Source organism: Numenius arquata, chromosome 3, assembly GCF_964106895.1.
Source record: "Numenius arquata chromosome 3, bNumArq3.hap1.1, whole genome shotgun sequence".
Taxonomy (NCBI): domain Eukaryota; kingdom Metazoa; phylum Chordata; class Aves; order Charadriiformes; family Scolopacidae; genus Numenius; species Numenius arquata.
Genome location: NC_133578.1, coordinates 62465342 through 62609520, shown reverse-complemented (window position 1 = coordinate 62609520; position 144179 = coordinate 62465342). Strand labels below are relative to the sequence as shown.

The 144179-nt window shown below is 40.3% G+C and overlaps 2 protein-coding genes across 2 annotated transcripts; one reads left to right on the top strand and one right to left on the bottom strand.

The window, feature by feature from the left end:
* Positions 1 to 8659: 8659 nt before the first annotated feature.
* Positions 8660 to 13187, bottom strand: UTP23 (UTP23 small subunit processome component). Its single transcript, XM_074145640.1, has 3 exons — positions 12954 to 13187; positions 10458 to 10632; positions 8660 to 9566 (listed from the first exon to the last, which is right to left on the bottom strand). The coding sequence occupies exons 1-3, from the start codon at positions 13139 to 13141 to the stop codon at positions 9183 to 9185; spliced, it is 747 nt and encodes a 248-aa protein (XP_074001741.1). The 5' UTR covers positions 13142 to 13187; the 3' UTR covers positions 8660 to 9182.
* An 11197-nt stretch (positions 13188 to 24384) lies between these two features.
* Positions 24385 to 114906, top strand: EIF3H (eukaryotic translation initiation factor 3 subunit H). Its single transcript, XM_074145204.1, has 8 exons — positions 24385 to 24525; positions 46876 to 47032; positions 97962 to 98129; positions 99646 to 99745; positions 101145 to 101294; positions 109691 to 109811; positions 112390 to 112522; positions 114645 to 114906. Exons 1-8 carry the CDS (start codon positions 24406 to 24408, stop codon positions 114740 to 114742), a joined length of 1047 nt encoding a protein of 348 aa, XP_074001305.1. The 5' UTR covers positions 24385 to 24405; the 3' UTR covers positions 114743 to 114906.
* The last annotated feature ends 29273 nt before the right edge of the window (positions 114907 to 144179 follow it).

The following is a 144179-nucleotide window of genomic DNA, read 5'->3' as shown; positions in this document are numbered from 1 at the left end:
TCTCTCTTTCTCTGTAAAACATTTAGGCTTAGATCTTCCCTGGAGATAAATTGGCACGGTTTCACTCGTCGCAGTAGAGCTGCAATAATTTACGAAAAGCCTATGCATTTTAAATCATGTCAGTTATGGCAGAGACAGAGGGAATATTGCAAACCCTGGTCCCTTCTGCATGACCACATCCCCTCCAGCTCCTGGTCCCCACCTGATCGCTCTCCCCGTCTCCACTTTAAAGCCAGGCTGGGTGGAGGTTTTCTCATCCACCAGCACCCCAGTTCTGACCTGGGGACAAGAAGTCCCTGAGGGAGCAGAGCTGCAGCTCAGTGCCCGTGTCCCCGGCCCGGAGAAGCCAGCACAATCCCCGCTCAATGCACAGGCAGTGTTATAGCTGCCAGGGACCTGCGCCTTGGGAACCCCGTGCCGCCTCTCCAGTCATCCCTGGGGCTCCCCAGGAGCTCAGGCTGCCTCACACCCTTCCGCTGGGCAGCCAAAGCATGGGGTCCCACGTCCAGCCTGGCCTCGTGAATCCCCCAGCCTTCCCCCGAAGCCTTTGCGGACTTTGGGGCTTCCATTTAGTGGCCCTCAGAAGTAATTAATACAGAGGGCCGTATGCTGGTTCTGCAGAGGCCATTAATCACTTTTGCTGAGACAGAGGGACTGTTTGTACAGAGTTTGCAGAGATTATCGCCCTGGCTCCGGGATTTGTCACGTTGCATTACAAATGGTGTTTTAGTGAGCTCCTCAGTTCCCAGCGGGCTATAACCTGTCTGAGACAAAGTCAAATATTCCCGAGCAGCAGAGGTTTCCCAAGAAGGGGCTTATCTGTTCCAGATTGCTTGATTATATAAATAGGACTTCGATATGGGATACAAATGCAATTAATTCCTCAAGGGCTACATTTGATAATGGCACAGAAATTAATCTTCAGTCGCAGAAATAACACTGGCTGTTTCACGGAATTTAAGTAAAAGCCTGCGGAGATATCCAATATCCCACCAAAAATATTGCTTTATTTTCCCTTTCAAAAGAGTTATATTATTATTCTTGTAACCTACTGAGATTTCTTATTTGAAATTGTTTTAACAAGGATTAATTCATTAGTAACTGAAGGGAAGGGCACAGCCATCACAAAACAGCCAAGCCGCAATCAGTGTCCTGGCGAGCAGGAGGCTGAGCCAGTGTTCCCAGATTTCAGATCTACTCTCCCAGCCGTAATCTGGCAGAAGGATGAACCAAGACTGAGTTTTAAAAACGTGCCTAAGTACTCCAGTGTGAGTTAGTTGCCTAACACTGTTGGGGAGCTTGTTCTAGATAACATAACGGGTTGTTTCCCAGGGATAACTGGGAAACTCTCATGTGATCCTACCAGGAGATTCTACCCATTCCTGCAAAAATATTAATGTCTTAAGCTTTTACTTAAAGTAAACTTAGTAACTTAGGTGTACTTACTTATACTTACTTAGACTTAGTAATTATTAGTGTTATCAATTCCTTTTTTAGGTTAGATTTTCTTTTCTGGTCCCAAACTACCTATACATATAAATGAATCCAGTGCCTTCCCCAGATTCTTGTTCTCCGTCTGCAGATCTGTTCAGTTCACTGCCCATACACCTCACAAGCCCGTGCAGAAGATGGATGCCCCTAAATGCCACAGGCTTTTCTATGGTTTCCATAGAGGAGAGAACCTGCAAGGGAATGGAGGAGTGAGAGGAGAAGAGAGGAAAGGAGATGCAAAGGCCAGTGGGATCTGGCTTTGATGCAGAGACGCTGGTGCAGAGGTACAGCCAAAGATAAGTGGTGTTCATAACACTCAAACACACCAAAAAAGTGATGCTTACCAGTAAGAAGGTGAGTTAGGATATCAAGAAAAATGTATTCAGGGACTGGGACACACAGTTTTGGCCCAATCATGGAAAAAAAAATGCCGAGAAATCCTTCAGAAAAAAAATAAATATGTAAAAGCAGTGCATTGGTCTTCTTCAGCATAATGGCACTGGATTTTTTTTGTAGTGGAGGTAAGTGTGTGTAACAGGGGGGTAGCTGAGAAAGCCTTAACCAAATGTAGTTTTAAAAAAGCATGCATGAAAGCAAAGTTTTGTTATTTAGAAGTTGGTGATTATATATTTTGAGCAATCCTACCACCTGCAGCTTGAGTCAGCTAGCTACTTCAGAGACTTTTGGAAGGCACAAGTGAACAGATGGTGTGTTTGTGACACCATCAGGTAGTGGGCAGTGAATATTAGTAAACTGGCAAGTATCCACCAAAAATTATTCCAAAGCATGTAATTAAATAAGTTATAAATAACAACAAAAAAAAAAATTAAAAAAAATCTTAATAGCTGAGAAAGAAAGAATGAGGGGAGGAAACAAGACTTTTTTTCCCAATGAATTACACAGCCCTATTTCTTACTTTTTCCTAGTCCATTACACACAGAGACCAATTAAAAACCTAATAAATTAAACATCCCTCAGATATTCTACATAACTGAAGCTAATTGCCTGCCATTTTGATATGGTCAAGTACATGTGATAACAATGTTCTTGTTCTCACCAGCATTAAGAAATAAATACAGACTTGAAATAAAGTCCCCAGGGACATCACAAAAAACCCCAGGTAGATGGTAAAAAAGTCCACTGATTGGCATAGAGCAGTGATTTGTATGAATGCCATATCTTCATTTTAATTTTACTATCTTCAGCTCAGAAGCTTGGCAGGCCTGCCTGGATTTTGATAGCACCCATTTTGGATTTTTTGTTCACATTTCTCTCTGATTCAAGCTTGACATGGAGGGTATTCTTGTTTAAAGCAACAATAAATTTGACTTATTTTCTATACAATACAAAGGGAAATACTGCAATTCTGTAAGCATTCTACTGATGATGCAGATACATCATATCATTGTTTAATATCCAGGTTAATTAATAAAAGAAATCTCATATAAACAAGCAACTCCTATTCTGAAAACTCTGATACTGAGAGGTGAGGTCTAAAAGTGGAATAGAAATACAGTCACAGGACTTGGGAGAAGATTTGGCTATGGAAAGGCAGCCAAATAGCTGTTGAGGATGACAAGAATCTTGCTAGGGCATGCAGAGATGCAGTCAGGAATGCTGAGGCTTGGCTAGAACTGAAATTGGCCAAAAATGACAAGAACAACAAGAAAAGGTTGTACTTAAAGGGTGGCTACAAAGAGATTAGAGGCTCTCTCTTCACAAGGAGCCACATGAAGAGGACAACAGGTACAGTTTGCACTGGCAGAGTTTTCATATCAACATAAGAAAGAAATTTTTTACAGTAAGAACAATCATTCACTGGAACAACCTCCCCAGGGACGTGGTGGAGTCCCCCTCGCTGGAGGTTTTCAAGGTGCAATTGGACAGGTGATAGATAATCTCACCTAGGCTCCCTTTCCCCTGAGGGGTTGGACGAGATGATCTTTTGAGGTGTCTTCCAACCTGGACCGTTCTATGATTCGAATTATCATTTCCATCTTAATTGTAGGGTACAGGTTTACAACTATGAGTCTTGTGTATGGCTGAGTTTTATTTAGGATTTTTTGTGTATTGGGTGAAGACTGGGATTTTACCATACTGTCAGCACAGTAGCCAGTTGACTTGTGCATGCTAGTGATCCAAACCTCTGAAGAGCTCAAGAGCTCAGGGAAATATTTACACCATCATTCTACAGGCAAGAAGCTAAGACATGTCCAAGGGCAATGGCGCTCAGCTCAGGCACCCAGGGAGTCGGTGGCAAACCAGGAGCTCAGTGCAGGGTTCCTGTCCTGCACCTTTTCTCACAAGACTCTTCTAGTCCATGCTCTTCCTCGAAGAACATCCAGCAGAAAGCAGAGACACTCTGATCTTCTTGAATGAGCTTGAATAAGCAGAAACCTGTTTCCTATTAGGTGCTGCTGTTTGTGGTGCGGGAGACACTTTAACCTGGGAAAGAGCTGAATGAGGGGAAATATCACAGAGGTCTATGTAGTCACAAGTGGCAAGGGAAGACTGACCAAGGAAAGACTGCTTAATGTTTCATCCATTACAAGGACTAGCTGGTTGGTAGTACATTCAAAACAGACATGTGAAAGTATTTTTCGTAAGATGTGTTCAAGCTGTGCAACTCCTTACCACAGAAAATCAGAGGCTTAAATTTTACACGGTCTCAAGGAGCGACTGGACAAATTAGTGAAACAGAAAGTCATTGTGTGCTGTTAAAAACAAAGTATTTTTCCTAGGTCAGGAACTCCCTAACAAATTGTCAGAAATTTGGAAAGTCATCTGGGGAAGTAACAAAAAAATGTTTTATCTATTTTCATCCTATTCTTAAGGAACAGCTTTCAGCCACTATTGGAGGCGCGATGCTGGGCTAGACAGATTTTTGGACCATCCGGGAACAGCCCTGCTTGTATTCTTGGAAGCTAACAGAGAGGTCAGGGGTGGAAAGAGGGAGCCAGGAATTCTAGAAAACTGCTCTCTTCATTTTTTCTGAAAACCTGCCTGTCGAAACGGGTGCCAATTCACAAAGTGAAAAATTTCCTCAGTGTTTCTCCAAGACAGTCTGAAAGAATAACCGCCCCAAAGAGTCAAATCAGTAGCATCTTTGGCCCCAGAGGAATGAACATGGCAAAAAGATCATTCTGGATCAACTAGAAGTCAAGACTGCAACAAGAAACTTTAAAGTCCCCTACTGAGTTCCTGGAAGGAGATTAGACTTAAAAAAAAAAAAAACCCATACCATGCTTTGGGACATGATTTCCACAGCCAGAAGAGCCTCAGTCTACCCCAGGCTATTGCTGCGAGTACCCTCAGGAGCAATTAACTACATGGATTCACCCTATCAATAATGGCACGAGTAAGGTTGCTCCTGGATGTAATATCTGGTGCTGGGCAGCGAGCCACGTGCAACGTCAGGCAAGCTCTACAGTCGGCTGCAAACCTGCCAGTGCTGCAGCGTGTGTAATGCTGGAAAACCATAAAGACAAGGAGTGTTTGGCATCATGAGCCCTGCATTCTGCGGGGAGTCTTGGGCTACCAACACAGGGTCTGAGAGTGAGTCAGTCCAGCTCCCTGCTGTGGAAAGGCAGAAACTGAGCCAGAAAGGGCAATGAAGATTTCTTAATGGAATTAGAAAGATTTTTTTGTTTGTTTGTTTATGGTTTATTATTTTGTTCCCTATTCTCCTTGACCACCAAACCATTTCAGGTTCGCATTTCACTACTGACCAATTCTTTCCTCCAGTTAACACCCAGAAACCCTCACATATATTTTTCTCCCTTCCTTGGTTTCTTTTAAAGCCCAGTGACTAATGTGCTGTCTCTTTTCTTCCTCCCAGCTCTCGGCTCTGGGTTGTTTTTGATTGGACCCATGTTAACAGCTTCGTTGTTTCCCTGTATCCACAGACAGAGCGCAGCTGCACGCTCTCCCTTGCAACCCCAGGAGAAGAAACCAGAAAATAAAGTCCCCCCGAGAGAGCCCAGCCGGTCTCTTCTGTAACAAGTCAAAGCAACTTTGGCAAAATGACTGCTTCCGTGGGCAGACAGCTGAGCTCTCCCAGACAAATTTGGGGCTCAGAGGGCACAGACATAATAATTACCAGGAATACATCACAACCTCCTCTCCTGGCATTAGTCAGGCCGTTCCTAAATCACAAGGTGCAGTCTCTCTCTCGCTCCCGACTCTCTGGGCATGAAAACTTTTGCTTTCTGTCATTCTCTCCCAGTACAACTGCAATCTTTCTCCCTGAAATTGTAAATGATAACACCTGCTGAGGCTCTTATTTGTTCATTCCCCGTATCTCAGGCTGCTCCCCGTGTGTGATATTACGCCCACACAGTGGTACGAAATGTACAGTAGCTGCTCGTGAAGCTTCTATATGAAGGATGCAATGAGTATAAATAATGGTATTGTTCTGATGTTCTTCATCTTGTATCTGACAGAACATGTTCAAGAAACCCCAGGAACACTCTAAAGCTGATGAAGAAGTCATTCACGCTGTATCAGCGTAGCTGAAAACAAATGAGCAGGACTGCTCTGGACATCCCTTTTTCCTTTCACCACCAGAAGGTATTTATTCTTCAAGTCATACCATATTCATATTTACTTTAATGATTCATAAACATCCCAGGTTCCAGAAGCTTCTAATTAACTCATCTATTTAGTGTCATTAACAGATGCTCAGGGAGTGATTTATTGTACAATACCGGATCACACCAACGAATAAATCCAGCCAATGGAATCGGCAGGCAGTCTGGGTAAATATCTTCCGCTGCTGGTAGATGAGACTCTGTCCCAAATTCAGCATTAATGCCCTGCAGACTGCGGCTGAAGCATTATTGTTTGCTTCTTCTATTACTCTACAGATGTAGCATACATTGTACTGTACAACATCAGCTATTTCCCTCTTTCTTAAAAAAGGATTTAGTGAGGTACTGCATAGGGTTCGGGGTATACATTTATCCTGTCTGAGAAAAGAGGAAATCAATAGCCCCAAAGAAGTTTTTACTCAAGCTCCTTTTAATTTACCTCTGGCTTCATGTAGTTTCAAACCTAAAACAAGTCCCAAAAAGCAAAACAATCCTAAACTGTATTAGAAAAGTCACATTGGGAACCCCATCTATCCTAGAGATGTGGCTACATCTCCAGAGGATTTATTGGCAAACAGGGGAGGGGGACTGGCCACCACGGCTTTGGGCAGGATGTGGAGCAGAACACCTACAATACCATTATTTTACTTAGAAACTAGGGTGGGTTTTCCTTTCAAATTTCAAAATGGTGTTGCCCGGGCAGGAGCTCTCTTCCAAAATCAAAAGGCAAGTTATTTACCCCACGGGAGGAGAGCTGCAGCCGCCCCACAGACAAATCTTACGGCTTTTCTCTGAAGAGCTCACTCCCTTTCCATTCCAGTTCTGCCCAATGGCAACACCATGACTCAGTTTGTGTTAGCAGAATACTAAGGAAACAGATAAATATTGTTTTAAATTCCTTAAGGTGGGAGTCACTAGAGGACTCTTTTTTTTTTTTTTTTTGCAGTAATTATGCTTTTTTCTGTCTCAGTCTTCGAAAAAAGGTATGTTGAAACTTTGTGTTTTGATGCACTAAAAGGGACTATTTCTGCTCAATTTTTAAAACCGGTATTTTTAGTTAAGTTACTGGGTTTTAATACACTTGTGACTCAGAATGAGACGAACCATCTCTGCTGTCTGCTCCAAGCTCTACTTACAGCAGTGCTTTCTGGGGGAGGGGCTTTGGAGAGGGGGAAGAAATACAAGAAATACGTGAGGGGGAATGGAAAGCAAAACTGCATTAACGTGGCACCGTGCCCAAATAAGTGAAGGAAAAGGGACTATGACAGCTTGAGAAAGGTGATATACATTAACCAAACATGCTGCACATATTGCATATTTCTAGGAGTTATTAAATTTCTCTTCAGGACTATTAGCAATCAATGGAGGAACAATACCGTGATGAGTGTGACTGTAATTTTTAATTAAAGCTTTCCTCTCGAGTATAGCACCTTTCCATGCTGCTTCCATCTCTCGTGGTCAGTTCCCAAGGCGCACAGGGAACAGAAAAGGCAGAGTCCACTCCCACCAGCTGTGTTGCGAGAACAGCTTCCAGCTGGGGATACATCAGCAGAGCATCCTGCCGCACGCAGAGCACACCGAGGAACCTCTCCTGCCCCGGCCGGGGGGAATCTCTGCAGATTCTAGGGAACGACCCTGCAGTTTCCCCCAAAATTGGCCAACTCCCATCACTCAGGCTGGTTTCTCAAACTCCACAGAACAACTGTCCTTACAATTTGAAAAGCCAACAGAAAGCAGCGTACACTAGAGCTGCGTATGTACTCCAGGCATTCAAGAATTAGATCTCGGTTAGGTAGAAATGCACCGAGAAAAGTTAAGTATCTGGCAAAGTGAAGACTGGGAACACTGTTACAGCAAACTGAAGCCACAGCAGGTACTATTCTGTGTACCCCTCTTACGTCATCTCAGTCACTCACTTATGCCTCTCAATGCCACCAAACATGCCAGGTACAGCAAATAGCTACCAAAGAAAATCGGGTACTTGAAACAATTTTGGCAGCTCCCTCCTCCAGCCCTCATAGAATCGTCTAGGTTGGAAGGGACCTTTCAGATCATCAAGTCCAACCATCAACCTAACACTGACAAAACCATCACTAAACCGTATCACTAAGCTCTATGTCTACCTGTATTTTAAATACCTCCAGGGATGGCAACTTGACTGCTTCCCTGGGCGGCCTGTTCCAGTGCTTGACAACCCTTTCAGTGAATAATTTTTTCCTACTATCCAATCTAAACCTCCCCTGGTGCAACTTGAGGCCATTTCCTCTTGTCCCACGTTCTGCTCATAACCTTACAGAACGGTGAAACATGCAACAGGGTCTGAGTCCCATCACTGCCAGCTGGCTGTTCCAGGACTCCTCCACAGCTGTGCTACACTGTGATGGCACTGGGTGTTAGGCAGGGCTTTGATTCAGCATTTTCAAGCTGCATTCTTCCTATTTAAAAAAGGAAGAATAAACTAGAGATAAACTAGACATGCCAGAGATGCCATTATAATGTCAGGAATATCAACACAACCATGCACCCTTCAGGATCTTCTTCACAAGTAACAATGACGAACAACAGACATCAGTTCACTTGGAGTTTACAGAGTAATTTACGCTGGAAGGGACTTCTTGAGGGCATCCAGGCACTTTGCAAAAGAGTTAACTTTTGTATTCAAACAATACAGACAAATAAAATACTATGTTCTTTTAGGTCAATTCCACATTCTATAACAGAACAACTGTCAAAACCAGTTTTGTAAGAATTGCAACCCAGATTTAGAAAGAAGTCCAGTATCCCACCAAAAGCCATATGAAACCCAAGAAGCATTTCTAAAAAATTACCTCCGATCACGTGAACTCTCTGGCAGGAATCAAGATGTTGAAATGAATAATGAAACATGAGGGTTCCTAAATATTTTGTCACAAAACCACTTTCTAAACAATAGAATAAATTATTAGGACAATAACCTGCTAATGTTGAGATGCAATAAGAAGCAGTAACACCTTATAAAAATAAGTTTTAATATTAACGATTTCACATTACATACTGCATATTAATCTTTCTTTTTGCAAGTTCAAAAAAAGTTCAAGTCCTGCATTGTTCACAAAGATGGGTTTATTCTTCTTCACTCTTCTGCACTGACTGCACGGCTTCTGCTTTAACCCTAATTCGCTTTCTTTTTCTTCTTTTCTTCTTTTCAGCAGAAGGCTCCTGACCCTCCTGTGTTTTCTTTTTCTTCTTCAGACAGCTGAGAGGATTGGGGCCACCTGCCCTTTTACGTTTTCTTCTCTTTTCACCTTCTTGCTTTGCTAGTCCTTCTTTTTCTTTAAGCTGCACAATACTTTGTTTTTGGTGTTCTGGAACAAGCTCATTCATCTGCAACTTTTGAACAAATGCCAAAGATTTAGTAGAAGGTTTGTCTAGCACCATAGTGTTCTGAATAATAAAGAGGAGAGGAACGCCAGCCTTCTTTTTCACTTTGTTTGCTAACTCCTGGTCCTGTAAAATTAAATACTTTAGTCAATATTTTGGGATTAAATGATATTTGCAATTCAAATGAACCTACTTTTAATACAAAACTATGAAGATAAATTACATTATGAAAAAGATAAGAAACTTAATCTAGTAGATATATGTAGCAGTGCCTTTCAGAGCAATTTATATTTCAATTCCTCTCCTTCTGATTAGCTATACTTCTGACAGAAAATTTATTAACATTTCCTTTTTTCATGCTTTCTGAGGAAAAAGTCCCAGTTCATTGGTATGCACTCCACCACTTCACAAGATGTAATACAATTTCTTTGTAACAAGTAATTTTAAACTCCTTTTATCTTACGTAAGTATAGAGAATTCTACTGTAAACCATTTTTATATATTGTATATTATTTATATATAGAGTCCCAGTGACAGAGCTAAGAAAAAAACCTGCCTTTCTTATTTGTACACAAGTTCTACCTTTATTGTCTAGGTAAAACTTCCAAAATTTCTTAAAATTGAAATTATACGGTTGTTCAACACTTAATTTCACTTTTCAGACTACTGTGCAAAACAGTTCAGGGCAGGGGATGCACACACAAGCAATATGCAAATTAACGTTCATCAGTTGTTTACTTACATGTCAATAGGTAATCAGTATGTTTTATACACTTTCTGCCAAACTAAGCAATATCCTTCCAGGGTAGAAAAAAATCTCGTTGTTCAAGTAAGACAAAAGATTCCCTACTTCATAATTAGCAAATGCATTTAAGAGTGAGTAAGGCTTTAAAAGATTAATTCCCACAAGCTATTTAAAAAAATCTCATAATCGAGGCTTCTGTAGGTTTCCTTATCCTTAGGTATCAAAGGACCACTTCAAATTTAAATGGAGTTATGTTTTCCATGAGCACTTACCTGTGTAGCAATAAAGAAATGATGAGGGTTGCCTTCTTCGATCATGGAAAGTAAACATGCTGAACCACTCACAGGATCCTTGTGGTGAGAACAGCTTCGAAGTTGAAATCTTTGGGCAATTAATTTTGCTCCGTACAGTGCCTTCCCCAGTGATTCCAGTTCTTTTAGAACACATCTGGGAACCAAAACCAACAGTGATTTCTAAATGAGAAAATAACTACACATTTTTTACAGCAGCAAAAGGTTGACATGAGTTAATTATGAACAAGCAATGCTCTGTTGTTCAGGATTCCATGATTTCAGTAACCTGAAAGCAGTAGTCCATCTGAAGACATATGCAAGATTTCCTCAATTCCAAACAGGAGTAACCAGTAAGAACATTAAGTTATATTAAATGATTTTAAAATATTTCATATCAGTGATAATGCTAAGGCCTTTACATTTATGTTCAGCTATCACCTAGCATATGAACTACTACTTAACAAATAAAATTACTTGAATTAGCACAAACTGATTAATGACTGTGTGCAAGTTAAACTCTGTATTAGCATCCATCACCTTGCTTCAAACTTGCTATGAGAATCCAATCAACTCAAGCAGCAGAAGAAAAAAGACTGTCCATACGATTAAAAATCTGGAAGTTTATGGCTCCACAGCATTCCAACCTGACAATAAGATGCAAACTTAAAATTTTCCTCTTAACAGCACTCAGAGCAGACATTCACACGGGACAGCATGGCAGTCTATGAGGATGCTACCTCGGATACTCAGGAATGAACAGGAGATGAAACCTAACCTATTCTGTCCACTGAGTCTTACTGTTAAGTGTGGACAGTGACAAGAATGTATGGCCTTGAAATACAGCTTCAAGGACATGGCAGCAACTATTTTTCTTTACAGAGAAGAGAGTTTAGCCTTTGAGGACAGTCTCCGTGGAGACTTGAGCCTGTTCTTTTTGCAAAGACTCTAACAGCAAGCCAGCTCATTTCCTCAGGGAAGGTCTGGTCTTGCCATTGAGGTGCTGCCTCACCAACTTAGCATTTTGACAGCAGAGCAAATGAGTCCATTCAGCCGCCCTAAGTGAAAACAGGCCAAAAAGACCAATAGATATTGCTAAAAGAAGTAAGCAAGAAGTGACATTTAGATATGACTGGAATACACTCTGGATCAGTGATTCCCAAACCCTTCTCAGCTAAGGTCACGACTTGATACTTTCTACTGTTTAGAAGTACGGGCCAGTTCTGTGTGCTTTGCAAGGGTATACAACTTCCTGATATTTTCAGTATTTGCCTCCACGATGGGCAGCTGGCTATTCTGTCATTGCAGAAATCCAAGTGAGGGAGAGGGAGGTGATTCTACCCCTCTACTCCACTCTCATGAGACACCACCTGGAGTACTGCGTCCAGCTCTGAGGCCCCCAACACAAGAAGGACATGGACCTGTTGGAGTGAGTCCAGAGGAGGGCCACAAAAATGATCAGAAGGCTGGAGCACCTACACTATGAGGACAGGCTGAGGGAGTTGCAGTTGTTTTGCCTGGAGGAGGCTCCGGGGAGATCTTATAATGGCCTTCCAGTACCTGAAGTGGACCTACAGGAGAGATGGGGAGGGACTCTTTGTCAGAGAGTGTAGCGACAGGACAAGGGGTAATGGTTTTAAACTGAAAGAGGGGAGATTTAGATTAGATATTAGGAAGAAATTCTGTGAGGGTGGAGAGGCACTGGAACAGGTTCCCCAGAGAAGCTGTGGATGCCCCATCCCTGGAGGGGTTCAAGGCCAGGCTGGATGGGGCTTTGAGCAACCTGCTCTAGTGGAGGTGTCCCTGCCCATGGCAGGGGGGTTGGAACTCGATGATCTTTAAGGTCCCTTCCAGCTCTAACCATTCTATGATTCTATGATTTTATCATGTGCAATATACGAAGTCAAGTAAAAACAAAGGCAACCTCAAGGCAACTTAGACGTTTAGTGCGCACGCTTCACCTCCACGCCTTTGCCTGGCACATCCCTGCTCTCCCTTGAGAACAGCTACTTTGGCAACAACCCCTTGCTGCCAAGCTGAGACTCCAGACAACTCGTAACTCCCTCCCTGCCCAAGAGATCCGACCTCGCCTCTGCTCTCACTTGGCCGGGAAGCGGCCGGGAGCTGGGAGCGGCCCGCCCCGACCCTCCTCACACCCCGGGGTTACCCCTCGCCCCTCAGTTTCCGTCACTTTCGGCACGGCAGCAGGTGCTGGCAGAAGTTCCTGCCCTTCTGCAAGCCAACTACAGCCCACAGCCACACCTCCCCACCGCCCTCGGCCCCACCGCCGAGCCACCCCCGCGGCCCCCTCCCCACCGCCGGGGCGGCATGAGGGGAGACCGGAGGACGCACAGCGGCCGTGAGACGCCACCAGCTCCCCCACGCATGCGCACAGCGCCGGGCGGCCTCCAGCCTGCGCCGTGCTCCCGGTCCCCGTCCCCAGGCCCGCCCGGCGCCCCCTCCCCGCCCCGGCCTTACCGGGTGGTGCAGAGCTGGGTGGCGCCGCCCAGGTAGCCGGGCAGCTGCTCCCGGATCTGGATCTTGTTGCGGAGCGCGGCTTGGCAGAAGGTGCCGTCCAGGAGCACCTGGAAGGGCTCGCGGAAGTGGAAGTTGTGCTTGTAGAAGCCCATGTTCTTCTTGGCGTGCTTCTGCCGCTTCACCTTCATGGCGGCTCCCCCGGAAGCTGCGCCAGGCCCGGCCGCCGCGGCCGAGCGGGGCGGGGAGGGGCGAGGCCTGCGCGGCCTCCCGCCCCCCCCCAGGGCCTGAGGGAGCAGGGGCCGGGTTGCGCAGGGCCGGGGGCAGGGCGAAGGTCTCCGCTGCGGGTTGGGTGCGTGAGGTGCCTGCCGGAGCGGCCCGCGCTCCTGCCCGCCGTGCGAGGGGGCTGCAGGGGCTCCCGGGCACTATCGGTCACCTGAGGACTCGATGGGGGCCGGCCTCTTCTCCCAAGTAGCAGGCGGTAGGACAAGGGGAAACGGCCTCAGGTGGCGCCAGGGGAAGTTTAGGATGGATATTAGGAAAAATTTCTTCACCGAAAGGGTTGTCAAGCACTGGAACAGGCTGCCCAGGGAAGTGGTGGAATTGCTGTCCCTGGAGGTAATTAAAAGACGGGTAGATGTGGCACCTGGGGACATGGTTTAGTGGTGGACTTGGCAGTGTTAGGTTAATACTTGGACTCAAATGATCTTAAAGGTCTTTTCCAACCCAAATGATTCTATGATGCGGTTTTGGAGAGATGAAATCATAGAATCATAAAATAGTTTGGGTTGGAATGGACCTTTAAAGGTCATCTAGTCCAACGCTCCTGCAGTGAGCAGGACATCTTCCACTAGACCAGGTTGCTCAGCGCCCCATCCAACCTGACCTTGAATGTTTCCAGGGATGGGGCATCTACCACCTCTCTGGGCAACCTGTTGGACTCGATCTTAAAGGTCTCTTCCAACCAAAGCAATTCTATGATTACCCTGTGTTTTGCGGTGCTACGCTAGCTCCTGCTGTTTGCTAAGGTCAGAAAGACACGCAATTTTCTTTTTTCTAATTCAGTATAATGATTAAACTACAATTACCGTCTCGGAGACTCTAGTTTAATCATGCATTGGCATACTTACCTTGGGAAGGCTTATTCAATACCTGCTTATGTTGTTTGCCTGTATTGGCTACATCAACATAAGCTCTACGTGCACAAAATTGAAGTTGAAAAGCATACATTCTACATTTTAATACTACTCATTTTTTTCTATGACAAATAGAAAATTTAATTTCGCTGAAGCCTGGGGAAACGGCTGTCATTCAGAAAGCTAGATTGCACAAACTCCTCCCTGTCTGACAGAAAACATGAGCACACCAGACATCTGGCAGTTAAGAAGCTGAACTTAATGCCTGCATTTTAGGCAGGCAAAGGGATATGATATCATAACACCATCAAAATAGTAATTAGAGACATCTGTCTTGCTGTGTAGGCACAATGGCAGACATCGTTCTGCCGGGAACAACTATATTGCAAGTGAAATTTGTAGCTACCTGCCAGTTAGCTCACTGTAATCAGTCAGACAGCTCTAAGGTCATTTAAGCAGATACCCACCTGTCATATTGGTCTTTTTGCTACCAAATAGACATGGGAAATATCTGCTTCTAAGCAGGTTAGTTAGTCTTAAGAGAAACTGAAAAATAATGCAATTGAAAATTTTAAGTGGGAAGATATTTTAAAGTGCTCCAGGATAAACAGTGGGTAGAACAGGTGATTGAGAGTATTTTCCATAAGATATGACTGTGCTGTCGACAGTATTTTTTTCTGTGTTGCATTAAAGGGTGTTAGTTTTGTGTCTGTTTCAGAGCTGGGGGCTCTGAGACAGCTCAGCGTTTTCCTTTCTCAGATCCTGCCAAAGGCCTTCACGGGGACAGCATCGCAAAGCTGTGAAGATAAATGATTCCCTCTTTCAGAGCCCTGCTAAAGGCCTTTGCTGAAACAGTTCAACATGTGCCTGTTTCAGAGCCCCGCAAAGGACTTTCACTGAGACAGCTTGCAAGGCTGAAAAGATAAAATGATTTATTGAAGTGGCAGGTAAAACAGATTTGGGATTGCCGTTGATAAATGCACTGGCTGCAATAGCGCTAGTCCACTACAATGATGCTAGCAAAATAAATGTATAAATGAGTAAACGATCAAATGAATAAATAAGTAAATGAACAAATGAGTAAATGAATAAATGCTGTCCTGGGAGTTCTTTCACCAAGAATGGAAGATGCGATGCTTACCAAGCAGGAACCCTGTCTTGATAGAGGAAGAGGAGCACAGCCCGCTGACTGACCCTTCTCTGTCTCAACTTCATTCTTCCTTGGAAAAATCTCTCGATGATCGTGTGTAAGTGTGAGTATGTGTATCGAGCTACCCTCTGTATTGCCCCTTATATCCTAACCTTATTTGATCCCCTCCCTGGGGTGATGTTTTAGCATGATTTGGGTGGAGAGTCAGGTGCCATAGTCATCTGTGTTTAGCATGTTCTTTTTGCTCATATCATACTTAGGGGTGTCAACTTTAATACTAATTTTCTGGATAATTAAGCCAAAGGTCTCAGTCCGGGCAGTGGGGCCTTCAAGATTCTTTGCTGAAGCTGTTTATTTGCTTCTTCCTTGGTTTTTCCAAAGACAAAAACCAGAATTTGAAATTAGGAACTTCTTTTGCTGAAACAGAAGTTCCTGATCGCTGCCAGACAGGATACTGGTCTAGGGTACAGTTCTGCTGTAACAAAGCCATTCCTGTGATTTTAACAATAATATTAATACCTTATGGGTAAATATACAGTATTTATGAAAATAAGGTGTCACACTGAAGGAGACCTCCTATATATCCAAAGAACTTACCAAATCTGAGCAATGGTAGGCGTCACGGGAAACCTGGCTTCGCCCCTTGCACTGCACACAAAACTTCCTTCAGCAGAGTATTAGCTCTTTGCAGGGAAGAGCATCTCTTGGCATATATGAGTTCAGCTCTGCTTTTGAGATACTAGGTAATGCAGCAGTAGAATTAAATAACGTAAAATTGCTGTGACATGTGGATTACTTGAAGCGAAAGCTGTTCTTTATCAAAAGAGCTTTGATGTCGGCCTAATAACAAAGATTTCCCTTAATAGCTGGCACTTGGCAAACGCTTGTAGCTTGGCAAGAAAAAGATCTCAGCTCCTGATTCTCCCAAACTTGTCTTGTGTCAGACCTTTTTCATCTGAATGTCTTGCTTTTGGGCAAATGTTGTGCTCTGTGGTTATCTGCATTAAGTCTTAGCACCGGACATGCTTAAGTACGAAAAATAAACTGATTTATGAAAAAGAAAAAGGTAGGTGTTTCAATTAGAACATTTGGAAACAAACCCATAATAAATAAACACAGGACAGTAAAAGATTGTTGGAGTGTGTCTGAAAATATTTTCCTAAGTGTTTTTTTGAATTTTTCTGATGTATGTAAAGGCCACAGAGATTAATCAGTATTTAATATACTAAATTATATTTGTCAGAATGTTTATTATTAATGGCTGGCCCCTCCTTTCATCGCCTTGGGGGTGGTTTTGAGCTTTTGAGTTTTAGCCTTCATCATGTACATTCATCTTTTACACTACCTATTTTTCTGTTATCTCATGGGATTGCAGCATCTGGATTTATAATAAGCATGGCTGTGACAAGCCCTGTTTTTTTCTTATGGATTGGTACGAACTCAGCAGATGAGAATTTTGTATGTGATAAAGCTTTCTGAACCTTTCTGGCTCCCCTGTTACCATAATCCTTAGTTAGAAAATTACTTCTGGCTTAATACCATAACTGCCCATCACAGTATGTCCCACATTAACTGTCTTGTAAATTGTACATCATAGGATGTATACATTTAACATAGAGGTTAGGATATTGAGTTTAACTACATACTGGTGGCTTCTGTGGGCAAGAAATAGAATACAGCGGATGTCTCTACAAGCTTTTAAGTGACTGCTTATAGTAGCAAATACTTTGAGAATGCTCTGTAGGAAAAGGTTTCATGGGTAACTTTAGCTTTCGTACTAGAGCTGACAATAATCAGTGGGATTCTTGACAGCTTCTCAAGTGTTATACCAGCTTTTCTCTCCTTTTTGACCTTGAGATCAATGCATATGAATGATGAACAAAATCAGATCTTATAAAATTTAACTAAATCTTTTGTCTTTCTGAATAGATACACATCACTGATACACTTCATTTAGTTTATGCAGCATTTTTCGTTGATGCAGCTCTTTAAGATGTAGATGTTAGACAACTGGTTTCACGCTGCTGTAAGGACACATAAGGGCATCCTCTGAGAGCAGCCTTTCCTCCCTGCACTGTTCATCAAGATCGGCACTAGTGAGTTGCCATTCTGCTGCCTCTATGCTTGCACAGCTTGGAGAAGCACTTGTGTGATGTGAAAGTGCCATAATCTAGAAAAATAGGAAGTCTTTGTGGAGTACCCAGGACTGGAATTGTAACTTCAGTTTGAGGAGCGGGAAGAATGCAGAAGACAGGAAGATATCGTGCCAACACCAATTGTGTGATAGCTGATGCACTAGGTAAAGAGTTTTGGGCCCCTTAGCACAAAAAATACATTGATGTGCTGGAGCAGGTCCAGAGAAGGGCAACGAAGCTGGTGAGGGGTCTGGAGAATAAGTCTTATGCACAGCGGCTGAGGGAGCTGGGGTTGTTCAGCCTGGAGAAAAGGAGGCTGAGGGGAGACCTTATCGCTCTCTACAACTCCCTGAAAGGAGGTTGTAGCCAGGTGGGGGTCGGTCTCCCAAGTCACAGGTGATAGGACAAGAGGAAGTGGCCTCAAGTTGCACCAGGGGAGGTTCAGATTGGATATTAGGAAAAATTTTTACACCGAAAGGTTTATTAAGCATTGGAATGGGCTGCCCAGGGAAGTGAGGCACCATCCCTGGAGATATTTAAAAGACAGGTTGACATAGTGCTTAGTGACATGGTTTAGTGATGGTTTTTATCAGTTAGGTTGTGTGGGAGACTGGCTAGCTGAGAAGGGTCGCGTAGACATGATCCAGCTGGCCGAGCAAGAACTTGAGAAACATCGGATTCAGCCCCCGTAACTGCTGAGCTGGCAAGGACACCCTGTCCTTGACTGTAATTGTTGTATGATAACAGGGAGATTGCAACTGCTCAAGCATGGGAAAAGAGGATGAAAGTAACTGTAAAGAAGGAACTAAGGGCGGGGTTGAAGTTTGGAGGACAGGCCAATCAGAAAGATGTATTGCAGAATATGTATTAGCTAATTATAACGAAGCATAAAAGACGGCTGTACTATTCAATAAACAAAGCTTGCTGATCACTCATATTGAGTGACTCTGTCTTCCCTCCGTCGCGACAAGGTTGATGGTTGGACTAGATGATCTTAAAGGTCCCTTCCAACCTAGACAATTCTATGATTCTATGCTTTACATCTTGTCTCCTATTGCACCTATGAAAGCATCCATTGCTTCATTTGGGAGCAGAACATCCCTCTCCCCCTTTTAGTATTTCTGACAGAAAGTAAATATATCAGGTCCATTTTAGTTCTATTAAACAACTATATGGTTTTTCTTTGGACATTACAGGAAGCTGGAAGACATAAGACATTCTGGATTTTTGGTATACTTACTTCCATTTGTTTCCTCATTTCTTGTTCTCCTTAGAGAAGGTTGTTGTCTTCAGCTTGTGATAGCTTGTGTGTCATCAAGAATCAGAAGGGGCATTAGTTGATCATGAAGGTAAGGCAGAACAAATTGACATCAAAAGAGAAATTATATGGGAAGCCTATCTCAGACAAGAAATTAACTTTATGGCCAAAATTCTGATTTGTGCAAGAGAATTCAGTTGTGTTGTCTGAGATACTACATGTGTCCTTTCACCCTTTCATTGATTTCAGGGAGAAATCAGTTAACTGGGAACAGAGAAGTGGAATCTTTGCAGTGTGGTGATAAATGATGTATACTCTCTATGCTTACATAATTTTCTAATTTGATACTATAGCAAGAGTCTGGCTCTGCTTAGAAACATATAATAATTTTGGGCAAATAACTGTGTTTTACAGGCCAAAATTAGCACTTAAAAAGTCTCAGTCTTTTTTATCAAATACATTTTGTTAGACAATTTTTTTGTTAATTCCTGTGTCACTTTTTTGTTCTCTTAGTTGTATGCGAAAGGTTTTGAGGTGCTATAGTAAATGACCCATTAATAATAAAACAAAAGAAGCTATAAACACCTGGAATGTAAAAAGAGTAGATAAGACTAGAAGGTAACTGAAAACATTTATTGGAAAACAGTTATTGAAAAAAGCAGAGAAAAAGTTGAGCAGTGAAAGAAATCTTTCCCAAGAAAAGGGTTTATATTTAGTAAATGTTTCCTTAATGTGCAGAAATACCTTACTCTGCTACTGTCCATGATAGCTGCTCCACTTCTTTTTAGCAGCAATGCTTTTACATTTAGTCAAGCATATGCTAAAAGACTGCCTGTCTAAGAGCATGGCTGAAACCAGGCATGGCCTCTGAAACCCCTATTCTTACAGAAAATAAATTGAATTTTCAAAGCTCACATTCTGGTCCTGTAGTTCCTTTATTGCATTTGATGTTTGTCCCTGGGGGTTTCTATGCTGCTGCAGCTCCCACCTTTACCATTTTTCTATCATTTCTGCACCTTATTACTTGCCATTTCCTATTTCAAATAAAAAAATCCAATAAACCAAATTTCTTCACTTTGATTCTCTTAAAGAATATTAGAAAAAAATGTGGAGTGGACTTCCATATTGGCACCAATAACTTCTAAAATCACAATTAGGCTCATGACAAATACCAGTACTTACAAATTCTTTGGCATGCACTTATGGACAGATGCACTTACGGAGGCTGATCTTAAATTTTCATATTGTGCTCCTTGTGGAAAGTAGTAAGCATTTGATGAATATCTGAACCTTCAGAAGATTATGATTTAGCAGTGAAACAGAATGCTGTAGAAGCTGCAGAAATAAGCATGCAACGGGCCTGACTTCAGTGACTTGCATCTGGTGAAGTGATCAGTGATACCTGACCAAAGTGGGTGTAGAAGCAGTTACTAAGTGCTGCCTTATTTATCAGGGAGAACCTTTGTTAACACGGGTTGATACACCAGGCGATGTTTCATTCCCTTTAGACAGAAAATGCTGTGGTCAGCAGAACACAGCTGGCTGGAGCCCCTGAACTCCGCAGGGTTTAGGCACAACGCTGCTCGCTGAGGCTGTAGCCGGTATTTGGAGTTGCCCGCACGTGGCCCGCAGCGCGACTGAACAGAATGGCAGAAAGCGGAGGAGCAACATCTGCACTTGGCAAAACTGCATCTGCTGGGGAGACCTGAGGGTTCCTGATACATCTTCTCCCAACTGCTTTTTGTTCGTATACAAAGGAAAGAAAAGAACGAGCGTTTCCGAGACCTTGTCTGTCCCACGGCTTCTGAAACTCGATTCTTCTTGCCTTCCTCCTGTTTTCTCTCCATCCCGTGGGAGAGGGGAGGGAGCGAGAGGCTGGATGGGTGTCTGGCTGTCGGCCGGGGTCAATCCACCACAGATACCACTGACACAGAGGGACCTTCTCATCACAAGGATTCTCACTCTCCCTGTGGGTATGGAAGTGAGAGGCTACTATCAAAAGGCACACTGTGAATAAGAAAGATTTCAAAAGGAGCAACCAGAACGTGCCATGTGTAGAATTATGTAGAATAAGCTTTGTACTTGAACATAAGGATTAAGTACAGCTTTATATTCCCTACAGTTCTCCCAAATACAAGCTGTACTTTAGAATATAATATAATATAATATACTAGAATAGAATAGAATAGAATAGAATAGAATAGAATAGAATAGAATAGTTAGAGTTGGAAGGGACCTTAAAGATCATCTGGTTCCAACCCCCCTGCCATGGGCAGGGACACCTCCACTAGAGCAGGTTGCTCAAAGCCCCATCCAGCCTGGCCTTGAACACCTCCAGGGATGGGGCATCCACAGCTTCTCTGGGCAACCTGTTCCAGTGTCTCACCACCCTCACAGAATTTCTTCCTAATATCTAATCTAAATCTCCCCTCTTTCAGTTTAAAACTGTTACCCCTTGTCCTATCACTGCACTCTCTGATAAATAAGTTGTTAAATACTTAATTTTTAAGCAATGCATCTACCTGCTAAGGCAGAGTAGGTACGTTAAGTATAAAGGCACATTGAAAAAAGTGAGTGATAGATTTGTATGGAGATGTGCCACGTGCCCGTGTTTCTTGATGATTGAAAGTTTAAGCCTGAATTCCTCAACTCTTTGAGAAAACGGAGCTTTTCTGAACTTCAAACTTCTTCTGTAAGGGTGCAAGATATTACAAGGCAATTTTAAGTCTGTGTTAAGAGAATCTGTTGCCACAGAGTTTTGGAGATTATTTTACTGGAAACAATTTCTGTTTGTAGATAATTGATGTTGTTTTAGGCAATTGTAGTTATTAGTGCAACTTGCTATTCAGGGTGCTGTTGTGTCTCAGTGCAAGTACAGACTGCTATATGTGTATCCTAAGTGATTCTTCCCTATTCCTCTATACTTTGTGATAATGAAATTAAGGTGTTCATTATGCTTAGAAATATTTGGAATTGCTGAGAGGGTGGGGAGGAAAAACACAGAATTCAGACACGGACCCATTTACCAAGCGGTAACAAGTCATTGCAGGTTATCCCGGCTCCGGTAACGATTCATGTGCGTGGTCTTAGCCTGCAGCACACACAAACGTGATTCCAGTTGGTTTAGCCCTAAAGGTAAAGCCAGTCTGACAATTTGGAAGGGATTATATCTTTGAACCCTTCATCAGATAATTTCCATTAGCAACACCAGTTCTGCTCATAGCACTGATACGCTGCAGCAGTGCCGTAGAGAAAAATGACACATCCGAATTATACCAAGGTTTTTACTTAGGCAGGACTGGGGAATAAAAGGGGTTTGTTTGGTTTCAGTTTTATTTTGACTGGGAGTATCATTTAAAAATGATTAATGGAATCTGTGCACTACTTGAATTTTCTAAACTATTTTGTGACGGAATACTTCTGTTTTGTGGTTTTCCTGAGTAGCTTGGGTAGTTAATAAAATTTTTCAGTCTGACATCATTTTTATGCCCTCCTTTACAAGAACTCAGTATTTTCAATGGTGAAGTTTTCTATGGCCACTTGCCTGGAACTGGTGAGTTCTATAAAGCACAAAGTTGGTATTTGTGTTTCATTTTTCATGTTAATCATAATTAACCAAATTGACTGAATTATTCTGGCAGTGCATTAAGTAATGTGAGCCCTATGTCAGTCCCTCAAATAGGGCTATTTTGGGTGCCCACAGCAACCTCTTTGAACATGCTGGTGTTCTGTGCTGTAGCTACTTGTTGGGTTTTTTTTGTTGTTGTTGTTTGGTTGTTTTTTTTTTTTTTGTTAATTACATTGTGTTTTTCTGTTCAAAAACTGATAGGCAGGAATAATGTATCACATTTGTCTTATCCCAGGGGTTTTAATTCCTTTTCAGATCCCTAAGAATTTGCCAGTGGTAAAGCACTGTGCATTTACTGACGGAAGGCATGTTTTGCCTATTTAAATGCCTTTCACCAACATCTTTGAAGTAGCCCACAGATCTCCAGCAGCCCATGGACTGGAGTTGAAAACCACTGTATTACCATAATACTGCTTCCCACTCTTAGTTTTCTTTAATTAAAGCTATTTGATCGTATTTGTAAATTAAAACTGAATATGCCTGTGTACAAAACAGCAAAGTGAAATATTAACATTGAATCAAGTAACTTTGTTCTCTAGAAAAACTTCAAAAGGCAACACCAGTGGGAATGCAACATCCAGCCATGGTAACCTGCTAAGGGTAGGACTCAAATCTGCAACACCTACGTGATGGTTGAGCTCACTGGCCACAACACGCTGCCTTGAAATTCCACGTCGTTATTGCATCAGCCTCTCTACAAACCTATTTTTTAGAGCAATGCCCCGATCCCACTGCACACGCACACCTCAATCTCTTTGGGGCACAAGGCACATTTGACCCCAGTGATGCCGCAATTCTAAACTTCACCCTTAATCTCCATTTAACAGAATTTTTCCCAAAGGGAAATCTAAAGTGGGATTCATCAGACCTATTGCAAGGTGTTCTTAGCTCAGCTGGGTATCCAGGTCTCGTTAGTCAATGCAGATCTGCTCAGTGCTATCAGTGGCGTTTAGGTTTGCCTGGTGGGGATGATTCTTATCCTAAATTCTTTGCTTGAATTTGTTCCATCCCTGATGCAGGCAGCTGGTAGGGAACATTCTTGTGATGTTAAGGCTATTTTATAGGAACAGGCAAATGCTGCGCCAGCATCTGCTGGAAAATGCAGATACATCTTGGTATTGGTAAATATGTTCCCTTCCATATGTTAGAAATCAGTGTCAGATACATTGTTGAAGAGATTCACGGTGAATTTTTATGAGGTCACGTATTTGGCATAGTGTACAGACAGGTTTGGGGTGTTTCCTATGTCTGCCTGTCACAGCCCATTTCATTTTTCAGAAAAATGTGTAGCATTGGTTTGTTTTTTGAACAATTTCAAATGAGTAGCAAAGCAAAAGCAACACTTAACACAACACTAAACCCTTTCCCGGGAACAATGTAAGTAGTTGATAGTTCAGGGTTTTCTATCTAACGTTAAGATTTTGTATCCCCTGTCAGCGCACTGATGACTCATTATTCATGCTCAAGACAGAGAGATGTTCACCTAACTCCAGAAGCAAGTCTGCTTTTTCTAAAGCTAAAAATCCAAAACTTCTAAACCTATTATCTCTTGAAAGTAATTCTCCCTCTGGTATATTGGGTGTAAGAGCCCCCAACGAGCAGATCCTCCCTCGGCCCTGCTGAGGATCCTCACTGCAGCCTGCTGGCTGGGCCAGCTCTGGCCCAGTGGCCCAGCCGTGACTGTAGGTGGCCGTTAGCATCAGTATCGCCTATGGAAGACACTGGAAAAGCACCACCTGAGGTTCCCAGGTTGCCAGACACGGTTTGCCAGGCGCCAACCGCTATGTGGGGAGGAAGGGCCCCTCGGCCCCTCTCCCGTCTCGGCTGAGTCAGGGAGGGCACCGCCGTCTGGCACAAGGTACAGGATTTCTCCTGCTCCAGCGGCGCCTAGGGCCACCATGCCGGCTGGCGAGGCCGAGCGAGGACCGGCCAGCCCGCCCGGAGACCACCCGAGGCCCTGAGGGACAACCGCTGTCGCGCCGCCATCACGCCGGAGATGGGCGGCGGGGAAGAGAAGGGCGGTGGCGGCACCGCGCATGCGCCGCGCTCGCCTCCCCGCGGGTTTCCGCCCGGAGCCGTTTCCCCGCGCGCCGCCATAGCCGCTTCCGGTGTTTCGTTTTTCTCTTTCCGGCCGGTGCGAGAGGAAAGATGGCGTCGCGCAAGGAGAGCTCCGGGGCTGCCGGCAGCGGCTTCGGCGCCTCGAAAGGCAAAGGCAAGGCCGCCGCCACGGGCGACTCGGCCGTCAAGCAAGTGCAGATCGATGGGCTGGTGAGCGGAGGGGCCAGGGCCGGGGCGGGCGCTGGCGGAGGGGGCGGGCGGGGCGGCCGCGGCCGCGTGGGGCCGGCTCCGTCCGTGGGGCGGTGCCGCCGGTGGGGGACTGTGCCCGCCGGGGTCGCCGTGGTGCCCCCGAGGGGCGGGAGCCGTTCCACCCTCTTCCCGAAGTTCTTGAGCCGTGGCCGGGCTCCCCCGGTGGTTGTCCCTGGGAGGGTGGCGACTCCCTCTCTCATGGAAGCGAAGGCCGGCACGGGGCAGGAATTAATTCTTTTAAATATTTCCTTTTTTCTTTGCGCTCTGGTGCCCGGGTAGTCAGTTCCCACCTGCTATAGTGCAGGCTGTTGAATACTACACAGGTGTGAGAGACGGTGAGCACAGTGGGTTTTTCCCTCATCCATTAGGCTTTTTACCTTCTCTGTTAGGATTGCTGACACCTATTGTGTTTTATTAATAATAAATAAACGAAAACGAGGGGTTGAAGGGGTTTAGCAGAGTATGAAGCCAGGAGAGGTAATACAGATTAAGTATTAGGAAGAATTTTTTCACTATGAGAGTGGTGAGGCACTGGAACAGGTTGCCCGGAGAAGCTGTGGATGCCCCATCCCTGGAAGTGTCCAAGGCCAGGCTGGATGGGGCTTTGAGCAACCTGCTCTAGTGGGAGGTGTCCCTGCCCATGGCAGGGGGGTTGGAACCAGATGATCTTTAAGGTCCCTTCCAACCTAAACCATTCTATAATTCTTTAATAGAGGCAATCCATGCAGACCTTAAGCAGAAGAACATCTACTCAAGTTGGATTTTGGATTTGCTGCTGGATGTTTTTGTGTCAGGTTATGCCTCACATAACTGATACTACTCTCAGTGACATAAAGTGGGGAAAAAATAGTTACATAAACTTTTTAAGAATGGAAGCATTGTTTGTTATTTGTTCATTATCTTTCCCAAGTGTCACTAGAACATTCTACAGCTGAAGCGTGAAGTAGAATCAGTATACTGGTAATGAGAAGGAAGGTAATTTTGGGGCAAGCTTTGAAGCCTACTTGGCCTTTATTAGTGATAATCTCCATTCATTATCCTGGAGTTATGCATTACAGTAAATGTTTGGGAAGAGGAAGAATAACTTATTTGTGTGTAGTGGTTCTTACGAAAGAGAAAATTTGAATTAATTTGAGTATTTCTGCAGTATTCTGTTAAATTGTCTGTGTATCTCTGGCTTTGGTGCATGTAGGATTTTCAAGGAGTAGTGAAAACTGACCAGTCATGAAATGTAGCCCTAAAAATATAGCTGCTGAAAGCAGAGCACTGCTATTGCAAGTGGGCTCATGCCAGATGGACTCTGTGTGTGTGTGTGTGTGTGTGTTTTTATTAGCAAGTTTGAGAGATCAATGAAAAAGGGAATAGTTAAGAGCAGGACACAGAGTGGCACTTTTAGTTCCATTTCTGTTGGTGTAAAAGGTGTTTTATCAGTTCTGGACTTAATAACAACTATTACATTTGATTTATTTTGTTCCTGCTTTAAGGAAATAGAACAGATGTTTACACATCTGATAGAGAACAGTTTAGAATCTACTTTGTGTACCACTGTTCATTCAAATCAACTATTAGTGGCCCTGATGGTCTGCTTCTGACAGTCCAACAAATACCTATGAGTATTTATTTGCTTTATGCTTTTGTTTATTCCATGTCCTTGTGTATTATTCTGGTACAGCACAGTGGTGCCTCTTGCATGGAGCCTGTATAGAGAAACATGGCTTCCTGAAAACAGTGGAAAGCTTCCCCCTTTCCACTTGGAGAAGACATCTCTCAATGGATCTTACACAAAGCATTCTCAGGACACTTAACATTGTGGTTCACAAATTTCCATGACACCTGTGGTGAAGAGAAGTGTTCGCATAAATTTGCTTCCTATGTAAACAAAGTGGCTTCCATTGCAAATCCTTAGAATGTCATACTGAAATTCTGCTAAAATAAAGTATTTAAATGTCTCATCTGTGCTCTCACGAAGTATTGAGGCGTCATCAGCCATCTTGATGATGACCAGGGTGATGATGTGCCAAGACTGGGGACAGATTTTGGTGGGTGTCAGAGAAGTTAGCGATCTCTTTCTCTCCACTGATGCCTCATATCTTGGCAGTGGCATAAGTAATCCTTTCAAATGGGACTGCTTTGAAAGCAAGGACACACTATGTAGGTTGCTTTTGGATCTGTGTATGCAAAATAGAAGATGCATCAGTCTTCTGTATATGCGAGAATGTGAAAGTACTTTTAGAAAGCTTGTTATTTCAGAGGAACAGTAAAATAAAAGAAAATAATATTACTAATGAAGAGAAGAAATTTTAAATGTCAGTATGTGACCTTAAAACCTTCTTTTAAATTTGGTACAAGTAGAGCATCCTATAGTTAACTTCTTTCTTATTTTAATCTGATTAGTTCCTTATTTTATTACGTGATGGTGTAATTTGGGTTTAGATCAAGTGCAATTTTATTTCAGGAAACAAAATAGTAAATTAAAAAGCACTGCCATGGCAGAAGTAAAATGAAAAATGAAACTCTGACTAATAAGATAGACTAAATCTGCATAACTTCTTAAAGTGTTATTACCACTAGAGTATTTCACAAAAATAACAGCACCAAAATCTAGGAAGATTGAGGGAGAACTGTGTCAGATTGTAGACAGTTGATAACTTGATTGGCCTATCTGAATGCTTGTTTATAAAATGCTTCTGAAATTAAATGTGAACGTGGATTTCCAGTCTTCACAGTTTGACAGAGAGGACAAATACAAGTCTGTACCCTTTTCTGTCAGCCTTTTGCTAGATAGTTAAGGTCTCAGTCATCAACTGGTACATATGGCTAGCTACTGTATCAGCATGATGATAAGGTTCCAAACAATTTATTCTGGTTTTGATAGCTTGAATGTTGTTTTGTTTTCCAGTTCACTTTTGAGAGATCTGTAACAGGCAGAAGTTATCTATGCGTTCAGATATATATTCAGTTTTGAATTAGCGATGTCTTTTGTGAGGCGTAATAAGAAAAAGTGGATGGTACTCCTTATCCAGTTCAGGAATTCAAGGAACGGCTGCAACGTCAAAGAAATTTGAGTTGGTCCATTTGCTTTTACAACACAGAAAAAGACACTGATTTTGTGTGGATTCTGAGCTGTTGATATTGAGGAGGTTTGTTAAATAAGGCACCTTTGAGGTGCTCTCTTTTTGGAACCGGTCATCTTCTGAATTATTGAATTGAATGGGTATTGCAATTTAGACTATGTGATGAATGGAAATAGGAGATTTCTGTTATTTTAAGAATATTGTGATTTTCTTTGGGTTTATTTAGTAATAAAGATTAGTAGTGGCAGCCTATGCTTGTTTTACAGATCGTTGTGTTTAACTCATCCCTAGTGAGCAGGGATGTGGAATCTATGTAAGAATTAGTACAACTGTAAGGGACAACATGTGTTAGTTGCCATATTATAGAAAGTCCTATTATGTCACTAATTTATGCTGTCATAAAGTGCTTGTGGTGATTCAACTTGTATTGGTTCAGCAAACAAAGTATCCCATGTGTTTAAGTTTTTTTACGTTGACCTTTTGTTGATACAGCAGTGTGTCAGAAAAATTATATGCTTAATGAATAAATGTACAATGAAAGCAGTTTCCAAACTAGGTGGCCTAGTCTTGTTCTTTGCAAGAAATGTTAGAAATCACAGGGTTAAAAAACACCTCCATAAACTCACATTTACAATGTGCTTTTTCTTTCACATGAGATACAAACTTTTGTAAGATTTCATGTATTAAGTTTTTGATCATCCTGAGACAAAGCTGGGAAGATGAGTGCGATACATCACGTTCTGTTGCCTTCACGTTCTGTTGTGGAAATTTCAACAGTGTATTTGGGTAGAGATTCCATTGTATTCTCTCTACTCAAGTAGCCCAAAGAAGACTTGTGTTCACAGTATTAGTGGTCATATGCATAGGATATTTCTGTCCTTTATTTTTTGGGGGGCGGGGAGGTGTTTGGCCTTCTATATGGCTGTAGTTAAGCAACCTTTTCATATTTCCAGTTTTTTTGAGAGATAGCGTTTACCTGATCACTCAGACTTGTAATGATTATGATTGCGAAGAGGTTTATAAAGAATCTTAAATACCTTCTGGAGTTCTTAGAAACAGTAATTGTAAATTTTGTTGTGCGTGTCCATTTGCAATAATCATAGAAGAACAAATGATGCTTTTAACGTAAGAACTGAAAAAAACCCATGACTGGGTTTCTGCAGCTTGGTTAGCAGTACCTTTTGGACATAATTAGAGCTCATGCTTTCTTAAAGCTGTTTCTCCATCTGGAGTGCTGTAAGCTTTTTTTACCTTGTGCAAATTGCTTTATAAAGGCGTTTTTAGAAGGTGAATGAGCTTATTCTTCAAGTAGTCTCTTTACTCTGCTCAGATATCTACTTGCATGGAGTCCCTAAGAAGTTATTTCTTCAAGAGAGTTGTCTGTCTTAAGTGCAGTAAAGTCGACAGCAACTTTGGAAGTATAAGTGGAAGAACTTAGGTATGAGCATGGACATCGTATAAGTTTATACTTTATAGAGAACTAGACTAATAATTCCACTGGCTCAGTGGCTTATACCATTGGAACATGTGTATCTGATGTGGTTACCTCAAGCTGTTTTGTAGTTGTGTTTTAAAAGAAATCCAGGATTAAGATCACCTTATGATCACCTTCTGCCATTTGAGAATGTGACAGAACTCAGACATATGAAGACTAGAAATTACTTTGGTTTATTATTAGTTCTGGGACTTCTGCATACTCTCACCTGCCTGGTGGTAGATCAGGGCAGCTGGTGCCAGGTGTACCAGCTGCATTCACAGTTGATTGCAACTGTATTTAATTGCAGGGATGTCACTTAGAGATTGGAAGAGGTGTGGTTGCAACCAGACATCTAGAATTTCTTTTCCCTTGTAAACAGAGATAAAATTTTGTCTACCTTTTCAATGAAAGACAGGATATATAACATGCCTTTTCTAAGGTTCGCATATGGAGAAGAAAGGGTAGCACAGCTCTGGTGTGCATGAGGGATGCATGGAAAGAAAGAATAGAGGCTTTATTCCTGGTTGCTCTTGTGCAACACAATTCCTTGAATGGAGAAGTAGCAGCAGAGTCCAGGTATGTAAGGGAACCACACTGTAGCTTGAACAGTTACGTATTTCTGAAAAAATTCATCAGTGCAGTTCAGACTAAGTTGTGCATGTTTGAGAGCTGTTTCTTCAGTGCTTTTAAGTTTGCTAGATTTTTGGTTTCACAGTTGTATGACCCTTCATAGCAGAGAACTCAAAAGCTGCTCTCAGAATCTTCCCCCAAAGGGCTAATAATTATTACATGCTGTCTGAAATAATGTAAAGCAGTGCCATAATTTGCTTACCTTTCTCTTTTGTTGGCAAGATCTGTTGGTGGACTTTCGTTCGTTGTATTTCTAGAAATTCTTTAGAGGGGGGTGAATTTTTTGGAATTCAGCTGCTGAAATTGGTCAAATTTGGTTCACTGACTTTATATTCTTTTCCTTCAGTAGGTAAGGTCCAATAAATTTCAAACTGAAAGCTGATGGATTTTGTAACATTAGCAGCAGATAGTCCTTTGAATGGAAAGAAATGAATAGTTGTGGCAGTTTTCTCTTACGACCCGCCCAGTCAAGTGACCTTCTGTGTTAATCTACGAAAATAAAAGATGCTTGTGCGTTGCTGTTTCTTGCAAGAAAGTAAGGAAGAAGGTTGGGTTACCAATTGATTGCATTTAGTGATGTCAAAATGCAGAACAAGATCCATAAATTTGCTGGAACTTTTACAAGACTCTCCTACCTACACCTACATTTATTAGTCTGTCTGAATTTGTAAAGTTGGGTGTAAGTATTAATTTGGCCTGTTTCTACAAAACTGATCTTCAGTCTGAAGTTCAAATTTCAATTGCATACCTAAAACTTTTGTAGCTGTCTCTAAAAATCGTATGTTTTCTGGGAATGTGGTTGGTGGTGCTTAATTGTTGATTTATACAGATAGATATATTGAAAATAACCTTTTCATGGAATCATGGACAACCAGTTCAGGTTTTTTCATATCTTGGTGTTTGTTTCCTTAAAGCTAACAAGCATCATCTTTCCTCTTTTTTATTCTTTTCCCGGTACTCATTTGGGATCTGCATTACACCATGGAGATAATGTAACAAAAAAACCATTTATCTTTTTCTTCGGTGTTATGGCTGTGTCATGGAGCACCGCTCTGTTGTACAGGGTTTCAGATATAAACCCACTTGTAGAATATTGCTGTTTTCTTCAAAATGAGGTTATTTTCTTGTCTTCTAGTGGAAAACTTGAAATGAGAGAGGGGGAAAAGGAAATACTGTGTTAATTTTGTGCTTATTGGATTAATGGTAAAGATACTTGGATTTCTTGCATCTGCAATTTCAAATAAGAGCCATTATAACAATAGAACAGCGTGTAATGAGCAAACCTGATTAGTTGCATTTCCTGATATTTATTATCCCTTCAATTGTAAGGTTTTTTTTCAAGATTACTATTCTGCTGTTGCATTTTTTATTTGGCCTTTTTTAGATATGCACTAGGCTGTAGCTTTTAACTGTATGAGTGCCAACCGTTTGCTCTGTAGAACCTTTGCATCCTTTCTCTCACCCAGCAAAGCGAGTAGATGAGGCAAAGAGGGCAGAGAAAGTCTGGTACTAGAGTAACTGCTGTGACCCATGAGAGCAGATGGAACCAGTTAGTTTGTCCTCATTAAAAACTCTTGTCTTCCAGTTGCTGCATTATTTCAGTGGAAGTTCTCAGGGTAACTGTTTCATGTTTGTAGTGGCCCTTCAGCATTTGCTTTTGCAGTATTAGTGTTTTTTTCAACAAAGTACACTAACGTTATGGAGATTCAGTATTACATTCCATTACTTAAGAGTAGCAGGTTGATGGCTGTAGGGTGTTGTGAGACTTTCATTGTTTTTCTTCATTTACAGGTTGGTTTCCCATTACTGTGTAGTGTCATCTTGCAAACTGGTACTCTTGGGTAAGCGTATTCCTGGGCTACACAGAAGTTTAATTTTGTATAAGGGAGCAGCATGCAGATTTTCAGTTGTCTGCTGCTGGAAGTACCAGGAAAAGGTCCTAAAAAGAGATTCTGAATTTCCATCAAAGCTTGGAGACTTCTCTAGAATGCTTTTGTAGTGAAACTTCTAAACCTACTCAACTGTCTAAAATTACACTTAGTAAAGGCCTCCTGTGTGTTATTTCTGCAGTTCTCAGAGTTTTAGTAGTGATACCAGGCAAGATATTAAACTGTAAAAGCAGAGACAAACTCGTGTATCACTCAGAGATGCAAGATCAGACGGGATGAATTACATTTTTACTAGATGAGCACGAAAACGTAAGTAATATAGAAATTGAACTAAGATTCCAAAACAGAGTTACTCCATGTGGTGGGTTGTGGGTCGTGTCTGACCACTAGTATGTAGATAGTGGGTATATGGAAACTTTTTTTCTGGGAAAATAACAACTGTGAGTTGGGAGATGGGATCTTTTAGCCAGGCAAGTGTGCTGGCTGCTGGGCCAGATAAGTGTTTTTTATTAATCAAATTTGCTTTCAGAGTAGCACAAGGAGGTATGTTGTTACTGGGAAGCTGTTTCATTCTTTGCAAATCCTCTGCGTGAGGATATTCTAGGAAGGAAAGTAAAAGTAAAATAAGATAATTCCTCATCTAACTAAATCCTTAAGCACCAATATATGACTTTTTTTCCTTTTAAAATCCTAACCTCTTGAATTTATGTATGAGTTCATGCATTCAGAAAATTATATCCAGTGAAGCTTTTGGAGAACCAGTGTTGAATAAGGTTTTCTTATACATTTATCTTGCATAACAATATATCTGGAGCTTTAACAGCATGCTAAAGCATTAATATGCACATTGCTCTTATTATTTCATTGGGAATGATGTTTCCTTTTTTATTAAACCACTGCATATGAATTCTTTTTACACTTACACCTATTGCACACAGATTTTATATATTGTAGGAAGTAGCAAAAGTTATGTAGGCTTCTCGAAACCACTGTAGGTTTCTATTCATTTATCTTCATAGCTGCTAATGTGGAAAACCTTAGTAATAGTAACAAATTGCCATTCTGTAGCTAATGAATATTGCTAGAGCTTTCAACAGAAGCCTTTACGGAGAGCAATGGGTGAGGTATACCTGAATCTTTAGGCCGTCAAACTCTGAGATTAGAGTTTGAGGCCATGTTAATGCTTAAGATGATCTTCTAATGCCAGGTAATATTTGTTCCAGCTACTTAATTCTGTGAGGCTTTGAATATATATTTAGGTGCATGTTTTAAAGTTTGTATAGAACTTAAGCTAAACCATAAGATATCCTTGTCAATTTATTTAAATTAAATATAAACATACATTGGCCAAAATAAATAAATATGTCAAGAAAATGTTGAGAAGTTGTAGGCCTTGTCTGCGTTTGTATTTGCACCAGTGTGGCTCTAGTATAGATGTTTCTCGTGTCAGATATGACTGATTTACTTAAAGATTGTTACTATAAGCTTCATTACAACATCCTTGATTTGGTGATGGTATAGTGTGCCTAATGGTTTGTATTCTCATCTATGGTATGTAGAGGGTTTTTTATTCATTTTCTTTAAACATAGATAAAAGCTTGGGAGTCTACCACTTTTTTTTTTTTTTTAAATACGAATACCAAAACCTATAAACAAAAAAACCCCAAACAAAAAAACCAACCCCAAAGCCTCTCATTATTGAACTGTTTTTCAATAGTTACTCTACTCACATTTGTTGTATTTAAGGTGCTTGTGCCTTGTTTTGTTATTACCAGTCATTTTTGTCCTAAATGTGTGTGAGATATCCCCAGCTGTTGATAGCGAAGGCTTAGTTAGATTCTTGGGTGAAAAGTTCTTTAGATTTAGATTTGTCTGATCATAGTAAATGAAACAATATCATGCTTACTAAAAACCAGTTTTTGAGGCTTATCTTCTAAATGTTCTTTTAAGCACTTTTTTTTTTTAAGATTGATTGTGTTCCTGCCAAGTGGGTCAAAATCTGTTTCTGTAGTGTTTGAGGACCCTTTGTTTCACGTTGGTAATAGGAGTGAAGTCTATATTAAACTGGCTAAAAATCTTTGACGTTTTCTCGAGTTGTGAAAATCATGCTTTTCCTAGCTCTTCTTGTGGTTTCTTCCCCTCTCCTTTACCCTTTTTGAAGACTTGGCAAAAATGCCCATCTGTGTGCTCTGGTTGCTGTTCTCAGGACAGTTGCTTGACACTGCAGAGCTACAGAATGGGATTTTAGGTTGTGACGTCCTTCAGGCTGTATTGTGTTTTATGTGACCTCCAAAGGAGTTTGAATGGAATTTTAGGTTGACATTTAATCTTTTTGACATTTTTTGGACTGGTTTCCCTAAAAAGTTAGATCACATTAAGCTGACACTAAGAGTTAGTGCTTGAATTGAATATTAGCTTGATGTGTTCATGGATACCTTGAACCACAGAGAAGACAGAAGTGTTCTGCGTTCATTGGGCAATATATATATATGTATGTATATACTTCCTATTAATTTTCAGGTAGAATGAGTTATGTGAATATAACCCAGAGGGGAACTTCTGGCATAGAATCTGTGCTTACATTCAGAAGAGAAATCATTGATGCTTATTAGCAAGTTGAACCTCCTTAGAATGTAACACTTAGCATTTTTTAGCCTTAGTGAAGTTCTGAGGCAGCACACTGTGTTGGCTGCCTCTCCCCTTCTCCCCACTGGCTGGCTACCTCTGTTCCTGCCACTTCAGCAGGACAGTTAATAGCCTCTATGGAAAACGTCCCACAGTGTCTGACCTGCTGGATTTTATGAGTTCACTTTGTCTGTTACCAGAGTAACAGTGGTACAAATCAAAGTGGTAAAGAGTTGAATGCAGTGTACCAAGAATATTATCTGTTTTCTCCGTTCTTTATGCCCTTTTTTACATTACCACATTTCTATTTAAAGCAAAATAAAAAAGATCCATTGTTTTTTCCTTTTTTTTTTTTTTGTTTCGCTAACCTAGGATTCCTTCAGTTCTGGATCTGTGAGTGGTTTCTTCTAGCAAGGAAAAGATATTTCTGTATTGTTTCTTTCTTTCTTTTTTTTTTAATTGTAAACTCTTGTTCTTGCTATTGATTTAATTCTTAAATGTGACGCTATCCCTTTTGAGATTTCTGAACCTGAAACAGGTGAAGTACCCACATCATGGTGGTCTGAGGATTAAAATTTCACTGTGTCCTGTCAACGGGTAGCAGGTATACTTGCTAACAGAGCACAAACTGTAAATGATTTGCAAGAGTGCATTGGTGCACTCAGCATCTACTAAGTGTCATGGTAAGTGTACTCTTGTGAGGCATTTAAAACCAGAACATCTGGTATCACTTCATACCATGAAACTAGTGTGCTGACAAAAGGAGTTAATCTAAACGTGGAGGTAGTTTAAATGTGTTGAGCAGAGTTACACTTCAAGACTCAAAGGGGAAAATACTATTTCAAAACAGCCTTTTTTTCTTTTTTTCAGTGTGCAAGGAGAAATAATGTGTTGGCCTCTACGCTACTGTCATTAACAGTTTAAATTCTCATTATTTTTTGTTCCTATTATGTGCATATCAAACTGATCTCCTGCCTTGTAATTATGTATGCATAGCTGTTGAAAACAGTAAATTGTGCTCTTGTGATACCTACTTGGCTGTGCTAATACTAAGGCAAAGAATATTTCAACCAACTACCTTTCAAATACTTCACTGCATTTTAGGGATTAAAATGTTACATCAGAACCAAAGGAGACAATAAGCAGACCTTTGTGTCTGATTTGGGTGTTAAATGTGACTCAGGTGTCTACGGGTGGGGTGGTGACACTTGCTGGCCTTGTTGCTGAGACAATGCATTGTGTCCTCTTGCACACTGAAACATTGGTAAATATTCTCCTTCGGTTTTCAGTTTATTGTAACCAAATTAGATCTTTACAGCTGACCTGCAGCATGGTATAATTGAGGGAAGTGTATGAGATACAGCAGGCAACGGGCAGAAAAACAGTGTGTACGGATACTGAAAGACCCTTCCTGGTGTGTATAAAATGAATGTATTTTATGCCCTTTTATGTGTGAGGACTTTTTCTTCTGCCTTTCAAATAAATCTTACAGACCTTGTGAGAGGGCTTGTAAGAAGAGGAACAAGTCTTTTGCTTTTTCTGGTCTTTGCAATAAGATAATGCATTTTCAACTTATTGTTGCTGTAGTCTTTTTTTTTTAATATATTAATCTTCGCCAGAGACATTTTTTGGATGTGATTACTTGATGTGGTGTTTGTCTATATTTACATGCATGCTCAAAATATATTCTCAATGATGGTACAGTTTTGAGCATGCTGCTCTTTCATTTTTTTTCATTTTTTTTTTTTTTTAATCTTTAGGCAGCATTAAGATTGCAGAGATGTGATACCTACTTTAAAAACAGTGCTTAGCAATTACGTTGTTACTGCATAATAGTATCTTAATGGAAGGTAAATACATTGTTACTGTAATAAATTGGAAAATTTCATGCCTGTATAGTAAGAATTCTTGTTAGTGTTTTGTAAGATTATCCGATAGTCTAAAATTGAGAATGGAAAACAAAGACAGTGTAACTGGTTTAACTTTGATAATGTCTTTTGTAACATGCAGATGCAAGGTTATTTAGGAAGAAGCATGGAAATATTCTTAAATGACTTAGTGTGTGGATGTATATTTAAGATAAGCATTTTATTCAGTTGGGGGAGCTTAATCTAACTGTAAAGTTAATAAAGAGGCTTATTTACTCACTGGAGTTTGAAGATGCACCTGAATTTTGCTGTTTGCATACAATAAGAGGCTAACTCTTTCATAAACATTTGTTTTTTTACTGGAAGGAAAGGGTTAGGATGTTGCTGTGAGCATATAAGGCTTGATAGTCTCTGCCTTTGTTCTGCTTAAGCATTGCATCCTGCTTTGCAGTCTGTTTGCTGCGTGTCCTTCCCATCCCATGGAGCCCCATGTCCGTGCAATACACAATATCCATAGCTATTTGTGTTAAGCAAGCGTCGTGCCCATTTGGTGTTTAGGATCTTAGTTGGAGGGGTAAGTCACTTCTTGTCAATGTTTGGTTGTTTTTATGCGTATCTGAATAAAATAAGCAGTCTCGTTGACAAAATTTTTCATTAACATAGGTCTGAGTTTTGAGCACTTATGACTTGATTATTTTTTACTATTATATCAATGCAAAAAACTTACTGTTTTAAAGCTTTTTAAACTTTAGATGACATACAGGTTATTTACTGCAGCTGTCCTGTCCCTTTTGGGGAACAATCTGAATGCCATACTGCCTTATCCATTGGCGCTCTCAGTGATAAAATTAGAATGGCTGTTGTTAATCTCACGGTCACAGTAGCTATTATTGGAAATGGAGCTCTTCTGGAAGTGGTTTTCCTATGGCCACGTTCAGATAAATGGTGATACAAAGACAAGTCTTATCTCTATTTGAAAGATGGGGAAGCTGAAGCTAACCAGCAAAAACCGACTTTCATGGGGTTTTTTACTCAATTTTATACTTTTAAGTCAGCAGGGAAACCGAGGCTCAGTCCAGGCTCTGTTCTCTGGGTTGCAGTACCTGTTACTAGGAGGATCGGTCTCTATTGCAGCCCCTTCGCACATAGCCAGGCATTTGCCAGAAAGGATCAGTGCTTGAATGTGGAAAAAGTGGTTGCACAAAAGGTTATAAATTATTAAAATGACATGGAAGTCATGTCTGGTAGGGATTTTACTGGTTACTTGGAAGCATCTGTTGGATGCATATAGAAGTCATGATTTTTAAGACACGCCCTTAAATAGTATATGTATTCCAGTTGTGTTGTGTAGGGTATGGTCTTTGAAAAAGATCAGTAGTCTCAGATCAGGCCCTACTCCCTCCTCCCCATCTAGCGCCCTCCTATTTTACTAATTTTTGAAAGTCAAATAGATAAGGGTGACTGTCTTGCAGTTTTTCTGCAGCTTCAAAGTGATAACTGTTTGGCACAATCTGATTAAAAAATAGGCTGTTAAATAAAATTTGCTACTGCTTCTTTTGGTTGTCATCTTTAAATCTTTTTATAGGAAGCTGCTAGAATTTGATGCTGAAAAGAAAACCTTTTACTTGCAAATACACTATTATCTCAATGAGCACTGTGAATATCTGAATGGTGGTGATTCACTAATACCCAGAACATACATATTGACTGTATGTTGAAGTATAAGTGCAAGGCTCTGGTGTATTGAGCGGAAAATGTTGAAACTGTGCCTGCCTTTACTGCTTCTATATAATTTCCTTATGTTGTGCTCTACAGAGTATATTCATCAGCTTTCATTCTTGAAATGATGGTTAGGTATTGAATTTATTAAAAATAATAAATATAAATTGTATTGGCAATTTACAAAAATTGCCTAAAGTACTGAATGTTTTCAAAAGATTTGAGTTCAGTGAGATTTGTGAAACAGGAGAAATAATACACTAAGTAGTCCTGGGGAAATGCTCTGTCCCACTTGTAACTAGCAGAATTTGGGATGTTAATCTTATTACAGCCCTATCGCTGCCTCCTAACAGTGTGCTAATAACATCTAATGCCCTGCTGCTCGCACGATTGAAATCCTGGGGCTGCCTTACGGAAATGTTTCTACAAGGAAGTGATTCTGCAGTGCCTGTGGCCCTGATGGTTTCCATGGGAATGAGCATGAATCCATGTACTGTGAAATATGTTATGAAACTTTGTATTGCAGAGAAATACATTATACCAGTGTGTGAATAGGGCAATGGAGAATTTAAATACACAAATGTAATGATGCATTTTTCCTTACGTTGAGGCAGTATTTAAAGTGTACTAATGGCTTGCGAACAGCCATGGAGATGCTTGTTACCTTAAACTGTTGTGCAGTCTGGAAAAAAAACAAATGAAAATGTAGTGGGACAAAAGTCAGGAAGAGATTGGTCTGTTAGGTGAAACACACCTTGAGTAACATTTGATATTTTTCTATGTTTCTGTGTTTTAATAAACTTTGCTTTTCTCCACTGTTTAATGACTATTTCCTTTGGTGCACTGCGGTTTGTGTTTAACTTCTTCCCTTTGCAAGAACAAGCAGCTTGCTTGGGCGTGAGTAAATAAATGACTTAAACAGATGTTTTGTGGCACCTGCAAGACATTAGCTGATTAACGTAAATTCCTGATAAGAGTCGAGGAAAACCACAGCCTATGAAAAACCAAAAGACCTCTAACCAGAACCCAGTAATCTCCCCTTCTAATGTTCTATTTGTACAGAAGCAGGTTTAATGTCTGTACTATTTCAGCTCTTCAGGCTGAATTCCACCTACCTATTTGTGTCAGTAGCCAAATCTCTTTAATTTTATATTTCAGATGAGATATTTGAGTTTTAGTTCTAGGTATTTACTAATGGTTTGTTTCATGTTGTGCTTCTGGTTTTATATAAAAGCAGTGATTTCAATAATTTGGAGTAGCTTTTTTCTTTTTATAGGCTTTATGTTTGTTTTTTTGTTAAATCCCTACAGCTTTTGAAGTGTCCCATTAATAGAATGAAAACCTAACCCACGTGTACAGCATCTGGGTGTGCTTCCAGTAAATACAGTGTATGTGCCAGTCTCTTGGCAGTGTCCGTAGTGAGCCTGGACTTACCCTGCGTGAGCAGCCACCTTTGCTGGAAGGCCGGGGCTGCTGGAAGGTGTAGGCAGCTGCATCGCTGCAGAGGGAGGCCCTGTTCTTGTTAGACGGGGTTTCCCTCTTAGAATAGAATTGCCTAGGTTGGAAGGGGCCTTTAAGATGATCGAGTCCAACCACCAACCTAACACTGCCAAAATCCATCACTAAACCAAGCCCTTCAGCACCACGTCTACACGTCTTTTAAATACCCCCAGGGATGGCAATTCCACCACTTCCTGGGCAGCCTGTTCCAGTGCTTGCCAACCCTTTTGGTGAAGAAACTTTTCCTACTATCCAATCTAAACCTCCCCAGCTTGAGACCATTTCTTCTTGTCCTTCTTGCTTGCAGCGAAATTCTAGAGCTCTTGAATTCCAACAGTTTGGAAATAGTTCTTCTCAAAAAGAGAACAAAACAACTGAAATTGCGGATACTTATTTTATACGGGGCATTACCTGGAGGTGTTATAAGCTTTGCATTCAGTTTGCATTGAAGGTATTGCCGAGATACATACTAATCTGTGTAACAGCTACAGAAAGTGAAAAAGGAACTGAATGCCTACTTTTTCTAGACTGAGCTTCAGGGAGAGCAAGGTACAGCTTTTCCAGCCGTGCCCCAAAGAGTGCACCTAACCTGTTAATGTTAAGGAAGAAGGGATGAAATGCTTCTTGGCCTGTCACTGACTTTGAGTTGTGCTTTGAATCAGCCGCTTACTGAGATAAAATGGCACAGTGTATTCTATCGAGCTTAATGCTGTGTGTGGATATTATTACCTTCTTTGTCCTGTTGGAAAACAAAACCACAGGAAAATGTTGAGGTAGGTGGCTATAAGCGCTTTACGAGGCAGGAGGTAATATGGAAAGCCATCAAGGTTCCTATAATTACAGGGTGATAGGGTTCCTAGACCAAGTAGAAGTGGCTGAAAGTATTGATGTTAAATCAATAATCTGTTACAATTCGAGTAGTTTTCTTCAGCCTAACGTACATATTCTGGAGCTGCACTCTTTTTTGGAGGTTACTGATGTTCCCTTTTGTACTTAAATCATCTGAAATCTTGAGGTTTAAAAACTAAGCAGGTGATATGGTACCAACTGATGTAATAAGTCACCCAGGGAACAAAAGGCTTTGGATGCTTTTCATATACTTCCTAATGTTCAGAAGTATTCAAATAGTACAGAAGCATGTAAACTCAAATCCTCCCTCCCCCCCCCCCCCAAAAAAAAAAAAAAAAGCCCTACAGGTCAGGATTGAATATTTTCCATTCAGTTTAACATGGATTTCCAAAATGATTTTGTCCTGAGGACCTACATGAGGCAAAACCAACAGAATCCTGTGATGTATAATTGCTGTGTAAAGATATATGTAGTATCCCCTGCTTGAGGCCCACCTCGGATCAGCGTGCATCATTCATAATAGCTGAGTTCAGGCTCAGCTCCAGGAAACTTCCACTCTCACATCAAAAAGAGATTTTGATGTTTGCACCTGATTGATATGGTATGAAATGGCATGCATCATTCTGTTATGCCTTCTATATAATTATTGTTTTTAAGCCCCAAATTTCTGGCAAGTTCAGAAATAAGATTTTAACATCTGGTGTTTATTAGCTGTTGAGTGACATAAAATGTAAGCTTACTATTCCAAGAACTGTATTTTCAAAGGCTGTGTAAAAGTTGGTGTTAGGGCTCTAGCCAGTCAAGATAAAGGTAAAACATTTTGGGGTGTTTGAGGCCTGCTGTCCAAAGGATGACTGTTACACTTGCTAGACAGAACAGTGAGGGCTAAGACTCGTTATTTCTCAACTTGCTTTTCAGAAACATCATTTTTTTAAAATTGCCTTGGTTTTCAGGTCTATTCAGTCTTGTATTTTTGGCCCTAGATTTTGTACAGTATGTTCAGATTAAGTATCTTTCTGATTACTTGTCAGGGAATTAAAACATTAAAATACCTTTTTTTTTTTTTTTTTTTTTGGCCAGTAATCGTAGTTAGGATTGAAGATACCTGTCAAAACAATTACTTTAAGATGTTGAAGGTCTTAATGGAAAGCACTATTTTTTTTTTTTTACTGCTCCTGAGATAAAATTGATGTGAGTTCTATGAGCTTCTATTCCAAAGTTAAGCGTGAGGAAGGAAAGAGTAAATGTTTAGACACCAATCATGTCAGGAGTAGTCAAAAAATCAGCACTGTTGAATAAGAGAATCTAGAAAAAAATCAGAAATCTCTGCAGATGATCTAGAGTACGCATTGAAGTGAATTCAGGGTTTGATTGTCAGTAGAGATCGTCATATTTCTCAAGATTAGTATAACGTGGAAAATTCAGCTTCACCTCTGGTCTTCAGTTCACCTCATGGCATGACTTTTATGTGGTGGCAGTCTTGCATCATGAAGCTTCGTATCCAACACCTAAAAGGCTACGGTATCAACCTGCTGATTTTGTGCTTTCGATACGGTATCTGTCAGTGCTTTCACGAACGTGTTTCTGTGGACTACACTGATTAAGTTGGAATTTTTTATATGTGTATGTAAACATCTGTCTCCTTAATCGTCTGGAGGAGAGCATTATGTGTATTAAACATATGTTTTCTTACTCTTAACCATTGCAGTGGTATCTTTTTAATTTACTTCAGAGTTCCTTTTCTCCTGGCAGGAAAGTTGAGAGACTTTGTTACTTTCTTATCAAGTGATGCTGTAGCCAGGAGACAGATCTGCTCAAGGCAAGTCTCTTGCTTGGTCAGCTTCCAGAACTTGTCATTTGTTAAGGGTAGGATAAGCATTTATTTGAAGTGTGTGTATAACAAAAAAAAACCAACCCCAGCCCCCCCCAAAATCTACCTCACCTCATCTGGAACTATTAAAAATGTTAACATTGCCCATGTTTCACTATATCTAGCTCTAGTTTTCTCTTCTCTTTTTCCCCTTCCCCCCCCCCCCCCCCCCCCCCCCCCCAAGTCTTTGTTTAAAAACAAAGCCATTCTGGGCTTACCTGAGGATTTCAGAACTGCTTAATTAAATTTCATTTTTGCGTAGCTCACTTGGTTAAGTTTCATCACGACACAGCTTGTAGATTTGCTTTTGGTGTAGTGTGAGCTGGGGAAGCAGGGAGGGCACTAAATTAGTATAAAATATGATGTGTAAAATTTGGTATGTCTTTATTTGGATAGTATTAAATAAATCAACTAGCTCTTTTTTTTTCTAGAGGTGTCATGTATGCATTTTATGCATATCAGGTAAATGTCTTGATTCTAGGCATCCTTAAGTTTAGCATAATTCAAACTCAATGGCATGAACTGTCGTTAGTAATCATGGTTGTGATCTATCCATTTAAAAAACTACATTAACAGTTCTCTCTTGAACTTTGCCTATGCTAAGAGTTTAAATAAAATTGCTCATGCTGTAACGCTTAAATGTAAAAGTTCATGGTTTGAATTTTAAGAATTCCTGTGGAGAAGGCTCCGTATGTGATATGAATGTATTCAAAATATATCAGACGCTATTAGCGGTAAAGCTTTCAAGACTCTTTTGTGGAGCTAAATATTGATCACAGTTTCAGTAGTGTTAAATATTGAGAGGATGTGGCGTTATGGCATCTTCCACATTTGATGCCCATGTCGGTTATGGTTGGTTTGAAAACAGCTACATAACACAGTGTTATTTACACTCTCTCCCCATCCTCTCCCCAGATGCTGGCAATTGGTGCTAGTGGTTGTGCCGATAAAGCTTTCTTGGGTGGGAAAAAACGTTAAGCATTCAAAAAGATTTAAGTACTTGATTTAAGACTGTAAATCAGCTTGTTACATCGTGTATCCAGTGGGCTAACAGAAGCTCTCTTGTGTTTGATAGCACATCTGTGAGACAGGTACTGGAAATCTGGATTCAATGTGATGACTTTCAGCTCTCTGGAACACATTCACAAATGAATCTTCAGAGCTTTGGTTTGCTGTTGTCTCTCTTTAGAGAAATACAGAAACATGCATCTTGGCATATTCGTGTCCATGCAGTGGAATCTTCCCAGGATCCCCCAAAGGCTTACAATAATTCAGCTGACGGTTTGTGTTATAGGTATTTCTGTAATGAGATACAAACTTCTGAAATGAACAAATGTGATGTCGGGACGTAGCCAAAGTTAGAATTTGGCATTATACTCCTACAGCTAAAATATGTGTCTTTGAAGTTTTTAATAGTTTCAGAATGGTTCTTTTTTTGTAGTATGAATACGTTCTTAATGTTTGAGCCGTGCTTTGAAGGCTTGAAGATTAGAAACACTGCTGAACTGCAAGCTTTTTTCCCCATTTTTGTTAATTGAGGAGTAATGGCCATTAAAATCTGACAAGTGGCTACTCCAAGTGGTTAAATTGCTTTGGTATTTTTACAAGGCTGGGGGACTCTTGAGTTTTATTTAGTAGTTATTTGTATATCCCTTTCTAAAGAGTCTTTCTGTACCTAAATATTTCTTACATAATAAGTCAAGCTTCATATCATCATTGATTTATGTGTGCAGAGGTATAAGAATTTAGAAATCTCTTTTTTAACAGTAAGTCTAATTACTTGATACTTTTTCTACTTGAGTACATAGCCTTTTCTAGTTGGCCAGCTGCATTGACGAAAGATGGGTTATTCTGGCGTTTGTTTAGATTTCTCTGCGATTTTTTTTTTTTCTGTGTCATTTGGAAAAATTGATTTGTATTTCTTAGTGGGTTGCGTTACTTGCATTATTTATATTAACACTTGCATTTATTTTCAGAACAATGAAACTATTCTGATTCTGTTCTGATGCTTCATGAACATAACATCTCTTTTTGGGAAATGTCTAGATACAAGTTAGTATTTTTTGGGGGGAGGGGGGCATGCATGGTTTACTTAAGTATTGGTTTGTTCAGTGAAATCAGGAAATGTCATGGCATTGTCATTTGTATAGTGATCAGCTTTTCCTGCTGTATTAGGACTAGCAAATAAATGGAAACGACATTTTAAATATTTGAAACTGGTCTTGTTATCTCTAGAGAAATGGTTCTACTGTACACTTGAAGGTCTGGTTTTAGTACTGAGACACGAGTTCCAGTGCATGTTTCCCTCTTGGTCATATGGTAGTAGTTTGATGGCAGGTTTTTCAATCCAATTTTAAGACCGAGCTGTACTAAAGGCTTGTGTCTTATGCACTAAATAAAACTCTCTAGAACAAAGAACAAAAAAACAGGAATCATGTCACTGGATGCATTTCTCAGACTTGTTCCTTTATCTTTTGTAAATTATTTCGGTAGCTAATGTATTTTCCAGTGCAGTCATAAACCTGAAGTTCTGCAGCTTGCTAAGGGGTGTGAAATTTAGAGTAGTGAGTTCATGACCTTCTGTGTTACCTCTCTCAGACTCCCTTAGAAAACAAGCTTGCAGGTAGGACTAAACTGGGGTCTGTATCTCCCTGGATAGTATCTGCTGTGGTCTTCAGGCTGGAGATTGAAAACTGCAGACTTACGTATGTTATTACTTCGTTGAGCATTGGGGTATTTGGTTAGCTTTTAAGAGTTTTGAACTCCTGGTTTTATCTCTCTGAAAAATCATTGGGACTCGATGACAGCACATCCTCTTTTCATTTGTGGCTGCTTTCTGTGAGCAATTATCATCAGAAACGCTGTGATAAAATTGGTGTCATGTCACAAATTCTCCTGGAACGGAGTCAATGGGCAAACAGGATTCACAGTAAGAGGGGCAGCCAATGTGCATACAAAACTCAAGAGCAAATGAAGAGAAAAATACCGGAAAAGGTGAAGCTTACAAGACCTTAAAGATGTTGAGAATAGTTATTAGTAGGCAGCATGCTGTGCTGTAATCTCTCCAGTTAGTTATGGATTCGTTGACTGTAGGGAACAGATCTTATGGCAAATGCATGATAAACCTCAACTTCACACTAAATGCAAGTTGAATATTATTTATATGCTGGCTCTGTGGTAGAAGGCATCCATCTTCTACGTCTAGGTGATCTCGAGCTGGTGTTTGCTGTACTGCTTTCAACATTGTTAAGTTCTACTTCACTGCCCACTGATCTTAATTTCCTTACTGTTTTCCCATGAAATGAGATTTATGTAGCCGAAGTATCTCTCTCTGTGCTCTGTAGACCTCTTTTAACAAATTGGATTAAAAGGTGCGGCCTCAATGGACTTGCGGGACAGATGTGAATGTGTATTGAGGTGAAAGTGTTCTCTACCTGTGATTGAGAGGCTTCACTCCAAGTGTATCTGGATGCAGGAGAAAGCAAAGTGGGTTGTATTGTGAATAAACAAAGAATCAGTGGGTGTTAGTCCTGTTCACTACTTAGATCCAAATTAGTTGGGAAAGGTATTTATTTTCTGTTCTCCTTCCACCTCACAAACAGGCTGTATGTGAAGCTCTTGTTTTCCCATTTTACCCCAAGAAGGCAATATGTTTGTAAAGTATTTCTTTTCTAGTCACCTTTTTCTTCTGTTTAACCTATATTGTGGCACTCTATTTTTAAAACTGTGACATAAAGTTCTGCTAAACAGCTAAGGAGAAAGCTAGGGACAAATATATGTTCCTGATGTGCAAATATGAGCTTAACTTTTTGGGTTTTTTCCACTGTAGAATGTTCTCTAAATAACAGCATTTGTACAAAATCTGTTCTCAGGGTGGGTGGTTGAGCCATTATACTAGTCTGTTTGCCAACAGACATTAAAGTACTATTGCTTTAATGACAACTTAGTCATCAGACGTTTTCTGGTGCATTTTGCTTGGATGGATTAGGTTTTAGTGAAATTAAAGTGTTAGTTCTTTCAAGTCTGTGATTGTGGTTAGTGTCTTATCTTGTTCTGGTTCTTGTTGTTAAGCATAAAATTCTACTTAAGTGTAAAGTGTTTCTGGCAAATGATTGACTATTTTTGAGTGGTTTTGTTCATACTGTTCCAATTTACAGTATCATCTCATGAGAATTATTCATTGTGGAGTTCAGATTTAGGGAAGGAAGTGAGAATTGTATTATTAAAAATATGCTGAGTAATTTGTGCTCCTTTTTTTCTTTCTTTTATCATTCATTATTCTTAAGTATCCTATGACACATAGTTTACAAAATATAAATTATGTTATCATCTGAAGTAAAACTGCAATGAGATGTAATTTTGAAGGTTAGTGCAACTGAAATTTGATGCATTTTGTGGCTTTTAAAAATTTCCTACCAGTTTCTACATAGTTATTTTCAAGGTGTTTTGATAGTTTCTTGTGCAATGTTTCCCTCAGGAAGGAGCTTATTGCCCCTACAAGGTAGCTTTTAACAGAGTAACAAGGTAAAGTAAAAAAGATCAATATTTCATTTTAGAAGGGTGTTGCAGAAAATTGGTTTAGAACTGCATTTTAACCATTCATTTAATGGTCTTTTTTTATTCTCCTGTAATATTAGGATGGCCTCTAGTTCTTCAACCTGTATTAAAATTGCTCGTGTTTAAGCCAGAAGCTCACTTGGTTTGCAGGTCTAATTTATGCAACACTTCAACAATTTAAAAATTCTGAATATATAGTTTAAGGACAAAAAAAGCCATTGCATAATATGATTTTCTTGTCTTCGTGTTCTAGGTTGTCTTAAAGATCATTAAACATTACCAAGAAGAAGGACAGGGGAATGAAGTGGTCCAGGGAGTGCTGCTGGGTCTTGTGGTAGATGACAGACTCGAAATCACAAACTGCTTCCCTTTCCCTCAGCATACAGAAGATGATGCAGACTTCGATGAAGGTAATGGTTACAGTTTTGCAAAACTGTAGGGCAAAAAAAAAAATAAAAATCCCTATGTGCAAAAAAGGATTTTTATTTTTTTTCCCCCACAGTGACCAAAAGCTTGTATGTGATCAGAAAGTGATTCCATTTGACTTGAGGTATCAATGGGTTACTCACGATGCCATCCTGGATATCCAACTGAAATCTTGTCTATGTAAGGAAAATTACAGGGATAAATACTGTATTATATGGACACACTTATTTTAGAGTAAGACTGTCCACACAGGAAGTTACATAAGTTTCCAGTCTGTAATTCATATAGACTTTAAAGCTTTTTATGAAAATGGCTGTGTGTGTATTATGTATGTATATATATGTATGTACTCAGGCGTATAGATTGCCTCTCTGTAGATTTATTTGTATGTGTTAAGTACTCGAAAGCCTGGAGAGCAGTGCTTTGTAAGTTTAAGAGGTACTGGTTAACTTGAAATCTGGGTGATATTTTTGCTTCTCCAAGTGAGCTAGAAGTAGCATTGGTGGTTTCTATCTGTCTTGGTGTTTTCTTGTTGGTCCTAGTAATATTTTGTTATTGCCACTGTAAGTCAGTATAATTGGCTTGACACAAAACAGTATAAAACTTAAAAACTAAACCTGAAAAGCTTAGAATTCTAATCTTGGTAATATGTATGTATGTATGTTTAATGATACTAGTACAAACGCTTCTTTATTAGGGCGTAAAGAGAGACAGTTTAACTCCAAGAGTAACTAAAGACACAATATAGTCAAAGTAGTTGCGGCTGGAAGCATGAGTCTATCTAATTTTGATAATTCAGTATAAAGAGATTGCTTAAAGTATAAACTGCTTTTTCTTGCTTATAATGAGGTTAGTTATTATTGAATTAATGTTTTATCTTATTATAAGAGAATCTTAGACTCTGCCTTTGAAACAGAGGTCAGAATTCTTTGCAAGTTGGTAAGGTTTCTTATCTGATTATTGCTTCTGTTGTTGGATTGTACAATTTGCTGTACAAAAAAAAACCACCCACAAAACAGAAGGGAATCTTGATTGTCCTACATTAATATGGTGCTTGAGTCAGAACTATATTTTACTAAAGCCTAAAAGGTGTTTTAAAGATTCTTCCTTTTCTGGAGCTCTTCAAAGGATTGGAGTAATTAAATTTTTAATTGGAGCCCATGCTTCAATTTTTTTCTGTAGAAAACAGTTAAATTATTTCCATGTAGCTGATGGGCAAGCAAAGAGTGAAATTAATTTGGTTTCCGGGATGGATTGATCTCACCATAGATGACAGCCATGCTGAAGCTGTAAGCCTGTGATCTTGTATGCAAGGTTCAACTGTTTCTACTTGGGAAAAACTGTATTTCAAGAAAGTGACTCTTGTTACCGGTCTTTCTTTTTCCAGCAAGTAGGCAATAATCCTGGCATTAAGAAAGGTGCAAAAGGCAATGCTTATGAAGCTTCCCTCAGCTGGATGTCTTAGCTTGTTGACCTTCTGTTCCCATGCTGCAGGCACAGAAGGAGTGAGCTGTAGCCGGAGAGGAAAGTGAACCTATCGCAGTGACACTAACACGTGCCTCTAGCAGTGACAGGGAGTTTGCAGCCAGGCCATGGGAGCTTGCCAGTGCTAAATCATAGAATCATTTAGGTTGGAAAAGATCTCTAAGATCCAGTCCAGTCGTTAACCCAACGCTGCCAAGTCCACCACTAAACCATGTCCCTCATTGCCACATCTACCCATCTTTTAAATACCTTCAGGGATGGTGATTCCACCACTTCTCTGGGCAGCCTGTTCCAATGCTTTACAACTGTCTCAGTGAAGAAATTTTTCCTAATATCCAACCTAAACCTCCCCGGGCGCAACCTGAAACGTCCTGTTGCTTGCTACTTGGAAAAGAGACTGACCCCCGCCTTGCTACAACCTCCTTTCAGGTAGTTGAACCCTATTAAGACAACCTCAACAGCTATTTTATATTGATTTTCATCTTCCCTAGCCTCTACCGTATGGGCCACAGAAAGGTTCTCACTGTATTCTTCTCAGTAAAATACAGTTAAACAGACTGAACCGTTCAGGAAACGCACAGTGCCCACATTCATTCTGCATTCCCTTTCCTTAGGGTCTGGTCAGCCCTTTGACCTGTGTGGAGAGGCTGGGGAAGATGAAAACCCAAACAAAATGTCTCTTGAGGCTGCCAGCTGAGCATTAGGTACCTTTTAAGGCTCTATATAGAGTGTCTTCTGTCTTGCCAATGTGAAAAACAATTATGTTTTACAAAGACTCCTTGGTTGTTTTCCCTGGAGCTATGTTTCCCTATGCAAGCATCTGGTCAGATTTTCAGATGATTCTATTTTCCTTCGAGATACAGATACTCCAGCAGAGAAATCTCTCGTTTTATGTCAGAACCTTAAAATTCAGGATGCTAAAACCCAAACCAAACAAGGCACCTCCCTCCCCCTAAGACTTGTTTACATCAGTATCACAACTGACTTAATATGTTTGCACAAATTCAGGCCCAGAGATACGGAAGGAAAGAATAAAGGTCTTGGCGCTTCAGTGCCTGCATCACCCAGCATGATACTTAACGTTGTTCTCTTTGGTCAGACTAATGTTGTATTGTCTTTTCTTCTTGCTTAGTGTATATTGTAATTCTTTTTTTTTCCCCTTCTTGTCTAAGATTCTGTAATAGGAACAATCCTGTGGAGATTGGAAGTTTCTGGGCCTGCAGAAAGCATTTCTTAGCGGACTTTGGTCATACTTGACCGTATGTTACTGTAGGGACTGTTGCACTGGCTGAAGGGCCACGCTCCCCAGCTGCCCCTCTCCTGACGGGAGGAAACAGGGAGCAACCACGGTGCGGTTATCTGTTGGCAAACTCCTAATCTGCTGTGCTGAGAATTGAATGAATACACCCAAAAAGTAATTTCTTCTGTATCATTTTGCAAGAGCTCTAGGAATAGGTCACCTGAAAAACACTCATTTGCCTTGTGGTCTTGAGGTGATCGTTGTCAAAGGAATTGAGCTTACGTGCAGGAGGGTGATATTTGAGCAAACAAACTGTTGGATAATTGGCAAGAGACATTTAAGCTAATGTTTTCCTTTTTAAACTGAGCAAATCTAATGTAAAACACATTTTTGAGGGTGCTAAGAAAGTATCCTTAATTTGAACTTGAAATAGGTATGCCTGACGTTTAAGAATCAGTTTGATGAAGTTGTGTTTCTAACTTGTTAGCAACAACCATTTCTTCAGATATGCTTAGATACACTTTTGTTACGGTGCCATTTTGTCTCTTGCTGCTAATGCCTGAGATAATATTAAGTTTTGTCTATTTGCTGCAACAGAATTAATTCAAAAATGAAATTTTTAATTTAAAAAAAACCCATACCCAAACCTGTTCTTTTAGCGCAAGAACGTTTTTTTAGTGCAATTTGAATTGGACTATTTCTAGAAACTACAGAAAACACAGGAAGTTTTTTTAGCTTCAAGTAATTCTTATTAGAAGTCTGGGAGGACTGTCTACCATTTATGAATCCACAGGTGTTTTTCATCTTGGAAAGTTTCTCCTTCAGTGTCATCTTCCTACGATTTGTTTTACAAAGTGTAATTTTTTGGTAAGATTTTCCTGTCAGGGAAGTCTTAAACACCTAGGCTGGCCTGCTGCAGCTGCAGCACGAGATTTTTGGAGGGGGGGTGGGAGGGTTCAACCCAGCTCTGTGTTAGAAATCTGTAGGTGAAGTTTAGTTGATGATGTGTGAGCTGGAGAGATGGAGGGAAATTGCAGAATTGCGGGTATGTTGTTGAGTCTTCAGCAAAAGATGCTTCAACGCAAACGTTTTGATGTTTTGGGGCTGCACTCTGGACTTTTGGGCAGGCATTTACTTTTCAGATAACTGTGTTTCCTTGTTACTAGTGCACTCAAATCCTCATAGGTATTGAATTTATTTCTCAAAACACAGATCTTAAAGTCGAAGAAGATACTTTCAGTTATCTTATATGTACAACCCCTATTCCCGTGCTCCCACTCCTCCCATCCTCCACCCGATGGATTCAACTCTTGTTAAAGAAAATCAGTTTTCTGCTTTAAGGATTTTTGGCTTAGGCACTTCTGTGAAATGATGCAGTACCCCAGCTTGTCTTTGTGAGGGTAGTTTTCTGAGAATTACTTTCGCTTTAGGGCACTTCCAAGCTTTTGTCTGAGCAGAGTTTTGCTTTCTTTCAGTTAAGGTTTACAAAAAAGGTGTGATGCATGAGGTGTATTTTCTTCCTAAGAAATGAATGTATTATTCTTGACTATAAATGGTGTTTCTAAGCAACATGCTAAGTTCAGTCTTTGCACTTCATTATTTTTATCTTTAGTGCTGCTATTCCTTGAGTAGCTCTTCTCCCTGTGTAAAGGGAATTTATATTCCTTTAATGGAAAACAACAGTTAAAAACGTAGCATACATCTTGTAATTCTTTATAGATCTTGTGAGATGTTACTTTTACAAGGTATTTTGAAACAGATATTATTTCAACCTGATATATTTTAGTACCTTACAAAGCTGAGATCATAAATTAGGTGCTGTGGTAATTATGCCAATAGAAACTTTGAGACAGTTATATAATTACACATCAAAATACGTTCTAGAAGGTCGTAACTTTTTCTTCTCTTATAACTGTGCAGAGTTTTCATTAGACTTCCTCTAAAATGCTTCGGATGAAAAGGTGACACTGCCTTCTCCTCCTCACCCCTTCCTGCCCCCCAACGTGATTTTTACTTTCTTACCTGAGAAGGTTAATTTTGTTTTTCAATTTTCAGGTTAGAAGTATCTAGATGTTTAAAGATCCTAATACACATATTTTTCTGTGCTGTAGGTTGTTATTCACTTGTATCATCAGTCAGTAACAACTAGAAATAACATAGTGCAACATTTCCACAAAAGCACTCATAATTTTCTTTGTTTGTGACTTCTATTTAACCTCAAATGAATGCAGTTGCATGTGGAGAAACACGGTGTAGCTCCTCTATAGTACTTTTTTCAGGGTTTTAATTGGCCAGAGGTAGCAGCAGTTCATACCGCTGAGCCCTACCTCCAGTGTTGCCAGTACAGTGACCTGCGATATGTGATCCTTGCAGAAGCAGAGCTCAGGTAGCTAAAAAGAACACGCTTAGAAAAGTTAATTTAAGAGAAAGCAACAAACTGGATCACAGAATCGTGGAATGGTTAGAGTTGGAAGGGACTGTTGAACTGTTGCCTGCTGCAGCAAGATGGAAGTGAGTGTTGGCTGTGTTAAGGCCCTTCCTAGTTTATTGGAGGATCTTCCTGAGGATGCATTTCTTGAGGTGAAGCCTGTGGTCTGCTACGCTGGTTTGACGTTACTGGGGCTTCAAGACCAAAGTCACGCGAGTCCTTATGCATCCTGTGTCTCAGGTGTGGTGGTGTTGGGGCGATTTTGGCTTTTTATAAAGTATCTTAATAAAAAAGGCTACTGTCTTCTACTTTTTTCTTTTATCAAGTTAATAGCATAGCTTCACAAACAGCCTTGTGAGTACAACTGGAGAGGTAGTATGAATCCCAAAGGTGCTTGAAACCCCTGTATGGTCAAACCAGAATCTCCCAGGCAGTACGTATATACCTGTATGGGCCTTATGGACTATGTGAAGGTTGATTTCTTTTGCTAGTACTTCTGTGGAAGTCGTGATGTGATTAAATCACAGCCCCCTAGCAGTGTTGATTCATCTCCTTTCTGCAAGGACTTCTGTCACGGCTACATTTTGTCACTTCTTCTTGTGAAAACAGCTTCCAGTTATTCCCATGTTAAATCTGATAGTATTATAACTTAAAGGTTTTTCGCTGTAGGTGTATCTTTTATTTCTCTTATATTGTTGCAGGACTTGAACACGCTGTAACCGTGTTCTGAATAGGCACGCGCAACTTCAGCTGACATTTTTTTTCTGTGGGGTTTTTTTTGTTTTGTTTAGGTTTGTTCTCTTTAGGTATAACAGTTGTCAAAAATAGAGAGGGTCATGTGTATTGTCTTTTGTTGTAGGAAAATGGAATGTTTATGAAATGCAGAAATCCAGTTATATGAAATTCAAGTTTTATTTCACTAAGAGCAAGAACAGATGACCCAAAAGCTCCTAAATCACAGCCTTGGTTCTGGGTCCAGTTGCAGTCCATTTATCTGCATTCCTCAACCATGTTTTTCATAAGTTGTTATAGTAATTTTGGAAGAAAGCTATAGTATGTAAATGTTGACTTTTCAATTACCAAGTGTTGGCAAAACCCCATCAGGTTTGTGTATGCGTTTATGAAAGTTTCACTTTGTGCTCTATTTAAGGGAGTATTGAATCTTAAATTGGGTTTTTTCTTTATCATTTGGTTGTAAAGAATTCATGAAATAGCTGGTAGACTTGGTAGAGATTAATTTGTAAGAGAAATTCAGATGATTTTGATAGAGGGTGGATGGTCACATGTTAAACATGCCAAACAGTCTTGTCTATTGTTTCGGGGTTTTTTTGTGGGTTGCCAGAGCTGATATTGGAATTTACCCATTGACAGAGAGGTTGGTTTTTAGGTGTGCTTAGTTGTCATGTGATAAGATATATCACATAATCAAGTTTCTTTAATAAAGCTGCTAATCACACCTGTGTTATTTTGTACTTTACCTGTGACTTGTGCGAGTTCTTGATTGGTTTCCTGAAAGGAAGCTAATATTGATACCGTTTGCATAATTGTAATGGTTCAGTGGAGTGGTGGGCATGCAGCACGTTAAATGTTTTGCACAAGTTTTCATGCTTTGTAGACTTATCTCTGCTTGAGGTTTTTGTCTTTATTGGGCAAAGAAATTCAGGTGAAAGGCTGCTTTTCGCGGCGCAGTCTGTAATGCCCGGTGTATGCGGATGCGTGGACTTGTCTATATCACATACAGCAACGTACCACAGAGTATGTTTTTGTAATATAAAGCCCTACGAAAAAGCGCTTTTAATTATCTGAGACACGAGAGAGGAAGGTGCAGACAAAGCACGCGTGGGTTTCCTCCCCTCCATTTCCAAGCGCGTTCCCGCAGGGTGGCGGCAGCGGCCGGGGGGTGCCCGTTAGAGGGCGCTCGCACCCAGCGCACCGGCTGCGTCCCCGCCGGGAAACCTGCGGCGGGCGGGGGGGCAGCAGGGGGTACGCGGGACTTTCAGCTGATAAATAGTCTCCGATACAAATGTATTCCGAAAAATATGTTTCAAGGTGCATTGAATTAAATACAGCTCTACTGACTCAATGGTGTGTGTTTTTGGTTTGGTTTTTTTTTTTTTCCCGTTTCTTAAATCATCCTAAATGTGCTGCGCATTCTAAGGAACTGTACAGATGGGTAGAATTTGATTTAGAGACTTTTGTGTGTATATATGTATCCTAAAAGCAGAAGAGGAGCTTTCTTGTTTTGCGGGTTCTCTTCTTTGCCTCCCGATTCTACCACCTGTAACTAAGAAACAGGAGATAGCACTTGTGATGGATCTTCTTAGCTTATTTAAGTAGGCTTATACTGCTACACTTAAAAACTGCATATAAGCTATTCCTTTTCTGATAGTATTGCATGAAATGCCCAAAATGCTTTGTTTATTGCATTCCTGAATTTTCAAGTTGATTTTTATTCTAGAGGCAATGCTTTAAAGTGGTAGGTAAATCCTTTTGTTCAATGTCTAATTTCAAATCAAAAAAAGAGAAATCACTTTGCTCTTTAAAGCACCAGGCATATTAAAGTTTTGTTTAAATCCAGTCCCATTAAGATTTTGCTGCAAAAGAAGTTAGTGTGATTTGCTTTTAAACACAGAAATGCTGCGCTTTTTTTTTTTTAAAAGGAAACACATTTCATGGCATTTTTCCTTGAGTAATTTTAAACATAAAACCTTGTGGTTGCTTAAAATCTGAAAAAGTCATAGTTTGATTTTTCTTTTTTTAAATAATCACAATTGCAATGGAAATTAACATATCTAATAAACTTTCATGCTGAATGTTACTGAAAATGATGCTTAAGAATAATCATTTAGTAATCCTAAAAATGAAATTAGTTTAAGTAGTTTGCTGTATGCAACTATTTTGTAGCAGCGTTAGAACGAGCTGGAAAACTGTATCCAGCTCAGTTTTGCATTCAGCCATTTCACTATATGCAAGTTTTGAGCTTGAAGCCAGGAGATTTTTATTTCATATTTTGTGTTCTATGTTAAATGTATTCCTTGCTTATAATCATGAGATATGATCATTTAGTTTGCTGGAGGGATATTCCATATAGTTTTGTAGCACTTGCAGAAACTCATTAATTTTTACGTAATCGGCAATATGAAAGTTCAATTTCTTTTTTTTTTTTTTCCTGCAATTTAGGTAAAATAGTACAAATTAGCTATTCAGAATTTGATTTTTGTTGCTAATATAATCAACTCAATTCTGACTAAAGACATGAAAGTGCACAGAAGAGGATAACTAAATAATAAAAGTATATTCAGATGTTTAATATTTGTTCTTTGATTTCAGGTATCAGTCTGAATTTTATGCTGATATTATAATTTGTGATAGTGATTTGGAAACATTGTCTTACGCTTACTGTTTATTAGGGGAGAGAAAATGTACTGATTATTTATAAGTTACAAAGAATTTAAAGGTTGTTTGATTTTTTTATTTTTTATTTTACAAATTCATTTAATGTATTATTTGTTCAGTTTTGGGAATATGCAAGAACTCTGAAATACAAAAATATTTTATATTCCTCCACACTTTAAATCATACATATGCAAATGACTTCATAGTTATATTTTATCATTAACTTGTGGAAATATTATGGTAAACAATATCTAATGTGCTAGTTCCTATTACAAGCAGAGACTCCCAAGTAATTCTTTTAGCTGTTCTATTACACATTAGTTTATGAAATGATATTGCTGTGAACATATGGCAAAGGTGAAACTTGCTGGTGTTTTTTTCCCTCCCCCAGTGTACTCTGTCATTTACTGAGCATTTGAATTTTGCTGTACCGCAATTCAGGAAAAAAGGTCTGGATATAACCATTTCTGTTTTCAGGAAACAGGGTTTTTTTCAGGCAATTGCTAGAACATATAATATACATCGTGGTAGATCCTGTATTCGTCTTACCCAACTGAGGTAGGTGCCTCCTTGGGTGCCTAAAAGTTAGAAAAGTAGAAGCTTCAGTCTGCCTCTGTGTTTGGAGGCAGTAAAGCTTCATTCAGAAGGAAACCCAGACTGTGCAAAGATCGTGTTGTCAATTCTGGTAAAAACTTTCTGCTTCTTTCTGTATCATCTTGATGGTGACTCTTCAGTCTTGGACAACGTGCTACAGGCGTGGACACTCGCATTGGGCTGCCTGGATCGCTCTCTCTGGGCTTTTTTGCATGTTTTAACATGTCCTTTCTTAAGAGACCCGATTACTTGTGGTCCCTGTGTTCCCCTGTAGCTTTGGCCAGATGTTTTGACTCTAAGCTTGTTTGTTCTTTTTGGTAACACTTCTCCCAGTGTGACTGGACCAAGAGGAAAAGAGTGCTCTTTTAACACCTTCTTATTACCTCTTTCCATTCCTCCTCCTTTCCTTTTTTTTTCCTAATGCAAGTATTTATCCATTTCCTTCCCTGAAGAATGCTGCAATAAACTTGAGGGAGCTGAAGAAAAGCACGGCAAAATGAACAAATCCCACGTGCTAATATTTTATTCTGAGAGCCAAAATGAAGGAAATGCCTATAGTTCTATTGAACAACAATTCAAATCAATACATCTGGGTAAAAAGTAATAGAAACTGATTGAAATAAGTAGTAGTAGGAAATTAAGAAAAATCTTTGGTTCGCGTTTCTCACTCCCCAATGTTTTATGGATTTCTCAACTGCGCAATCTGGAAAAATTATGTAGCATTGTTCTCTTCAGAAGAAAATGATACATATTCAACGTATAGAACACATTAAATTGCACCTTTTTTTCTTTATGGTGTTTGTATTTATTTTATGGCTAGAAAGACACAGATGCGTTACTGGCCCAAAGTTCAGTACTGAATATTGAATTATATACTTGCGGAACAGACTTGAAATCCATTTTGCTAACAGGAAACCTACTGCAGCAGTGGAGTTGAAGGGATAAGAAATGGATTCACAAAGATTACTAAACTCAAAAGATTTTCTAGAGAAAAATTCATCTTTGATAGAAAAGAGAAAAAACCTCAGGAGAGGTTTAGACCTGTATTTTAGCATTATATATTTATAATTAATAAGTGTTGTTAAATCCAGTGATGCGGTCAAAAATATATGGAGAAACTGAAAAAGCTCGAACTGAGCAAATCCTGCATTTTGCTATGGTGTGGTGAGTCAGAGTATAGAATCCTAACAGCAAAATTTAAGGAAATAAAACCTCTGTAAAGCTCTACTGGGTGTGCATAGCTGCACATGTAATAGCGTATAGTAGGTTAAATTTATATAATTCCTTATCGAATGTATCTGCAAAATATATTCATTGCGGATAAGGTTGTTCTCAGCCATCTAACTTCAAGACATTTACTATGTTTTGGTTTGCGGTGTATTGGTGGAGAAGTTGCTGTAGTGTGCAGCTTGTCTTTTGTTTCACTGTTTGCTGAATACACAGTTTGATTTCTTTTATTGGATTACATGCTTCAGTTCAGCGTAAATTCATGCAGTAGAAAAATACACATTAAAATAGACTGTTTACTCTTCAGTAAAATACTCGTAGGTTTAGTGTGATAAATCCTTGATGCACATATTTATAGCCAACATGCAGCACTGTGGAGTTTTAGTCAATAATAGAAATGGAAAGATTTCTTAAAACTTTTTTAGAAAACAAGGCAGGCATGTTCTTTGTGTGATATATTTAGGTCATAAGGGACATCTGCTAAGGATAATTTTTTAACACTTGCTAACAATCCTAATATAATATGGCCTATTCATCAGTCATATTGTTCCTGACTTGGCTGGTGTGGATTTTAGTGATTCCCGATGTGCATTCAGACTCTCTTAATTGCTAGTTTCTCGCTGTTCTATCTTATTGTTTTGTAGGACAATGCATAAGCAGGCACAGAATAATCAAAATGGTTTCCCTGGCCATATTAGGCACCTAACAGAGATATATTTGCTGTGCAATGTGGGCATGTTTTTGCAAGTGGAAGTCTCCTTGAAACGAAATAAATCTTAACGGGCAAATAATTCAACAAGACCGGAATGTGGTATTCCATATGTGTGTTTGAATATATATTTTTATATATATATTTCAAACCCTAATCTGTGTGATTTATCTGGGAGCTTTTATAGTGTGCATTTATGCAGCAGAGAAGTTAGAGGGGTAAGCGAGGGAGGTATTACAAACACTGAACATCAGGATTTTAGAGTTCTTGATAAACTGTTATATTGTGCCAGTCTTGTGCCTTCGGTTTGGAAAAAGCTGCTTCAGAGATATTTGCAGTATAACTGAGATCTAATCTTTTATGTTCTCATGAATTCAGAATTTCACTTAGCTGTAAGGCGTTTGACTCCCGAAGATGTGCGTGTAAGGTTCCTCAAACTGGCACACGCGAGGCAGAAAGGAAGATGAGCAATGCCAGGCTTTGTTGTTCGAGGGGAGAGAGAGTATGAATAGTGGTGAAACAGGAAAACTGACCAGCTGAAGTCTGGCAAAATTACTGAAAGGGGTATTTGCAATTGGACTTCCACATGTAGATGGAAATAGATGGTAGTTTTTGGTTTGGAGTGTTGTTTTTTTTCCCCTAGCATATTCTTTTTTTTTGGTACTTTTATGTTTGGTTTTTTTTTTTTTTTAGCGGTTTGTATTGCTCCATACTGTATTCTTACTTACTAGTAGAGTCATAGCTGTTTGATGCTTTCAGATAACTGTTGTAATCATTAAGGGTTTTATCTTGATCCAGTTTGTGCAACTCTGAACTGTTTGTGATAGTGAAGGGGAGAAAAAAAAATTAGAAATTGTAGCTTTTGCAGCAGGTTGGGGAAAGCTTTCTGTATAGCTTACTCCAACTGTTGCATCTTGTTTAAACTGAAGTCTTACCCCTCTGATCAATTTTGGGAGGAAACAAAAGGAATTTATTTGCTAGATTTGTTACTCTCATTTTTACTTAGTTGTCTTAGCCAAGCAGAAGATGATCTTTAAAATCCCACGTAGCTGCAAAACATGAAAATATTTTTTTTCCTAATTCTTTAAGTGATTAATACCAATAGCAATACCAATGATCAGGAATAAGTCACCTTGTGGCTACTAAGTCAGGTGTTGAGTACAGCTGAAAGATTATAGTCTAAGTAAATGTTGATTTCACTCCGAGTTTAAATCTGTAGCTGTGCATGGCTTAACTGAAAAATTTTATCGGACTTCATAGTAATTCTTCACATTAAATAGTTGAAAATGTGATTCATCTATGCACCGTTGATTAAAACAGTTTGGCAAAAGCTTTATGTAAACTGCTTTACTTAAAGTATACTTTATGAAATGTACAGCGTAAGCTGCTATTTTCTGTGGCTGCAGCCTGGGAGAGAGGACTGAGGGAAGAGCGTTTGAGAAAGGAATTGAAGTGCTGTTGTAAGGATGCAGTTTGGACACTGGGTGCCACTCCTGGTACACACAGAAGCCTTTCTCACGCAGTGGAACAACAAGCACTCTTAAAAATGGAGGTCTTTGTTACTCGGGAAATTCTGAAGGTCTTCGTCCCCTGAGCCAAGTGGTTCTTCTAGTTGAAAAACATATTCCTGAGTGCTACAAGGAGTAACTAAAGCTACAAGGGCAGGATTTTTTATTTTATTATTATTTTAATTCTACTGAGGATGATTTTCTAGACTTTGATGTGTTGCTCTCTAGTTATGTAGCTCTCATCACGTACAAGAAAGACAAGGTCACAGCACCAGGTATTCAGGAACTAGACCAAACGTGGCAGTTATCGTTAGGAATAGGAAGAATAATTTCCAAACCAAACAAATAGGTATGAAATGTCTCCTTGGAAGTTTTTGGTGTTTTTTTTTTTGTTGTGGGGGTGGTGGTGTTTTTTTAAATTTATTTTATTGGTGTCTTTTGGTCATGTGCTTGTTAAAATAGTAGCATCAAAAATCATTGAGTGGTGTGTTACCTACGGAAGACTAGATGAAAAGACAATTGAGGATTGGTTTGGGATTGATCAATTTGTAGAAACTAGAATTGGAGGCATATAGCGATGGTTTCCAACAAGCACCAAATGCTGGAGATAAGAGGAGATGGAGTGAGGAGTGGAAGGAAGAAGTGTTCAGATGTAAATTGGAACAAGGTTAGTGCTCCCATGCTGAAAGCTGTGTAGCTCTCAAACTGAGAAGCGTAATGTGATTTGTGCTTTACTGTGCTCATGCCCAGAGGCGTCAGCTGGCTCTGGGTGTCCTAAACATTGTACAAACACATACTTGCTCAAGCATTTTAGAAACGACACAGGAGTTTAGGTGTCCAGGTCTTAATGGCTTTCAGTGGAACGTTGGCATCTCTACCTGGCTAATTTGGAAACTGAAATTTCAGTTATAACTGAAAGGCAAATGGGGGTTTGGAACACTAAGTGCCGTAGCATTTTTAAAATGTTAAATTTCGAAACCTGATTTCCATGCAAAAATTTTATCTGCTCTTTTGTTTGAAAAGGAATTGAAATAGTGGGTCAGAAATGAAAAGGTACTTGGAAGGGGGGAAAGCAAGACACTACTTGAAATAATGAATGGCAGGGTGAGGGATGACAGAGTTTCTTGTAAAATTCTACTTTGATGCAATGGTGCAGAATTAAAAAGTCCCTTCATCCTCAAATGTAGAAATTTGAGCTCTTGGTTTTACTTTTTAATACGACATCTGAAAACGGGTTCCTGTTACTAACATTGCTCCATTCTGTGAAGTTTGACTGAATCTTCCAAACCACTTTTCTTATAATAATGTTTCAAGTCAAAAATTAATTGATGTATTTGAATGCATAAAGCACAAAGTTAAAATGAAGAATAAATGTCAAATATCTTTTTTTTTTGTCTACTTGCTGTCAGAGCTTATACTCCTTTTCAAGGTAAAGACTTTCAAAAGTAGTTACAAATATTGACTGTGTTTTTAATTGAAGCTTGCAGACTATGTCTGTTAAAGTTGCCATTATTTTTTTTGGACTTTCCAGAACAAACACATTAGCCCACAGAAAACTATGGCAAACATGAGTCATTTGGTATCTCCTTTGTAATTAGCTGAGCTTTATGTAGATAGTGAATAATACAAAGCCACATTGGTTTCTGTGGTTTTGCCAACTGTGGCAAAAAGCCTGACTCTTAAAATAAGTATTTTTTTAACTTTTTTTTTTTTAAATTAGACCTTCTTATCAAAAGGTACCATATACATGAGCAGAGCCAGAAATGAAAGAACTGGCAACAAACCTTCTTTTGTTGTCACCTGGAAATCTATTAAACGGACCACTTGAAATAATGAGTATGGCGTATGATAAGCTAGAGCCACCTGGGTTTTATTAGGCTACTTGATGCTTTGATCACAACTTTCTTTAAAGACTTGTCTGTTTAGAGTGTCAGTGTTCCTTGTCATCGCTGTGATTTAGATTTTAATCTGGCACAATACAAAGAGGGATTGCAAAAACCAAGGCAGTACTCAAATCAGAAATTGGTATGGGAGAGATGCTACTTCAACTTGTCAACCTTGGAACAAAAGCACCTGGTAAAGAAGACCTGTAATCTGAAACAGTGGATGCTTTTCAGCGGATGTGGGACACATCTGCATCATGCCACGGAGAACAGTGGTAGTAAGTCAGGCTTGCTGGGGACAGAGAAAGGAGTTCACCCGGAGCACTGTGCTGCCATCTCAGGTGGAGGGGTCAGGGTGGGCATCAATAAGGACGTGTATGTTGGTGTGTTGCAGCTGTGTCCCTTAGGAGCTGGTGTCACGAGTAAGCACAGCTGCATTGCTGTCTGCATCTGCACAGCTCTGCATTGCACTGTGAAACAGCCGGGTTCTAGTCCAGCTTTGGATTCCCAGTGCTGCCCTTTGTACAACGTGGACGTGCTCCGTGTGATTTCCTTTGCTTTCTCCATCACGCATTTAAGTGGCACTTTACCACGAAAGAAGGAACACTTAGTTCCATTCTCTGATCCTGCTCATTCTTGCTAATAAATTAATAAAATCTGATCCATTTTAGTAGCTTGAATATGGGAAGTTTCTGTATTTATTTTTAATAAAATTTTGACACGTTAAATAAGGGCAATGAATCTGGTGAGGGGTCTAGAGCACAAGTCTTATGACGGCTGGAGGAATTGGGGTTGTTTAGCCTGGAGAAAAGGAGACTGAGGGGAGACATTATCACTCTCTACCACTACCTGAAAGGAGGTTGTAGTCAGGTGAGGGTCCATCTCTTTTCCCAATTAACAAGTGATAGGATGAGAGAAAACAGCCTCAAGTTGCACCAGGGGGGTTTAGATTGGATATTAGGAAAAAATTCTTCATCAAAGGGGTTGTCAAGCACTGGAACAGGCTGCCCAGGGAAGCGATTGAGTCACAATCCCTGGAGGTAGATGTGGCACCTGGGGACATGGTTTAGTGGTGGACTTGGCAGTGTTAGCTTAATGGTTGGACTCAATGATCTTAAAGGTCTTTTCCAACCCAAATGATTCTATGATGCTGTTTTGGAGAGATGAAATCATAGAATCATAAAATAGTTTGGGTTGGAATGGACCTTTAAAGGTCATCTAGTCCAATGCTCCTGCAGTGAGCAGGGACGTAGAATCATAGAATGGTTAGAGTTGGAAGGGACCTTAAAGATCATCAAGTTCCAACCCCTCTGCCATGGGCAGGGACACCTCCACTAGAGCAGGTTGCTCAAAGCCCCATCCAGCCTGGCCTTGAACACTTCCAGGGATGGGGCATCCACAACATCCCTGGGCAACCTGTTCCAGTGCTTCACCACCCTCACAGTAAAGAATTTCCTCCTAATATCTAATCTAAATCTCCCCTCTTCCAATTTAAAACCATTACCCCTTGTCCTGTCACTACACTTCCTGACAAAGAGTCCCTCTCCGGCTCTCCTGTAGGCTCCCTTCAGATATTGGAAGGCTGCTATGAGGTCTCCCCGGAGCCTTCTCTTCTCCAGGCTGAACAACCCCAGCTCTCAGCCTGTCTTCATAGGGCAGGTGCTCCATCCCTCAGATCATCTTCGTGGCCCTCTGCTGGACCCGTTCCAACAGGTCCATGTCCTTCCTGTGTTGAGGACTCCAAAGCTGGACACAATACTCCAGGTGGGGTTTCACGAGCGCAGAGTAGAGGGGTAGAATCACCTCCCGTGACCTGCTGGCCACACTTCTCTTGATGCAGCCCAGGATTTGGTTGGCTTTCTGGGCTGCCAGTGTACATTGGTGGCTCATGTTGAGCTCATCTTCCACTAGATCAGATTGCTCAGAGCCCTGTCCAACCTGACCTTGAATGTTTCCACAGATGGGGCATCTACCACCTCTCTGGGCAATCTGTCCCAGTGTTTCACCACCCACATTGTAAAAAATTTCTTCCTTACATCTAGTTGAAATCTAGTTCCCTCTTTTTGTTTAGAGCCATTACCCTTTGTCTGTCGCAACAGGCCATGCTAAAAAGTTTGTCCCCATCTTTCCTGTAGGCTCCCTTTAAGAATTGAAAGGCCACAATAAGGTCTCCCCAGAGCCTTCTCTTCTCCAGACTGAACAACCCCAACTCTCTCAGCCTGTTCTCGTAGGAGAGGTGCTCCTACATGGGACAAAAATGTGACCCAGTGTAATGGGGTCTCACCAGGGCTAAGTAGAAGAGCAAAATCACCTCCATAGGCCTTCTGGCCACGCTTCTTTGGATGCAGCGCAGGATATGATTGACTTTCTGGGCTGCAAGCGCACGTTGCCAGCTCACATCCAGCTTTTCATCCACCAGTGCCCGCAAGCCCTTCTTGGCCAGGCTGCTCTCAGTCCCTTCATCCCCCAGCTTTTATTGATACCCAGGTGCAGGACCCTGCGCTTGTCCTCGTTGAACCTCATGAGGTTCACATGGGCCCACTTCTTGAACTTGTCCGTGTCCCTCTGGAATAAATCCATTGCTATATACAAAATGCGTAGGTTGTAACTTTCTGAGGCTTTGCTGATTGGCAGAGCTAAGAGAACTGCTTGTTTGATGGCATCTGTGCATTTGGTTTTGTTGTGGATACTTAAGCATGTTATTCAAGCCTCTAAGAGCACTACTTTTCTTGCTGGGTTTATCAGGTACTCAGCGCTGCTGCTGAAAATAACTTCTTGTTTTCTATTTTTTTGTTAGCATATAACAAGATAACAGCTAATGTTTAATAGTAATGATGACAGTAGTTCTCATTTGGGATTTTCTTTGTTTCTCTTGTGTGTTTTGGAGTTCTGAGTAGACAGGGTGAAGGGACGTTTGATTAAGTCTCCTTTAAGAAACAGGTTTCTGCCAAAGAACATCACTTTTTTTTTTTTTTTTTGGTGTGTCCAAGATGGCCGCAAAAATTAAATGGTGTGGGTTTAATTTTTATCAAGGGAGGCTTAGGTGAGTCATGAGGAGAAACGCTGTGCGGGTAGTGGTAGGCTGTGGCAGGGTGAGGGGAGGTCTGGGGAGGTCTCACAGGATGCGTTAGCCAAATGCTCGCTGCGAACAATATGTAATGGGAGGAAACAGCTATCAAATGACTTTTAGCTCTGTCCCTATGATATCCTATTTATCCTAAATTCGAAAGAGACTTTTAAATTACCAAAGTCTTTGCATTTCAACATCTGTAATGTGATCAACTTGTGTGGTAATATTTTCTGTACACACACCCCACCCCCAATATGTGGAAGTTTTCATTTGTGAAGAGATTGATGTGAAGATGGTTTGATTTCACTGAAAATATTTAGAGTTATGAAACGGAAAACTGGACTTTGTATGAAAACATCTCAAAAGTTGTAGTTCAAGTTATCTCAGAATAGTATAAAGGAGAAATAATGTTTTACTTTTCATTATTTGGCCTTTTACTCAGTTGTATGTGTTGCAGTCTTTCTGCTTTTGACACAGCAGAAGGTAGTTGATGTGAGCACGGTCAGCGCAGTGTAATGGCCAGATGCTTTTGAGATCTGGTACATGATAAAAAGAGAACATGTTATTTGGAGAGGATGGGACACTGTGTGCGAAATACAGCGAACTTTTGATTTCTTTTTTTTTCTTGTTTCCAAAGTACATTCAAAAGTTAAAGCCTTCTTGTATTTTTTTCCTGTAAAATCTATTTTTCATTGATATTTTTTAGGGATTTGAGTGTAAAATTTAAAGTTCATTAAGTATATGGAAGCAACTGTTTCATTAAGCCATGTTTTCTCATTCAGAACAAATAAAGTTTAATTATTAAGCTAAATATTTAATTAGTTTTGACTTTTTTTTTGCATTCAAAGAAATGCTATGGTCTTAGTTCAAATAGCAGCAGGTCTGTACTTTTCGGTCATGTGCATGCAGTGTATAAGTTCTTCTTCTTGCTTGTTTCACATCTCCTTTCTTCAGAAGTTCTTATCATTGTGTCACTGTCCTTCGACTGGCCTCAAAGCTTAATCAAACCTCTTGAAACGTGCGTCCTCAGGAGATGCTGGATTGACTTGTGTGGACCCAAGTCCTCGAACTCCTCCCGGTTGTGCTTCAGTTATTAGCAAGGGCTCCTCTGGCTGGTCTGTAGCTTGTGCTGCTGCGTGGGCCTGAGCGGGCAGGGGTCCTCTTCCAGCGAGATCTGGAGCCCAGCCCTCGCCTGTATAGGCATGAACTGGGAAGTGCCATGTAAATGGGGATAGGTCTGTGACTGCCCGTGGTTATCTGCCCATGTATTTAAGAGACTTCCAAATATCTTACCCAATGAGTCTATTTCTATCTGGATCAGTTCTCAAATGTGGTGTTACGCTCGATGTTAGAAAGGTATTGGCTGGGTAAAGCAAACGGTACCTTTCAATTTTTATATTCAAGTGTCAAAGCATAATATTAATGTACCTTCCCAGTCCCCGTTAACTCTTTCAGTTAGCTAAAATAATGGCACATCTTCCACGATACTCTTAAGCCTTTCTGCCAAATATGTGCGTTAAGTATGAAAACTTGTTGATTAAATGATTTGTTTATTGTAAATTTGCATAAAAATTGCAGGAGTTACTTTGAACAGCGCACTTTTGTATAAGCTGTTGTTGGGAAAGATGCTGCTGAATTCTGGTCCTTCAGCTCAGGTAGACACTTTTGTTTTCGTTTCCTAGTAATGTCTTGCAGATCTTTGGCTCAGATAAAGGCCCATCCCCATTTTTTTTTTTTTTAAATTGCAGGAAACTGTTATGGGAATAAAGTAATACAACTTTCACTCTCATAAAAGATCACTGTAATATCTTGATAAAAGCGAGATCGCTGTTCTTGTTTTATCAAGAAATGGCTTAAAATGTGAAGAGACTTGTAGACATGGCTGAATAACTAAAGCTTTCATTAATGTTATTTACAAATACTAACTGTATTTTTTCTATAAATCCATTCAAACTCTTACAAGTTAACAACGCTCCCCCCCTTTTTGTTAGGTAGGAAGATAATTAATATATCATGACATGAGCAACATAATTGATCGGGTGTTTTTAAACACTTCAGCGTCTTTTAATTTAGAAAGTATTAAATATTTAAAAGTGCCGTTGGTATTTTTCTTCCCAGAATACTTTTCTTCTCCAGTCAGGACTTCTGTAAACGTATATGCGTGCTTCTCTTTGTCTCTATAGAGCAGAAAGGTGTATAGCGCACTGAACATCTATAAAACGCTATTGCTGTTGGCTCTGCGAAAAGGGAAAAATATTCAAGAGAGACTTGGAAGAGAAGAATGGAAAGGGACCTCGGTTTCAGGCCTGGGGAACTGCAAAGCACTTCTGAGCTGCTGGAAGAAAAAAGAAAAGGCTCTGTTTATACTAGTAAATCATAACTAGGAGCTATAGTGAATGCAGAACTACAGTGCATATAGCCAGTGTTGTGTAACTTTGATCATCATTATGGTTTGTTTTGCATTTCCTTGGTAGTGTCCCACCAGGCTGCCTTTGCATCGTCTTTGTTGTCGTCATGTCACCCACACGTGCAGGCTCTGAAACTGCTGTTCTTCCGTCCTATCTGGAACCTTGCAAATGCTGTGTTTTCTTTAACTTTCTAAAGTGTTTTGCTCTTTTATTTCCATCTGTTGTATGGAATATCACTTTATGGTGAATTAATTTTTACCTCTTTTCTAAAGTCTCTCCCATCCAGCTTATGGCATTAGGGTAGCAGTTGATTTACAGCTATTTTCATCTCTCTCCTTGATCTTCCTCTTTCCTTCCCCCAGCTTGTCTCGTTAACACAGAGCAGACCTGCCCTTGCACCGCTGCTCCTTCCCCTGCACTTCTGCTTTGAAGCCTTTTCTCCACTTGATCCTCTGACCCTCAGACCAGGTTGATAAAAGCACGATCTCGTTGCTGCACCATCCTTTCTGCTACCTCTGCTGGATCCGTGTCACTGGTGAATCACGACTGCAAAGTTTCCAGTTGTTTGTGTTACTGCCTGCTCCAAAGTTAAGATTGTTTTATTAATTTAGAGGGAAGTCTTCATCTAATATATTATTTAAATAACATTATGATGAATGAAGTGTAAGCGTTAAAACTGGTTATAGACCCAACGCAGTTTTTGAAAAGTCTGCAATTAAAAGTTAAACTTACAAAGATGGCCAGTGATCCTTTTGCTCCTCCTACGCTACAGCTTTTCTGCGAGTTAGATGGTATCTGGCAAGGTCCCCGTTACACGCAGCTGACAGAAGTCTCAGGGATCTGGTAGCACTGGAGCCAAAAACGCGCTGCCTGCGTGCAGCTCGCAGGCTGTGTATTTGGGCAGTCGACCTGAAGCTGCAGATGTCTTGAACCGAATGCCCTGTTTTACGCAGGGAAGTGGAGGCAGCCGAACCACAAAAGTGCGCTGTGTCTGAGATGTCTGCTGCGGGGCACCGAGCCAGCGTAGGTAGTAGAGAGTTTAAATGGTTGTAAAGCTGCCAACACGAGGTAGAAGGTGGGATAAGAGAATGATTTGTACCTGGAGTGTGAGATTAATACCCTGCACTTGCATAGCACCTTTCATTTGAGGATCTTGGCACACTTTATGATCAGTTAATTGCCTCATAACCTCTCTGTGAGGTAAACTATCACCAGTTTACAGTTAAAGAAACTGATGCGGAGAAGAATTTAAGTAACTTCTTTGGGATGCCTGGGTAGTTGTGGGAGAAACCTGTGAAGTTTGTCTCTTGCTAATTTTGGAACGTCTAACATCACAATGCTTAATTTCCCTAAACAAAAGGCAGTAACTGATTCTCACTCTTTCTTGCTCCTCCAGCTCTTCACTTGTGTGGGTTCCTTTCCTGTGGTCCTTTGAACAGCGAGCTTACAGGTGCCAGCTGTGGGGAACCGTTGGGAAGGGAAATGAAGTGCTCTTTTAACTGAGTTACAAGCACTACAACTTGTCCGACTTCTTTATGTGCTAAAAGCAGAGTTTTACCATGAAAAGAGTTGAAGTCTTTTGACTTTCTTCCCATTCTCTTCAACATACAGCTGTCTTAAAGCTTCTCCCTATGTTCCCTATTGTTCTTGTCGCTTAAAAAAATCATAAACCAGTAGTCCTGTAGTGCCCAAGTTACCACACTCGGTCGCTAAATGTGTGTGTTGCTGGTGAGGGTCTGGCAACGCTACGTGAGCTAGACATTGCTATCGAGTAATGCTCAGGTTAAGGTATGGCTTTGTCTCTGTTAGAACTTACAAGCATTAATTAAAATTACATTTCTGTTTTAGTGTATGAACACACCTCTCTGTGGCCCAAAGAAAACTTTCACAGTTAGTTTATTCCTAATTGGCCTTTTTCACATTAGGAATAAAATAATCAGAGCTATCTTTTTAATTGTTTTGACCATGTCTGTATAAAATTCCTGCTTGTCTATACTGGTTATAAAGACAGGAGTGAGTAGAATTTAATATGTGCTGGGAAAGGATGCATCGGGTATTTGGTTGAAGAGGTGTTGGAATATGAAAATTAAATTTATCTTTTAGGGAAACAGTGCTACAGGCTGCATCCTTCACAGTAGTATATATAAAAAGCTATCTTTAGAAAGGCGACTGAGAGTAGTAATTCTTAAGATAGAAAAGTACCCCAAATATTTTTGGAACTATGACAATTTATATTCTGGTTTGAAGTACACAGATAGAAACAGACACTGCGTACACACCCCCAACACCCCCTAACTTCATGAAACAGGATTTCCTCATTACGTGTACCAGTTCTTGTTAGTAGTGACTTTCTAATAGTTTTAAGACAGTGGACAATGAGAGGTGGTGAAAGAAAGCTGGTATTAGCCATATGCTCAATAAGCAAACCACATTTTTGACCTCGGCTTTGGAGAAGAAAAAGAAGAAAGTAAACAAGACTTTCCCTTAAGATACTGCAGACTTGACAAGACTGATAATTAATTGGCTTTAATCTTTCATTTCAGCTGCTGTTGCCTCACAAGATAAAGTAATTTTTCTTGTGCTCCTTAATATGCAGTAATGCATCTCATGCTGCAAGGCAAAATCATAAGGTCAAATATTCAGGATAAACAGTAGGTTTGGTTTAAAAAAAAAAGTAAATAAAAATTTTGTCTAATTATTCTGTTTTTCTGATCTGCATCTCATTTAGCAAAGCTACACCGTACTTCTTCCTTAAAATAAGAGCAACTAGAGCTGAACATAATTTAACTAGTTTCTTAAAGAGAGATCTTTTGAAACAGATGTCCAAAACTTCTCTTTGTTACAGGAGACAATTTTAGAAGTATTTTAGGTAGCACAAGGATGACTGTTGTAATGGGAGAGGTAATGGGTTGTTTCCAGGGAGAAAACGTACCAGCTTTAAGTTCAAAAAATCAAAAAGTTGAGTGGTTTTCAGCTAGATGCATCTGCTGATCCCATTTTTTAAAATAATGCTTTTACTCCTGCAATGTATTGCATACGTGTAATATTAACCAGCTCACTCTTGCTGATCAGCCGAACTCCAAGAAAGTTAATTAGGGTCACTATAGGCTTGTAGCAAATTTCAGAGGTTCATACTGGTAAGTGTTCAAACTTGTATGACAGATAGCTGAGCAGAATGAATCCCTTGTCTCGTAAGTATATCTGCAGACCTTCTGACCATGGATGGCTGTTTTCTTCTGGTGTTTAATGGTACTTATTCTGCATTTGGGATGTAATTAAAAAGCAGGTGTTACTGGAGTACCTGTTGCTTGCTGTAGCCTCAGTAAAGTTATGGTTGTCTTGAAGAAAAGGGAACACCTTTGGTTGTTTTACTCTTCTGTGTAGTACAAAATGTATGGTGCTGTGGGGTTTTTATTCGTTTACGTGCTCCTTCTGTGTGGGATTTCTCTCCCAACTGACTTGCATGCGTTTTTCATTGTTGAAACGGTACTGATGCATCGCCCATTTTCAGTGCTCAGTTAATTTGTCACACAGAAGATAACTGACTCTGCTGGCCATAAAATTTGTTTTATTGCCAATACATTTAAACACTTCTGATTAACTTTTATTGGGGTCATTTTATTAAATTTGATGCCTGTGAGTATCATGCTGAGGTAAAGATTGCTACTTCAGATGCCACAAATTTTATTAAATTGTTATCTGAGAGAATGGTGGTTCTTTGTTCCTGGCCTGGACGTCAATTTGATTTGGAACTGGCAAAAGAATGTGTTGTTTCCTTCTTTTATATTGGTACCATGCTAAGTAGTAAGGCCTCCCAAATGCTTTACACAATTATTTTTAAAAGATGCAGAAAACCCCAGAAATATGAAGAGACTTCTTTTAAAAGCTTGGATGGCTCATTTGAAGAACAGATTTATTTGCTTTGTCTCTTCTACAAAAAAGTTCACCAAATAGTAATGCCTGAGTAAACATACCTCTTTGCAGGTATTTTATAGTCTTTACAGAAAATAATCCAGCCGACGTATTTGAAACACATATTTGCTATTTCCCTTCACAGTGGGCTGGAAATGAAGTTTTTAGTATTTAATGATTCAGCCCTGAAGGAGATTTTTTTTTTTTTTTTTTTTTTAACTGAACTGGCTACTTTTTAGTGCAAGTTAATTAGATTTTACTCCCAAGCAGAGCAAGACTGCAGTAGTCGCACTGAAGCTCAATATTGATTTGAAGATTACATTTTATTAATTTATACTTTAAAAATAAATACATTTTCATTATTTAAAAATAAATACATTTTCATTATTTAAGAAACATTGCTGGTAGAGGTAGATGTTCTTATTTTTATTGATAATAAATAGATTTTATATAATGTAATGGATGTTATATGATTTTGTATCATGAAGGCTTTATGTGGTAATTAATTGGTATCATAGCCGTCAAATAATATTGCAAGTCCGTTCTACTGAGGAGTAGAGACATGCCAAACAGTTACATGCTGGGACTTGAACAGGCCAAGTAGGTTATTAATTTTAAGTAGTAAATGGGCTACTAGGTAATGTTTACCTACAGTTTATACTGGGGAAAAAGAATGTATTTAATAGGTTTTTGGAGAAAATTTTGCATGGGTTAGCCCTGGTCCCCAGTGGTAAATAGAAAGGCAAAGAAGGATTGGCAAAACATACCAAAGAGTAATGCTTAAGAGAATGCAGAAGATGATTGCTTGCTAGTTTTACATTTACAAGATGATAATTTACTATTTTTGTATTTACTCAGTGAGAGTAGCATCAGTAAAAAGGCAAAGGTTAAGCAGCAGGGGCAACAGAAAGAAATATGGGCATTAATTTGGCTGAGAGAGAGATCACAGCAATAAGAAGTGGAGAGAGAGAAGAGGAGAATTCATACTTGAAGAAATAATGTAGTTATTGTGGTGTGAGTTGTAATTTGTTGTTACTGAGAGTAAAATGGTGATGGGAAGTAGAAGTTATAAGGCAAAGTACTGGTCTTTGTTTTTAAGCAGAGTCTCTCTTTTCATAAAGATAAGGATGAAATGGGTAAGTTTGTTTCCTGCATTGTAAAAATCAAAGGATTTGATTCAATGCATAAAAACAGCATTTGAGAAATTTGATGAACTGTGTGCTAAGTGATTATTTTACCTCCATGAGAGACCCTGAGGACCTGCAAGTTTTTGACACTAATGGAAATGTGTAATTCTTTAAAACAACTCCTGCTGCTAATGTAAGTAAAGAGAGAACTTTCCTATGAAAACCTAATATATGTGTTCCTTTAGTCGTGCCAGAAATGCAGATACGGTGTTTCATCTAGGCTTTCCTGTGGCTCCCAGTAACACAATTGCTGAACATCTGACAGCAATGAATGTATTTCACCATAAATTGGTAATCTATGCTTTGGATGAGAAGATAGTCATCTTTTGCCTTGTGTCACCTAATCTGATTTTCAATTTTTCAGTTACGTAAACACTACAAAATCAAAATGTGGACATCTGTTCTAGAACATTTGGTGGTTTCTTTTTTAATAGTAATATCTATATTCAGTTTGTGTCTTCTGTTAAAAAAGATACTTTTTTTTTCTCAGGCTTTCATGGGGTAATCCTCTCCCTTCATATTGAACCATGGGTTTCCTTTTCTAAAAATGAAGGAAATAGCTGTGAAATATCTATTTTCTTGAGCGTTAAGTAGTTCTTCATGTGAAGAACTAAAGCATATTGCCCCCCTCCCTTTTTTTCAGAGGAACTTGCTTTGTAAGCTCCTTAAAAATTACTGAAAATACTTTATCATTGTGTGCTCCATCATGGTAGCCTGTATTTCATGATAAACACATAGAAGATACAGATTACAAAACCTCGGTGTACTGTATAGATGTTACGGAACAGAATCTGTCAATGTACTAGGAAAGATGTTTGCTTCTACTCAACAAAACCAGATTATTTTCTTAAGCGAGAGAGCTGTTTATACAAAATATTGTCACTTCAGGATGCATATGAAGTTAATGACTAGATGAATCTGTTTGAGGTGCCATCAGATGGTGGTATGCGTTTTTGGCACACCATACTTACTAGTATTCTGATGTTTCAGGCCAGATTTTATTTTAAACATAATTTATCTGAAAACTGGGCATGTAAATAGTTCTCTCCCTCCCCCCACCCCAAAGAAACACGCTTTTTAAAAATTTTGTTTGAGATGTTTAACTGTGTCGTTGTAAAACCAACTGGAGAACAAGACCTCAACAGATATAAGAGTCACAGTATTTGACATTTGCTCTGTCTGCTGGTTTTTGTAATTTTCTTTACAAGTAAGAGGAAAATAAATTGCAGAAAATTGCTATAGCTGGATGGCCTTCATGGAAGTTGAAAAAGAAAGAAAAACAGCTGACCTGCTAATAGATTGTATAATTTGTTACTGAAAAAAAGGGTACTTCACAGTTACTAAAAGACAGTGGACAATATTATAACCAGCTAGAGGAAAATGGGTTGTAAGTCATTCCAAAATAAATAAAGCTTGTGGTTCTTACTGTGATACTGAAGGAGGGGGAAAAGTAAAATCTTCAGAAATATTTTAACATGCTGTTTTTCTAAGTGTAATTAATTAATGACTCCTAAGGTTTTTCCGTGTAATTTGTGTAAGTCAATTATGACTAATGGAAAAAAACCCCAAAACCAACAGATTTTCAGTTATTTTGTATAAAAGTGCACAAAAGATGATGAACGAAGTCTCGTAACTGCGCTGCTCCTTGTAGTGGACAGACTGGAGCAGGATTTTTAAGCATTTCTTTAGACTAAAACAACTACCTACCCAGTTCTGAAACTTTTACTGGTCTCAGGTAATTGAGGGAAAGGACACTGACAAATTGAGTTGACCTTACTGTAGTCACACTCAATGCTTAATGCTGTGGACAGAAGGAATCCTACTGGTTTTTTGACTCCTTTTTTGACTTCTTAAAATTACATTAAAGTAACACGTAGTTTTTTCTGGTACTTCTAGTCTTTTGGGTGTCTTGGTAGTTGTAGCTGTGGTGGAAGTGGTGGCAATTGCAGACACAGGAAGAAGTTTGCAAAGGTGGAGGAGGAAGGATGGAGCAGTAGCTTGTGAATGTCCCTTGACAGTATCTCTTAGGCTAAATTGTTCTATCGAGACAGCTCTCCCTAGGCTTACTTTTCATTTATGAGAGGGAGGCGCTCAAAGGGAGTAGCTTATTTGGTGGCAGAGAAGATCTCGACTGGCATTTCACCCCAGAATGAAGAGGTGAGTATCTGTGATCTGGCCATAATAAAGGCACATCACTGAACAGAATTAAGCAACAAATGCTAAAAATAAATATTTAAAGCAGTGCATAACTAACCTGTTAAATGTTGAAAGTATTTACTGAAGGAGATGATAATTTTTCATTCCAAGTTTATTAGGCGGTACTGTTACACCCTCACAGAAGCATGTAAGTGAAGAGAAGATAAGGTGAGATATCTTGTATTTTACTAGAGACATTTCAAGGCATAACAAACTTTCAGTGTAGCACTATTTGTTTTGAAATAAGGTACTAGCCTTTAATCAAGTTTTTCCTGTGCTTTAGCTGATACGTTTTGATTTTCTGCAAAATACCTCATGAGTTCTTTGTTCAAGCATGTTTTAAACGGTAATAGCACTTAATGGTGGTCTGGTGACATGGACGGGACTGAATCTGTGAGGGTTTGTGTTTTTTTGTTGTTGTTGTTGTTGTTGTTGTTTTTTTTGTTTTTTGTTTTTTTGTTTTTTAAATTATATGCTGAAACAGTTTTTAAAAAATATTCTACTGTTATGGTACCTCAGCCTTCCTAGTATCCAATTCAATGAACTGTCTCCGCTCAAACACAAGAATGTTTTCTTTGCTGTTTCTTGCATGTGTAAAAGCTGGGTGTCTCATAGGACTTCTACAGTCATTCATAAACTGCTCACTACTTTGTCATGGAATTCAGTCTTTTTTCCCCATAATTTACATTGAAGTGACTCCAAAGTTGTAATTGGGTCCTTCAGTTCCTAAGTGTATAGGAAAGTGTCCTCCTCCCCACCATGTCCATTCAGTGGTGTAGCAGTTAAAACCTGTATTAGAAAGGTGGGCCCAAAGGTGTTGTTGTACATTTGTTTATTTCTGTTAAGATATTTGTCAAGGCCAAATGTGGTCATGCTGCATTTGTGCAGTGCCCCAACTGCCATGTTTCCCGGCTTGGAAGTGTTACCAACTTGAGCATGGGTATAAAAATAGACCTGATAAATTAATAGCCTTTTATCCAGCTTTCTTAAGCATCCTGATAGGGGAGTGGTTTCTCAAAGAATAATGAGAAGGATTTACAGCTGGTTTTGGACAACTTTTCATAAGCTTTTCTTCCTAAGTTTAGTTGAAATACCACAAAAAGGTAATGGGAATGGGAGTGTGGGAACAGTAAAAAGGAAATGAGCCTTTCTGTCAGTCATGAATGAGAATTTACATGCAGAAAATTGAAAGACAGACAAAGGTCTTAAAAGTGGAGAGATCAGCTTACATTTTATTAATATTAATATACAATTAATAACACCTCTTCCCTTTCACTCCAGTCATCTTAATACTCTATTAGAACATATTAAAGTAGTTACATAGGAGAACCGTCTGCATCAGCTTTGTGAATTGATATGAAGAAATTATTAGTACACTAATCAAAGCCAACAGAAAGCAAACGTCAGACTTATAATCAAGAAAATATCATCAAGAGACTGGATGATTTAATTGTCCATTTGTTGTTCCTGTACATAGGAATGGTGGGGTTTTAAGTTGTCAATGACTTCTCTAAAAGATGGGTCCAGGATAGAACTTGAGAGGATCCCCATGTATGAACTGTAAGCAGTAGATTTAGTGAGCTTTAAGTATCAATAAAAGCAGGTGTATTCAAAGGTGGGATTTTTCATTTGCTTGGATTGACAAGAAAGTGAGCCACAAGGAATTGTCAACTAAGGAGGAAGGCAAACTGAGAAGAAGAGAATATACTGGCTAGTTTTCATCAGCTGTCCTATTTGGAGAGGAAATGGAGAGGTTTTGAGAAATGTGGAAAAGGTGATTCAGACTGTTGGTTATAAAGCCTGAGCTGTTGAAGTAGCGTTCATTTCACAGGAAGATGCTCGAAGATGTCACTTCTTTAGAAAGGACATGGAGGTGTAGCTGGTGCTATGAGAAAACTCATGCAGTCGTGATCTAATCTGAAGGATCAAACTCAGTTTGGGGACTTGATCCTGCATTTGTTGCAAAATTAAATATATTCTTAAATCTTTTTAATTGTTCTACTATTTTACCAGTCTCCCAAGAATGGAAATCTCCATTCTCTTTCTTTCTCACAAGAAATGCAATTCACAGTTAGAGTTTGAGTAATATTCTTTGTGGTTCATCTCGTCCATACAGAGTTCGGCAGAGGGGAGGACATTTGCTTTGATGGTTCCTCTCTTGACTTATTTCATGTAGATGTTAATTGGGCATAGAGTGAAATACAATGTGTACCATTATTTCCTCTGCATTATTTGTTCCTACTCGACCTGCCGACAGCACCACAAAGCTGTGTATATGGGGGGAGTGGTTTGCATGCACTGCAGGATGGGGAGAAGAACACACAATGACTTAAAGCAAGATATGTCAACATTTCCAAATCCTGTAATTCTACTTGGCTGTATAACTTTTCAGAGGAACTCTTTCCTAATGATTTAATTTTACATAAAAATACTCAAATCAGTAATTCTAACTCCAAGCAGCCAGGAGACCTTGAGTATTAATGCAGTCTTCTATTGCACGTGTTTCAAACACGTGCAATAGTTTCAAACGGTTTCAAACAGTTTCAAACTGGTTTAGAGCTTTCCTTTATCATTAGAGTACTTTCTCTATTGATACACACTACCCCTAAAACACCTATTTTAGTTGACAAAGCAAATGCCCAACCTTTACACAGCTTTTTGCACAGAAGACTTTTTTAAGAAAAGATTTATTCTTTTGGAATTCTGACACTCCTTTTTAGTCATTCACTGCATAAATCCTGTATCCATACATAGAGCACTCTGAGTAGGGATTTGTCCTCCCTCACATTCTAAACTACAGTGAATTAAAGTTTCCAGTTAATGTCACAGGGCTCTTGCTTTGAGTTTTACAATCTTTTTTCAGTTTCTTACATGTGAAAAACAAAGGCTGTACATGTGTATTATTTGATAAATTTTCTAAGTTCTGGATGACTTTAAATCATTTTAATGCTATTTAAGTTTTTTTTCTTAGGTTTCTCCAAATTAGTTACAGCTTTTATTAGGACGCGCATTACTAGGAGCAGACCACTTCATTGGACTGCCGTTTCTGAAGCAAATGATCGTTGTTACAGGGAGACCTTTGTAGGTAGTGTTTAATTTAAATATGTTCTTACAGCAGTCTCTTGGCTGTTAAATTTTGTAATTCAAGGATCTGTCATTCAGAGCTCACTCCCTGGCAAAGCAAATCGTAGGTAACAGAACCATTTATATTGTGTCCTGGAAGCAGCACTGTATTGATTAAGTTGGATGGCTTCAAGAATGGGAAATTAACTGTAACATGTAATTTACCCCTTCTTTGTTATTTTAGTAGGACAGGTTTTTTGAATGATGTATAACAACAAAAAAAATATTGATTGGGTGTTTCTCGTTATGATACCGTTCATTCTAGAAGGAGTGATTTGTTGTCTGCAGGTGAACTTTCATAACACGTGTAATCCAATCTCCCAGCCAAGGGACGGGAGGGGTCCCGGCTGCTCCTCTGCGCTTGGCTGCATGTTCCTGCCTCCTCCCTTGCGTAGGATCTAGCGATTGCGTGACGGCAAAGTGAGTCAGATGAGTTTGTTGATCCGCTCGAGAGTGAATCCAACAAGTTGATGCAGCTCACGTAGCTGGAGGAAGAGGAGGAATGAGTAGGGACCACCCATTTCAGCAGCAATTCGGGCTCAAGGATTGAGTGTAACAGGAAACAATATCAGTTTTGTTCCCATCTTATTTACTTTGTTAACACAGTGGAGAGTTTATTTTTATTATAAAATGATCAAGAGCTCTAATCATTATTGGGGTGACTTGTTCTACTCTTAGCTCAATATCTAGATAACGTCAGCTGCAGTTATTCTGAAATAAGCCCGAGCAAAATATTATCTGTATCACAGCTGTGGGCTTATTTGTCAAATGATGTAGAAAAACCGAGCAACTGTCGTGTTTCTCATTAAGGGGAGAACTAAATTTGAGCTCAGAAAGACAGGTTAGCTGGGTATTTACCTTTAAATGATACTTTGCTTTAGATTCCTCAAAACTGCTGCATGTGGACAAGGCAGTGTAAACAGATAATGATTTATAGACCCTAGCATACAAATTTCCTAGCATTATCCATGTCTGAATAATGTTTTGGTCATTCCTACTGGTTTGATTGGGGTTTTTTTGTCTTCGTTTTTCTGTTTGTTTGTTTGGGTTTTGTCTGCACTCCCCCCCAGCTGATTTGAGTTACGGAAAGTTTTTGTTTCACACTTGTCTTCAAAGCATTTTGAAGTTACTTTGCAAGGTGGACTATTTGCAAGAGTTATTTGGAACAGAAGTTGCAGCTTGCTTGCTTTTTCTTAAAACCGAACAAAGGCAAGTGCCTCCCCCGCCTCTCGGTTTTCATTATGTCAGAGGTGGTCCCTTTCCTTATCCATTCTTCTCCTGGAATCTTTCATCACTTTTCTGCAGGGTGTCCAGGAGCAGGACGCAAGCCTAATATCAACACCTAATAATTTGATATGCTTGGTATCGCAATTCTATTCCTGTGTGATAGATTCTTGGTATCGTGCATGATTTATATCATGACACTACTGGCTTAACCACATTTTCCATGGCCAGTTCTTAATCTCTGTTTTCCTTAGTTGACCACATTACATTAATCTGTTCCCTGTTTTTGTCTCATGTCTTGCATTAAGTACATGTAAAACTTTTTTTGATTATTATAATAGAGGCTATTATGCAAAGGTAAGTGGGAGAAAAGGGCCCCGTACTGAGAGAGTTCTTTGCAACGCAGTTTGTGTTAACGTGTGGTCTATTCAGTGGAAAAGTTTCAGTGTTCCTGTGATGGCATTAAATGTTTTAATCGCTTTCAGTTCTACTATGAAATTTTTATCCAGGAAAAATAAGTTTGGGTCTGGATATCACTTCTTCATCTTCTAGGTTTGACTAACCAAATGCCCACTAGGGTATTTATTCTTCTGATTTTTGTCCCAGGTTTGATGTTAGAATTGTTTAGTGACCAAGCTCTGTTTCCACTGTCAGTAATGTTCCTACCATTTATAACACTGTGTAAAATCCAGTCTCTCTTTCATCAGTACTAATGGAAGTGAATGATAGTATGAGGTGATGGAAACATTTTATTTCCTAAACACTTCTCGGTTTGCCGTTGATTTCGGTTACTCTGGAGGACTGATCTTTCACAGCTGTTGCAAAATGTAAGTGGGTTTTTTTTCCCTGCTGTACAGATATCTGCCTTTTTCTAAACTCTCTGTGGCACAAAAGGGTCTTTTTAAAATGTCACAAATACAAAGCAATTTATGTTGGCATTAAATGTAAACATTTTGCTGTCGTTGTTTATGGAAGAAATTGAAAGTTTAAGAGTGAATGAGTAAAAAAAGATAAATATTGAGCAACCTTATAGAAACGGGAATGCGAGTTACGCATAGTTTATTCCCTAGGAAATATCTTATATTTGGTTTTATCAGTTACTGCTTGAAAATACTTGAGCCTTCACTTTCATGTAATTACAGTAACTATTGCTTTTACTGCCTCCTCTTGTTTTTTACAAGTTAATTTTGTCAAATGTAATAGTGTATGTATGAATTGTTGTAAGTTTGCTTGTGGTCTAAGACTAGTGAAAACTATATATATATGTGTATACAGATATGCCTAGATAAATGGTTGCATATGCATAAAACTTCCTAAACCCCCCTATGATATAAAATAATAGGATAGGTTTTAGATGACATAACTTTGCTTTTAGAAATTATTTTCCACTGAGGGTTAGCACTGGACATTAATGCATACATATGGAAGCACAATGTTGATTCAGATGGAAGAGGAAATATCAATTTAGATTGAGGAATGTGTTCCCTATAATCCTCCCTGTTCTCAGTTATTCTTATAGAGCTTTGCGTGGAGCTTGTAGCTATGGTGCGGGAATACTAACTTCAGTAGCAGATGTGAGCCTGAAGCTTATTACATGTTTCACCAGATGTTTCATTTATCTTCAGGGCAACCTTCTGGTTTGTTTTTTGTATCAAACACTGTAAGAAATCAAAATTCAGAATGTATTTTAAACATTATATGGATATTTGGAGATAAAGGAACCCTTTTATAACCTGAAGATACCATTGTAATGTCTCATATTAAATAAATATATTTTTTAAAACTATATTTCAACAAGATACCTTATTTCATGTATCGATCCAAATTGTTTTAAGCTAAGCTTGCTTGTAAAGATAATGTAACCCTAAACTGAGCAGGTTTTGTTTGTTTATGTAAGCTCATTGTCTTTTATATTTCTTCATTAATAGTTCATGGGATTTAATATCTTTGTTTACAGCTTAAAATACTCTTTTTATTGAAGAAACCTCAGCATTTTCAGTAATAATTGTGAATCTCAAGAAGAGATCCCTCGGAGAGGGTGATTCAGTTGGTAGTTGTGGAAGGCTGTTGATCTTTGGGTCACTTCTCTGGCTCTCTGTCTGTGTCTTTGCAAAGTGGCCATTGCCTCTGTGTGGGATGGGAGGTCAAAAATTCACCTTCTGTTTTCCTGCACCCTCTCACGTGCTTAAAACCATGCACTGCCCTTGCCGTGTTTGAGTTAACATGATTGTCCTAAAGCTGCTGTGTGTTTGGTATCTATTAATGAAAATTTTAGTACTTGTGACTCACAGTTCAGGAGTATAACAATGCTACGTTTTGGAAGGTTTTGCCAGTGAAAATTGTAGGGGACAGGAAGTGAAATGTCTATAAAGTCTGTTTAGTGATTTGTTCATCAAGCGCATTTAATGGTGTTGCTCATCAGGCCCCATCTCTGCCTTCTGTCTTTTCTTTCATCACCAACTCAGTTCCATGAAAAAGAAACTTTCCAAAAAACCAGCATGAATTGTTAGTCAACATCAACTAGAAAGGCAAGTAGGAACCAAGTGAGCACTTAAGTTTGACTTTCTGTAGATCTGAACGTTACACTTTTTGAGTTCTGGAGAAAAATTGTCAGACCTTGCAAAATCAAGCAAAGATTGAGTACGATTCTTGCACTTGAAATTCTTGCATTTGAAAATAAGTTCTGTATTGCTCTTGCCCTTCAAAGGAGAAGTAAAAGAGATAGTCATTTTAAAAACACTTTGGATCAAGAGTTTGTGAACTCTTGTGTAACATGGAGCAGGTCTTAACAAAGACTGTTCTGTGTTACATACTCCTCTGTTCGCGGATCTCTCCTTTGTGGCTGTGCAAACCTCTCTCCCCTTTGGGACTTAATTACATAGCCTCCTTCTAACAGCTACAATTTCTTACATAGAAAAGTAATATCGGGAGAGTATTTCATATATTTATAGCTATCATTTAAAACAACAGCTGGCTACCAGAGCCAGCGTGATGTGATCAGCAATTGCTCTCCAAAACAGAATTTGGAAGTCTATTTTAAAAGCTAATTGGCATATCTTTAAGTCTGGGGTAGTATTTCTGTTCCTCCTCATACTTCCAAAGTAAAGCCTAAGAAAGGAGGCCTTGAGGATAGGCTTTCATTGCCAGATGGCCTTGGAGGGGAGCAGAGGAGTAAAGAAGAGAGAACAGCCTGGGCTCCACTTCTTTAAAAGGCGGCAGTGCAATGGGCAAGTTTCAGTTGGGTTGGAGTGATCATATAGCTAATTTAGCCAGTTGCCTAAAAATCTTACTGAAAGGTTGTCCATTGCAGAAATGGTATAGGGACTGTGCTGAGTCCCTAGTGGAAATCTGGCAAGGCTATTTTTCACGTGGAATCTTCTCTTCCACCCACCAAAGGAGTGGGATGTGGTTTCCAGGACCCTTCAACTCTAAGAATAAAAACTCAAGAAAGATTATTTGTAGAAAAAGTGTCTTAGACTTTTAAGCTAAACTAACTGAAATGACTTACTATGAAGAAAAAATATCTTTTTTGTTATGCTACCAACCAACATAATCTAGTTGGTGTTCTATGGCTCAGGGCTCTGTGCACACATACCACAAGCTCTGTGTCTGTGTGGGTACATTAATGCTCTCTAATAGGCAGCACTGTGGCTCACAGTCTTCCTACAGAAAGAAGGATTTTAAAATTATTTCTTTTTTTCAGTCCCCTTGAATATATTCTTACGATAAAGTATGGAGGAGGTGTTGGAAACAAATTGCAGTTTTTAAGTAGCTTTTTGGAGACTCTGAGAATGGTATAAACATCTTTCTTCTGAGGCAGAGAAAGCTTTTGACAAAGTGTGCAGTATTTCCTGCTGGTACCTGATACTATGATTGTGATATGTAAAAATAAAATAAATCGGGAAGTTTAAAGTAATTATTTTAAATAAACAGAAATTGAGCTTACTTTTAGTGGATTATCACCTTTCCAGATCCCTCCAAATTGCCACTGTTCAGCTCATTAAACTTTTATTATTATGGACTGTTTTCTGATATGTATGTATATCTGTGGCACATGTAAATTCTTGGTTTTCAATGAAATACTTTAGAAAATACCATTCTTTGCAATATTTTGCAGAGGAAATATCTTCTGCAGCTCATCTAGATTTTATTCTGGTTATATTATTATTCAAGAGAATTTACTGACTTGGGTGGTGGTGGCTGCAATAGTATTCCTCAATATTCTTGATTTAAATGCAGTTTTAAACAGAGGAGATCATGGTCAGCGTACTAAGATGCTTTTTAATTTGTATATCTCTCTGCCGTGTTTCCCCATCTGTTGAACAAAATGAATTCTCTAGGCCTCTCTTTTCAAGTCCTCTTGACATTGCAGTTCAGTGTTATTCAGTCCGTGGCTTTGTTTCCTTTCTGTCCTTTGACAGTTTTGTATTTTCATGTTTGCTTAGCATATTGAACTGCAGTTGCAAATCTAAGCACAGTTTGTGAAACAAAATATTTTCGGACTGGCTTACCCGTGTTAATTTTTTGTTGCATTTTTGACATTCAGTGAGAGCGGCTAAAATAAATATAGTCTGTGGCTGTTAACCAAAGATTTTCTACCTATTGTGACTAGTGTCTTGTTTGCATTTGAAAAAGTATTTAGGCTGAATCCTTTGAGAATTATATAGTGCTCTGCATAATTGCTTTTAACGTTTTCAATAACTAACAAAAAGATGAATGCAGAATGAAAATAACTGCTTTTGAAACACAAAAAGTCTCCTTTGATGAAATTTCACACTATGGTTGTTTGTTTCTGAAAGCCTCTATTTTATGCAAACCAAACTTGCATTACTTAAATCACCATAGTTTTTCTTTAGTATGTAGCAGAACTTTCGGGATCTTGGCCCCTTTGGAAAAAAATAAAAATTGAACAATAATATTTTGTGTGACTTGAATTAAGGTTCAGTATTTTTTGATTGTTTTTTTCCTTTACTGTGTTCTATTTAGCCATCTTTTCCAGTCATCGAATCACTGAATAGCTGAGGTTGGAGGGGATGTCTAGGGGTCTCTGGTCCAATCTCCCTGCTCAAAGCAGAGTCAAGTAGAATAGGTGGCTTAGGGCTTTGCACATTTGGGTTTTGATCATCGGCAAGGATGGAGGCTCCACCGCTTCTCTGGACAGCCTGGTCCAGAGTATGTCCACTCTCACAGCATTAAAAAAAAAAAACAACACCAAAAATCCCCCCAAAGAGACTACCAAACCAAAAAGGTATTTTGTCTTATGTTTAAATTGAATTTCCTGAGCCTATTTCCTCTAATCCTGTCATTGGGCACCACTGAGAAGAGTCTAGTTCTTCCTCCTTGATACCTCTGCCCCTCCCTGCTTAAGTATTTAAGCACATGGATAAGGTCCCCCTGAGATTTCTGTTCTCTTGGCTGAACAGCCCCAGCTTTCATATGACATATGCCCCCAGTCATCTTCATGGCCTGTCTGTGAACTCTCTCTCTCCAGTAAGTCCAGGTCTGTCTTGTACTGGGGAGCCCAGCACTGGACACAGTACCTCAGATGTGTCCCACCAGTGCCCCTTGACCTACTGGTAACACTCTGCCTAATGCAGCCCTGGGGGCTGTTGGCCAGCTTTGCTGCAAGGATTCATTGCCAGCTGACGGTCAACTTGGTGTACACCAGGACCCTCAGCATCTTTTCTGCAGAGATTCTTTCCTGCCAGTCAGCCCCAGCATGTGCTGGTGCCTGGAGTTATTCCTCCCCAGGGGCAGGACTTTGCCTTTCCCTTTGCTGAACTTCGAGATTCCTGTCAGCCCCTTCCTCCAGACAGTAAGTTCCTCTGGATGTCAGCACAAACCTCTGGTGTATCAACCACTCCTCCCAGTTTTGTATCATTGCAAACTTGCTGCAGATGCACTCTGTGCAATCATCCAGGTCATTAATGAAGATGACAGAAGAATATTGGACCCAGTATTGACACCTGGGGCACACCACTAGTGACCGACCTCCGGATGGACTTTGTGCTGCTGATCCTGTATGTCTTATCATCACTGTGTTTTTGATCTGAAGTGTTTGGGTAGTATTAATCTTGATGAACTTTTTTTTTTTTCTCCAGCTATAATTTAGGTTTGCAAATATAATTTAGTTATGAAGACATTTTGGCACTCAGTGAAATACAGGTACCACCAAGTGCTTCAGTGATTCATCTTTTCCTCAAACAGGGCTGTTTTGCTTTGGGGCTGTGTTGAGAGTAAAGGGGAATGCTGTCCCAAGGGTTTATAATCTTCAGAGAAGAAGCAGGAATGGAAAGAATTGACTGGTCCAGCCCCCATCAGGGGGTCCTTCAGCTGAGTGAGCTGTGGAACCGCAGCCTCCTGCCTCCAGCTCCGACTGCACATTACACTGCGCGTTTTCTTGTGCTTGTTAGAGAACTGATTGCAGTGGATCTCTCTCCCTGCTTCCCAACTTGTTTCCCATGTACAAAACCTACTTTAAGTTTATAACTTCCTCCTTGGCACAGAGCACTTTTTCTGCCTGTTTAAACAGGGTGTGAGTTTGGTTCTTGGCTACTTTAAAAGAACAAGCCACACTTAGATATAAAGGTTGCAAGCGCTGTGTTGCTGAAATATTAGCTTTGGCTTGCAGAATCCTGCCATATGATGTTACAAGCCCTGGAAAGGGGAGAAATTCACCCTAAGTCTGTCTTGTGTAGATTGATCTAAAAGCCATGAGCTTTATTTTCTAAATTTGATATTCTTAAACTGTTGAGGATTTTAGTTTTGTTTAAATTATTTGCTGTCTTTTGCATCTGAACGTAGTGCATGATCTCAAGTTGTTAGATGCCAGAGACAGCTTGTGAGAAGGCATGACTGTCTTTCACCTCAAATATCTAACCACTCCTGTTTTTATTGTTCCTCTTGCTGTGCTATGGAAAAGACTTTTTGAAGCTGGCCTGAATTCATTGTTTCTTTGAGGACACATTGAAGAAGTTATATGGACAACAGACGTTGCTAGTGTTAGCCTGGGCTTTAGAAACTCTACTGAGTAATACCGATGATAATGCCATTCAGCAGATACCTTGCAGAGTTATAGCTCCTAACTGCAGCACTAATGCCCAGTGGAATGGGGATTTCTGTTTTGAGTTACCTTGGTCTGAATTCTCTGTCAGGTTATTATCTGGGCAGTGGTGTGAAATCATAAGCTGGATTTATTTATTATTTTTGAGGGGTGCGGGTGGTGTTAGAGATGAACCTTGTAATACTGTGAGCAAACACATGCTGTTGGGCTTCTGTGTCTTGTTTGTTGATGAGAAGTTGCCTTTGCATTACTTATTGTTGAACTTGCTTTACAACATCCTTTTCCCATGTATATAAAAGTATGGCCATGAGCATTGACATTTCCCATGGTATCTACCTTGATTCTTGGTTAAATGCACTTTTATATCTAGAGGGAGTTGTGTATATTCTCTCTCTCTTCCTCTTCCTCCCTTGTCCCCCTGTATATGTCTATGTATATGCACATATCGATACACACAGAAGTGAAAACAAGAAGCGGTGACGATGAGAAATATGATTTCCTTGGGAAGAAAATGGGACCTGTAGTGGCTAACTATTCAGGTTGTCCAAGACAACAAGGTTGGAAGTCTGATATAGAAATAGTTTTGGGATTTGGAGAATATTAACGCATCAGCACAGTTGGGCTGGATCTGTCTTGGCAGTTGAAATGTCATTTAGTTGTAGCAGGTTTTACTTTGTTCACATCCATATGGAAAGCCTCTGAAAGCTAAACAATGCTTGTTTAAATACTTCAGTAGATTCTTGTGTGTTAAAATAAGGACTGGCATTTCCCTACCACCACCGCTAAGTGCGGCGTGCTAAATTGTATTTTCTTCCCCAGATTAAGGAGTGAGCATTCTGATAGAAAGGTAGTGGGAACTGGAAGAAATTACTTTTGTGGTTCTTGTGGCAAAATGGTGTAGTTGCTGCCAGTGAGCCTTTCAGGACTCTACCTGCTGGCTTTCCATGATAACTCCATCATATTGGAGTTATTTAGAGATATGTACTGTTATGCCTGAAACTGTACGCTTTTAAAATGTTAAGTACCTTAATAGTGTTTCACTCATTAAATGTTGCACATGCTACTTAATCGATAGCTGTTGTGGCAGCAGTCATGTAAGGAAACAGTACAATGATGTAGTAGTGATGTTCTTGAACATCTGTGTTGGAACTGCTGTAAAAACAAGGTTTCACCTAATGAAGCGTAACATACTTCCTCAACTGATTAGCTCCAAAGTTCTTAGCATGTTGTTTTTCTTCTAACATCGGTGCTTAGCTGTATGGGATGAGATGTGTTGAAAACTTGGATGCTGTCAGTTCTGGATGATGCTTTTCTGGTCAGAATGTAATGTCTCTCATCCCTGTAAGCTCTTCCTGCCTGCTAGCGTCCGTGGCCACTAAATAACTTTTTGCATCTCCAGTACCCTGCTAATGCTATTGCCTGTCATGTTGACATTTACATAATATTATTTGGCTTAAGGAATTGAAGGAGGCTGGTTATCACATGCAGGAAGGGACTGCCTCTATCAAAACTTGATTTAACCTAGTGCAGCCAGTAGCTTCCAAAATGATTTCTGCCATGGCCATTGGCAGGGAGGACTAATAGCAGGACATAGGTTTTCATGAGATGTGACAATATCTTGTCATGTAATTGCAGTAATTTAGGAGTCTTTTGGGCAAATTATTTCACAAGGTTTGAACTACTAGTCCTACTGTTCCTCCAAAATTGCATACTTTTCTTCAAGCTCCCTAGAAAACGTTAATCAGGGTCTTCTACTCTTGAGCCCACCTACAATCAATTTCCTTCATGTTGTTTCACAAACTCTAAACTATCTTAGGAGAAAATTGAGAACAGCTCTTGGTAACCAACACACTACAATAAAATACTAATGTAACATGCATCCCTTATGAATATTTTAATATATTTAAAAAAAAGGCAGTAATTTCAGATACTCAGTTCTGGCTCTCATTAGGCATTAGCTAAGTATGGATCCATGGCCTCCACATGTGCAACACAAGCCTTTCACTTCATCTGTAGAAATGTTTTGGTGGAAGGGTTGTTCAGTTATCCTTTCAGAAAACTGCATGTTAACAATTTTTTGTGTTAGCACTGGGATAGTAAAAGTTGGTTTTTTCCCTTTCTTTTAAAGACTTGCCCAGTGATAATGAGTGATGTTGAATTATGTCTGTCTCCTGTGTAGTGTTTGGATCTGTAGCTCGAGAAAACCAGCAGGGAACCCATCACTCTCAGATCTTTCTGTCTGCAAGCTGAAGAAGGGTAAAGATTTTTATTGTGGGAGGGATTGAAAACAAGAGGACTTGGTTCATTTGGTCTGAAAGTCAGTGCTTGACAAAGCGAATCTCTGACCCCAGATCTCATAGTGGAGTGGAGAGATGTTTTCTCACCTATCTACTGGGTAGGACTTCGCCTGGATTCTGATTTATTTGAACCTCGTGTGAAATAAAGTTATGTTGCTCATGGCTTGAGGACTTCACTGACAGTGATGAGGACTGCATGTAGATGGTAGTACAGCAGAGATCCGAAGGAAGCTAGGCTTGGTTGGAGCTTTCATAGTGTTTAATCATGGCTCCCTAGGCTGGTCAGCTGGGATGGCTCCGTCTTTCTTTGTCATGGACAGTTACTCAGTGGACATGGACACCTGCTCAGTGGGATGTGTTACCGAGAGGTGTCAGGCAGTGTTTTAAGAGCATTTAACTTAAGACATATACTGAAATGTCCTTGAGACGTTGTGTTCATGTAGATATTATACAAAGCTCCTAGTTATTGTTTGCTTTAGACGAGGGGTGAGAGTTAAGTGCTAATCTTACTGAAAAGAAAGAAGTTAATACAGCATTTTACAGCACCTGGGCTAGATAAAACTGGTGGATTTTGTAAAAGTAATGTGAATTTTGGGGGTTGTGTGGGGTCCTTTGTTCTTCCTTAAAGGAGCAGTAGATGTTAACTGCTTCAAAACTTCCTGGCACACGGGGAGATCTTGCTCTGCACAAATAGGTCCCTGATGGAAGAAGCTATAAGCCTGAGACTGAAGACATGCTCATCTTTTTTTTCCAGATGCACTTAACACATTTGAAAGCTAGATACTTGTGTAATTTTGATTCAAAAGATGTGTTTATGGGGATAGCTACCATGTTGTTCTTTTGTTTTGCCAAAAATGAAAAGTTTTCTTTACTCATTGTCCCTACCAAATGTTTAACAGTGTTATTCCTACATGATGGGCTGATGGAGGTCACAGAAAACAAATAGCTTGTGTAACTCTCAACTGAAGAAACAGTCTGTAGCACTGATTTTTCTTTTAATGAATCCTGATTCCCTATAAGGACAATTCAGGAAAATTGTTGTGTGGGGACTGTGTCTGCTTCAGCGTTTGGACTGTATTTTGTGACCTCAAAACTTAGGAACAGTGTGAGAGATTCTTCAAAACAGAGGTGTGGATGTTTTACACCAAGGCATCAGAAAACGACTTGCTTCATTGTATCTGGTAAGAGAAAGATGGACATTTTGGCTTTAATTAAGCTGTTGAAGATGTCCCTCCTCTTCCCTCCTCCCCTTTGAATTTTTGCAATCCAAACACTGAGTGGTACAAGATACCTAAACTTTGAAGCTTTACAAAAAAGAAAAGTCATTTTCTGCTCTTCAAGGGGCAGTGGGGGACTTAAAAGACCCAAACCGTCTTATGTAAAGTCATTATTGTTTTTCTTCACTTATTGAAAAGTTATTACCAAAATGAGACTGACTTTGTTATGATGCGTACTGTATGACATTACTGATTTTCAAAGTGCGGTGATTCCTAAGTTCTTTCCATTTCAGTATCTGTCACCATTCCGCCTTCAAATTGTTGAATGTGAAAATCTGTCTTACATTTAAAAAGTGAAAACGACCGTGTAATTCATTGATCTTTAAACATTTCCAATTTTTTTCCAGATAATTTGATAACTTCTCTGACCATTTATGTAATACAAAATTTCTTAAAAATACATTAACCGGATTCACATTTATGTAGGAAAGGAATTAGATTTTTCACCACATATTTTTGTGTTATTATGTGCTTAATTTCTTTGTAACTTGTAGCACCAAGGTAGATATGTTGATAATATTTTGTACAGAAAGAGCTTTTACCTGTTAATGTATCCTCAACAGTGTAAACAAGCAAAAAATTGATAGCCAGCAAAGAAGCCTAAGGAAATCTTACTAAACTTTTTAAAATTTATTTTGGTTTGTTTTTTGTTTTTATAGAGCAGGTGCCTAGTCAGATATGAGGTTACTCTAACATACAGTTGGGTTTTGACCATGTTGATTTATTTTCATGCCTTTAATCCTACTTTGCATTTTAGCAGCTAGAATGATACTCATTGGACAAAAACTGATTAAGTAAAGCCTTCAAGGTGCTGAAGTTCATAGGACTGCATTCCTAATAGAAAACATTTGATGCTTTCATTAGGCATTTGATGTTTATTAGGAAATGAGATAGCATCTTCTTGCTCTTTTACAAGGAAAGCAAGAATTAAGTTGCCCAGATGGCATTTTTAGTAGTGTAGTTTACTGCCGTCATGACAATATAGGATGACTGAAACTTTTTTTCCTGATAAAGATTTCAATCTGGTATCAAATCAATCTTCAGTCAACACAAAGATAGTGGTGTAGTAAGCCAAACGGATGCTTAGATGTGGATAATGTTTACCTGCCAAATAGGAGAAGATTGAGGATTAAGTGGTGAGTGTAAGATACTGTGAAGACAGAAGTCTCTATATAAAGGCCAAGAAAACTACTCCAGATACATGGCAGAAAACCTTCAAAATACGTTGCATTTTCTTCTGGCAATTGCTTCTTGAAGACCATTATCAATAAAATGGTGAAATTGTATTGCTTGATTTCAACTTTAGTTTCAAGATGTTAGTTTAAAATGATTTTCTGAATTAAAAAATACTTTTTAGAAGACTCAAGTGTTTTAATGTTTCTGGAAGAGAGTATTATAATGCTTTTATCCTTTGGAATAATGTTGCATACCTTAAAAGACAATTTTGTGAATTTTCTTGGCAGTCCTGCCCGTCGTCTTTAGACTATTCTTGAGGCTCTTGTGTGTTTATTTAAAAACAGTACAGGTTTCCATTCTGTTGGGTTGGGTTGAGAATTGTGTGGTCAGTGAGATTTATTTAGTTTGTCCGAAGGCTCATCTGAATGTTTTCTTATGATAGCTTGATTGTGCTTTGTGAACAGAGCCCCGAGCCTGCTGTCAGAAAACACTGGGTGAGTGCCAGCACATGTGCAGGAAGTGGTGTGCTTCCTTTTGCTGCTTTCCCGTTGTCCCGTCACGCACATCCGCATCTCCCCATTCCCTTGTTTTGCTCCTTTTCTCTGAAAACTTGTCCTCATCCTCCTTTATTCCCACCAGCGACAGAGCTACCCTTTCCTACCTTGCCCTGCTTTGGTAGGAGGTGTGTCTTTGTGCTGGCCCGTGTCTTGGAGCCACCTCTGTAAAGCAAGAAGGTAGTGATGGGCAGTTACTGCCTGCCCTGGTGTGGTGTCCCAGACTCCAGGACTTACCTCTGCCCATGCTGCCCAGCCTCTAGTCATCAGCTCTGATGGACACCATGCATGGGCAACTGCTGTCTAAACTGGTAATAAATAACAGTCTGGAGATATGCACTTACATCTTGGGTAAGTATCTCCAGACAGAAGTGCTCCAAACGTGTTTTATTATGTTCCTGTTACTTTTCAGTGTTCACCTACTGATTGTGATACCTCCTCTGGGTGTCCCATACGTTTTCTGTAGAGCTCAATTAATATTACACAGTGCTGTAGTAAAACTAACATTGAATCGTGATCAAGGTTAAAAATGAATGAGTTCACTGAGCATACCCTACGAATAGTTATTTTAGGGTTTTCCCCCTTCTGTTTCCCCGCTTCTTTCTCATAAAATGAAGGACTTTTTGCTTTAGGAAGCATTAAGACACTAGCAAAGCCTCAGTTGCTGTAATGAGCATCACAGAAGATGGCTGGGCTTGCTCTTACGAGAGCAGTAGCATTGGTGGCATAAATGGAGGTGATTGCTACAGATTTGCTTTCAATTTATGCCATGGTCTATAAAGAAAATGCAGATTTGTAAAGAGTGCTTTCAGATGGTGTGCAGCTTTTCCACCACAGTTGCGAACTCATTAAAATACAAGAATTCTTTAAGAAAAATTTAATCCGCTTCAGACAAATATTTTCTACCCCTTTTTTCATCCCTGAATTTAGCAATTAAAATGGAGTTGAATTAAGTCTTTTGACTCACTTTTGTTTTTGTGGTCTTATGATTGACTATGACTCTTGGACTTTTGCCTGTTTTCAGGTGATTTTTTCCCATCCAGCTACTCACAGGCTCTGGTCTGCTTAGCTTCCAAGTTTAGAGGAGATCAGGTGTTTTCAGCTCAGTATAGCAAAAGTGCATAAAATAGAGTACTGTTTTGTAACCGTGACTTGATATTTCAGAGGAGGAAATGAATATTATTGAGGAAGGCAATATTTACTTTTATTTTTTTTTTCTCCCTGAATAGGAGAATTGTTGAATTACTCAGCTTGTACATTTGTCTTGGGAGAAGTGTGGGGGGGTTGAATATAGATAAAAATCTGCAAATACGTGCATGCATATGTGTTGCATACTTAAGCTTAAATATGTTTCAACAGTATCTGAAGGCTTTGATAAAATATTGCCTTTGCTGGAATTAACTGTCAATTCTTGTTTCTCTTTGCTCATCTTTTTTATTTGTATTTTTTAACCAGAATAAGTTGGTTGTGGTACTAATTATATTTGTATCTTCACAATTGGAATTGTTATCAATAGTTGCAGTCATTGTGATTCATAGTTTTTTAGACAATTAATTGAGATTGTGTGCGTGGAGGGAAACGAATTAATCTGTTGTCTCCATAATTCTCTGTGCTTAATTAAATTAAATAAATCAATTTTCCTTCTTTTCAAATGCATACGCTGGTTCCTTGAACTAGCATCTGCTAACTTGTTTTAGTCATTGAAGATACTGTCTGAAGCATACATGTGGTTTGGCAAAGCTTAATATGTATAGAAAAAACAGAATTTTTTGTGCTGCTAAAAAGTACCACGTAGTGTATAGCACTTGTTCAGTACGCATGCTACCACATGGTAGCACTTCAAAAGAGACAAATTATTGCCTTAAAAATACTATCCACATTAGTAGTGGTGCTATAAAAGGAATATTTTAGCTGTTTTTCAATATAGTTTGACCAGAATAACCAAAATTTGCCGAGTTCATGTTGCCAGTCAAATTCAGGGAAGTGTCAGTGTAGGAGCTGGATGCTTTTTCTTCTGATGGACTTCAGTGTCCCATGGAAAGCATGCCCAGTCTTGAGTAAATTTTATTTAATGACAACCCTAAGTTTTAGTTAATCTGTCTTCTGGATGCCCAAGATTTCTGCGAGGAATATTCATCTTCAGATAATCCAGAGAGTCTTTTTGAGGAGGCTGTTGTGGGTGAGGGAGCAGAAAAGGGCTATCTTGTTCTGGAATTGGTGACCTGCCCTCATGAAGATGTGTAACTTCTGCTGTTTGAGTTCATAGTTTAAGGACAAATTTGTAAAACGTAAGTCAAGACAAACACTTAATTGTGAAATCCAGACTGGAGGCTATGCAGATGTCAGTGGTTTGTAGCATGGAGTTGGTTGTTACCTCCTTTGGTAGTGCTGCCCATGTCCAGTATATCCATCTGGGTGAGCAGCAACGTAAAGTCAGTCTACAGCCTGTGATACTGGGTACGAAGTTCTTCCTCTTTGGTGGGGCTTAGCTGCTTAGGAGACGTGTTGGTTGCTTCCCTTGAAACCAAATTTTTTAAGGCGTATCAATTTAAAATATATTTTGGAAACTAAAGCCTTGAGTATCTGAGGTGCCATCAAATGTATTGCCTCCAGGCCACCTTTGATCAGGGCTTTGCGTGTCATAACATTTACCAGGAGCCTGGATGGGGCCGGGCTGAAATGCCTCTCATCTGATGGCCACGATAACTATTTAAGGACTAAATTTCGGCAGCGCGTACATTGATATGTGACCTCCTGAGAGCTGGATTTTAATGAATGTTTTATAAAGAAAGAAAAATAATACAGTGATAAATAAACTTGCAGCATGTATCAGATTGTGACAATAACACTTGTTTTGGAAACATTGTAGAAATAAGCTGTTTTTTCAAGAAGGATGTGAGTTTGCCCATTGTTTGTAAACTCTGGTGTCTTTGTTTGTATGTTAAAATCCTCACATGGACCTTTTTTTCAGTGTCTCACTTGATTTGACCTTTTCTTAAATTAGTTTTTCAAATAGTGAAGTTATTGACCGAGAATATTTTGAGGTATTTAGAGAACGTGGCTGAGTTGTCCCAGTGTTGAACAGATCATCACATTAGTGTTCAGTTCTTGGCCTTGTCTCTGATTTATTATATAATTTTAGGTATGAAATTTTCTAATCGGTAAGGTAGGGTGTATACTGCCTATATTTTAAAGCCCAGATAAAGTTTCTAATGTTACCAGTACATTTTAGAAAAACAAAAAGTGATTACGTTATTTTAGTATTTAGTCTTTCACAACAAGTTTGTTAAAACATTTTTGAATTCAGGGGGAAAAAATACCCACCAAAGTACTGTAATAGAAATTTGCTGTTTTCAGTCAAGGGATTTTCTTAGTACAAATTCATGCAAGTCAGTCATATTCAAGCAAAGCACCCATACTGTATAGTTTTACACTTTTTCAACTTTAGACAAATTATAGTAACACTTTCTAGCTGCATTAATCCCCCCCTACTTCCATTTGTTTGCAAACTAGCTAAAAAATTGCCCTTTTATAGGAAGGAGGTTTATTTTAATAATAGCAAAAGAGAGAATCTTCTGTTAAAAAAAAAATAAAATGAACCACCCCAGAGAGGGTGCTCAGGAGATGCATGGTGATGGCTCAGGATACAGAGGCTGTGTGCTCTCAGTGCAAGAAGCACACTGAGAAGCACAGGTGTGACTGTTGGCTTTCCTCATCGTAAGGACACTTCTGAATAAAGAATTTGCTAAAAAATATAGGTGCACTGTTTAAGTGTCAGGGAGATGGGGAAAGTGTGCTGGTCTGGCTGTTCCCTGCCCTTTTCCTTGCTCACCTCAGTTCTGGGCACTCTCAGACTTCATGGCGCTTTTTAGTGGCACCTTTGTGACGTGGCTTGGGAAGGACGGTGGCTTGAAACAGTGAACTCCTCGTTAGCAGAAGTGCATGACCGTCCCGAGTCCTAGCAGATTGAGAACTGGGTGGAAAGAGAGAGCTCTTTCCTAGTCTGTGCTAAACTTCTAGGTAAAAAGATAATGTTCTGTAGATGGGGCAGAAGATGTAAAGAAACAGTGGTAACGGTATCAACAAAAGCAGCTTGCGGGCTGTTACCCATTTGTGCAAGTTGGCAGCTTGTTGGAGCTATCTAGCTACTAATACATGTTATAAAATATATAAGTTTGGTTAAAAGAGTTTCCATTTCTCCCTGGTGGGGACTGCATCATGTTTTAATTTCTGCAGTTGTTTTCCCAAGGCAGAGATGTTAGCTATTGATGCTTTATTGGTTCTTTGAGATTTTTCCGCTATTGCCTTCATTATCATCTAACTGCTAACAGTCATGAGAGGAGGAATTGCTGACTTGAAATCTGGATGGTTTTCAGTGAGTTCTTTTTCTTTGAGACGATACTGCTTACACTTACGTTCAGTTACACATTGCTGGTTATACCGTGTTTAAGAAAAGAATTTGTCCTGGAACTTGGTTACCAGTTACCTCTCAGACGAGCACTTTTAAGAGCATGATAAACCTTTATTCAAGTTTTCTTAGGGTAATGTTTTCTTAGGGTATTCCCTCTCTTTAACATTACACCTCTTAAGGGAGAAATTGTCTGAATGGGTCAACCACATGATTTCATAGGAATTTATATATAGGTATCTTTTTTCCATCGTTACATGACCACCTCTACTTTGACAGTGCCCTCAATTACAAGAGAATTGCCACTGCAAGGAGCAGTCTAGCTCAGCTATCTAAAAATCCACATTTAACTTCATTCTCAAAAAATGTTTTATCTCTTTCAGCTGCTTTTGAAAATCCCTTTCTAGTTTTTCCTTTTCATGACTTCATTTGGCTAGAAAGGCTCTAACCATAATTTCATGTTTCAGCCTGTTGTAGCACGTCGTGTCAAAAGCAAGTCTCGCTTGCTTTCCAAAGAGATATATCTTTGAAAACCTTATTTTAACCAAAATAGTTTATTGTAGCTACATTTAATAAATGGATCGTATGCTTTTTCAATTCAAAATCATGGTCACAGCAGGAGTCTTTTAGTTTGTTCTGGGGGAGATCTATGTTCTTTATGATTTAATTGTAAAATTTAGAAACCTAACATCTTCCCCCTAAAAAAAACACCCAACAAAACCTTGTAAGTTTAAGGACTGAACTTCCTTGACAAGCTGGATCTTAGCTTTGCTCTTGTGAGAAACGTTGAGATGCCACCTGCTAAAGCATCGGGGCTGCTGTGCGAGGAGTGTGCTTGAAACTGGCCACTGTTTCTGGAACTTGCGCAATGAAAGCGGGATTAAAATTTATTTCTATTTGGCAAGGGGGAAGGTTTTCATACTGACTTTCAGATAGCTGTTTGGGCGGTTCTGCTGGCTCTCCTCAAGGGCACAGTGGCATCTTCAGATTTGCCTGGGCTTAGAGACAGCCCGGGCCTGGTCTCTGCTCGTGCCGGGGGGGCGGTTCCAGACTCTGGCCTGGGTGGTTTTGCTGCGTTAGTTTTGGGGTGTCTGTATTATCATGGTGTCCTGGATGAACCACAAATTGCAAGTCATTTCTATTAAGATATTATGAAATAGAATGCAAGCACCAACATATGCTGATGGAAGAAGTCTGTGAGGGTTGATATAATTGTACATAGATTACTTTAAAAGTACGGTCAGTAAGATATGGCAATTTAATGACAAGGGCCAGCAGACTGCAGAATGTAGTTTGTGCTGTAAGGGTGATAAGTTGGAAAAATATTTGTCCAATGTTGAAAAATGTCTCCTCATATCTTTAAAGAATATGGTTGGATTTTTTTTTCCCTTGAAAGGATATGAAGTGAGGTCTGAAAACGTGGCACATTCTATTCTCTAATTATGTTACTTTATTTTATAATGAATATCATGTTTTCTTCTGTGCAAGGAGAAGCCTTGAAAAAAATTAACAAAAATGAATGCATAGGAGGGGTTTATTTTTTTATCTTTCTAAACTTTTCAGCTACAAACAAAATTTAGGGATTGTGTAGTATTGTTGCATTTGATTTCCCATCAGCTAGCTGTGAGCGTTGCTTCATCTGATAATCACACTGAAATCTGTTTCCTCAAATTTAATTGTCAGGCACAGTGTTTGTCTGTTTAAAAGGTCTGATAAGTGATAAGGTGTGTAGATCTGCTAAATGGGATTATGTTAAACATTCCTGAATAGAATTCTGTTCCATCAAGGCAATCTGTGTGAATGAAGCATTTAGTAGAAACAGAATTTATGTGTTGGTACAATGAAACATTACAGCTGTTGGTGTAAAAAGCCTGACAAAAACCATTTTCTGCTGTCTAAGGTAACTTACTGTATATAGGTACGTGTGTGTGAATTATGTATAATATTATACATACATGTATACTTACACATTAAATACATATAAAAAGAAGAAACTGTTGAAAAATTGAGGATAAATGCAGTCAAAACTATCTGACAGCTGTAGTTGTCCCCCAAACTCTAATACCGAAAATGTAGTTTTATGTTGTGAAAAAGACGTAAATAGTTCATCTTCTGTTTCATAAACTCATTAAATAATTCTCCTTTTGATTCCAAAAGTTATCTAATCCTGGACAGTATTGCAATTTAAAACAGAGTATTTCTTTGTTATAAAATGGTAAAATGTTACTCCTTAATGAAACCCAGTATCAGATATTTTTTTATGAATGAGCAAGCTAATACACACTGTAAATGATGTGTAACAGTTTGTTGATCACTTTAGCAATTAACTGAAAAAAGTCTGCTTACTCAGGCCAGGCTTACTCTCATTCTCTGAGGAAGCTCTGGATTTTAATGAAGACGGTCCAGCAGTGAATAAACAAACCTCTGCGCAGTTGCAAAAATGAAAATAAAATAAAATCACAATTTACTCATTTAACATCAAGCTCTCTCTTGAAATAGTACAGATCGTGTAAGTTTACTTTTTAAACATACTTTTTATTTAATCTAGTTCAATACCAGATGGAAATGATGCGAAGCCTGCGCCACGTAAACATTGATCATCTTCACGTTGGCTGGTACCAGTCCACATACTATGGCTCTTTTGTCACTCGTGCCCTCCTGGACTCCCAGTTCAGTTACCAGCACGCAATTGAGGAGTCTGTAGTTCTCATTTACGGTTAGTATGAGGTTTCCTTTATTATTCTTTTCCCCTCTTAATATTATTACTACTATTTTTGTATTCTGTCTTTTGCCTGTAAGAGTAGCCTGGCAGGCCTTTTCAAGTAAATACCAACCCTGTGTCTACGGCAGCCTCAGCAGCAGCTAAGTCTAGACAGGGTTTCCTTCTTTCTGTTTATTTTTCTTGCTATCAGAGCCCTGATGTGTACGTTTTGGAATGCTGGAGTAGCTGCTTCATTTTTATTCCTTCATCTCCCCTCCCTCGTGGAAGGGGCTGGTGGAACCCGACCAGATGTCTAACAAACCCCGCTTGCTGGCGTGTCTGGCTCTGTACGTGACTGACCAATCATCGCACGAATTGCCAAGGTTTTTTTTATACCTCTGACAGAAGCATACAAAACCTGGACTGTTTCTTAGCACAAAGATTTTTTTCTTTTCTGCCTATTTAATGGTGTTTCCTCAAGCTCTCCAGACCAGATGTTCTGTGCTGTATCAGAACCGTAGGCAATTTAACAGCTTTATAGCCTCCCCCTCCCCAAACACTCACAGTTTGCCATATCTGGCAGACTTGCATATAGTTTCCAGCTGAGAAGTAAATGTAACGTCCTGAGTATCTGTCAGAAAAAATACTAATGAATACGATCAATCTTATGAGCTGCCCCAAAATTGTTTCAGTATGTTAACAATTGGATTACAGTAAAGAACAAGTTGTTAAAGTATACTTATATTGGCTGGAAACATTGCATCATCAGACCTTGATGAATTTTCCACTTGTTTCAGTCTATTTTGGTTTTCATTTTATCACCGATTGCTAAAAGTTTTACTGTGTTAAGTTTCAGACAACATGAATGTTAACACAGCTTTTATTCTCATGTTGGCATGCTTCAGCCGTTATCATGCTGCAAGTGTTAAGCTTCTTTGTCCTAGGAATGTAACAGTTTGTTTAGAAAATTTCCCCCTAAATTCAGTAGAGTATGTCAAGGCAAAACTGATCTTTTTATATACCAGTTACGTTGTTATGCACAAAGCAGCAGGGCAACTTGATCTAAATTAGCTTATTGCTACTCTAAAATTACAGGCTTTTTGTATAAAATGTAGTTTAATGAATATTTTAATTTACTGCATAATGACTGGAGGGGAAAAATCTTTATTTAAATGAGGTACCTCTTACATGAGTTCTGTAGATAGTCCATATGAAAGAAAATAAAAATGTGAATTAGACCTTTAATGGGGAAATAATGTTGTGAGTAGAATAGGTCTAGATCCCCCCATGTTCTCCAAGTTAATTTTATTAATTAGCTTCACCGTATACAGTTGGATGTATTTTGCATTTCAGTGTAGGTTTACTTCTGCTATAGTGTCTTTTCTGTGTTGGTTGTCTTAATTTTTTTTAACACGGCTACTTAGTTATTTTCCTTCTGTTTATGTCATTCAGATATTTAAAAAAAAGGCCAAAAAAAAAAAAAAGCAATCTGGAGTTACTAATAATATACTTCCTCCATTTTTAATTATAGATCCCATTAAAACTGCCCAAGGGTCTTTGTCACTAAAGGCGTATAGGCTGACTCCCAAACTGATGGAAGTTTGCAAAGAAAAAGACTTCTCTCCAGAAGCGTAAGTAACTTAAAAGAATGTTTTCTCATAGGTTTTGCTGGATTATATGAGAGGCAGAAGGGTACATGGCATGATGAAAGACTGTATTTTAAAATCTCATGTAATCGTGTATGCTGGGGAAACTGGATAAATATTGGTAGTGATAGACGTGCACTGATATAGTGGGCTGAGAAGGCGTGAAAGCTTGTCTTTGGGCACCTACATAAGGGCTGAAGTGGTAGAACTTAAACTGAGTTTGGAGATGGTCAGCGGGCTGGCTGTAAGGACCATGGTGAAGATAGCTGGATCTGGGAACAGAGTCAAAAAAATAAAAAAAAGAAATGGAGAAGGGGAAATAGCTGGTCTGTCTTTAAGCTCTTTTTTTCCAAAAGGAAAATTGAACAGGTATTCTGGAATAGCGGTTCTTCTGTATTTATTCCACACAATCTTCTGGAGTAAAGTAGGATAATTACTCTGTTTCAGAAGATTAGCCGCTTGCAATTGATGTAGGCCTTAACTGTCGTCTTTTTCCTCAGACAGCTTGGTGGTCAACAGCAAGAGCACAAGCATTTGTTAAACTTTCTACGTTGAGGAAAAATGGAATCATTTCATTGCCTAGTGTCAAAAAAATGCATTTCCATGATGAACAAATGAATCTGTGCTTAGTCAAAAAAAAAAAAAAAAAAAGGCGGGGGGGGAGGGGGCACTGAAGGCAAAAAGCAAAAGTTTTTTTTCCAAAATCCAATATGCATACAGAGAAGTTAAGGATATGTTTCCTAGAAACTTACAGGTCATGTCTTTATTTCCAGATTTTATGAAAGGTATTACTGTCTACTTTTATAATAAAGCAATAACAATAGTTTTTATATGTATATTGTAAAAAATTACATTGAAATTTTATATTTTAATATCCACCATGGAATTTAATTATTCCAAAACACATACTATTTTGTCAATCTAATTTCTGGGCAGTAAAAATTGTAATTATTCAGCTATTGGGGAAATTATTTTTCATTGTAATAGTTATGATTTTAAGGGTATTTCAGTGTCACCTGGTAACTAACTGTTCACTTCTATTTAAGAAACCCTGAAATCAGTAAAATATTTTGGAAGGGGCAGAGTTAATCCTGTCAGTACAGTCTTTTGCTGAAGGCTTTTTCATGTAAGTAATGTATTAGCAAGCAAAGCGGCTGCTTGACTTCTGAGAGTTTTTCCTAGAGCAGCTTTTCCTAGTCTTTGTAAAAGTGAGGTTTTGCCATGCAAATGCTCTCTTACCAAAACTTGACTCTTGTTTGATTGTGGAACTATGAAAATCAAGAGTTTTTACAAAAATGCCAATTGTTGTTGGAGCAACAATTCAACAAAAAGAACTGGAGAGTTACTGTTTATATTAATAAATTTTTTAAAACTTTTTTTACAGCTTGAAAAAAGCAAATATTGCTTATGAAAACATGTTTGAAGAAGTGCCCATTGTAATTAAGAATTCATACCTGATCAATGTGATGTTGTGGGAACTGGAAAAGAAATCCGGAGTAGCCGATAGACATGAATTGCTCAGTCTGGCTAGCAGGTAAGTACTTGTTACAATAATGGATGTATTTTTATTCGCTTTCCCAAACCACAGTTTAACACCTTGGGTGAAATCCCAGTCTCATTACAGTCCATGGAAGCTTTGCCTTGACTTTTAACGGGGTTAAGACTTTACCCTTCATGTTCTTTTGCTGAAGGAAAAACTGCATGGTAAAACTCTAGCATTATTTCAAGGACTAAATTCAGTCTGTGATCCGCATATACCTCTACTGCTTGAACTGTCTAATCTTTTCAGTAGTGTAGATTTCTTCAAGAAAATACTGGGATTCAGAAAATTCAGGCAAATAGATCTGGAAATAAAAATTGGTTTTGTTAAATAATCCTTAAGTAACTCTATAAATTATTTTAATAAAGAGTAAATCACATTTGTTCTACTTTGGCAGCTGAATGCATTTGAAAATAAAATGCAATAATAAAACCTCTATCAGAGAAACTGGCAAAAATGCTCAGACTGATTGTCATGACAGCCAGCATTTATGATGTCAGAAATTGTTCAAGAGTTTCTAGAATGATCTTCTCATAACTTTATCTAAGAATAACTTTTTGTTCTTGTAGTACTTTGCCCTGAAAATACATTTATGATAACAAAGTAGGCATGATCTCTAGCAGTATGATCAGAATTTTGGTGATGCTTACATCATATGCAGCAAAGTACAGTTAATTGGATTGTTATTGGGATGACCAATATAACCAGATGCACAAAATGATGCAGTATCTTGTTGCATGTAGAAACTGGGACATATTTACTAATAGATTTTTGGGGTGTAACACTTCCTTTTTACCTCAAGCTATTGTCTGCCAAGATTCTGATCCTTTCTGATTCTGACAACCAAGTTAGCTGAACACTAGTGGCCTCTTTTCTCTTCCTCCTTCCCACCCCCCCCATCACGTAAGGCTTGTGTTAATGGATCCATATGGCTAGCGGTCCGTATGTTGCCTGAGCAGAAATTTTCCACTTTATTTTCTTGAGCTTATGAGGGTGTATTGAGGGATCTGATAGCTTTTAGAGAAGTTGGTCAAGAGAGAACAGGTAAGTGTTGAACTCTGCCAGGGAATTTGTAAATGTTGCAAGAGATACTTAGTCAATAATTTCATGCAGTAAAGTTATAACTTTGCACCTTGGAATTAACGAAGTGAAGAATTTTTGCTGAGATGTTCAGCCTGATTGACTTTGCAGGCTTTCTGTCTGGCTCTTTCCTTGGTCAAAGATCACAAAGCTTTTACCATCTGAGGAAAGAGTGGGGACTGGATGTAGATGATGACAGTGATTCTTCATGAGCTCTACCACTTCACTGTGAAAAAGAGGATTGTGTGAGAATACAGCAGGTTTTCAGGGAAACTGACAGTGTTGCTTTGATGGCTTCTATGCCAGGGTTTGCTCCTGTGCAAAGGGTTGGGATTACCCATCACCTAGCACGGTGCTATCCTAGAATTCTGGAAATGGAAATTAATTTGAACAGATCACAAATCACAGTAGAAGTTTTTCATCGGCTTTACATCTAACGTAGTAACTGTTCCATACCATTGCCCCGACTTAAGATAAAAGATAAGAACTGTACAAATTAATTTTCTTTCTGGAATGATGGTGTTAATAGCCTGGTACAAGACAGGCTTTTGTGTTGGTCCTTGTGTCAGTAAATGAGACTGATCAAGAAAAAAATGAGGCCAAAAGAAAAAGGAAACTCCATCATTTGTGTTTAGGAATCCTTCACAACAGGAAATAAGGGAGAACTTTTTTTTAGAGAATCAAGGGTTCTTTTCAGTGGATGTTTTCTTGGAGTAGTCCAGCTGTTCTTGATGATGGCACAGATGGGACTGGATTTTTTGATAAACCTGGTTAAAGGTACCTTTTCAATTAAGTGTGTTTCTTTGAACTTACACAGTTACTATCCTAAATACTGTCAGCAATTTCTTGAGCTTTTTGATGTCTAAAATTTCCCACTAATGGGGAATTAATTCAACAGATTCATCAGTTTTCAGAGGTATTTCTGAGTTATGTCTCTTGACCTGACTTTTCTGGCAGCATTCTTCTGGCTCACCTGGTCTATTTGAGGAACTTGAGATGTTTAGTTTGGTTTGAAGGAGAGTAAAGTTTTGGAAATTACCCCAGTTTGGTTTATTCTGGAGGTTTTTGTATGTGTCTTCTTTAATATTTGATAGCTGCTTTTGGTTACATTCAGTGATATCTTACATTGGTATAATTCATCTAGCAAATTAAAATGCTTTAATGCTCATTTATTCAAGGTAGGGTGACTTATACTGCCTGCTGAAATATTTAACTAGTTTTTACTTGAATGCAGGTACGAAGATTTCTTTGTCAAAGAATATATTGCCTGAAGTAGGGGAGTTCAAACCCCAACTATTCTGGAATGTTATTTTCACTTTACATTTCCTTATTTTTGTATGTGAATACTTGTGGCTAAAACACTTCAGATACCGACTTTTAATTTTGGTGCATGTCCTCCTCACTTAATTTGCTTCTCGTAGAATTAGTTGGCAGTAACTTTAAGGATACTTTTTGGGGGGTAGGTGCAAGGGTGGTGTTGGTTCAGATTTTTGGATTTTATTTGGGTTCTTTAGGAGCATCCCTGAACCTTTTTTAATCTTCTGAAGCAATGGTTTTGGCAATGAAATTATTTACCCATAATTCTTCTCCTCTGGAGAGTTTGTTTCATCAAGATTCTCACATGTTCAGCCACCCACCTTGTCTGAGTTTGAAGCTGTACCTATTTGAGGTACTTTGTCTGCACCTTAATATCTTTCTCCTTTTGAAGTACATTTGTGATAATTGTATAAAGTAGTTTACTTTTTTGGGCATAAATTTGTGTTTCTCTTGTGAAATCTGAATTAACTGGAATTTTCTAGGGAAAGAAGTTGAAGGCAGAATAGCACAAGGCTAGCAAGTAATAGCAAGTAAAGGCCTTTTACTCAGACTGTTATCCTCCTGCTACCCTTAAGGACCAAAATGTCTTGAAGACCTTGGAGTACTGCCAGTCTTTTGATAGAGACTCAAGAATTAAAATCCTGTCAGATAATGTTCCAGATCTTCAGAGAAATAATTACAACCAACTTTCCCATTCTCATCCATCTCTTCCCTATTCTATTGATGATCTAGTTTAAATTAAAAAAAGCTTTTTTGTGGTCTAGCTTCATAATAGGGTTGTTCTATAATATCTCAATTTGTCTCAAGCAATTTTTCTAATAGTGTGCGTCAGTAGAAGCAAACATGTGCTGAACATTTACTGCAGTAACATCTACTTGGCAGATATATTTTTCAACATCAGATGCAGTATTTTTGCAAAAGTGACATAAGGAGAGTTACTTTGGCTTTCGAAAACAATATTAACCTTTATACATTGTACTGCTTCTTCAGAAATCTCAATGTGCTTAACGGATTATTAAGATAATTATGAAAATCTCTAATTTGCAGATGGGGGAAGCTGACACAGAGAGGGTAAATGTGTTGCCCAAAGGCACACATCAAAGTCGGAGTAGAAAAGGGAATGGAGCTCGAGACTCCTGACTTACATATCTCATTCAAACAAAATCCTCTTAAAAAGAGCACAGGTTGAACTCGGGCTGAAATGCTGAGATGTAAACAAGTTCTGCTAAGCGGTGGGAACGTTCCTTAGAAATATTTAATCAAAAAGATGTGCTTTGCCCAGCAGTACCTCTCTAATCCACCCAAAGCTGTTCCCACCAGGAGGAGAAACGCTGCACAAGGTGGCACCTTTCCCAAAAACCAGTGACTCTGAGAGGGGCCTCAGTAGAGCTGACGGAAAGTGGAAAAAACGAGGCAACAGATACAGTGTTTTCTTTCTCTTGCTTTTGCTGCTCCCTTTTCTCATCTTCCTTAGCCAGGGTGCAAGCAAACTGAAATTAAGTGAGGGGATCCATTTATAGTGATCATAGGGAAGTTTAGGGGACCATCTTTTTTTGCACACCTCCAGCTTCAGAATTGTTTACCCAAAAATTCAGTGCCGGGGTACAGCACAGGGAGTCAGATCTCGGAGGCTGGGTGCCCCTGCTCCCTCCTGGGCCAGCACAGGTAGGTGGGCTTATCCAAAAGGGCAAACTGAGGCCCACGAGCTGTGTGTGGAGACAGTTAAAATTAATGAGCAGGACACGGGAAGCTGAGAACGATGTGAATTGTTGCCTCTCCTTGAAGCTTTGGAATCCGACTCGAGACTGCATTTTGGGTATTTCAGACCTTTAGCGAGTGTGCGTCTGGAGTCCTTTCCTGATTAAAGATGCTGAAGTAAATGTGGGCTTCATGTGTAGTTCCCCGTTATGAATCCTACAGAAGCGGAGCCAGTTTGAGGTTCCAACCCCAGCTGCTTGCATCATTCCTCCCCACTGCCCCCATTTCATCTCTACACCCCTCCCACCCTCAAAGATTTTTATTCCCTCATCTGTTTCAGAATATGTCAGTACAAATAGCTTTGTGGAATAGTCTGGTGGATAAAGTCAGGCTCCCACTCTTCCCTTCCAGCCTTTCCCTCAGCCTCCTTAAAAAAAAAAAAGAAGCCCCAACAGAGGGTGGTTTTGCATTTACAGTAGACTGCTTCACTGAAAGGGTTTGAAGTGTGCCCACGCAAACAGCTGAATCCATACAGCTGAGAGTGCTGTAATCCTTGGGCAAAGGGGGAGGGAGAGGCAGGAAGATGCCGATGCTGGAACCTCTTAAACTGGCTTTGCTGGCAACAGCAAACTGCACCTTTGCTCTTCCGAAAATACATCTGCACAGGGAGGCTCTGGTGGTATGAGCAATCCTGTAGGAAGAGGGAGCCTTGCATTGGCGTGTCTTCGTCAGATCCCTAACAGGATGCCCTCATGTAGTGAGTGATCCATGAGTTTAGTTAATGTGTAGTTGTTGCTTTCTGTGTCTGTGGGTGCTACACCATAACACCTCCAAATGTAAGGCTCGCCAGCAGGAAGAACAAGACAGAAAGGACCATGGCAGTCATCTGCAGATTAGGCTACTCTGTTCACAGGTTTCTACTTCTCACCCTCAGAATTATTTGACCTTTATATTTGATAATTGTTAAGCAAGGAATCAGAAGTAATGCGTGTGTCAAGGACTTGATTTCATATCTGCCCTTTTGGGTGAAGGATTATACCCCAGCAAGTATAAGGCTGTTACAGTAAAAGTGCACAGCATGAGAAATTGCTCTGCAGGCTATACTGTCTAGTCTGTTCATTTTCTAAACAGACTTCAACAGTTTCCCTTTGAGAGCTTGTGTGTGTTTGTCCTTTTTGGCATTTTTGATTATGTCATCCAAGCTGCACAGATAAGTCTCAAATGATAAATTTCTGGAAGTTTTACAGGTCACTCACTACAGGTGAGTGATCTTAATAACAATTTCGGTGAAGGACTGCTCTCACATTAGATTATTTCTTCATTAGCTGTGTAAGAATCCACATGACAGATATTTTTTGGAGAAGTGCCATTCTGCTTTTGCCCCTATTATTATCTATATTTCTCCCCAAAAAAGAACACAGTCCCGATTTGTGGACTTGCTGATGCCTAGTATGATAGCAATTCTGCAGCTGAGATTTTCTCCCATGAAGATTCACTGCTATTTGAGGTGTGGTGGTCTCCTGGTGCTACCTTAAGGTGGGGCTATGTCTTTTAGTTCAATTCAAATGTGCGTTCAGATCATCACCACTAGGTGATCTCAGACTTGCCCTGTTTCAGATGAAACTAAACTGAAAATAGGCTTTAGGAGGATAGTACAGTGCTTCAGACACTAATGGTCTTTCAGATCACTGGACGGTGTTAGAACTAGTGATAAGAAACCCCCTGGAAACGCATGTAGCGTGGACATTGGTTTCTCAGCACCAGATGTTTCTCTTTATAGATCTGTTCCTGTTGGTCTACACTACTTGCTAATCTAAATGTAAACTTGCTTTAATTGACTTATTCGCTGAATCAGCTGACTGAAATGCATCCATTGAAAATGCAATTTCTTTATTACCGATGCCCTCAGAACAACAGTGAATGCAAGTGCTGAGCTCCGCGTTGTCTGCATTTGACTGTCACAGAGCCTTGTAGGAAAGTGAGTCTTGATGGGAATGAGAACAGCATTTACGGGCACCACTCCTCCTCCCTCCCCCCTTTTTTTTTTATTAAAATGTTTAATTTTTAATTTTTGTAGTTACATTGACGCATAGGGGGCACTTAGGTACCTAGCAGTGTGATCTTTAAGATCTGCTTTAGGGGAGTGCAAGAAGTAAGGAGGTACCTAAAAGAGCCTTTGGGCTAAGTAAGTGTGTGATGAGTCTTACGGGCTGGAGCAATGCAGTTTAACTTCCTAAATCTCACCAGAATAAACTTCATCTGAATCAAACTTGCATAAACTTTGTATATATAGATTTTAAAAAATTGCTTCTTATCGGTCTTTCTATTTTTTTAAGACATAGAGCGAAAAAAGGTATCAGCCACATGAGAACCAATGAAAAAACTGGTCCTGTATTTGCAGCATACTTATCACTTCATGTCTCAGTTCACATCTGTTTAAGTTATCTGTTTTTAGCTTTTTGTTTCCCTGGCAATGAGAGCAAACACTATATTACCACAACTTCTAACAATAACTCTCTGTTTCTGTATTCTGCTGTACTAAGCTGGTCCCAAAGAGATTCACATAAAATCATTCTTTGTAACTAGCTGTATTTCATGTGGACACTATCTGTAAAATAATTATGTATTCCTGATGTCCACATACTCTACAAGACTATTAATGTGTACCTACACAGGCATTTCTGATAATACCCAGTTCTAACACTAACTCTGTATAATATAAACTCTATAAAAAACTGAAAATATGCACACCCCTAGCCATGGCAATATTCCACAGTTCTAAATATCGTGTGCTTGAAATGTTCAACCAAAAAAACCCCAAGAAGTTTAAAAATAATTATTATAGTGGCGCCTTTCTTGCTTCTGTATAGCTGAAGTCCTCCTCACCATCTGCCCCTGTACACAACTGAGATTTAAAACTCTGGCTTGTAAATAAATTGTAGTCTGAAGTTACTGATACAGCCTTTTATTCAGTGAGCAGGCAGCTCAGCTGGTAAAACAGTTGCCCTAGTAGTCAAAGGTAAGGGTGTCTGTAGCTACATTCTCAGCAGGTATCCTCTAGTGCCTCAGTACGTTCCCAGCTTCTGTCTCCAGCTATGAGTTCTATGGATTTGGGGAATAATTTACACTTAAAAAGGGATGTGCATAGTATTATTTATGTGGCTCCCTTTTCACTTTATGCTTGCCTCCTCCAGTTCGAGATTCCCTGGTCCATGGGCTATAGGATGGTGGGAATGCATCGTAAAAGGCAGAAAGAGTCTCAGATAACGTGTAGAAGCAGTGACTGAATGATATGATTTTTATTTGAAAGAAACTCTCATGAATAGTAGTGGATTTCAGTTGGGGAGGAGAAGGACGGAGTTTAGCTTTTTGAGTCACTGGTCTTGAGCCAAGTAGGCCTGGGCAAGGCTTGGATCAGAGCCAACAAACCAGCTTCTGATCAAAGGGATCAATAGAGAGCAGTAAGTATCCTTCTTTTTCTGCACTACCCTGTAAACACAATTTAGGACGAATACTGTCTCCATGGGCACCAACCTAAAAACTTCCAAAACTTTAACTTGGAAGCTATACCTTGAGTTGAACATTCCTGCAAAATACTGAATCCATTGCTAAAAATGGTTACAATAAAAGTTGTTTAACAGACTGCATTTGTCTGGCCAAGGCAGTAGATCGCATAACTGGAACTGGACGCGCCCAGCCTCGCTGCTTCCATGTTGCCGGTGGTATGGAATGCGGAGCTGGCTGGACTGGACGCCACACTCCCTCTCAACAGCTAAGATCAAGCGATGTCTGCTGAACTTCCAGGCGTGGTTTGATAGACTAGTTAGTGAGATGGAGTTCTGAAGAATACTTAACTATCCCTACAGAGGGATAGTTAAATATTTGTGAAAAAGCTAGTGGTAACTTGAAACCAAACTCTTTGAACACATCCCCTGGAACATTGTTCGGGGTTGCATATCACAAAAGTATGAGACATTTTCTTTTAAAGGTTTGACCTGCATCTGTAACATCAGTAAAATCACACAAGTCATTGCTTTTTTCATAACTAGGAGGTTCCCTGCAAAGACCAAAACACTTAAATATGGTATTTGCAATGAGGCAAAGATGCTGGGGGAGGAGATGCCATGTAAAGTGTCATCCAATAAATATATGAACAAAGATAACCAGGACCTTAAAAGTTTACAAACTGTGCCGTTAGTGCAGAAATGCTGGTCGAGTGACTTGGAATGAATTTTAAATTTTAAATAATTTTTTCAAATAAATTTAATCTTTCATGAATGTTTCCTGTATTTCAGTAATCACCTAGGGAAGAGTCTGCAGCTGCTGATGGACAGGGTGGATGAAATGAGCCAAGACATAGTTAAATACAATACCTACCTGAGGAACGTAAGCAAACAGCAGCAACAAAAACACCAGGTTGGTAACATGGAAAACCTTAATGAGAGGATTTCTTTTCCACAAAATAAGGTTTGGGTGGTGTTATCTAAGAGAGATGAATTCGGATCTAAGCAAGGTAAAATTCTTACAGAAAAGTATACGTTAATTCTCCACTGACCAGTACATTTGATAAATCTACTTATCAAATGGATTCACTTCTGCTGACATGTAGTGTGGATTGGTCTTTCTTTGCTATTTTACATGTTTGTTAGTGATTTATGATAAACAAAAGTCATTGGTTAATATGCTGAGGACACAGGGGTTAGAGGCTTAATAAATGAAATGGAAGAGCTGAAACTAAAAGTGAATTGTTCCAAAACAAACTGTTTTAATGTGAACACATGTAGTCATGCATCTAGAAACGAAGGAACATAGTCCATATTTGAAAGACAGCAGATTGTTCTCCGATCAGAAATGACATTTTAGTCACGTTTTGTATCAGTAGATAATAATACTGATCGCGTAATGCTGACTTACAATTCCTGATGCCAAAGGGCCTCTTTAAAATCCAAAATAGTCTGATTAGAGAAATATGAGTACAGAGACTGGCTCTAGGCAGCCGTGCTTGAGCAGAGGGGTATTGGGCAAGGTGACCTCCAGAGGTCCCTTCCAACCTCAACTGTTCTGTGATTTGGAGACAGTATTACTTTATTTGCTGTTGCTGCATTTGATAAAGCAGTACTGTGTCTAATTATAGAAGAATGCTGGTAAATTGGAAGAAAGCACTATGAGAATGATTTAAAAGCCTGCAAAGCAGATCTTGGTGAACGCAATTCACTTCTCGTGATAAATTAAGTTAACGAGTGACTTGCTTATTCAAGAAGTACCTGCAGAAAAATAAATTTGACCTCTTTAATCTAGCAGACAAATATGACGAGATTCAATATCGGCCAACTGAAAATGGGCCAGGCCACTTTAAAGATAAAATATTACAGGTGTTGCTACACAAAGTAGCTAATTATTAAAAAGAGCACCTGTGGTTCATGTGAAATGCTTCATCACTGAATATTTTAAAATCAAAATTGGCTTTTTTCACTTCAGTAAAGTGTAACTTGAACCGGGAATACTGTAGGGAAGCAGCACATCATCAGTGGTCTCTCCTGGCTTTGTAATTCCTGAGGGCATAGAAGCTTCACGCATGTTATCTTCAGAAAATTTATTTTCCTTTGCTGCCTAATTTGAATAGAAAGATGGCATCTACTTCAAAGGTTTTTGTTAATAACAAGGGGATCTATTTATTTTGAAAACCAGAGCAAAGTAGGTTCCATGGTGTCTCACTTCATTTCTTTACTAACTATAGCTGCTTTAGTAGTGGCACATTGCAGCATAGTTAGTGGTCTTAACTTCATTTTTAAAATGGAGCAATTGTGATTAAGAGCAAGCCGTTTCAATAGAGAATAATAGGCAGACTGCTGAGAAGTGAACGGGATAATGCAAAGAAAGAAGAAACTACATGCAATTCACATACAAATATGGGCATTTAAGATTTTATTTTTAACATTGACCAAAAACATGTATTTGTCACTACTACTGGAAAAAAAATTACTTCATTTGAGTATGCCACCAAGTATGAACTGTTTTCAGACTCTTATGCACAGATACATTGAAGTAAGAGAGAGAAAACACCCCATACGCTTTGGCCTGTTTATTTTAAAGATTTTTTTTGTGTTGAATATGAGGGCTTTGATAGACAAACCTTACAACTAATTCCTGGATGTGACGTACAGTACGAAGTCTCATATATGTGTTTTTGACTGTATGTACTTGTGCAAGAACAAACGTTTATCCAGTAGATGAAGAAATGGTCTGCCTTAATTTCTATAAAGTTTGAGTAATCTACATGGCAAAGGGAAGCACTAAAAACAAATTGGTTTTTTTTTTTTTTTTTAAATAGCAGAGTAATTTCTACAAACTGCTACTGTAGTATATCTTCTGGTAACCCACAAAGAAAGGGCATCAAAGTGGCAGAATATGTAAATAACTGGAAAAATGAACCATTATGCTTTGTTTCAGCCACCACTTTGTTTTCAGTTTAGAGTTAATATTTTTTGTCTTAAAATACCTTATTTAATCAAGTTCACTTCCCCTTTCACATTAATATTGTTTTGACCTTTAACTTGCATAAAACTATTTCTGGTTTGTATAACTATTTGAGGTAAAGGCTTCTCATACCTACATGTTCTGACCTTGTTTTCCTTTTTTGTGGGGGAAAATGGAGGCCTTTATCTACTGTGCTGTATTCTTTCCATCAGATACAATATTTATGAAAAAATTTAAAAAATTAACACTACCTCAGTGCAACATAATTTTCCAGTGCCTCGCTTATTTAAGGTGCCAACCTGGGGGGGGAAATGCTTGTTACCAGTGAATTACAATGAACTATTAATTGCATTTGGGTTATCTGAAATAAGCTGAATTCCTTTGAATAAGTATAATCTTACACTTCCCTATATTATATAAAACATACTTCCTGGTTGGGTAGAGAGCATCTGAGAAGAAAAACTTTTCACTGCTTTGGAAGTCCTGTTCCATTCTGTTTCTGTTGCTTTATTTTCAGTACCAGCAGAGACGTCAGCAAGAAAATATGCAGCGTCAAAGCCGAGGAGAAGCCCCTCTTCCTGAGGAGGACATCAATAAACTTTTTAAGCCACCACAGCCGCCTCCAAGAATGGATTCACTCCTTATTGCAGGTGATGTTCTAGCAGCCTTCTCAACTGTTTTTCATATATAAGTGTTAGCTTGGGAAAAAGTGCTGTTGTTACCTTAGGAAGTTATCTTTATTTTTCATTACCTTTGCCATTATGGTGTTGGCATTGGTAGTATTCTAAATACTGTCCTTCATTTGGTCAAAGCCAGTGGTTTCAGCCTGTGATCTGCAGCCCTAGTGTCTGAAGTATTTAAAAAAAAAAAAAAAGTAGCTAAGAAAAACAACATTATTGCTAGTAGGCAGTCCATGCCTCTGTTAGAAGTTAAGCTTCTACACATAGAAGATTTTTAAACCATCTAGATAAGTAACAGAGGCATGTTACCCATACAGATATAAACTTAGTTTTTTGAAAGCAAGACTCTGTGTTTAACCAGAATGGCCACATAAAGTTTTAAACTTTATGTATAGAGACTTTATTTCTTATTTTGCCGTGGTACTTACCTCCTGCTTTTGACCATCTGTGCCCCCCGGGTTGATGGGAAAGGGCAGAAGCAGCAGCCAGAGTCTTTCCTGGCTCCAATCTGAGAGGGTGAAATGGGATTTTAAAGGAGATCTGGAGAAGTACCCCTCGGAACAGCCTTCTGCACAAATGGGTGTAGTGACTACTGCAGGCAATAAGCTGCTCCCTGCACTCATACCCCAGCTCTTCCCCCAACTGATTTTTCATCAGTGGAAGGATAAAAATGCCTGGGACCTCACAATGGCATCAGAGAGCAGAAAACCTAGGTGCCCTGCTAAGTAATCTAGATTTGGAAAAAGTCACAAGAAAGCGAATTGTTTAACTACAGCAGGCATTTGGGATCAGTTAGCTATCGCCTTGTTTTGTGCTGAGAGAAAATTCAACCAAAATCCTGGTAATTTAATATACAGAAAAGAGTGCTTTGAAATTAAAAAAAAAAAGAGGGGGGAATTTGAACCAGCACTCTTAAATTTTGAAGTGACCAAGAGATTATTATTTTAATATTAATATTGTGCTCCTTTTCGAAGAAATAGTGTTCTTGATTTACTATTCCTTCCGGAGTCTTTCAAAAAAACTGTTGTTTTGGTAGTTTTCACCAGTTAATGAATCCTAGCGGCATTAACGTATTTAAACATTCAGCTTTAGCATAGCTTAAAAATGCAACAGAAGTGTGTGTGTGTGTGTGTGTGTACACGTGTGCTTTATGAAAGTGATAGCTTAGGATGAAACATCTCTTTTAAGAGGATGAATTGAAAACTATTATACTTAAAGGAAAAAAGCAGTTTTCAGCTAAAGCACTCTCTCCGTTTGGTCTTTTACCATAGTCAGGGGAAGAATTGAAAGCATCCACTTCAACTTAGATGAAGTAAAGTTTGTGGATGAAGAATAAAATTTAGCTCTTTTGTCTCAGAGTCATTAAAAAACTTTTCAAATAGAGCATTAAATTTAGAGTTTATTGGCTTCTAAACAGTCTTAATTTTGATTAAACTGGCTTCATGTTTTGCTATTCCTAGCTAACAAGGGAAATAACTTGAGCAGTACGTGTATAAAAATGTTTTGATGGGCACGTTTGATTTGTAAAGCACTGACAAGTCTTCATACCCTGATGATTTTTGAAATAGCTAATAAAGTGAAGTATTAGGTAGAAAAAAAAGGGTAGCAAAATGTCAAACAGGAGTACCACAATTTTCAATCTGCTACTAAAAAATCTTTGTTGCAAATATTTTAATAGGAACGGCAGATGCGTAAGAGCAGAACTCAAATTCAGTCTTGAAGTATTTTTAGAGCAACTAAATTGAACGATTAATGTGATTAAGCTTCCAGTACAGCAGCAAGAATTGTTTATTCTTTTTATTGTCATATGTCTTTTCAGAAATAGTATGTAATAGAACTGTAGGAAAATTAAAGGGTTTTTGAACATACCAGTTTACTGTTTCTGCTAATTTAGTTTCTTCTTCTTCCAAAACCAATTTGGGAATACTGAAAATGTAAAATTCCTGAGTATAGAGTAGTTGAGCTGTTTTGGTTGCTTCTCTGTGTAAATCCTGAATGATTCATGCACGTTTGGCTTTTAAGAAATTATGTTCTAGGATGTCTTTCTGAATTTCAAAACTGACAGTGGTTTTCTCTTCTTTCCTATTGACAGGTCAAATTAATACCTACTGCCAGAATATTAAGGAGTTCAATGCACAGAACCTGGGCAAGCTTTTCATGGCTCAGGCTCTCCAAGATTACAACAACTGAAGAAACTTTGCTGTAGCCCTCAACAGGAAAAGTTATTTACAGTTTTAGGCTGTTCATGATCCTCTTGAAAATTTAGTATATTGGGAAAAGAGTCATGTAAAACAGAGTCACCTTGGTTTGTGTGGAATTCTCCTGTAAGAAAAATAAAGGCAAATTTTAACGATATTTTAGTATTTCCTTATTTGTTGGCCGTGTTGGACTGGAATTTTCTGTGGTCACTCAGGTTTTCTAAATGTTTGGCAGTTATTCGTATTTAGTCATGGCAAATAATACAGATTTTATTTAGCTTGGAATCGGAAATAAAAGCAAATTAATTCAAATGCTCGGTATAGCTGACTTCACAGAAGAAATTTAAGATTTCCTAGTTTTGGTTGAGAACTTACAACCATAACGTGCTAGTCACTTGGAGCAGTTGCTTATTTTTATTTTAATCTGTTTGAACAGTCTGGTGTGATGGACCTTCCCTATCACAAATATTTCATAGGCTTCGCATTGGGAACAGAGAGAAGCGTTATGGGGAGACTGATCCCCACTGTATGGTGCTAAGCTGCGTTCCCGTGTTCAGTTGCTACCACCAACTGGATTGAAATCCAGTGACAAGTCTTCATGACAGAAGGTGCTAACCTGGAGCGGCTGGTGTGGAATGGACACCGTTCCTACTCTGCATTAACTCTGCTGTCTGGATGTGCCTTTATTCCTGAACTCGGGCTACTTATCTTTTTAACAAGAATGTTAATCTAAAGATTTGAGTCATGGCAACTCACAAATGTTGCTGCTATTGATTTATTTCCTTTTTTTTTTCTCGATTTTTTTCTTGCATGTCATTGTGTGTTGAGTCCTGAGAGCGTAAAATGGCTGAAGGAGTGTGGTTTGGTCTTTTAAAATAAAAAACATCCTCTAAATACAGCCCTAGCATGGAATATTTCAGCCTCTAAGGTGGATGTTTTGGAAAGTCCGAAATGTGTGAAAACTGGGAGTTAGACTAAGAACTTATTCTTTTCCACTCTAAACTAGTGATTGTAGGATTTATGTAAATATGGATGCAAATTTCATTCAGCCCTCACATATCTGGCAAATTGCCAGTCTGATCTTGTGCCTTGGAAACTTTGGGAACCTTTGTCTTAGCTTTCCTACAGTGAACATCTCTGAAATCAAAGATCAGTTAAGTATCCTGCTGCAGTGCCACGTGATTGATTCCATTTCCTAGACAAATAATACTCAGACTGTGTTAATTTTCTAGTTTTCTGAAACACCAAAATAATCACCAGGGAACAGAAGTAGGAGCAGATAATTAGACTAAGATGAGACATTTGAGAGAGAAGAAACGATCTTCTGGATAACTGGGAACAGAAGACTGGCTCTGTGGTGACTGTGTGTAGAAGGAAGCAGCAGTAACATTATACATAGTAGAAGGTCTGCGGAGGAGGTGTTAGCAAAATAAATACTTGGAATAGGTTAAAAACAAGCTGTGTGTTTTGAATTAGTTCTTTAAGATTGAGGATGTAAATGTGAGAAAGCAGGCAGTAATATTCTACTGTGCTGGAGTTTAACAAGATCAGTGAATTTTATATAGCTAAATCGAACGTGCTAAATGTTTGTTAAAGCCTGTGAAGCAATATGGAAGACTTCAGTAGAGATTTGTGGCTTCTGAAGGTGTGGATTTGAGTCAAACAGGGAAGTGAGACACAAAAGTAGGTGAGCTGTAAGTAGACTTTGGCCATGATTTTGACTATTCTGTTCTGAATCACATTTTGGACTTCTGTCGTGGCGAAAATCGTTAGAGGAAGCCTTCCTGGGCGAGGGAGGTGGAGTCAGTTGAAGCTGTTGGTCGATAAATGAGAATCAGCAGCTGTGGAGATTAGGAATTAACAGGGATGGGGCTGCGTCTCCATCCTGGGTTTAGTGTGAGCTTTCCATACTATCTCTATATTCCTGGAAATCCACTTTTACACGTTCTCTTCCTAATGTGAGTTGGCAGCTCACTCACCATAAGACGTGTCCTTTCCATTTCTAATTAGCATAGCACTACCTATTTTTCCTCCTTCCTTGGCTGTGAAAGTCTTTTTTTATATGCTAATAAAAATGTAGTGACATTAGAGTCTTTAAAAATCACCTCTAAAGAAGTTAGAACTTCATTTTAGTCACTGAGCCTGTTGTCACTGCACAGACAAGCAAAGCCTCTGCCCTGTGGTTCCATCTTCATCACGTGTCTACAGGTAACGCAGGAGACAAAATACGCACGTAAGGGAAAACCTTCCCTGCAGCTGTTAGTTATACCCATAGTCCGCATCTAGCCATCGTCTCTCCTGTCACGCTCCTAGCCACGCAGGTCTGTGCCGAGACAACCGTTTTGTAGTTGTTTTTTATTTGTTCAGAACTATAAGCCTCGTAAGAGAAAAACGTTACTAATTGGCATGAGTCTTACAGGCAAGTCTTGTAAGCTAGGCGTTGGGCAAGTCCTTCAAAATTGAGGTTTGAAAGGAGAAAAAATGGAACAATTCCGTTAGTTTTGATGCTAAAGAAAAACAGTATTTCTTCTACATGGTCAATACTTGGGATCTTCACCAGTACAGCTCCAATTTTGCTGTGACCTTTACTGCCTCTGTCCCACTGCTACTTGTAAAATGCTCTAATTGTACTGATAATTTGAGCCTATGTGGGGTGTGAAGTGCCGTCTCCCTTAATCTTAGCGCTAGCTTGGTCATACTGCCCTGGCTGCCTACTTATGGATCCTCTGTCCCAACTCCCTTTTCGTGTCTAGGCAAGACGTAAGGGCTTTGCTGGTGTAAGTTGGGGTGGGTGCAACTTGTTGTTGCATAAATAGAAATAGTTGGTGCTGCTGTAGTTCGGGGTAGCACTGTCACCGAGGGCTCACAGTAACGGATGGTGCGTGCTCCTACTCAGTCCCAAAGCAAATTGGAGTAGGTTCATATCTGAGCCTTTCTAACAGCCTGAAACATGTCTGGTTAGACTGACAGCCCCGAGGTTATCGTTGGGACAGGCACTAGGAAGGGATGCTAAACTTTGGACCATATATCTAAGAAAATACCTCAGATATTAACTGCCGCAGTCTTTATCAGAGACTAATCCCTTATATTAGTATTTAAGGAAAATTAAACCAAATTGGAGAGAGGTTTTCGTTAATCCAAATGTACTTGGCGTGTCCTTATCTTGACATTAAGATAGGTACCGGGATTCCTTTCTCCTTTTGCAGTTTTCAAAGTTGGACCAAGCTCTGTCTGAACTGTAAGCATTCTGCTGCTGACTGCCCCTGTGGAGGAAACCTGGGGTGCTTTCCCCAGTTATTCTACATAAGGTTATCGTGTCCTCTTTCTTCTCAGCTCCACGTGCTATTCCCCCAAATACTTAAACTTTAGAACCTGCATTTCTATTCCTCTGGGTCCTGCCAATGTCTGGACTCGAGTGACAAGCTGAAGAGCGTGAGGACAAGGTGCTGCCTGGTAAGAATGGGTAGCGTTTGTGCAGATGTAAACAACTGCACAGAGCACAGACCAGAGAAGGTCCGGGTGAGGTTTCAGATGTCCTTTTAGATGCTAACAGAGCCGTTGGATGGGGTTGGCCATGGCAACCAGTAACACTTGTAAAGAACATCTGACGTCTTTGTGTCTATGCTCTTTATGCTTTGCAAATTCCTGAGTGCAGAGTCATTCATTGCGCTCCTCCTTGGTCAGTCTTGCCTGATTTTTTTGCCTTCTGATAAATCTCTGGTATGACAAATCACTGGTGACAGTCTGAGACATCTTTAAGAAGCAGGCACTATTTAATGGTTCTCACTTGGTAGGCAAAGAACTCCTGGTGCTCTGTTAAGAAGTCGTTAGGAGCTGGTGATGCAAATAATATCACCAGCCGAAATATGTGCAATGTGTGCAGTAAGAGGAATCGAATTGCTCTCTGTAGAACTGCTTCTCATCCAATTTGCCAGCCCTGGGGTGAAAGATACATACATCCCTCATGATTTTCCATGCCTGTGTGTTTTCTTCCCCTGGATTTTATACTTTTAAATTTCTTCAGATTTTGCCCACAGCTTGTTGGTTTTTAAACATAAAGAGCATGCTGCTTTGAATCCAGTGCCTTCTGTTGCTTTGTGCTTTACTTTTCCATGAATTCTTCTGGAAAGCTTCGTTTGCAGTTGGAAAGACGCTGTGGCTGTGAAAGTTCTGTGGGCTGAACATCAGCCTTGTGGTGGAAGTTTCGGTTCCTCAGGTGCTGGTTACGGCCCCGAGTTCAGCTTTCTCACGCCCCTTCTCTGCAGCTGCAGGGGGCTGAATGCAGGGGCACTGCTCGGGAGAGGGTGGTGCTGCTCCTTGGGACCAGTCCAGAGGGAGAGGTTCAGAAGCTTTTCGTACCAACTTCACAACTGGAAGGAGGTTTACACAAAGTTGGGCCTGCGTTTTATTTTTTGATCTTTTAATTGGCAGGCCCGATTGCTGTTGACACAGCTCGTCGTACGCTGAGCAGTAGCGAGTTGCACAGAGCTGTTGAGGATGTCTTTAAAAACAGCAGCTTTGGCAAAAGGCTCCTTAGTGAGAGAAAAGTTAATGTCTTATTTCAATTAAAGCAATCATTTATATGGGAGGAAAAATGGCCAGATCCATTTTACAGTGATATTAAAAGGCATTAGGGTGTCAGTAAAATAAACAAGGAAGGGCAGCAATGTATTTATTCAGCAGAAACACAGCTAAGACTTCAAAAGCTTTACAAGATGAAAAGAATGTGTGCAACGAGGATTTCCATTCTGGTTTAAGTGATCAATTTATTAATCTGTCACCATTACTGAGGGTGCTGTTCCTTAAATATCGTACACTACATCAAACTTTTGATCTTATTTTTTTCTTTTTCTGGATTTGAGCAATACAAATTTAGTCTTATATGCAAAAATGTGTCCTGTTTTCGTCATTCAGTGTGTGATTTAATCTTTTACATCTCAGTAAAACTGATGGGGGGTCTTAACCAACAGGTTAGAAAGTTGAAAGCTGATTAAAAGATTGAGGGGTCTTATCCCGTGTGCAATGTTTGCTAGCTTCTGTATCCAGACATCTGAAAACAAATCACTGAAGCATTTAAAGTAGGCTTTTTCAGTCACAGAATTGGTTAATTTATTTTTTTTCCCAAATCTTTCACTTGGCTTCTTAGTGATTTAATTATTAGCTTGCAGATTGCATCTAAGGCAGGAAAACATGTAACTGAAATGCATCAGTGGTAATAGACTTACCTGTTTCAAGCTGTGGTAATAAATATGCCTGAAAGTGAAGTCTAATAATGACCTATTTTATATATTTTAGGAGAGGTAGTAAACAATATGATGATCAAGGCTAGTCTGTTTCACAAAAGATTATAACACTTGAGCAGTTTCTGCTTTGGACCAAATGTATGAATTCCACACTGATTTTATTTATTTATTTATGTGTTAATCTTACTTTAAGCAAAAAGCGTGGTCATATTAATTGCTGTAACATTTAACACAACACAGTAGTCAAGCAAATCCATCGTTACTAGCTATGGAAAAACTACTTCCAAAAGGATTAGCAATTATGAGCTTCAGTGATGCTAACAGCTTGTTTACATGGACCAACAAGGTCAAATTCAATTCAATCCTTTTTAACGTGACTCCTGAAGTCATAGAATCATCTAGGTTGGAAGGGACCTTCAAGATCATCTAGTCCAACCATCATGTTCTAAGACTATCTATTAGGAGGAAAAAACTCCACATTTCAGTTCATAGAAGAGCATTTTCTACAGTTATGTATGTGAGCACAAACAGTCATGGACTTGGTTTCTTGTGGCTTTTTGGTCTTTTTAGTTCAACCACAAATAGCTGTTCACAATAACTCCTACACACAACTGCCGCATTTTATCTTCAGCTCCTTCCAGGAGCTTCTTCCTCTCCCTCTTTGGAGCGTGTGCTGCTCTGGCGCTCAGCCTTGGCCGCCTGGCTCCTGGTGGGTCACGCGAGGGGCTCTCCATGGCTGCCTGCTCCAGCCCCGCTTGGGCTGCCTGTCGGGCAGGTCTGGTCTCAGCAGCCCAGCCCACCCATCCAGCATCTTGAACTTGGCCGATGAGTTTAGAAGTTATCAGAGCGGAGTTTAAGCAGCAGCATAACTGCACAAGCCCAGTTTCCTTAGACAAGCTCGACGTAACCCTTTACTTACTCTGATATCGAGAGTTGTGCGTTGCATGGGGAGTGTGCGAAGAGGAAGCTGTGCAGATCTGGGTTCACATGGACCATCAGCATCCATCCTGGGGTGGACAGCACAGATTGCAGTTAAACAAGCTACTTGGAAATGAAAAACTGTTCCGTTTGCTGATTGATTTTCATAAAACTTCAATGAATCTTTAGTGAATCCTCCCTCTGAAAGGAAAATTTTCTGCTTGGGAAAGGTACCCCGACATTTTAATTTTATGTATCTGTAGAAGGGAAATAAGGTGATCTGTGAGAAGAAAAGAGGCTTCTGAATTGAGCACTAAAGGAGTAACATGGTCATGAAGTGACTGGATTGTGGTTGTCTGCAAATAACACTTGCTGACATAAAAGTAAAATCATAGAATCATAGAAAGGTTAGAGTTGGAAGGGACCTTAAAGATCATCGAGTTCCAGCCCCCCTGCCGTGGGCAGGGAACCCTATAGCATTTGTTGGTGTGAATATTTCTCAAGTCATAAGAATTTTCACTGGATCACAACATTATTAGAAGAAAATTTTATTTATGGTATTTTTCAGCTATCTTAAAATAAATTACTAAAGTGGTACAAATCAGACATCTATCTGAAATTTCTCATCCTCTTCATAGGTGGCTGCTGCTTCCTCCCTTGGGACAACCAAAGCTTTGCTTTTCTCCTACGTAAGGTAGGTGGGCTTTCCTCATTGAGGGAGGCGACTTGGACTATAGGCTGAGCAGTCCCAAAGGAGGAAACCACCACACCTGGAGAGAAGCTTGTCCCTGCCTGTGGCCCACTAGCCATGAGCTCTCCTTGTCATCATCTCTGCCTGACGGTGCCACTCCTGTTACTAGAGTGTAAGTAGTGATGCTGGTAGCTGTAGGTGAATAGTTTCTTTATGTAAACGGCAGCTCTTCTCAATAGGAAACACATGAGCTGCTTCATCCTTCACAACTGCCTGGCAATGTAGACATGAGCCTAGTGGGGAATCCTGTATCTAAACCTGGATTCGGCAGATCTGGATAAATTCCCTGAGCAGGTCCTTGAATCCCAGTACTTCAATAGGAGTGATTCTGTTTCTTTAGTATTTTCAGAGTGTAAGCTCCTTACGACAGATGTTGTGTCTGTCATATGCCTTTAAAGTGCTTCGTGAGCTCAATCCAGCCCATGCTCAGCAGGTCCTTGATATCATTTGGAGAATCTAAGTATAATTGCCTGATTATTGCATCTTGTGGAGAAAATAATACATGATTAGGCCATTAAAAGGTTGTGTGCTGAGTAACTAGATGAAGATTGCGCTGACAATTCAAGTTTTTCCTGTCTCTTGAGGGCTCAAATTTCCGAAGTTTAGTAAAGCAGATTTTATCGTATGAATCTGTGTAGACTGCCATGCTGGCTATATTTTGAGGCTGCGTTGGAAGCATTGGAGTTATTCTCTCTCAGAGCTAAGAGAGTGGAAAAGCAGTAGCACAATGCAATTACCGGTTATATGTACCTGACACAGAAAAGTGTTAATGGATTTCTTTGCTACTTGCCAAACAGCAAAGCAGTGGTGAGGCCAAAATGCATAGATGAGATGAACCCTCCTGGCCTCGTGACCCTACCAGCCAGACAAGGTTGTTCTGCTTAGCCTCTTCTTAGCACCTGCTTTTAATTTCTTACGTCTCTTAATTCTATAATTAGCTCATCGCGTTATTTATTTTCAGCCATACTCTGTACTCTTTTTCAGCCTTCCTCCTTGGTCATTCTTTGAATTTTCAGCAGGGTGATGATAAAAACTCTTGTTTTATTTTATGGGAGCACCAGAGCTTTTCATATGAAACTAGTTTTTCTCTTTTTTTTTTTTTTCTGGTTGGTTTCCCCTTCCCCCCCTTTTCTGTAACCTCAGTCTTGGAAATAGCTGAATCCCTTGAGCAAAAGCTTCCCAAAAAAGATCCTATTAGTCAGACAGCTAACATCAGGAATGTTTAGCCTGAATTGTTCAAAGTTATCCTGAAGCGGAGTGTTACAATGGAAAATGTTAAGTAGCCTCCGCATAAATGCGGCTACTTGTGCTGCCATTAATAACCTTGGCCTTGTAGAGAATGTTCTTGTGCTAGCTAAATTAGATTAACCAGTAAATTTTCTCCATGTTTAATGTCTATCAGATTTAAGACTTCTGGGCTTAAGCCTGCTGCCACTAAAACTGATGGTAAAGCTGCTGGATTCTGTGTGGACATGGACTTTTCAGGAATGATGTCAAAATTTTGTACTGTTGCAATCTGCGAGTATTAAGAGTACAAGAATATGAACATTACAATGCAAGCCTGAAGTGAACAGCTTTCAGACCAGACTTAAGTGTGAACAAGAATGTGTATGGCATTTCAGTCAGTTTTGATGTTACCTTGTAAAAATCTTTAAGTATATTAAGAACATAATCCCCATGGCTTCTGGTAAAATTACATTTTTAATATTGTAGAAAAAAAGATCGTGTGATGAAGGGTTCAATTCCATTTTTCTGAACGCTTCATATATCTGAAGAATTACAACTCTCATGAGAGCATAATATAATATCTAAAGTCATATTGGTATTTAATGTTTTATCATTGTGTAGTTCTGCTTGCAGCCTCTGCACCTTATTCCATCACCCTCAGATATACTGTGGTGTTATTCAGATTTAAGTAGCTTCTACCACTCACTGGCGAGAAAGCCATTCCAATAATGTTGTCTGCATTGCTTGCTAAAAACCACGGTAATATAAGCTGCTGCCCTTTTCAACTGGTGATTGCCGCCTGGTGCCACTATTAAATAGCAGGTAAACAAGCAGCGTCCCAGGGTCCCAGCTGGCATATCGCCACTCGGGCACAGCAATACGTCCTGTACTCCTGAATACAGGTGAGACGTTTAAGCATTTAAAATACTGAGCTATTTTGTCCTGTATTTCGTATGTTCTAGGCAATTTTTGTTGCCGCCGTCAGAGTATCTTCAATGCTGTTTCATCTTAGAGTCTTTTTTTTTTTTTTTCCGAGAACTAAATCCTGCCATACCAGGGCATGGGCCAGACCAGAGCTGGCTCTGGGAGCCAAGTAGATCGGTGGGCTGAGATAACTCGCCTTGTTGGGCTGCTGTGATGTCCCAACTGACCGGAGTAGTTTTGCATTGCTCTGCCATGAGTAGTGTAGACGGCCTTCAGTCTGAGATCCCTGCAGGCACAGTAAGATGTATCCGTGAGCCGAGCCACTCTGCTCAGCCTGTGCTTCGTTCCCCACAACATGCTGGGGAGCAGAGAGGTTTGGGTACGCCTGCTGTGGGAAGTCTGTGCCTCCTCCTCCTCCTCCCCAGTTGGAAAGCGAGAGGTGATGGTGGCCGAAGTCAAGAGTTTTACTGACCATGTCTGGAGAGCAGGAGCCTATTCCTGGCAGAGGAAAGCTGATGTCCCAGAAAATGTGCAGGGACAGGAGTAACATCAAATCCAAAAAAGAATATCCACACGCTCGTATCCATTGTACAGAGAATTCACAGCAAGTGCTCATATGTGGCCATCCCGCAAAGTGATCAGAGCAGCTACAAATGAGCATCTCTCTTTTGGAGCACTCTGCTGAGCTAAGTGGGAGAAGCTCTCTGTAGCTTGTTGGTGGCCGATTTTAATAGTAGCAATCTCCTCTTGGTGTGTGAGGCTTTAATTGTGCACGTCCCATTAGTGCTAATGGAGTTACGCACCTGAAGTCCTGTGCATGAAGATGACACTATAAATCTAGGGTTACAACCTCATTAAAGCTGTTTATTTCGTGTGTAATAGCCCTTTTGCCACCAGGATACCATCATTCATTACTTTATTTGTCCCTTTGAATAAAGTTTCCTCATCTCAAGATCATAACTGCCTCTTCTGTGCCGTGCCCTGAGATGACCACTCAGCCTTTTCTCCATCTCTGTTGCTCAGTGTGGCAAAAAAAGCCAGGACCCATCTCCTGAGAGTTATTGGGAGCCTGATACAAAAAAAATACTTTCCTTTTTTAATCTTTTGGACCTCATCAGTTTCTGTATTGTTTTTCATTATAAGCGCTGGAAGGTGCTGCGAGGCGAGGCTGTTTCTCAGCACAATTTACCATTGCTTTTGGAAACCCAGATGTACTCAGCACTTCCCCACGGGCAGCAAGCGTGGTGGGAAGCAGGGTGCGCAGCAGCAGCTGGGCTCGTGTTGGAGAAGGTGCGCGTGCTCATAGAGGAATGAGCTGCTGTGGGGCTTGGGGAAATGGCTCTTAAATAGGAGCAGGGGAAAGACTGAAGAAGGGAAAGCCAGGAGAGGACTGGGGCTTGCAGAACCGAAGAGAGCCCCCTTTGCTGAAGGACAAATGCCAACAACTGATGGGGTAAAAAGACGGGTTTCCCCAAGTGTCAAAAGCGGGCTCGGGTCAGGCAGTCTATAAAAGAGGGTGATTTGTGAAGGGATGGAGTGTGCTGATGGCAAGCAGCCTACGAGGGGCACTGGGCAGAGATGTCTGCTCAGGTCCCATGGGAAAAGAAACCTCTGAGAAGTAGGTACCCCATCTCTTCTATCCATCTCATGAAGATGGATACCTGGGTCTTCTGATGTCTTGTGGTCTTTTCAGCCCTGAGTCCTGTTTGCCTCTGAAGAGTGATATATACAGGAATAACAGAGCCTTTTGTAATCCATCACAAATAGCAGATGACAAAAAAAAAAAAAAAAAAAAAGGATGTTTTATTCTAATGGCCTTTGTTTTGAACTCTTTTTTTTTTTTTTTTTTTCAGTAAGGGTGATTTTGTTGATACTGGTCATGAAAATCTTTGCTGCCTCTTAGCCAAGACTTTCTACAGTGGTTAATAGGCTGAGTCCCCATCACAGGTTGTCTAAAAACTTCATGCTAAAGACATGAAGTCCGAGTTCTATAAAGGAGGTATAACAAGGTTAGTGGTTATTTGAGAATATTGGTTCTTTCTGGCATGGAAGGGTTGAAAAACCCACTTTAGGCCCATGTCTCTAGATATGGATTTTCACGAGTGCTGCGCTTTCAGCAGGGGGACATGGAGGTTACTGGGAGGACTGGGGGGAAGTGAGCGCCTACACTTCAACCAGTCCGGTGTGTTGGAGGGCAGTGGAGATGGGGGTGCAGAGGCCAGCTTGGAAACAGGTTATGTTTCAAAAGCTCAGGTAGGAAGGTGATCCATTTAGAGGATAAGCAAAGGATGGATCATTTAGGACAGTCTTTTGGTGGGGCAGAGGAAAAGGGAGGAATGAGAAAGACGCAGAGCTATTTACTTGCCCTAGCAAATTAGCTGATTTGAAGAAATGCCCATATGTAAGGAAGACATTAAAGGCAGATGCAAATGTGGATTTTCATGTTGTTGAGTGGGAGGAGTGCTGCATGGAGGAAGCTGAAACTAGGTAGAAAAATCACGAATGTGAACAGACTGGAGCCAGTGATGATCAGTTCGCTGCAAACAGTTGGACAGTGTTGGCGAGCTGGGAAGAGAAAGCAGAGATTGGAGCAGAGAAAATGCTAAGTGGAAATGGTGCAATAGGAAACTTTTTCCCATGTAGTAGTTATTTAGTGCACAGATGACACTTTCTTCTGGAGAATCGGAACATATCCTTGCCAGTTAGGTCTGCAAAACCTAGAGCCCAACCCCTTCAGCAAGGCCCCTGCGCTCATTGCATCCTCCTGCACCATCCTGTGCTGTCCAGTGATTGCTGTTCCTGTTCACATGTGCAAGTCTCTTTCTGAATAAGATTAAATGGCATTGCAGAGCTCCCACTTCACTTTTGCACCTGAGTTTCAATATGCAACTCACTGAGTTAATTCGCAAGGGTAGTTGTGGTTTGAAGTGCCTCATTTGGAGACGGATCCAGATGAGACAGCGGCAGGTATTGAATTCTGTGTTGTGCATTGAAATAATAGCCAAAATGGAACTTGTTCTTTCCATTTATGTTTTATTTTCTTATTCATTTAAGTGAGTAATTAAGATAAAGGTTGCCCCCCAAGTACCTGATTCACCTGACGTGTATGGTACCCTGGGCAACTGGACTAAAAGAAACTACCTTAGAGGTGTTTTAAATTCGTTTAAAGCATTGGTTATTTGAGACAGCTCTGAGATTTCAGGTGTACTGAATGTTTTTGACTGCTCCACTGTGATAAAGGTATGCCTGCCATTGGCACAGGTTCAAACTATGCCATCACAAGCTCAGCTGGTGTCCAGGCACAGCTCTCTCTCTCCCCATCCATCACAGAGACCGTCACTTCTCAGCCATCCCTCGGTGCCCCACTGGCAGCTAACCCAGCCTTGCTGTCATTCAATTTGTGCAAGCCTAGGGAGAGAGTGAGGACCCTTCAGTCGAGGACTCTTCAGTGAAACTGCTGGCTCTACCCCTTTTGTGATAATCACAGACATTTATCTATTAAAAGAAACAAATTCAGACGTTGTTAGTTTGTACCAACTTTTTGTTCTTCCGTGCTGATCTGGTTTGCTATTCCAGAGCAGTTTTTCTTGCTTTTAAGGGATTTTTATTTTTGACCAAATCAGCACAAAGTAGTAGTGGCAGTAAAAATCAGGGCATTTTATTTTAACATCTGGCTTTGAGTCGTGTTTGACATTGGCAGGGAATAAATACAGGCATTCTGTTATTTCCCTGGGAAACGAGGTGTTTTTTTTTTTTTTCTTTTTTTTCCCTGGGCATTTAGGTGACTACTGTGCTCTACAGAAAGCGCATCCCATAGCTCCTCACGGAACTTTCCTAATTGTGGGCTGGGTTTAGCAATCGACTTGGCAGGGGAAGCTCTGCTGGGAGCTACCACCCAGGGAGCACCCCACCACCTACTCCTCGGCCAGATCCAGCAGTACCAGTACCAGCGAGATCTCAACTGCCATGCCACCTGGGTTGCTGGTTGCTGGCCTGGGCAAGCCCTTTGATGAGGCCACACAAGCTGGCTTTCATCTAGAGGCTACCACCTGCAAAGGGCTCTTGAGTATCACTCGCCCACAGTGTGATTCATCTCACCTGGCTTCTGCTGCCCGTATTGGACCTGATTGGCTGAGTACTTTGCAGGGAAGTGTGTAATGGTCAGGGAATTAAATGTCAGCACCTATGTCGCACCTCAAACCAGGACAACCTACTTTCAGATGAGATGTTTGTGCCCTGAGCTCTGCTGACTGCAGAGGAGGCACAGGGTTACCTGCTCAGGTGCACACAGGCTGCCATTCAAATGCATGTAGCCTCTGGTACCTCCAGTGAGATCACATTAGGGTTGAGGGTCCCACCTGGTTTGTCCTGGCTCGTCCATTCCTTCTGCATGCCCTTTATGTGTAGATGAGATCCATCTCCTCATCCTGGGCATGTGCTACTCTGAATTTCCAACTGGAAATGGGTACAGAGCAAGTCCACATGCAAGGAATGTCCTCCCTGAACTGTGCCACCCTCAGCTGCATCTACTTGCAGGTGCTTTGTGCGTGCGCTCCTGTGTGCCCTGAAAATTGAGTCCCCACTGATAGTCAAGCTTCGAAATATGGTACGTGCCTGTCCTAGGGAGAGAATCGTGTTGGTTACATGAAGTGTATCATGTTGCCGGCTTTGACGATATTTTTGTATAGCTACAAATATTTTCTATCAAGTTTTATTAAGTGAGACCCACATACTTCTTCCAGCTGTGACCGTGTGGTCTGTTCCTACATAGCTGTTCACCCCGCCCTTGCTCAGCAACACTTCACAGTCATGCTGTGGTGCAGATGAAGAATTTGGGATTGAAGCTGGCAATCTGATTCCCATTAAAGCTGTATGGAAATTTGCCACACACCTGCCTAGGAAGCTGGAATGAATAATTCAGCGCTGCACGGTGATACCTAATGGTGAGCAGATAACTTGGGTAACCTTGTACTGGGTTAAGCTCATCTGTGCTCTTTCCTTTCATTACAAGAGAAGGAAAAAACCCTAAGACAGACGTGGAGAGGTTAAAAAGGGCTGTGGACTTTCGCTTGGAATGAGCTTTCAGCCCTTCTGAAAGGAGGGGACTGACGTCTGGTAGAGCTGAGGAATGCAACAAGGAGAGCAAACTGTGAGATCCAGTAACGCTCGCTGGGGATAGTTGGCAGCAATGAGAACGTGGTTGAGTTAATTGCTACATGTTAATAGCCATACAAGGAAAAAATAAATAAAAAAAAAGCACGTGCAAATCTTTGTGTCTGACTCCCATTTTCGGAAATACCTTTGAACTTTAGGAACAAGTATCATAAATATAATGTAGACTTTTTGTTGCCTGAATCACATTTGCAAGAAAGGCCACTGTCATTACATGCATCTATTAACCATTAACGGTGGGAGCAGCTCTCCTACAGGCAGGAGTGATTTGTCCTCACTTGGGTGTAGCTACAGAAAGTTATTGTGAAAGCTAAGCGCGTTGTGGGCAGAACCTTCTAGGTGTAGGTCCTGTGCTGCCTAGGAGGTTAGTTGGTTTTACTGGTTTCCTAGTGATTTTTCACATTTTTGGCTACCTACATGCCCATGATCACCTGGTCACTAATATCTGGAGTTAGAGCATGCATCATCAGATCTAGCTGCTCTTGTTTCATTTTCTATTTTATAGCTTTAAAAGGCTTGGCATCTCGTATGAGAGGTGAAGACATGTTTTTCCCGTGGAGTTCACAAGGTAATCTATGAGAGCATAATCTTAATAAGTACTGGTTTACATAAAAAATCACCTTTATTTGCATAAAATCATATTAGCTTTTTGTGTGCAGTACCTTTTAATATCATTGTTTCTTATTCTTGAAAGTGAAGTAATCCCTGCCTCCAGGCTGCTGGTGATCTGTAAGGTACATTTGAGACTATATATCTAATTCAGCAAGAATGATGCACTAACTCCAATACATCACGCAGCCTCTTAAAAAACAATAAATTAATCTTGCTAAATAAGTTAATAGATTAAGAATGTAGTAACTTTAACAATTGAAGTTTGTGACTCTGGGCTCAGGGGCTTCAATGACAGCTCTCTCCCTGTTGCCAATCCCACAACTGCCCCCAAGGCACAGCAGATTGCTTCTGCTCTTTATCACCAAAAGCTAAACTGGTATCAGCTGTGTAGAGACACCTGTTAATCCTCCGCATGCCTTTTACCTACAAACTTGCCATCACAGGTCTGGTCTTAGTAGGGAAAAAAAAAAAAAAAAAATCTTGGCTGGAGTCAGGTCTGGCAGCCCAAGCTGAAGAGACCCCTGGTTGCCCTTCCCCAGCAGTGATGGGTGGTGGGCTCCCATCCCTGCTGTGCCATCCCAGGCCTCCTGTGGGGAGGGACCCCATGGGAGGAAGAATAAACTGTAGCTACAAACGTAGCTTTGCTTTCAGAGCAAGCAGGAGAATAGCTGTAGATGCAGAGAGGGAGAAGATCAGCTGCACAAGAAGGTGTCGTTCTCATAGCATCGCTTTCCAGTGCTGTAAATTCTCTGGTCTGATGTAAATAATATCAGTGAATTAAACAGAAGCGGTTTCTACTATTACGTAGTTATTGTAATTATTTCCAAGTTGTATGGCAAAGAGATTTTTACCGAATGTCTGTGCTTGGAAGGAAACTGTAAGTAGGTCTGTGTGCTCAGTTTCAGCATTTAATCTTGGGACAAGTAGGTTAACAAGTAGTCTCTCAATGACATTACAGTATATTGTGTTTACGATGTCAAACTAAGGCCATTCTGATTTTTTGACTTCTATAAAACACCCCATATACTGTACTAGGAAATAGTCACTTTTTTACATATGATGTGCCAGGTTGGTATAGTGAGACAGTTTTGGTACATTTCCAAAGAAACTAGACTTCTGGGATTTTTTTATTTCATTCAGCCCAATGCAATCTGATCTACTGCTGGTCCCATGTGAAGTCAGTTTATGTACCTTTGGCCACACAACCCCACATGATTACTAGCTGACTTTCTTGGCTCTTAGAAAAACCATCAGGCATTTTTTTGATGTTAGCCCAAACAAGGAGGAACAGGGACCTGGCTGGTCCTGGTTCTGCACACAAAGAGGCGAGGGGGAAGCACATCTTTTCTTTAAATGAAGGGTCATTTAAAAACACATAAATCCCTGAACTATATTTTTCTTCTGTCTGAGCAATTATAAGATGCTGGTTTCTTTATTGGGGAGAAACAACATTCTCATACCTCTAATTGGAGACTGGAACAGATCTCGAAACAGGAAAATCTGCTTTACTAATAAAATCTATCAATCAGCTAAACATGCATACCAGTAACTCCTAGCAGGTCATGCTAACTGCTCACTGGAAAATTGTGGGGTCTGTAGTACTTGAGAATATTTTTTAGATGTTATTGTTTCTCGATCATTGTTTTTATTTGGTGATGTCAGGATGCCAAATTTATAAATAATGGGGTTCTTTCACCTTTTATTTAACTACTGGATGAGTTGCATCCCTCTAGTTGCCCCTATGGATTAACTCCATTGCACTGGAGACTCTTCAGTTCAGGCACTTCTTGTCCTGTTCCCGGGCAGGGGACCGTGGGTGGGCTGATCCTGCAGAGGGTGGATGAAGCAGCATCACTGCTTGAGCAGTAATGCTCCCCGCTGGGCATCTCAGCACGGCGGGGTCCAGTCCTGCCACTGCTAACGCTACAGACCAGGGGGTTTGGGAGCAGGTTTGGGGAAGAGTTTTGAGGAAATCTGACTCAAGATGCAGATTTTGCAGCTTGGACCAGGGAAAATCCTGCTGATAGTTTCTGCAGGGTGCAGGGACAGTGGGGAGGAGGTGGCACGCTCCTGATTGCAGTGGCAGAAGGTGAAGGCTTTGGGAGACAAAGTCACAGCTCTGCCCTGCTTCACAGAAGCTAAATGAGCATTTCTCAAGCTTTTAAAATCAAAGAACCAACAAGCCTTTTTGATCTGAGCACCAGCAGCCAGGGAGTGAACGGTGCCTGTGGGCAGGCACTGACATAAGCACCTGCCAACTGCGTGGGATGGCATGTGTGTGTTTTGGTTTAATTTCTTAATTATTTTTCTGCAATCAGTTCATCGACCACCTTCTGGTGCCTTATGGATTGCGGGTTGCCCATGGGCCCCACGGAGCAATGCTGAGCTGGATGAATGTTACTTATGAATTTAGGCTGCACCGGAGGCTTTATAGATGAAGGATTTATGTGCTGTTACATATATTCCCTGAAATAATCGCCTCTGTCTCAAGTACTTTGATATTGATAAGTGTCTGAGGTAGAACCTGTGTTTCCATCTAGTCCTACATGCCTTGTTTTGCAATTATCCACCTTCACTGAATACTTTCCTCATATAAGCTTAAATTTAGCAATTATTTCTTTGCAATGATCTACATTAATTCAGACATTGCATTCAAGGTTTTAATCTACTGTGTGCGTTTCAGGTGAAACATTGGAAACCTTTCAGCATCTGTAATGAAGGAATTTTTTAATTTAACATTAAAAAAATATGTTTAAACAGTATGGGCCAGCTTTGGAGTGGCTGCAGACAGGAAATTGGCAGGTGGATGCTCTTTTTTTAGCCATATGAACATAAAGTTTCACAGGAGCTGGACTTCAAGGCCATCTCAGTGTGGTCTTGGTTTTCTGAGCTTGCTGCTTCACAGGGAGCATGAGGTCCTTCCTGGGGATGGATGAAACTCTGGCAGGAGACTGGCATGCATGACTTTGCCCTGCAGAGAGCTGTGTGCTGTTGCTGCACCCCTGTTAGCTGGGGTCCTTCTGGGGGGTGTTTGTTTCAGGTGCTTCAAATCAGTGAAAGCCAGTGGACACTGGAGTCAGGAGATGTTAGCTGGTGGCCACCAGCTTAAATTGAGAGCACACAGGTGAAAATCCTATTGTTTCCCAAGGAGGAGTCAGCAGATACACAGGGCATTGGACAGGAGGACGCATGGCCCGGGCAGAGAGTGGGAAGTGCCTGATTTACATCCCTGAATTAACTGCTGTTAATTCCTGTGATTGAGGCCTTGGGCAAACACTATGAAAAAGCCGTTCTTGCCTCAAAAAGGCATTGTGTACTGGGATTTAACGCACAGCTTGTGGCTTTAGGCTGAGGCTTGTCAGTCCTGTAGCAGTGGTGGGTTCCCACTTCCCACATCCACCTGCATGTGTGGCAGTCCCCAGAACAACAGAGGCTGCAGGTGACCCAGGAAAGGTGGGTAAAGATATGATAATCATAATGAAAAGGTAAGTCAATTGTGAAAAGGGTAATTAGTGAGCAGGCTACCGCTTAGCAGCCAAGCTTTCAATCTGTTTGGTCAGGCCGGTTTTTTCAGGAGTGGCTGATGGGCTGTAATACTTGATCTCTGGGTACATACATCTCATTCTGTGGGTAACTGGCTGAAGCGATAAATCTGGCTACGCTGCAGTAGAGCTTAACCCTGCGTGTGAACAGGCACTGTGAAAACATTTGGGGTATGCGCTGCATTTTAAACACTGATGTCGTGGCTGGTTTTGTTGCTGTTTCAAAACACAGGAAGAGACAAGGCAACAGGATTATATAGTTCTCCGGCTCTTTTTCGCTCGTTCCTAATCTTAAAGTGATTTTTTTTTTCAGTCATAAATAGCATTCTTTTCATTTTCTTTTAATATTGTCTGCCGCTTTGGATGTCAGATCTGGTTTATATACTCAGCGTACACACACATTCCTTAAAATAGAGGGATCCTGCTATTTTGCTTCAGGCACTTTGCAGCCCATTCCTGGTTATAGCAACAGCAAATCTACTCGAAGAGCAATATCCTTCTGCCTTGCCAAGTACATGACTCGCAGCAGAGTTGGTGCAGGCAGCATTGGACCTCTGTGCTCTCCTCATACCCCGCCTGTCCCATGGTTAAGGAAGACTAAATCTTCCATCACAGCTGAGCAATTAGGATTTTTTCGGCCAAAGAAGAGGATGAGGAGGGGAAACCTCCTGACCTGGTCTGTAGGGATGGGGACTGTCCTGTAGTCACTTGGAAAACTGATGGTGCAGCAATTTGCTCGTGTGGCTCTTGATGCTATTTTCTCTGTGTCATTTCCTGTGAGCGCAGGAGAATCTCAGGTTTCATTTTATATTAGAAGGCGGCAATTTTCTAAGCAATGGTTTAAGTCTGTTGAAGACAAGCTTGAGAGGAAAACTTCAAGGCTCAAAACCCAAAAGGTGAACAAGAAGAAACCCATAAGGTATTATTATTATTAAGATAAACAAGCCAACCAACCAACTAACCCAACAAACAAAGACTGTCTGGCCCATTTTCTGATTAGGGCTGGCAGAGCTGGGCCCGTCTGTCATACTGACATTGTCAATACTCCCTCTGTTCCTCTTCCTCCCCCTTTGTCTTCTAATTTTGTGGCTGATATTTTTATAAAAGCTTCTTCTTGGATGTCTTCGGTGTTGGTGAAGGGAGAGATCAGGAGAAATGCCATCATCCCATCTGCTCTGGGCTTAGATGTGTGTTTCCATGCACGTTGCTTGCTTGCTGGCTGTGCTGCATGCCTCCCTGATTGCCTCTGTTCTGGGTCAGCGGGTGTCAGTGGCTTGGGAGGGTGCCAGGTCCTCGTAAGGCTGATCTGCTTGGTCAGGACACTTACAAATATGCCTTACATCGATCTAATTGTCCTCTGCCCTGACAGAGCTGACAGCCTTCAGACCTCCCAGGATGCCCCCTCCTTTACTTTTTGGCTTTCCCTCCATCATTTTCCATACCACGTCCATCTTTCACTGCTAGAAGAGCTCAAGACTGAGCTGGAAATAGAGATACTGTGGCTTTATTAAGAGGATCTGGTATTGTTATTTACTTTCCCCATGGTTCCTGTACTAATGGCCATTGCAGCTCATGTTTTATTTCAGTCTGACATTTGACAATTCATTTAAGAATAATGAACTCTTAATTTCAGTCTTTGCCTGAGAATATCCACAAGGCTTAAGTTAGGAGTTGCCAAAACCAGTAGCCCCATAGAGGGGAGGCTACTGCAGCTCCACGTCCCCCGGCCCAGCCAGCAGTGGCACTGAGCACATTCCCAGTAGGCACGAGTGCACACACATACCAGTGTGCACAGCCTAAAAGTAACACAAAGTAAAGCAGATGATAGAAATATGCAAACACAGATTGCACAAATGACCTAATCCCGTCCCCTTTTCTGGTTTAGCAGGGGGGAGGTCCATTAGTGGGATTATATAGGTGTATATATCTACAAGGTGGATCCCTCAAGCATCTGGGCTCAGACTGGATCCCAGTCTCCCCAGTTGCTGGCACCCACACGTGTGAGGTCCCAAGGCCACAGCCCCGCTCCAGGTGCTGCACTCAGACCCCCTTGTGCACACCTGCATGCAGAAGAGAGACCCTACACACATAAAAGAGTTAGAAATTCAGATTATTAAGAAGATAGGACAGACTATAGCACGGCCAAACATATTGACCAGACACCTTTTTATGTGCAGCTGGCCCCTTTGATGCCCTTTTCCCTCTATTTTCCCACAGCTGTTCCTCCCCAAACCACATCAGTCCCTCCCTTTCCCAGCCTTTGGTTTCTCCCCTAAACATCCTATAATGTCTCACACAATCCAAGCATGCTCTTCTTCTTCATCCCATAATGAGCCCTGTCCCTCTGGGCAGAGACACCCCAGTGTGTTTGGTGCTCCAGAGACCCACTCCCAGGGACTCATGGAGCTGGGTCTCACTCAGAGCATGGGGCTGATGGTTTTCTGGGACAGCCCTGGGGTGGGCTGGGACAGGGTTTTCTGTCTCTGACTGGGGCTTCCCTGGTGCCTCTGTGCTCTTCTGTGTGGGTGGGGGTCAGCCTTTCATCATATAACTTAACAGGTTATTTCTGGAACAAGAAATTGTCCAGAAACACTAGGGATTACCCTTAGGTCAGCCATGACTTAAGCATGTTGAGAAATGCTGGAGTGACTTAGCAGCCTTGTGTCCTTCCTTGATACTTAGGAACATAAAAGTCATCAAGAAATGGTTCTTGTTCGTGATCCCAAGTTGCTTCCGAAGAGGGGGCTGAGGCTTTTCTCTGCAATATTTACTCCTGTTTTGAATAGTATTGCACAAGCCATAGATTTTGTACTATGAAAACTGTTCCCAACATAACAATTTATGGTGAAACTGCAGCACATATTTTAGACAGATAGAGGCTTTGAGTCAGGACTGGTTAAATAATGGAAAATGCATCACTCCATTTAGCAACTTGTTCCAATAGCATCTTTGTTCTAACAGACAGTGATTTGTCAAAATCCACTGTCTAAAGCCTAATTGAAAAGGGTTGTGCTGATTGACAGAGTTGTAGTCAACAACATTCAACGTAGAAATAAGCAGGATATTTTCTTCCCTGCGTGCTTGTTAGATTAAAGAGTTCTCAAGGATCAGAAGACGTGTCTCTGTCTAAGGAACAGAGGCATCTGTGGATGGTAGGGGTGTAATTTCCTACCCACCTCCAATTACACTCTCTTGTGATCCATCTGTCTGGGAAGCTATCAGGTATTGTGTTTTATAATTACTGCTTGTTAAAAATATCATCTTCTTTGGAAGTTTAGAAAAGGAAATCTCAAAAGACTCTCAAAAAATGAAAGTAAAGCTACTTTTAGAAAAAAACTTTTAATGAGAAAGAGATTAAAAATGGGAACACTTTACACAAGGATTTGATTTGAAAAAAACCCCAAACAACCCATGTACAGCATTTCAATGATAAAAGAAACGTACGTACTTATGAAAATGTTTTCTGTCAAGAAAGTGCATTAAAGTGTTTAGATGAAGGTATCTCAATATAATTGTAGGATTGCATTGAGAGGTGTCCTATGCTTCTTCAGGTGCGAGACTGAACTCTGAGTTTGGTCTTCAAGGTAATAGCTGTGCTCAACTCCCTTCATCTGGGAGCAAAATGGTACACCTAATTGACAGGAAAGATGGAGGTATTTGCTAATAGGTCTCCTCAAATACATGTCTGATTTCCCCATAGACCTGAATTTAGGTTGGTAAAGCAGGTGCCTCACATCTCCAGTTTTCCCTTTGGCTAGGTGAGAAGGGACACTTCTAGCCCCCTTCCAACCTGTATACCTGGATTTCCTTCCCACAGAAAGAAAAGGCTGTTGCTGAGTTATGTGTCTGCACCTGGAAGTTCTTCCTAGGATCCCATTATGGATATAGCCAGGACTCACACTCTGGAGGTCTAAGGCACTTCATTTCCATAATGAATATATAAGGAATTAGGAGAGCCACAGCATTAAGCATTTGAGGAGCCTTAATTAAGTGTATTTGATCCCACCTGGACCAATCTTCACCTCAGTGCCACTGTGAACTATTTAAGCAAGAAAGCATTATCAGGTGCAGGGACTGAAAACTCATGCATAATCCTAGTGATTTCAATGGCACAGCTGAGTATATATGCTGATTTAACAACACAATTTGGCCTCTAGTTATTGATGAAATTATGGCATTTTGATACACATCCCTTTCTTTATCCTTGATCTGATATCACCATTTTCTTCCATGGGAAACTAGGTGTCCTCAGCCCAGTTGAACTATGTGTTTGAGAAAACTGATTCAGTTGATACCGTTTACTCTTTCCAGCTTATTCCTAATTGCTTCCTGCTTTCATTTCTTGATTCCTGGTCACACAGATTAGAAATCAAAGTAATCTAGAGTTGCAGAATTACAGCATTTGCTTGTGTGCCCTCTGTTACAGGAGCTATAGCATCTATGCCAATAACAGCCTGGGAAGCTGCCTAAATCCAGCTGGACTTGTCCCTTCCTGTGGTGGTACATGCCAAGGATGCTCATGGCCAGGCATATACAGACAGCCTGGAAGATGCTAAACTGACCTACTCTGCCAGGATACAGGGCCTTGGATTCATGCAACCAAAACTGGGAGACAAGAAAGGGAAATGACCAACTGGTTCGTGAACAAGGACTAATTGTTATTTCAGAACTAAGGCATAGTTCTGAAATTCTGATGTTGCATATCTTCAGCACAGCACCTTCAGTGAAGCCGTGCCCACTTCTGCGGGCTGACGATGTAGCTCAGTAACTCTGTGGCTGTTCCTTTCTCTGCAGATGGTCAACATGAGAGGGAGAAAGCGGGGTAGATTCTCAGACTGGAGTTCATATTGACTAGTCAGCATTAAGGAGAATAACCCTAAGCCTGCATAAACAAGGAAAGAGTTAAAAACTGGAATTCCACTTTGGACATCGAGGGGAATGATGACTTTTACTACATCAGTCTGCCCAGCAAGTATAGTAACAAACTGGGTGGATGAGGATCTCTCTCTCTGTTTGTAGAGACTGAAAATTATGGTATTTGCACAGCAATAAACTGCTGTGGGAATAAAAACAGCTCTCAGATGTTTACTGCTGGCAAACAAGGGGATCCTGAAAAAAAGGATCACGTAAGGATTTATGTTTTGTGGTGGAGACACTGACAGTAAAATATATTTTTAAAAAAGCCGGTATTCTCACCTGATACCATGGGCAGGCTCTGCTTCTTCATGGTTTCACCCCGCCGGACCATATTTCACACTCTCTGCAGAGGCAGTACACTTTCTTTGCAGAATAAGAGCGTGACAACTTCTCTCTCATCCTCTGCCCTGGAGGCTTGCTAAAAGGAGAAACAATAAGTGCATCTGGAAAGTGACTGGCTAAATTACCCAGGAGCCAAAGAGCTGGGGGTGTGACAGGGGGTTAAAATACAGTTTGTGGGTTACTCTAGCTAATATCTTTAATTGCTCATCTCAGGGAGTTATGCTGGGGCAACCAGAAGGATACTCCACTTTTAGTCACAAGTGCTGCCCCTGGGGATCCCTGTGCACTGAATGCACTGTTTTTCCTAAGGAACGTCTATAATTAAAATACTCCTTAAGCTCTCCCGTATGTACCTTGAGCCCCTGGGGAACCTCCAGAGACAAGTGCCTGGCTGTAAAACTCCCGGGATTTCCTCCACTGGGCTGTGCGCACGTATTTCTTTCAGGGCCACATGTGGTTTTTCCAGTAAAGAGTGGTCTGAGCTGGGGCTGTCCTGGGGATGGGATGAGGGGGACAGGCACACTGCCCAGTGGGAATGCTGGGCATGGCGTGGCCCACAGCCAGAGTCTTTCTGGTGGTCAGGGTGCCCAAGGAGGGGCTGCAAGACCTCCCTGTGGCAGTGGCTGGAAGCAGAGGGGGAATTTCTGCATCCAGAAGGGAGCCAGCTTTGCATAAGGAAATAATCTCATACGACAGTGTGATGAATTTGTGTGCATGTATATCCCCGCTCGCTGCTGGAGGCAGTCCAAGCTACGTGTCTGTGTGCCATAGGCTCTCTGTGGCTCGGAGAAAACAGAGGATCCCTTTCAGCCTACATGGTGGGTAACCGTCCTCCTGGCACGAGGTGTCCCTGGGTCATGGGTCATTTTCCAAGCTGGGCATTTTGGCTTAACAATGCTCAGGAAAGAGACTTTTTTTTTTTTTTTTTTTTTTTTTAATACTAGTGAAAGCTCTGGAGAAGGCCAAGTTGATTTTGTGCTATTATGCTAAATTAATTTAATCTGGAAATGGCAGAGCTTTACTGGTGAAGGCCCTCTTTTCCTCTTTTTCTGGTGTAACCCAGAGAACCTGCCCGCGCTGCTCTCCCCCAGCAAACCCTCTCCTACACAGGTATGACCTGATGCAAAGGGGTGCTCAGGACCCATCCGGTGCCTTCCACTCTTGCACGGAGGGGTCCAGCAGAAAACATCCGTTTCATCCCAGGAACGTGCTACAACAAGAAGCAGGTCATGGACCATGTGGGCGACTGTGCCAGTGGCCATTGGCAGCAGGGGTGAAGCTGTCTGACCCGAGCGGGCGGTGGGAGGAGAGCGGCTCCTGGCCAGCGGGGCCATCGCGGGGCGGTGGGGACTGAGCCATCTCTGTTCCCCCACGCTGTGGCCACCCTGGCCTCCCTCTTTCCCAGTAGTTACGTCAGAGCCTGTGCACTTCGCCAGTAAGTTTGATACGACCGACTAAAAGCACCATTTTCCTGGTAAAACAAACACAGACTCCTTTTTAAAAACACCTTTTGATACTTTATGAGCAGGGCTGGTATATGTAACCTATCAAGCCCAACATATGGCTTATTATGACATTTAGCTGATTAAAATAGTCTAGACATAAACTTGAGATTTCAGAAATGTTTAAGCTAAGTCCGAAATACATTTTAATGTACAGTAGATGTATACTGCAATTTGGGCCACCTGTGTCCCTGTAGGAATTATGGAGCAGGAAGTACTTTTGACTCAAGAAGTGTGTCTGAAAATTGAGGCTGTAAATTAACAACAGCTTGTCTATTAGATTATTTCACCCATAAAGGAGTCTGTATATTTCTAAATGCCTCGTGATTTTCAATACCTTGCTGTTGTTACTTTTATTAAAGCAGGAGGCTGGCAATAGTCTGGGCTTCTAGGTCGAGGCACATTTTTAGAAAATGGTGGAATAAATAGCAGCAGCCAGCCAGACGGTGGTGAAGCATACCTGTGGCCACAAGAGGAGGAAATCCCAGGTTGGCCTGTTAGTGGACGTGGTGGTGCCGGTGTCCCCTGGCATCCAGGAGACTCAGCCCGGCTCGCTGCAGACGACGGGTCTCCTGCTTGTTGGCCATTTCAAAGCTGAAGGCAGGGTGCTGTGTGCACACTGCTGTTAGTGATCCTTGCAAAAGGCCACATAATTTACCTCTTTGTCAGCTTCCCGGTTGCACTGTTTAACTTCACATCATCATCTTACTTGCCTGCCTTTCTTCTTTATTTTTCCTCCCTTCCAAGAGTTTGGTCTATTTAGGGTTGTTCAGCTGTCTCTGGAAAGGCCAGAATGGGAAACTAAGGGAAAAAAAATAAAAGTCCTGCCACGCGATCTGTCCCGAGCTTCCCTGGAGTAGCTCTCAAAGAGGGGGAGCAATGAATCCTGAAGGCTGTAGAGAGGGAACTGTCTCTGTAGACTCCTAGCAAGGAGCACGAGAGTAAGGCTGAGGAGGTGTAGGAGCAATGGCAGCAGGGGGACAGGGCTGGGGCAGGGGCAGAAACACCTACAGGGAAATTTCCACAAGCAGGAAGTTATTGGACAGAACATGTATCCTACCCTCCATAAATTGCTATACAATTCTCGCTTTGCTGAGCAGTTCTGCCACATAAGTTAGGCCTAATGACTTGCACAGAGCATGAGGAGAGTTGCCTACATGGCGGTGATTATTTTGGCAAAGAGCTGTGTTATGTTCAGTCTGGTCATTATGGAGAGGGCTAGATACATTACCCCTCTGTGGCTCATCCTCAGGAGAGGTCTGTACCTCTTGCACGGACAGTCCCTTCCCGCTGAACGGAATAACACGTTGGCCAAGGTATGGGATCCTGTTACACGGATAAGTGTTTGGTCCACAAGAAAAATGAAAAGAAAATGAAACCACGGGTGACAACTCATGGAAACTCTTGGTTCACTTGGAGAGCAGAGGGCTGTGGTTTGGTAGCTAGTACTCATGGTCTTGCAATGCCCCATCTGCAAGCTGGGTCAATAGGCAACTGGCAGATGAAGGTGGTGGAGGACGTGTCCTTGCTCTGAATCTGGGCTAAGATACAAGTGTCATTTGTCCAGCCAATGCTACCTGATGGTGGAAGGGTCTTGTTCTGTCTGCAGAGAGGTCTCCCTGCTGCGTTAGAGCTATTGGCAAGTGCTCAGGCTGCCTGCAGCACGGACACCCTGTCTAGCAGCCCTCCTGATATGTGCAAGAGCATTCTGGGTGCAGACCCTAGGTTAGCTGAGGGGCTCCAGGGGGAAACATACTGCAAGCTGAGTCACAGCAAACACACATGCACAAAACCAGAAAGTTCTCTGAATCTTCCCTCATCTTCCCTGGTTTCTCCCTTTCGCAATCCCCTTGCCTTTTTGGCTTGGTGTTGCCCTATCCCTGCTCTTCCAGGCTTGGTCCATCTGGCACATTGGTTGCTAAATCACTGGTGGGCAGGCTTGCCAGGATGCCTGGCTCCGGCTGCCCGCCTGAAGGCCTTTTCACTTGCCTTTTAATCCATGAATGAAAGCGAGCCAGGCAGAGGGGAATATTCTGGCTTTCCTGCAGGGTGCTTGGTGTGACTGTGTCAAGCGCATAACGTAGTTTCTTCTTTGCACGTGCAGAGCTGGGTCAACCGGGTTGGCGTGGGCTGCAGCCAGAGCCTGCTTGCACCACAGCCCCATGGAGGAGTGGGCAGTGGGCAGTGAACGGGGGCCGCCGGGTGGGTGAAGGACCCCCATGCTGGTGGGTGAGGCTGCGGAGTGGGGCCATAGTGGTGCCGGGGGAGAGGGAGCAGTTGTCATTCTGCATCAGCTTCTCCTGTCCCAGAACACAGCATATTAAAGCAATTAAGAAAAGCTCTGCTCAACGCGGGGATTTTGAGGGGAAATATGAATGTAAGGATACAGCATTCCTCGATCAGAGGGGAGAAATAGCAGAGGGTAAATTAAACACAGCTGGAATGAGCATAAGAAATAGATTAATTCCACGAGAATTTTTTTTTTCTTTCCGTTCTTTACAAATTATAGGAGCTAGGAAAACTAGCACTTCTTAATTCCACTTGGTATGCAACCCTTTAATCCTGTAGCCTGTCAGCCAGCATGCACTGAATTCAAGTGCAAGCCATCCATCCCACAAACCCTTAGCTGGGGACACCTCTGCCCTCCCCCACGGCCCCTGCATGCATCCTTCTCACCTCCCCTTGTGCTGCTGTGAGAACAAATACTGTGGACAGGGAAACACTGGGAAGTATATTGGGAAACTATATCTGCTGTTATGTTGTGATACTGGGTCAGAGCAATTAATAGTGCTTATTTGCAACAGCAATGTCAGGTTTTCCTCCCAACGTCTTTGTCGGAGCGGGGATCATCCCTCAGTTCTGAGGCTGCACAGGACATGACACGATGGTGTCTTGGTCCACGGCACAATGAGGTCTTGGTCCGTAGCTCAGGTGTTAGTTTAATGCAATATGTAAGGTAAATAGTGGGTTTTGTGGCCTGGGCCTCACAAGCTGCTGCTGCTGTGACAACTGCTCAACTCCTTTCGGTTTTGGACACCTTATCACCAGGTTGGACAGAACCTGTGATGCTTGAGTGCTCCTGAATTATGGGGAAAGAGAGAAATCAGAGCAAACAGGAAAAATATAATTGTGTTGGTGCCACTATTGCTGTACGTTGCTCTCACTTCTGCTGGATCCTAACTTAAGTAGCTGAGGAAGCCCATCTGACCACTGCTTCAGGGCAGGGATCAGCTTCACCTTAGTGCCTATAGGGCCTGGAGCATACGCTGAGAGGGTAGCTCAGTCCAGGGATCTGAGTCCAGAGACATTGAGGGGAGGGAGCCAGTGTCCGGAGCTGCCCAAAGCTGCACGAGTATGGGACATGCTCTCCTGCCCTCTGCACATGGGTGCAAGATGCTGGAGAGCACTGCAGCCTGGGAGGCCCCCTGTACCAGGATATACTGGCCCCCTGGCTCAGCCAGCTACTGGCACCCATCCTATCCTTCCATCCCTCCGTCTTCTGAGGGTTTGCTTCTCCCAGGAAAATCTGTCCTTGGATTTGGAGCCGGGCTGTCCAATACCACTCCAGTACTGAAGAGCTTGGGAGGGCTCAGCCCGACAGCTCTGCCTGTGGCACCCTCCCAGGGATGGCTGGGCTGCAGTGGCTTTTTCTTAAAAAAGACGGAAGATAAAAGAGTCAGGAAGAGGATACTGCTGGGTGCTTATTGTGGGCATTGCAAAAGCAGGAAAGGGTTTGACAGGACAGATGAAGCCTGTTTCCATAACGTACAAATTGGTACATTAACCAGCGCTGGACAAGAAATGCAAGTTATGGCTGGCACTCGGCTCTTATCTCATATAGCTGCTGGGTAAAAGCACAAAGGATAGCCTTGACTTTGAATCTCTTGGCTTCTCTTAACTTGTATTGCAGCCGTAATATTAAGTAAATACATATTTTCTTCTGGGAAGATATTTTCTTTTTTTCTTTAGCAATGAGAGTTTTTGTTGTTTTTTATTTAATAAAATATCATATCGTCATAAATTGTGTATCATTTACCTCAACTACGTGTATAACTTTGTTGGAACTTGTCCAGTCTTCAGTTAAAGATATATTTAAGCAGGTTTAAAATACAGTATGTATTTAAAACGAGGTGATAAATCCTTGAGGCATTTTGAAAATGGTATTTAAGAAAAGTCTGTTCACAGTATATTTTAGTATCTTCCCCCCCACCCCACAGTTAAGTATAATGTCTTCAGTGATGTACTCAGACTATCATAAATGTTAAGCTCAGCAGGGTTA

Coding starts and splice junctions, on each gene's coding strand:
- UTP23 (XM_074145640.1), bottom strand. CDS start 13,141: ATGAAGGTGAAGCGGCAGAAGCACGCCAAGAAGAACATGGGCTTCTAC. Junction 10,633..12,953: donor ACCCAGCTCTGCACCACCCG/GTAAGGCCGGGG, acceptor TTTGGTTCCCAG/ATGTGTTCTAAAAGAACTGG. Junction 9,567..10,457: donor ATTTCTTTATTGCTACACAG/GTAAGTGCTCAT, acceptor TTAATTTTACAG/GACCAGGAGTTAGCAAACAA.
- EIF3H (XM_074145204.1), top strand. CDS start 24,406: ATGGCGTCGCGCAAGGAGAGCTCCGGGGCTGCCGGCAGCGGCTTCGGC. Junction 99,746..101,144: donor AAAGACTTCTCTCCAGAAGC/GTAAGTAACTTA, acceptor CTTTTTTTACAG/CTTGAAAAAAGCAAATATTG. Junction 109,812..112,389: donor AGCAGCAACAAAAACACCAG/GTTGGTAACATG, acceptor CTTTATTTTCAG/TACCAGCAGAGACGTCAGCA.